The 144179-nt window shown below is 41.6% G+C and overlaps 1 protein-coding gene across 1 annotated transcript; it reads left to right on the forward strand.

The window, feature by feature from the left end:
* Positions 1 to 6130: 6130 nt before the first annotated feature.
* Slc15a5 (solute carrier family 15 member 5) lies at positions 6131 to 110120 on the forward strand. The gene is made up of 9 exons (XM_028872254.2): positions 6131 to 6464; positions 12055 to 12277; positions 27850 to 28019; positions 42221 to 42444; positions 49449 to 49635; positions 58749 to 58931; positions 67366 to 67497; positions 105957 to 106065; positions 109933 to 110120. Exons 1-9 carry the CDS (start codon positions 6131 to 6133, stop codon positions 110075 to 110077), a joined length of 1707 nt encoding a protein of 568 aa, XP_028728087.1. The 3' UTR covers positions 110078 to 110120.
* Positions 110121 to 144179: the final 34059 nt, after the last annotated feature.

Here is a 144179-nt window from a genome sequence, read left to right on the forward strand (position 1 = left end):
GAAAGAGAATACAGCTGTATAAAATGAGGCTCACCACTCTGACTGTAGTTACTGCCGAGCAGTCTACAGCCCTACAAAATGAGGGTTGACTGTAGTTACTGCAGAGCACTCTACAGCCCTACACAATGAGGTTCACCGCTCTGGCTGTAGTTACTGCAGAACAGTTTACAGCTGGATTCCTACATCACTGCAGATTTGAGTAGTTATGAGTGTGGATGTTTAACTACATCTTTTACTTTCTAAGTGAAATGGCAAAGTTCTGTGATAGACTTTTACTCGGTTACTGATGAAATAAAGGTTGCTGAAATAAAATTGGACTCACAGAGAAGGGGCATGTATTTTGTTGTTTTTAAGAAAAGTTATTAATTAGTTCAATTTGTTTAGACACACCACTGATGACTGTACCAGTTTTAGTTCTTTCACTGTGACTAAAACCTTTTACCAACAGCAACTCAGGGAAGGGAAGATTTCTTTTGCTTATACTTCCTGGTTAGTCCATCCTTGAGGGAAATCAGGCTAGGAACTTCCAGCAGAAACTTGATTTTACTTTTTGTTTTGAGACAGAGTCTTACCATGTTGCCCATGTTGGCATTCAACTCATTATGGAGATGGGGCAGAACATATAATCCTCCTGCCTCAGCCTCCTAAGTAGATTAGATTACAGGTTGCAACAACAGGCAAAGCAGTATGCAAAATTTTCAAGTGTCTGGTATGTCCCGTGGGGCCACCACTATAAGGCACTGGGCATAGACTAGTAAGACCTAGGCACTATACAAAGCAGAGGACAAGCAAAGGTAAGTATGAAATTATCCCAAGTTTCAAAGAACTCATGGTTAGCAAAAAAAAAAAAAATCAATTCTCATTGAAACAGAGCTGTGCACAATACCTTAAGAACATGGAAAGTGTCCCCAGTGCCATTAGGACAGGGCAGGTGAAGGACACCCTGCTTGGGGCCACTCTCCCTGGACAGGTAGAAGAAGAAACCACGGGCCTGCCCAGTGCCATTATGGTGAGCAAATATATGGTGGGGTATGGGAGAAAGAGTCAAGCAGAATGAATGGTTCATGTGCTGTGGATATCACTCTGTATAAACATTGATTGGCCAGTAGCCAGACAGGAAGTATAGGCAGGACTAACAGAGAGGAGAATTGAGGGAACAAGAAGGTAGAGGGAGAGAGTGCTGGAGCCACCACCAGGACAAGGAAGATGTAAGGTACCAGTAAGCCACGAGCCATGTGGCAAAGTATAGATTAATAGAAATGGGCTAAATATAAGAGTAAGAGCTAGACAATGATAGGCCTGAGCTAATGGCCAAGCAGTTTAAATAATATAAGTGTCTGTATGTTTATTTTATAAGTGGGCTAAGGGACTGCTGGGGCTTGGCAGGACCCGGAGAGAAAATTCGAGCTACATTCATGCTCTATGGAGAGAGGCAGAGCTGAAGAGGCAAAGGTGGTGAGGAGCCAGCTGATGTGGGTGGCCTACTTGCTACCCAGGGCTGTGGTGATGTCCAGGCCTGGGCCATGGGCCATGTGTCATCTGTGGACCTGCTGCAACCACAATCTGTGTTGATGTCTCTGGTTCCTATTACCACCAAAGGCCATTAGAATAGGGCTGCACAGAGTTGGCCCTGCCCCCTCACTGGCTGCAGCACTCAGGAGAGCAGGTCCTGCACCTTGCCTGGGCAGCACAGTAGAGCTGACTCTGTCAGAGGGTATTTGAGCTGGCTGTGAGGGCAGGAGAATGGGAGAGATGGCCCCACCCCCTTCCTTTGCATGTGGTGGCATGGCCAAGGGAAAGATATCCTCCCCAACCCCTCATCACCTGCAGCAAGCAGGAGAGCTGACCTCAGGGGCAGGAGAGCAGGAGAGCAGGACCTGCCCTCAACAGCTGCAGCACTCTGGAGAACAGGCCCTGCACCTCACATGGGCAACACAGTAGCGTTCACCCTGGTGGTATGGGTGTGGGTGAGCTAGCCCTGGTGGTGAGGATAAGAGAGAACTGGCAGGCTCACCCAGGCCCAGAACCAGGGCTATGAGTTGACTCACCCCAATATCCACTCCATCTATGAACTAGTGGAGCACATGAAGGGGTGGATCTTGCAGGCACAAAGCTACAGGATCTCCATGACACAGGGCAACAACAGGATATCCAAGAGGAGCCCCAGTGAGAGCCCAGTATTGATAGTAGAGCAGAAGCCAGAGGCCTCAAACCAGACCAATGTCTCATTGCAATGAATGAATGTATGTAATTTACAAGTAAAGATGTATGGACTAAAGGGTATGTTGTGTGACTCACTGTGTCACATTACAGTTTCCATGATGAGATTTTTCTTTTCCTTTTCTTTTAGATTTTATTTTAATTTTTGGTGGGGGGAGTTGCAAGGGTAGAGGGCAGATACAAAGGGATGAAGAGATGAATGGGAAATCCACAAGGAATCAATAAAAACTTTTAAAAAAACAAAGGAACATGGAAAGGATAGATTCTTCCTCTTCCAGAAGCTATCAGTTGTCAACAATCCCTCAGCTAGTGGTGGGACATCATCACCCTCTTCTTTCTGTGCTGGGATCTTGCCTTGCTTGAGCTCATGCCAGTCTTGTGCATGCCGTCACAACTCCCATGAATTCGTATGTACAATTGTCCTGCTGTGTCCAGAAAACACTGTTTCCTTGTAGCCATCCAATACCTCTGGCTCTTAAATTTTTTCTGTGCCCTCTTCAATGATCACTGAGCCTTGGAAAGGAGAGGGTGTAATATAGAGGTCCCATTTAGGGCTGAGCACTCTACAGTATGTGGATCCTGGTGGGTCAACTATGCTGCAGTTGGTGGCCACACATCCAAGCAGAACTGTACTTATTGGTGATTTTTGTTTCTGCCCTTAGGGAAAAAAAAAGAAAGGGCAGGGAGAGGGGACACAAGGTTGGGAGGAATGCAAAGAGAGATGGAGCTAGGAAGACTTGGGAAAGTGGAGGTGAATATGATCAAAACAGATTGTCTGAAATTCTCAATAATAAAATAAGTAAAAATTAAAAACATGGATAGGATCTTATGAAAACTCATAGGAACACTGTGATTGTGCACACAGCTGTAAGTATTAATGAAACCATAAAAGACGAACAGTGATTTCATAGCCTTCTTAAAATCTACAAATCCCCACTCTACATGTTTATTTTTGTGTATATGTAGATGATGGTGTGTGCGGGTGCCCATGCCATGACATGGATATGAAGGTCAGAGGACAACCTCGGGCATTGGACCTTGATCTCCACCTTGTGGCTCCTATACAGGCTTCAAAAACCAACACTGAGGTCCCAGGCTTGTGTGGTAAGGGACCTTACACACTGAGCCATGTCTCCAATGTTCAGGAACAGTTTTATTAATAAAAAGGATGACATTCAAAATTTCCTGCTAAGGTCACTCTCAAGAGCACCTGACACTTGCCATTTGAGTGTGCTCTGTATTTGTCACTGGGACTTGGTAGGAAGGGCTAGATAGCTCAGTGGTTAAGAGCACTTTCTGCTCTTGCAGATGACCCAAGTTTTGTTCCCAGTATCCATAATGAAATGTCAGCCATCTTGAATTCCAGTCCTGGGGGACCTAATGCTCTCTTCTGGACTCCATGGACAATAGAAATGCACGTGGTGCAAATATATGTAGAAAAATACTCATACACATTAAATAAGCAAACTAATTAATTAATTATTAGCGGGGTGGTAGGAAAGGGAAAAAACACATTTTTTACACTGTTTCAGTTATATATATATATATATAGTGTGTGTGTGTGTGTGTGTGTGTGTGTGTGTGTGTGTGTGTGTGTGTGTGTAATGTATATGTATAATCCAGCCTTCTGACTTCTCTCTTCTGCACAAACAGGACCTGGAAGATGGCTCCATATTTCCCAAAGATTCATTGCTTCGAGTAGCTGAGAAATACAAATATAAAGGGACAAGCAATAACAGGCATTTTTGTGTGAGATCTGTGACATTTCCTCAGTCGTCTCCACTAAGCTTCCTCTGTGACTTTCTGATACAGGCTTTACACACAGTTGGTATAACAGACTCACAGTCGAAAGGGAAAGAGCAGGGCTACCACTTGATTTTTCTCCCAATTTCACAAAATTGAAATGTCCTTTTACTAATTACCTTGTCCTTATCACAATACTATCAGACTTTCCCTCTGCACCAGAAATTCCAGGAAGCCTTGCTTCACAATAAGTGGTCCTCTCTGCCCTCTTGAGGGTTGCTGAAGCAGGCAACCTCCATAGTTCTCACGGATGAAAAATTTTCCAAAGCACAAGTTCCCATGGAAGAATTCGAGCATGCTCAGCAGAGGCCCATGCCAGGAGCAGAACTACACTGCTTGAGAAAGGACACCACTGAAAAACCTTCTTGGGAGGCAGATTATATCCCCAGTGACTGGCTCCTCACATGTGGGACAAACACAAGAGACAAAAGCTCTTGGCTGATAATAAGGTTAACTTTCTGTGGTTTACAAAAACCACAGTGGTTTTTTAACTTAATCAAACTAAAGATTGGATGACCTGAGTCTTTTACAAAAGGCGGGGAACCAGGAGGGACTACGTTTTCACCAGGGCCTCATCACAGGCCTCTTCTCTATCCTGTCATCTGGGTGATTCAGATTCCATATGTTGTTCTTGGGTCATTACCCATGAATTTTAAAACTTTGACTATTATTACTACTACTACTACTATTATTATTATTATTATTATGAGTGTGTATCTCTGTCTGACTCTCTCTCTCTCTCTCTCTGTGTGTGTGTGTGTGTGTGTGTGTGTGTGTGTGTGTGTGTGTGATGTGAAGCATACATGTAGTCATTCATGCCAAGGTACACATGTGGAGGTCAGAGGACAACTTTTTGTGAAATCAGCTGCTTCCTCCCACAGTTTATGTCAGTTCTAGGAATTGAACTCAGGCCCCTAGGCCTGCAAGGCAAAAGTCTTTATACTCACTGAGCCATCTCACCAACTAATGGTGCGGGAAACCAGAGAAGTTCACATCATGGAGGCCAGGAAGCATAGAAAGTTAAATACAGGAAGGGAACTGGACAATATACAGCCCTCAAAGATTTTGAGGGCTATATATTGTTTCTTTGGTTTCATACTCCAACATGAAAATAAGTGTTGTTTGCTAAAATTTTACAAGTTACCCAGTAGTTCCAACCACTTATCTCCCTGCATCCCAGTAGGTAAACCCCCAAATGGTGAGATGGTCTCATCCACTGCTACTTTTGTTAGCCTGATTGGTGCTCTCTTGGTTTCCAAAGTAGAATGCTTGCCTCCATTCACTCAATTGAAGGGTTAGGATAATACTAGATTCAATATTCCCCAAAGCATGTGTAGGCTGGTTGCTGACTGCTGATTAATAACCAGTGAGCCAAATGGCACCTTTTGATTCTGATTTCCTCGGAGAGACTGTTCTACAAGCATGGGGTCAACCTAAAGGAAGTGGAGTTTATTTAATATTTTCCCCTTTCATTAGTGAGCTTAAATTACTTCCTTGTAAACTCTGCTCGTTACCTAAATGTACTAGCACTTTTGTTTCCTAATTAACTTTCTTATCAGAATCCCAAGCAAAAATAACAAGAAATGTAATCATGATAAGGTACCCTGCCTCCTCAAAACAGATTTCCTTTTGCACTTTATCTCTTGGCACTGTTCTGGCTTGTTTAATTAAAATATCAGAAATTATTAGACTCAAATTATTTCTTGATCTGGTGCTCAAATTCCCCTGAAAAACTGTTTCTTTTGCCTTCATATTTAAACCTTTATCTGTGTGAGGCAGATGAGCTTCCATATGTATGCAACTGGATTCACCTAATTCAATATAATTTTGGAAGAAGCATCTAATTTAGTCTCTATGTAATTAAACAAACAAATCAGATTTGGCTATGCTAAGCCTTGGGTGTTTAAATGTTCAGATCTTCTTTCTTGGGCTTGTAGATTGCCAAGAAGAATAGCGTGAATGTGCAAAAAACCTGAAGAAATTTTAGCATGGAGCTGTAAAATTCAAGGCAGCCATCTTATTTTTTTTTTTCCTTAGAGGAATGGGGTTAAAAAAAAAGCCACCAAGGCCAAGCAACTCACACAAGTAGTCTTCAAGGGAAGTAGTCATGCCCGTTACAGACTTCATCATCGATGATGAAGAACTAGCCTTCCACGGTGGCCCTGAGCAGCAGAAGACAGTGAGACCTTTTGGATGTTTCCAAGTTGGAATTTGCTTGCTTCTGGTGGAGCTGTGTGAGAAGTTTGCCTTCTTTGAAGTCGTCTGCAACATGATCCCCTTTTGCACAGTAAAACTTGGCTACTACAACCACCAGGCAGCCATTCTCAACTTGTGCTTTATTGGAGCCTCAGTCCTCACCCCCCTGTTTGTGGGGTGGCTTGCTGATAACGGCTTTGGGAGGAACAAACTGGTGTGCATATCCTTATTGCTACATTTTCTAGGTGAGTGTCCCCTGCTAACCAGGTTTTTTTTTTTTTTTTTTAAATCACAGAGCTTAATGTTTTTGTTAGAATTTTTAGGTTATTTTATTCTCACCCTGCTCTTAGTATAAAATAGAATAAATGAAGTATGTTGTTTCATGTTATTTCATTCTGTATATTATTTAAGCTTAGTAGATGTCTGTATGTAGTGTTTTCCAGGATTTTCAATACCTAGAGCATTCTGATTACTACATTTTTGCTAATTACATCTTTGCACGTCAATCTGCTATACACCTTTGAATGCCCTTGCTTCCCTCTTTGTGCTCCAGCTGAAATTTGTGACAGATCCTATATGAAACATGAAATTCATTTGCTTCACAACTAGATGAAATATGCTAAAAAGGTCATGGAAGTTCATGTAGAATAACTAAGAAGTGTTTGGGTTTTATAATTAATCATATAGTAATTAGATTTCATATAAATGTATTCAGCTACAGTAATATGATTTAAAGATAAGTGAATTCATTCAGGGCATTATGATTGTTTACATAAAGAAAAATAAACATACTCCAGAAGCTTGGGAATATTTAATGAGGCATAAAGAGCAAGCTGGTGATATTCTACAAGTGTGGGGGGTCAGAGGACAACTTTTGGGAGTAGGTTTTTGCTTTCCATCCTGTTTGAGGCAGTCTCCTTGTTTCTGCTGGAGAGACATGTCTGCCAGAGTAGCTGGCCTGTGAACTTCCAATCAGTTCTCCCACCTATGTCCCCTAGCTTAACATAGGAGCACAGAGATTAAAGATGTGTGCTATCTGCCAGGCGGTGGTGGCGCACGCCTTTAATCCCAGCACTCGGGAGGCAGAGGCAGGCGGATCTCTGTGAGTTCGAGGTCAGCCTGGGCTACCAAGTGAGTTCCAGGAAAGGCACAAAGCTAGGCAGAGAAACCCTGTCTCGAAAAACAAAAACAAAAAACAAAACAAAACAAAAAGATGTGTGCTATCACATCCAGCATTTCCCGTGGGTGCAGGGACTGTGAGGTTGCATGGCTAGCCCTTTTACCCACTGACCCGTCTTCCTGGCCCTGGCTCACAACCTTATATTGAATCTTCCTGGAAAAGCAGGAGGAGGCAAGGATGAACACAGCAGCTGTGAAATGGTTTCCTTCTGCAAACAGCACACACAGCCACACACAGGAGGCTGATTAAACGGAGACTCAGAAAGTCTCAGTATGGTGGTATAAGCAAGAGTGAGGCACAAGACATGAGACCCTGGTGGCCAGGCCCCAAACGGCATGAATGTAATGATGAAGGACCTGAGACAGTCTCCCAGGTTCTGAGCTGAAGACCCTGGCATGTGGTATACCACTGATGGGGAGTGAGTAGGGCAGTCAAAGTGGCTGGTGGCTGGTGAGGAAGCATGGTAGACAGCAGGTGCCAGAAGCCCTGGATTTCAAGCAAGAGTAAACAGCCATTCAGGAAATTGATGACAGTGTGGCTTGGACTTGGGTTCATCGCTACTCAAGTTATGTGAAATAAAGACTGATGTAGGTGACACATATTCCTCCAAGCTTCAGGAAACTTCTCTTGCTACCTACTCTGTGGCCATGTGTTGTTCTGAGGTCCGGGAAGCAAGCAAATGGAAAACCATGAATTCCTTCTGACCTTGACTTTCAAGTGAGGAAAGGGAGAGAATCTCCTTGTGAAGAGGTTCTCTGTCAGTGTGAGAAGAGTAGAAGACCTGGGTGAGGGGACAGTGGTGGGCCTGCTATTGGGTATCAGGGAATGCTTTCTGCTAAGTAGCTAAGCCAAGGTGGGAAAGACGCATTCTTGACTGGACAGCACACCACACCACAAGCATTCAGTCACTTTCTTGTCTAATGTGATTTTGATCAGTCTGGACTCTTGTGTAAGTCACCACACTAGGACAGAAAAGGGAGATCTTGACTTTGGAATTTTCCAAGCAAAAAGAGCTAGATTAACTCCCTATGTGCTATTGTTGTTTGGTTATTTCCCCCCCTCCTCTCCTTCTCTTCCTCTCTCTCTCCCTCCCTCCCTCCCCCCATATTGCGTATGGAAGCCAGGATTCACACATGCTCAGCAAGCGCCCCACCAATGAGCTACATCCCCATCCCTTTTTACCTTTTTATTCTGAGACAGGGTCTCTCTAAGTTACCCAGACAGTCTTAGAAAACACTGTGCAGCTCCATCAGGTCTAGGAACGAGTCCTCCTACCTTAGCCTCCCAGGAAGATGGATTATGAGCCTGTGGTGCTGAGCTTGGCTTGGCTTTCTTCTATAAGTTATGTCCCAAAGTTTTCCACTCACAGCTGCCAGGACATGGCAACCTGTTTACTAAATAGTAAGGATTCTAACCAAAGTATGGCCTCTTTCTGAATTGATATCAGTTTAGATAAAAAAAAAAAAATACAGCCTTCTCTTTGACCATAGACTATCTACTGAGCTACCAGTAATCTGTCCAATTCCAACTCATATCATTTTACCAATACAACTTCCTGAAAAAGGATGAATTCATACAGTTTCTATTGTCTAAAAAATAAACTCAAAATTTAGTTTATCAGACCTTTATAATTTATATGAACTTTAATCCCCTGCAATGACCTATGCTAGCTTCCAATGACATTCTCAATGTCATCCCCACTTTTCTCTCTTCCACTCATTTTCCTCTCTGTCTGAAAGAGTTAACTTCCTCAAGTTTTCACTCTGTACCTGAGATTTTGAAAACTCTTGCTCTTTTGTCAAGACCCATGTTTATTGTTGCCCTCTCCATGTTTAACTATGCTGTTATTAATATAAAGGATTGCATGGGTTGGAGAGAATGATAACTCAGTTAGTAAGTGCTTACCATGCAAGTGTGGAGACCCCAGTTCATCCCAGAACCAAAGTCCAAATACATGATGTGGTGGTACCCAATTGTAGTTCAACACTGGGAACTACAATTGGGTACCACCACAATTGATACAGGCTGCCTTCTCTTGTGTAAGAGGCTTTTCCTAGGAAGCACGCACAGACACACAGACATGCACACAGAGACACACAGATGTACACACAGATACACACACACACACACACACACACACACACACACACAAACACACACCTATTCACCCAAGATATAGAACCTATCACAACCAAATTAATAATTACATCAAAATTCAATTTGGTGAACTAGTGAGTTTTTATTTGTGATTACTAATAGGATTATAGGCGCCAGGTGATTTATAGGAGCAGGAATGACTCAATCATAGGGCACCATCAGCATAAAGCACACTCCAACCTGTGTGATGACATGAAATACACATCCCTAGGGCTCTTTACATGACTTAGACAGTTCCTGGGTCAGGGACTCTCCTCTGCATCTCCCCAAGCACTTGTTTGCTGCCTCTATGTCTCTGGGGAGGGGACTTGGTGAATCTTGTAAATTTCATCTTTCCCTGGACATGTGAATTTAGTTTACCTCCTGGGTCTCCTGACCTCCCCCCGCCCTCTCTCCTAGAAAGAATGTTTCAATTCAGAGGAAACCATTACACACCACTAGCCTACTTGGCAAGCGCTGAGATGCCCCCATCTAAAAACAAAGCAGGTGGCTCCTGAAGGACAATACCTGCCAAGTCCCCTGACTTCCACAAACATTTACACACATGTACCAGAGCACATACATGCACACAATCCATATGACTTCACTCATACTTCTGGCATGCACCTGTTCTCTGCATATCTACTTTTTCTGATGTACCCACTACTCCTGAATTGCTCCCCACCACCTCACATAAGATATGACAGCACTTTTCACAGGGCTTACAGATATAGGCAGATGACTTATGCAGGACACAATGGCACACATCAAAGAGAGAAATTCTTAGCAAATATATCACAGATTTGTGTTTTTATCACATCAGTTTTACTGAAGATGAAAATGAAGTCTTGATCTAATGAAATCAGAGTGTTGTGACATTTTCTCAAAGGACAGAAATAGAGCATTTTTTTGGCTTACACAGAGGTATCATATGGTCTAGAAGTATATTGTCCTTAAATAGGTGGTCACTGCATGGACCAGCTGAACTGAACATGCTGTTGGATAGCCCTTGGTACTACCAAACTTCACATCACACCTCTGGGGAAGAAGATTAAGTAGTAGAGAAACATGTTGCTTCACATCTGGCTGACCTTGAAAGAAAACACTACTTCAAACTCAGTAACTGTGAGGGTCCACTCTTAAGGTAAATTAGCCCATTGGCTCAATGACAATCAAATGCATATATTCTCCACATGGTAAAGACATGTAGAAAAGATGTTAAATGCTGTTCCTAACTTATATTTCTGTGGAACTTAAGATCCAATTGAGGAACTAGTTGCCCAGAACCACTTTATAAAAATTCATACTAAAAATGGTAATGTCAAAGTAGTTGAACAGAAAACAAAAAGTAATCAAATGAACAAAGTAACATTAACAGTGTTAGGGATGTAGCTCAGCAACAGAGTGAATGCCTAATGTGTGTGAGAGTTTGGGGTCCAGCCCTGGTACCACAGGAAAGAAGGAAGGAGGGAGGGAAAGAGGGAAGAGGGAAGAGGGAAGGAAAGAAGGGATAGAAGGAGGAGGGACGACGGGGGAGAGAAGGAGACAGTACAGGAAGGGAGCTCTATTACTGACATCTCAATGTGAGGTTCAAGAGTAAACAACCTAGCACATGAAAATGCTTGACAAGGAAGGGACAGGTTAGCGAATGATGGGGCTGCACAGTAACTTCCATTTGATGAGTAGAATCATCAAGTGAGGGCCCACAAGGTAAAAGTGGGAAGGATGCTCAAGCTTCTCTTACCACTCTGCATCCTCCCTCCTCCTGACTGGTCTACATGGTCCAGGACATATTCCTGTACCCCTGCTCCAGCTTCTCACCTCTCTGTATGCCAGGAAGGCTCTGTGAAGCTGTGTAAGAAATGAGAGAAACAAGGACATACATGCCCAAAGGATGACCTTAAACTCCTGACCTTTCCACCTTCACCTCCGGAGAACTAGGACCACAAGAATACTCTGCCAGACACAGCAAATGTCTTGTTTCCCTTGATATAGTTCTGAGTCATTTTAATGTTATCAAAAATTATCATCATTTGTTTATACATTCATAGAGAAAAGATGGTTTAAGCTGAAAGGGAAAAAATAGAACCTTGGATTAGTTAAAACACACAAAGAGAATTTTCTTTTTTATATAATTTCTTTATCTATATCAACTATAAGTGAATGAAAATTTTATGAGTTTGTTATTTTTAATTATGTGTGTGAGATAGTGGAGGATGTACATGTAAGGACAGCCCACGAAGGACAGAGGGGTGTCTGATACCTAAACCGCACAGAACTGAACTCGGTCCTCGGCAAGAGCAGTACAAGCTCTTAACCACTGAGCCATCTCTCCAGCCACAGAATTTTCACACTCAGAAAATCCAAGCCATCCCTGAAATTGCAATGATCAACACATGTATGTGAGTAAGGCACTCATACAAGCATGAACCTTTCAGAGGGAAATGCTTACTTATGACGTGCTCCGTTGAGTCTGCGGGTCTGCGCCATTCACATTCTCCTTTTCTCTCTGCCAACAGGCACCGCTTTGTTATCCGTGCTTGCTTTTCCCCTGGAAGATTTCTACGGAGGCTCTTACCCTGTGGTTAACAACGTGCCCGTGGAGGAGCGGGCTGGGCTCTTTCACATAGCACTGCTGACCCTCTGCCTGGGCACAGGAGGAATAAGAGCTGTCGTTCGTCCGGTGGATGCTTATGGCCTTCAGGAACATGAATCGAAGAAGCCAATGTCCTTTTTTAGCTGGTAAGTAACACTGATTAGGAGAAAAAACAGAATTATAGTATTCTCTCCTTGTTTGGGTTTTCTCACTGTGTGGCCTTTCTCATTCGTGGGGCTGGGTAAGTGAAAGTGTGGTGACATCTGTGACAATGGTTCAGTCAACAGTCACAGTCAAGGTTGGACACGTGGCTCAGCAGCTAAGAACACTGGATGCTCTTCCACAGGACTGCAGTTTGGTTCCCAGCACCCAAGTCAAGTGGTTCACAGATGCCTGTAACTCCAGCTCCAGGGAATCCAGCGCCGTCTTCTGGCTTCTGCAGGCACACACACACACACACACACACACACACACACACACACACACACACACACTGCTGCAGGCCACAGGAATATCATAAGAACTCAGCTGGTTATGGCAAAGTCACTACCTGGAGGAATATCCCAAGGAGTTTTTGGTGTTACTTGGCTTGTTATATATCAGCTGTATTCTGTTATGAAAATCATGTGTGCCTTCATAGTTTTCCCAATTGCTTTTTCCCTAAGAAGGGCTAACAATGTGGACTGATCACTCTCTAGACATACACATTCCAGGCATTTGGAGAACAGCCCCAGGAAAGGCTTTCTCTGGAATCAGATTATCTCCCTTGGCCACTTTCAAGGACTACAGAAAACACCACCCAGGTGGGCGCCCATTGTTAGTCCCAGGTGGACTAGCAATGATTAACAGTCCACATGCAAGTCTCCTGACTTACAGTAAATTCCACAAGGAGACACCGCCTAGGAGAGGTGGACGTTAAGTAAGTAATAGCTTTACACAATTTAGCTCGGACCCTCCCTTTATATACTGAGACTTCCAGGGCACGGGGGGAGAAGAGAGAAGAGAATGGAAGAACTAGATGGGTAAGAACTTGAGAGGAACGAACTGAGATGGAGAAGAACTAGATTGAAGGGCTAAAAGAGAGGACTAGAGGAACTAGATGGAAGGTGAGGAAGAGCCAGATGAGAGAGAAGGAGACAGGAGAGGAGCTGATAGGGGAAAGAACTAGATAGATGAGAACCTAGAAGGGACAGAACTAGATGAAGGAATTAAGATAGAACCTAGAGGGAACAGTAGATAAATATAGAGAAATCAGGCAAGAAAGGAGCTAGACATGAGAACTATCACAGAATAATAAAGTGTATGAACTAAGGAGTTTCGAGTACATAGATTCATTTCTTCCCATTAAAGATTAATTATCAGCTGGTTGTAGATTCTTCCCGGACCCTGGGAGGGGACTATTGAGGGGCTGGACCCCCATAGTCACCGATAACACACACACACACACACACACACACACACACACATACACACACAGGCATAGAGACATACACAAACACATAAATAGAGAGTAAAATAAACCCGAAAAAATAATAATGATCAGATATAAATCAGAACCAGCAACTTCTCAAGAAAAACTGATTAATTTATCCTCCAAGTAAAAAGACATAGTGGTTTGTCACAATGAACAAAATGTAGCCTCTGAGCCACAGGCCAAGTGCAAGTCTGACCTCTACTTACCACAAGCGACTGCCCATTTCTCCCTGGCATATTCACGTCTGAAGACAGCACTAGGACTTTCTCAGAAGTAACTGCTGCAGAGAACGTGGTGTGTGGTTGCAGATGACTCCCCACCCCCCAAAAAAACAGGAGGGGTAGCTGTAGTAGTTATGTCAACTTGCAGCTGAGGAGACTATCAAGGCTGGTAAGTCCACAGGTCAGGGTGAAGAGGGGATGCAGTGAAAAAGAGTATTTCAGAACACGTTGGACATCTGCCAATATCCTTGTTTCTTTCTCATCAGCATCACCCCAACACCTGGAGGACTTAATGTGTCATGACAACCAAACTATCATTCTCTGATTCTTTGCACCTGGCCTGGGGAATACGAGGGTACGTGCCCGCAAGTACAGGTGTGTGCAGGTGTGCACATGCACATGTGTCCCTACGGTGACCAGAAGTTAACCTCTGGTGTCATTCCTCAGAAGCTATCAAGTTTTTTGAGAAAGGGTCTCTCAGTGGCCCTCTGGAGCTTTCCAATCAGGCTAAGATGGATGGCCAGTAAGTTCCAGGGACCCGCCTGTCTCCACATCCTTAGCGCTGTGATTACAAGTGTACATCGCCACACTTGGTTTTTTACATGGGTGCTGGGAACTGAACTCAGGTCCTCATGATCACACAGTAGGAACTTTACCTACTGAGCCACCGCCCCAGGCTCCACATGTTTTTAAAGGAACCAGTTTATATATTGTGAAATTCTAGAAAACAATTGTGATTTGGAAGTTAATGAAGTGTTGTTGGTTGTTTTTGTTCTTTTTTTTTGGGGTGGGGGGCACCAGCCAGCTCCCAATTAAATCACACACAGAGGTTTATTCTTACTTATGAATGCCCAGCCTTTGCTTGGCTTAGTTTCTAGCCAGATTTCCTTAACTTATCCCACCTACTTTTTGCCTCTGGGCTTTTCCCGTTCTCTTACTCTGTAAATCTTACTCTTACCCCCTCCCTGGCTTGCTGGGTGACTGGCCCTGGAGTCCTCCTCCTTCTCTAGCTGATCAATCTTTCCTCCCAGATTCTCCTTCTATATAGTCAGTCTCTCTGCCTGCCAGCCCCGCCTATCCTTTCTCCTGCCTTGCCATTGGCCATTCAGTTCTTTATTAGCCCATCAGCTGTTTTACACAGACACAGTAACACAGCTTCACATAGTTAAACAGATACAACATAAACAAAAGTAACACACCTTAAAATAATATTCCCCAACAACGAAGAGTGACAGTTCCTAGCTTAGTGTGGTATTTCTCTTAGGTACTCTCTACTCATTAGTGGATATCAAACAGGTATAAGCCACTCTTAACGTCTACGTGACAGCCATTTCACACTTTTCAGCTGGAGGATAGATTAGTTACTATTTCAGGGAAGTTCTATTTAGATCCAAAACGTCTCCCCAAAGGCCCATGTACTGAAGGGTTAGTCCCTGGCCTATGGTACCACGGAGAGGTTGTAGGACCTTTGCATAGTGGAGTCTCGTAAAACACAAGTTAGGGTTTGAAGGAGATGCTGGAATTCTGGTCCTTTCCTCTTGTTCTGCTTGCTTCTTGATTCTTCACAACGAGGTGAGCATCTGTTTGATCATTTGGCTCCAGCCACAGCCACAAGGTACTCCATTGTCACTGACTCCCCAGCAATGTTCAGCCCACCAAGGACTCAGTGAAATCTCGGGAGCTATGACATCACACTTCCCTGCTTTTAGGGTGATTGCTGCATCCATGTTTGTCATAACGGCTGAAAGCGTAACCGGGAAGCCTTGCTTCCACACTGGCTTTGTTTGTCTGTTGGGGTTTTTGTTTTGTTGTTGCTTTGTTTGGGGTTTTTCTTTGGTTTGGTTGTTTGGCTTGTTCTTTTGGTGTGTCTGGGTGTTCGTGTGTGTGTGTGTGTGTGTGTGTGTGTGTGTGTGTGTGTGTGTGTGTAGGAGTGTGTGGGAGTGTGCATGTGCGTGTGGTGTGTGTGTGAGAGTGTGTGTGTGTGGTGTGTAAAATGGGCCCCCAACATTGTCTAGAATAGCTGTATCTCCACCACTGTTATCTCTGGGTAAATCAAGGCAGACAGCACCAGACGAAAATGTTGAAAAACTTGATCTTGAAAACATTAAATGAGAGATAGAGAGAAGACTCAGTAGTTAGAAGTACCTGCTGCTCCTCAGAGGACCTGGGTTCAGTTGTTACTAACACCCACCTGTGACCAAAAGGCACCAATAACTCCAGTTCCAGGGCACCTGGCACCCTCTTCTGACCGAGGAATGAACCGGCAGGCACCTGATTTGCATACACATGTGGAGGTAAAGCAGTCCCACCCACTTAAAAATTTCAAAAATGCATTAAATGAAAAATGTTTAGAGTCAATGTGATCTATGTATATGCAGCGAATCCTCCTCTTCCTCATTCCTCTCCACTCTGTCTCATATTAATATTACAAAACACTCAAGCCTATTTGGGATTAAGTCCTAACGTAAGGGAAGGATGCTGTCTATCAAAGGGAAAAGGGATGTTGACTTCCTCATGGCAAATTCTGCCTCCTTGATCTGCCCAAAGGAGAAGGAAATCCTTCTTTTTCATTCTAGTTGGAGGTTCTAATCCTTAATTAGCAACATCATTTTGATTAAATAAGACTCTGGAGGATTCCGACTGGAGAACCATCAGTTGTTCTGAAAGATAGCTCCAGGGACTTTATTGGACTGTGGGTTTAGTCATTCAGACTTGTGTTTAATCAAAGTGACATTTCTCAGTGTTGATTACAAAGGGGACATTATATGAATGAACTTCTTCCTTTGGGAAACAGAAAGGACTCTCCATGGGTTTGTGCTTTAGGGATTTGGGTAGGAGGATGGGAAGTGGAGCACAATGAATTGGAGGAGCTGGGAGAAGCCAGGCCAGATTCTGGGAGAACACAGTTAGCAAATACTTTTTATTATTGTGTAATTTCATAATTTTAAAATCTCTGCTGAGAATAATCACGTGGTGTCTTTGAAGCCTGACAATATGTGTCTAGAAAAGTAGATGAAGAACCACAGCATTATTCTTTTTGGCTTGCTTGATTTCTTGGTTTAAATACTAAACTACAGAACAAATTTTATCAGCATCTACTTACTAAAGTTGGTAGAAATAAATGACATGAATGGAATACCTGTTCTAGAAGATTTTGAATGGGTTGGAGGCAAGATTGACAGAGACTCCACTGCCAGTCAGGTAACCAGCTGGCAGAATCTTGTATTGGTCACTGGAGAGGGCTATGGCTTCCAGCAAGGTCGGTAGCTTTACCAGTCACAATGGGGGAATACCTCAGAGGGATGTATTGCTACTTATTCAGAGTATCCTAACATACCACGGGCATTTGAATTTTAATAGCTGTTATTATTATTGAACAATGAGCAAGTCATAGCTAAAAATCTTTATCTTATTGCAGGGAAAGAGAAAACCCATTTAATAGGCAGCCATCTTTAAAGCTGGCTGTCCGATAACTCAATTGTTTTCTCAAAGTCCAAAAACCTCCTAATGGGCTGAGGTTATAGTTCAGTGGTAGAACGGTTGCCTCGCGTTCATGAGGCCCCAGGTTCAATTACCAGTGCCACAAAAGAAAAATAAAATCCTAAAAGTTGCAAGCGCGGAAAATGTAATTGATTTCAGCAGTACCTCTCAAATGGCAACACACCACCTAAATCAACTGAAGTCTGCGTTTAGCCCTGCTTTCCGTGCAGATGGCGGATGTGCGTAGCTGCGAGACCTTTAATGAGATGTGCCGTTGCCTCTATTCCACTCAAAGCTTTCCAGCGATCCTGTTGAGCAGTGTAGACTGGAAGTTTTAGGAATTGAAAACATCGATTCTGAGTAAGGTTGCCAAATGGAGAGGAGACAGCCACTGCTAGCCAACGGTGCCATCTGGAACGGAGTCTCCGCTACTGTGGACCTCATGGGAAGCATAAAGTTAAAGCTCTCTGAAAAGGAGCTCTCTGCCAACAGCCTGGTGTACGTACCCAGATCTGAACCCCGCTCTTTCAGGGATTTCCAGGTTCTTAGGCGTGCAGTTATGAGCCACCACACTGGAGATAATGAAAGTAAGCACACCTGAGCAGGTTCTTTCCTGGAAGCCAAAGGATGGTGGAAAATTAAATCTGTCCATGGCCATGATTTTAAAGCCTACCACCGTCAGCTTCAAATTGCTCTTTGCATTTTTTTTCTACTCACTTTACCTGATAATTTACATTCTATCTCTATTTCACAGTGTGCTGCATTAGGCAGAATCGAAGTTCCAAGTAAAATATTGACTAGATTCTTGGGGCAGGAGATGAATTTATTCCATCCCCCGAATTTCAGATATGTGTACCTAAATTGATCCTGCGCTATGTCTGTCACATACAAAAATGGTCTCTTTTGAATATTGTGGTGGTTTGAAAGAAAATTGCCCCCAAAGGGAGTAGCACTATTAGGAGGTGTGGTCTTGTTCAAGTAGGTGTGGTCTTTATAGCAATGGAAACCCTAACTAAGACAAATATGTATTCAAACGTACAGTCTTTATTTTAGGAAAATGCTGGCATGAAAAAGTGACTGTTCCACCAGTTTTTCTGGAAGCTGAACCCAGAGGACAATGAGTTTCAACTCCAGATGCACACTAAAGCTATCAAAGCAGCCTTTACAAATATACTAATTCCTGGACCCCAAGAGTCTTGGTTACTTTGGTTTGACATGGGACACAGGGAAGAGAAATTGTATTCTGCATTTTTTGAGCTGACAGAATAGAGTTAAAAACCACTGTTCTCAAATAGTGTTACATGACTTTAATATTCTACAAAGCAGGTAGGGTGCTTGTGAGGTAGATATCCAGGAGTCCAAGGTACTCCTCAGCTACACGACAAGTTTGAGGCCAGCTTGGGCATGTAGAGATCTTGTCTCAAAGAAAGCAATAAATAAATAAGCAAAAATCAGGTTTTATCTGTATTGTTTGGAGGAACTATGTACATTTTATGGTAGATAAAATGATGATTTACAAATGAATTAAATATACACATATACATATATAATATAATAATATAAATATAATATACATATTATATAAACTGAAGAAGAGGCAGAAGGGCCAGGAGTTCAAGGACTGCCTTGGCTAGGTACCAAGTGTGAAGTGATTCTGGGCTACACCTGCAACCTTGCTGTGGTCTCCTACTACCCCTTAAAAACAATAATTCTCAAATATGACCCCAAACATCGTGCATTAGAAATTAAAGAAGGTAGAAAGAGTGGGAAAATGGCTGTGAGAAAACAGAGAGTAGCATCAGTATCTGGGGAAAGAAGGGGAAGCAGCTGTTGGTCAATTAAAACCACAGCTTCTCCTTGGCCCCTGATGTCGACTCATGAAGATTAGCATTCATTCATCAGCATCTTGGCTGGAAAAACAATTCCAGAAACAAGGAGGAACTATAACATTTCTGTGTAGCTTGAGTTTTTCCGCCTTACCCACAGTCAGGACAGACCTCTGCCACCCGCCAGTCCCACAGCCGCTCAGACCCAACCAAGTAAACACAGACACTTATATTGCTTTCAAACTGTATGGCCGTGGCAGGCTTCTTGTTAACTGTTCCTTTATCTTAAATTAATCCATTTCTACAAATCTATACCTTGCCACATGGCTGGTGGCTTATCGGCGTCTTCACAGGCTGCTGGTCATGGCGGCGGCTGCAGCATCTCTGGTCATGGCGGCGGCTGCAGCATCTCTGGTCATTGCGGTGGCTGCAGCAAGTCCCTCTGCCTTCCTGGGCCTTTTATTTCTCCTCTCTGCTAGTCCCGCCTATCTTTCCTGCCTAGCCACGGCCGATCAGGTTTTATTTATTAACCAATCAGAACAACTTGACATACAGACCATCCCCCAGCACAGCCAAGTGCAGACCATCCCAAACACCTGCACTCAGGCCCATGGTCCCAATCATCCTCTATACGGACCTGCTGGGTAACGCCACAAAGAACCCAAGAAGGGCTCCCACAGGACATACAGAACATCCCACAGGACTGGCGGGTACATAGGCTTGGAAGAGAGAGGAAAAGGAACATAGACAGTTATATAAAGAAATAGAAAGTCTAAAAAAATAAAGTCTTTAAAGAGAAAGTAAAAGTAATATAAAAAATAAGCCACGTAAAGATGAATATCACACAGAGAGTTTGGATTATATTGTCTTTGGGATTTTTAACTGCAGAAAGACATGTGATTGTAGAGACTGCTCAGTTAAATCAATGTGTATATTTTGAAGGTATTTCAATTTTGAAATTTATGTCTAAGGATGTGTTGCTTTGGAAAGGAGATTCTGCTTTTGTTTTCACAGAAAGCCAGAGGCTAAGGATTTGTTCCAGATTAAGATACATCAGGTTTGACCAGCCAAGACCCCCTGAAAGGTCTCTGATGACACCATGGCCCAGATGATCCAACATCCAGAATTGTTTCAAGGCAACTGGCTCAGACGATACAGCCTCACGGACTACTCCATGATCTTAAAATGTCCCCATAAGATACAGCGCCCCCCTCCAGCAGGAAGTAGTTAAGAGAAGCTACGCCCAAATTCCCAAATATACCAAGCTGACTTTGGACATGTGTAAAAGTTAAAAACCTTCCTTTTTAAAAAAAGAAAAGGGGAAGTGCTGTGGGATGTTCTGTATGTCCTGTGGGAGCCCTTCTTGGGTTCTTTGTGGCGTTACCCAGCAGGTCCGTATAGAGGATGATTGGGACCATGGGCCTGAGTGCAGGTGTTTGGGATGGTCTGCACTTGGCTGTGCTGGGGGATGGTCTGTATGTCAAGTTGTTCTGATTGGTTAATAAATAAAACCTGATCGGCCGTGGCTAGGCAGGAAAGATAGGCGGGACTAGCAGAGAGGAGAAATAAAAGGCCCAGGAAGGCAGAGGGACTTGCTGCAGCCACCGCAATGACCAGAGATGCTGCAGCCGCCGCCATGACCAGAGATGCTGCAGCCGCCGCCATGACCAGCAGCCTGTGAAGACGCCGATAAGCCACCAGCCATGTGGCAAGGTATAGATTTGTAGAAATGGATTAATTTAAGATAAAGGAACAGTTAGCAAGAAGCCTGCCACGGCCATACAGTTTGAAAGCAATATAAGTGTCTGTGTTTACTTGGTTGGGTCTGAGCGGCTGTGGGACTGGCGGGTGGCAGAGGTCTGTCCTGACTGTGGGTAAGGCGGAAAAACTCAAGCTACATTTCTGTTTGCTCCTTGCCTCTCCAAGTGCACCCTTGCCAGAATATTCTTTCAAATATTTCAGTAGACTCACAGTCATACTAGGAGAATGGTAGCGCCTACCATGAAATCAGTGTTCCTGCTTCAGCAGCTCTTCTAAATGTCTCTCTCCTACTCAACAGTCACAAATCTGCTAAACATTGTTGCATCTTTCAGGGCAGAATAAAATATTCTCTCTGGGGTCCCTAAGTTGTCCACTCACATTAGGAAGACTAGAAACTTCCAGAAATTTGCCTCCCCCCAGGCATATCTTCTCAGGTTAGTCAAGAACTCCTCTAGTCATTTCTGTTAAAAAAAAAAAAAATCACTTAAAGTAAATCTGGCCATCTAGGAAATAACAAAGTAATGATGTGACTTTCAAGTTATCACTAAATAAATTAAGCAAATATTTAAAACAATGCCAAAATGATGGCTGAGATTGGTACAAAATCCCCGGGATCATACAATTTTTAAAATCGCCTTCACAGGTCCAGTTGTTTGCAGTTTCATGCCCGCACTTAAAAGAAGACTAAATTGTGTTCCTATGGCTGCTTTCAATTTCCCTTAATCACTGGTATTTGTTTTGCTTTAGTGCTTTGCTCTCTGACTTTCTGTGTGAGAGGTGTTTTATACGTTCAATTTACCGGTGAACTCTGAGATGAAAGGAGTCTTAATGGTAAGCTCTAAGACTGTGGGCTTTTCTTTTCTTTATTTTTTTGCAGATAATACATACATAATTTCACCCTTAATTATCTGTGGCTTGTCCTGCCCGTAGAACAGCAAAGACGAATGTAGAGAGTGTCTGTGCTAAGTAATTCTTTCAGAAAATTACACAATCAAATAGGTGGGATGGCATTTGTTAAACTACATTTAGTGCTTTATGTGAAATTCCCGCCTGTACATAGATAATTCAGCACTGCAATTCCTTGGGTTTCAAACTAGCTTTCCCACAATTTAAATGGTGGAGTATTTTTCATTTTCCTTGACCTTCTTTGGATCAAGTTTGGGGTGTATCACCTTGTGGTACACTGAAGAGTCACAGAGAGTCTTCTTGTATTTTCTCAATGCTGCTTGCTTATCATTGAGAGAGGTAAAGGAATTCTAAAGAGTGAAAGTAATGCAATATTGCTCTTGGTTCCCACCTCTCAGTTGCTACAGCCATGGTTCAAGAGGACAGTTTACCACAGCATGAAAGGTTAAGCCCAGGCTGAGCCTCAGAACTCTACCTGGTTGTGCTAGAAAATTCTAATGGAGTATCCCACCTGTACAAATAAATTCTTGTTCATTTGTTTATCATGATCTTATTTGGCTTTCTGTTAGCCCCCACCCCAGCCCCATGTTAATTATTAGGAGCCTTTAATGGCCTATGTATTTCTTACATCCTTAATCATTTTCTCATATACTGTCCATTCACTGTGGCTCTAGTTCTGTGCTAGGTCCATGAGGATAGAGAAGTAGAGATGCAGAGTAAGATGATGCTGGTGAGAAGTTTGACTGTCTACACACAAGAAGTTCACCTGACAAAGATGAACTCACTGTTTCCTTTAAAAGTTCAGCATTGGCCGGGCGGTGGTGGCGCACACCTTTAATTTCAGCACTCAGGAGGCAGAGCAAGGCGGATCTCTGTGAGTTTGAGGCCAGCCTGGGCTACCAAGTGAGTTCCAGGAAAGGCGCAAAGCTACACAGAGAAACCCTGTCTCGAAAAACAAAAAAAAAGAAAAAAAGAAAAAAGAAAAAAGAAAAAAAAAAGTTCAGCATGAGAATGACAGAATATTTCAGAGTACTGAAGAAGAGACCTGATGTGAACTTTGAAAGCAAGACATGGCAAGCGAAGCGAGATATAAAGTCACAGAGACAAAAATGAGTGGGTATGTTTCAGAACCAGTGCCATCCAGTGGCATACCCCTTTCCACACATACCTCTCACACATGTCACTTTACCCCTTTCCTATGGCACCCCTGGCCAGCTCTCTCTCACCCTTGATCCAGACCGTCACAGTGGTTATGACTCCATGCCATGCTTTGCCTATAATCACAGAGCTACTATGATCATTTCATTCTGTTTCACTTGGAGTCAGATTTGATCAGTCCCATGTTCTCTTTCCTTCCAAAGTCCCCTCAGTTATCTAAGAATAAAACCCCATCCCTTTACCTTGGCCAACCAAGCCCTGCATGATGTACACCAAACATATCTGTTTGATCTCCAAACACTGCACCCCTTTTCCTCGGCTTCATGTCCCGGTTCTTGTTTCCTAAGTCAGGATTGGAGGAAAAAATGCAACAGAGACATTTGCTTAGCACCACACAGCTAACATCTAGTTTTCTTTGTCTGGAAGGTATGATCTCTATTTTAAAAATTACACTGAATTCCAGAGAATGGCAGGTCAGGGAGGGTGTGGATGATTGTAAGAGTTTAGCTCCAATTCATGTCTTCTGACCACCAATTCAAAGAGGAAGGACAATATTTATAGTTAATGACAGATGAAACACGTTGATCAAATGTCAAAGCCCGGATGAATAAGGAAATAATGGTGTCATAAAACTGATAACTGCAGAGTCCAGGAAAGAGGCACAAAAAGATCGCCGAGCCTACGGCTCTGCTTGTAGGCTGCACGGTGACAAATGGCTCTGGCTTATGGGCCTGCAGCACAACTAGATCAAACCAGATGAGTCACCTCAATTCTCCAAGTCTCAGGTTCTTTTCCTGAAGAAAAAGTGGGAGAAGAGTGCTATGAGCTTGTGTTTGGCAAAGAATTCTTAGAAACCGCCCCAAAAGCCTAAAAAAAAGAAAATAAACCTGGTAAGTGGATGCCATCAATACCTCATTAAGATAATTAAAATACAAGTCCCAAGCTGAAAGGGAAGACCTATAAAACTATGTAATTGATAATGCACTCATTTGTAGACATATGAAGATTTTTAAATTAAATATTAAGGAAACAAGCAACCTTTTAATTTGTGTGTGTGTGTGTGTGTGTGTGTGTGTGTGTGTGTGTGTGTGGTGTGTGTATGTGTGTGTGCAGGTACACACACTCATGCATACACATGTGGAAGTGAGGGGTCAATGTTGGCTGTCTTCCTCTATCATTCTCCACATTACTCTTATTGAACATGGCATCTACCAATCGGCTAGATGAGCTAGCCAGTAAACCCCTTGAATCTTCAGGCCTTGGCCTCCCAGTACTGGAATTACAAGGATTGCTGTGCCTGGCTTTTTCTGTGGGTGCTGTGACTCAGTCCTCGGGTTTGCAGGGCAAGTGCTTCACCCACTGAACATCTTTCCAGCACTAACTTTCTTTTAAAGTGGGAGACATTTTTACCTGAAAGCTTTATCAAAGAAGATAGAGAAAACCCAAACTCATTAGAGGAAGCTGGATATAATTAGTACTCAGGGAAATGCAAAACCACCAACAACGAGACATTGATACAAATCTACCATCCTTGGTGCTGACTGTGGTAAATGGTTTAGAGCATTCACGGGCATGTGATCACAATGCAAAATGTCACAAAAGGTGAAGGTATCAAAAACATTTGTAAACTTCATATAATACTAGATGTGTGTATATCATAAACCCAAGACATTTCACTTCTAGACTTTTACCTATAGAAAGTGAATGGCCATATCTGTATAAACACTTGAACATCAATGGTTGTATTAGCTATGAGCTGGGGGAAAAAGTCTACTAACAGGAAAATGAATGGATAAATAGTAAATGTTTATATAATGGACCCTACTTGGTAGTAAGAAGGAATGTCCTGATGGGGCAGGGTGTGGATGGGAATGAATGGGGAGGGGATGGTGGTAGATGGGGAGTGAATGGGTGTGAATAGAGGGTGGATGGAGGAACTGATGGGAAAGTGGATTAGAGAAATGAGGGGAAGTGAATAGGCGGGGGCATGGCAACAGTGGTTGGATAAGAATTTGGTACAGTGTAGATAAGGATGTACTGGGAGTGTGCTGTGAATATAGATAAGATGCGTGAGGACTGGCTGAGAAGCAATGGGGGTAAATGAGGTCAGATAGCAGTTGGAAAAGGGTAGATGGAGATGTATGATTATGAATGTGGTAATGGATATGGCTGGATGGGAAGCAAATGTAAGGTTGGATGGAGGTGGATGAAGGTATATAGGGGAGTGGATGGAAGGTAGGTGGGGAGTGGCTGCTGGCGGATAGTGTATGAATGGGGTGGATGGAAGTTGGATGGATGGTGGATATCAGTGAATGGTGATAGACTGGTATGAATGAAGGTATATAGGGAATGGATAAGGGCAAGTAAAGTTGGATAAGGTGTGGATTATGACCAGTTGAGGTGGATAAGGATGGATGGGCTACATGAAGAATTGATGAAGGTGGACAGAGGATAGATGGAATTTTAAAAGGGTGGATGCAGGTGGATGTGGGTTTGATAAGGCATGGTTGCATGGGGTAAATGGGATATTAAGGTATGTTGGTGGTGGATAGACAGTGGAGTGGTGTGTGTCAAAGGGAGTGTAGACGTCGGGTTGGAGGGGTACTGAGGGACAGATGGAGGAGGTGAATAATGATGGATAGTGAAAGAGAAATTGAAGGTGTGTGTGTGTGTGTGTGTGTGTGTGTGTGTGTGTGTGTGTGTGGTGTGGGCCCAAGTCAGGAGGGTGTGGAGGGGCAGTGGATGGAGAGAGTGGAAGCACAGTGGATGGCGGGTGAAGAGCGGGGGAGCTGTGGAGTGGGGTAGAGGAGGGAGGTGTGGATGAATGTGATGGAGAGTATGGAGGAGTGTGGGTGGGAGAATATGGAAGCAGCTGGCTGGTAAGTGAATGGTAGAGCTGCAGATGTGTAGGGGTTATGGAGGGGCAGTAGATGAAGTGGGTGGAGGGAGGCTAGAAGGACTGTGGGTATAGGATATGGATGGAGTTGACAGGGGTTTGTGGAGGAGAATGATGGGTGATGAAGCATGTAGAGGGAATGAACAGGGAGGGTAGAGAAGGCAGTGGATAGCAGGTTGATGGGCCGGTGGTTTGCTGATAGGAGAGACAGGGTATGGAAGTGCTGGAGAAGGGGCTGTAGGTGATATTAGAAAGTGGTAGTAGATAACAGATGGAAGGTGAATGGAGGCCTTGGAGTGGAGGTGAACCAGGTTGTTGGGGGGGGGGTGACAGGAAGGTGATAGGAAGGAAGGGTGTGGGGAGGAGATGGTGAAAATGCTGGATGTGTGTGGTTGGGGAGCTGTGGTGGAAAAGGGGAGTCAATAGGTGACAGGGGTGGTACAGGGTGTATGAAGAAAATGTGTAAGGGAATGTGGTGGGAGGGGATAGAAGGAAGTAGCAGGGTCTACAGAGGGACATGGGTGGGGACTCGTGAAGAGCAGGGAGGAGTCTGCAGTTCATAGAGAGAAGCGGAGGTGTAGAAATGGAAGACAGAGGAAAGAGAGTTGTGAAGAGACATAGGGGTAGTGCAAAGGAGGAAAAATGAGGGAAAGGGAGGAAAAGAGGGATGGGGAAGAGGGGAGAAAGGGAGGGACAGGAAGGGAAAAGGAGACAGGGAAATAGAGGGAGGATAGAGGGGGAATATGAAGAGAGAAGCCAGGGATGAATGGAAAGTGGGCAGGGGAGGTATAGGAAGGGAGAGGCAGAGGGAAAAGAAGGGTAGAAGAGGAGGAGAGGAAAGGGAGGGATGGAGGGAGGGAGGGAGGGAGAGAGGGAGGGAGGGAGGGAGGGAGAGAAAGGTCGTTGGAAGTCATGGTAGGTATGCCATGAGGAACTCCCATGGACTGACCACACTTCTGCATCAACACATCCCGCTGATCACAGGAACAACCTGTGACTTTCACAAAGATGAGAGGCCATAGCTCCCCTAACTAGACCATAGAGTAAAGGGAAAAGAATTCTGCAGAGTTCACTGGAGTCCCTCATCAATTGGTACTGAGTTAAGGGGAATTTAGTCATGTAAACCCTTTACACTTCTACTCACAAAGGAAGTATATGAAAACATAATTCTATTAGAATTTGCACAACCAAAATATAAATACTCACATAACAAAACTTCATATACAAGGGCAGCATCTGTACTTAAATGAGTAAACTGTAACATATTGTGTTGTGTTGCATTGTATTGTACTGTTCTGTATTGTATTGAACCTCAACAACAGATTTTTAACTTGACGTGGCAGGATTATGCCACTGAATTCGAAGCCAGAATGTTCTGATGCTAAATGCAGATCTGGTGAAAGGTTGGGAGGTGAGAGTATCTCCTTAGAAATAATTTGCATAGACTCTGGGTAGGTAGCTTTTTCATGATGCTGGTCATTAGAAAGGGAGAAGGTTTTCTTTAAACCTCACCCGTTCCTTTGGCTTAATGCCTAACCTGAGGTGTAACTGGGTAATCCTGAGGTTTCTGCGTTTTTCTCTACTTTGGGATATTTTGTTCTTCAATGATGGGCATTTTCCAGGTTCACGGGGTGGGGGTGAGGGTATAGTCCTCAGCTTAGGTATAGTCCTCTGCTTCACCTTCAGTTGCTGCTGCAAAAAAATATGCTGAACCTACCTAGCCTGACCTTTATTACATAAAGCTCCTAACAGAAAAAGCATGCTGACCTGTTAAGGTAAAAGAATCTTTTCTCACTGAACCTATTCTAAGCAGAACAAGGACAAGGAAAGTAATAAGGTGGTGGTGTTCCTACACTTACGAGGAAACACTATTGTAAAGTCTGGATCAAGTACCTGGCACCTGTTCTTAATCCATATATGAAATAAAACACCCACAACTCGAGACTTATGTAAAATAACCGCTGGGAATTTTCTTCTCTCTCTCTCTGTACTCCAGGGCCTCCTGGTCCATGAACCTGAGTGCAGCTGCTGTCTTTCTGGGAATCTCATCCATCCAGCCCTCAGGAGCTGGGGCTATTGTGGTCCTGCTTCCTTCTCTGTCTGTGTTCATGGCCCTAGTAGCTCTTTACATGAGGCGCTGCGACCTGATCTATCAGCCAGAGAAACGTGAGTCACACCTTATCTTAGGTTTGGTGGGGAGAGGAGGGTGGTTTCTTACCTCCTTCTTAAATTGCCTCCAGTGTCTCTGAACTCACAGAACTGCGGTGTGTGTGTGGGGGGGGGGGCTGCAGCGGGAGAATGTCCAGGTCTGCCTTTACCTCCCTCCCCTGTGCAGAGACCCAGCTCCAGCTCTCAGACACTCTGTCCCACTCCGGCAGCCACTAAACACCAATGTTCTAGATCTCATTCATCTGTGTCATGAGAAACACTGACATGCATAATACACATACACAATATTGCATACGTAATACATACTACACATTACACACTGTGTGAATACTTAGGTTAAACACCTTTTTAAAAATGTGTTGTCCACGTCATCATTGTTCACCAGCAGAGACAAGTGTTTTTAGAGAGAAAGTGAACTACTTCATCTTTATTTAAATTTGTTTCTTTTTGCTTTGTTTTTTTGAGACAAGATCTCATTAGGGATAGCAGTTTGGCCTTGAATTCTCCATGTGTCCCACACTGGTCTTAAACTCAAGATCCTCAAGTCTCCATCTCCTGAGAGCTGGACCTACAGGTACGTGTCACTGTGCCTGAATCCTAAATTTATTTATTTTTTAAAAATCTTTTAAATATATGTATAATTTTTATATTTTTAAAATTATATATGTATATTCAATTTTTGTAAATGATAGCATGTAAGTGCAGTAGCCCTAAGAGGCCAGAAGAGGGCATCAGCTATCAGATCACCTTGGAGCTAGAGTTACAGGCAGTTTTGAACCACCATGGAGGCTGGGTAATGAACTCTGACTCCTTGCAAAAGCAGCAAGTGCTTTTAATCTCTAAACTATCTCTCAGCTTCTACATTTACTTTTAATGGATACATAAAAACATAAGACATGCATATTTTTGAGGTATTATGTGATGTTTCAATATAAATATACATATGTCTTCTATAATGTTTAAATTAGATTAAACACATTTCATTATGGTAAAACATTCAAAACATTTTTTCCTATTTTTTTTTAAATACATGGACTTTGACTGGACTGGTGGTACATACTTGTAATTTTGTCATTTGAGAGGTGTAGGCAGAATCAAGGGTTCAAGGCCAGCCTCACCTCAGTCACATTCGCAAGTTTGAGGCCAGAGGTACATGAGACCCTATCACAATAAAACAAAACAAAATAAATAAAACAGACAGCACACTGCTGTTATCTATATCCACCCTGCGTTATAAAAGCACTCCAGAACTTCCAGAATGTGTCTAACTGTAACTCAGTGCCCACAGACCAGTCTTCCCCATCCTCCCTCTGCTAATCAAATTCTCCAAAGGAACAGAATTGGTGGACTATGATATTTACTTCAATTAAGAAGTGTAATGTCTTGGCTTTTGTAGTCACAGTATCTACTGATTTCTTTTACATACATCTAATATTCCCTACTAAGGGGAAAAATTAGGTCTGTCCTATGTTCAGATGTGCCCTTCATGCCACATTCCTGAACAGTATAGCAAAGCGGATTTCCATACTACTTTTTCTTCTCAAAATATGCTTCTGTATTCACTGCCTGCTGAATCCTCCATTGCTCCCCAAAGATGCAGAAACTGGCTTTCTACTTTCGGTTTTCTTTTGGGGTCATAATTTACTTATTAGTGTTTTTATGTGGTTTTATAAGTTTAATGAAAACCTATATGTTTATTTTTTTAATTTTGTTACCCGTGGTTTGGTATCACATCAATGTACAGCATTTGCCTCTTTATGAATTACTCCCTTTAAACAGATCCCCTCCAGTGTCACACACGTGGTAGCATGAAAGCATTTTTCTTCATTTTCAAAACTGCATAATGCTCCAGAGTATCTAACATATCCTTGTTTTAGACAGATGACACTGGCTTAGAACTCACTGTGTACCCAAGGGTGATCTTGAACTACTGATCCTGAATCACCCAAATGTTTGTGGCTCAACCCAAAACACATTTTTTTAATCCACTCATCTGTTACAGGACAGTTAAACAGCATAATCTCTTACCTAATGTAAATACTGCTGTTATGAACATATGTATGCAGACAGCTCTAGAGTCCAACCCCTTGGAATCAGATGCCCAGACACAGATCTCATCCTCTTTTAACGTCAGGGGTGGGGCACTTCCTGCTGCTTTCCTCAACACCTGCATCTCCTCCACTCCCATCCTCAGTATCTGGGAATTCCTCACACACTCTCCATATTTTATCAGCACTAATTTTCTTCTTTTACTTTTAATTGTGGCCAAGGTGATGGAACTGAAGTGATGTCTCATCATGATTTTGATTGGCATTTCCAAATGATGAATGACACAATCTTGTCAATGTTTATCAGCCACTTTTATATACTGTTTGATAAATTATCTATTCAAGTCCTCTGTTCATTTTTAAAACTGGGATCATTTGCTTCTGGTTCTCCCCCCCCCCCCCCGCCCCCTCTCTCTCCCTCTCCCTCTCCCTGTCCCTCTCCCTCTTGTGAGCTGTGATTTGGATGTCTTATCCAAAAGTGCAGGGCCACAAAGACTTTTCTTGTTTTTTCTGAGGGTTTGATGGTTTTAGGTCTTTAATCTATTTTAGGTTAATGTCTTGCCTATAGTATGAAGTAAAGTCCAGCCTCATTCTTTTGCATATGGATATTCATTTTCCTCATCTCGCTTTCCTTTGTGGAATATCTGTACCTTGTTGAAGATCGCTTAGTGACCTTCATCATCCAGATTCTTTATTTGGTTCCAGCGACTTATATTTCTGCCTTTGTACCAGAGTTACACATTTTCTTTTCTTTTTTTTTTCTTTTTTTTTTTTTTTGGTTTTTTTGAGACAGGGTTTCTCTGTGTAGCTTTGCGCCTTTCCTGGAGCTCACTTGGTAGCCCAGGCTGGCCTTGAACTCACAGAGATCCGCCTGGCTCTGCCTCCCGAGTGCTGGGATTAAAGGCGTGCGCCACCACCGCCCGGCTCACATTTTCTTTTCTTACATACCTTCTTTCTTTTGTCTGTCTGGGGCTTTTTTCTGTTTTTTTGTTTGTTTGTTTGTTTTGTTTTGTTTTGTTTTTTAGAGAGCAGGTTTCTCTGTGTAATATCCCTGGTTGTCCTGGGACTTGCTTTGTAGACCAGGCTGGCTTCAAACTCACAGAGATCCTCATGCCTCTGCCTCCCCAGTGTTGAGATTAAAGACATGCTCCATCATACCTGGCTTTGAGAACTACACATTTTCTATCACCATTGCTTTGTAATGTGCTTTGAAATCAGAGAATATTAAGCACTCAAATTTGTTTTCCTTTCTCCAGATTATTTTGACTATTCAAGGGGACTTGAGATCCCATACAAGTTTAAGGACTTTTTCCCTGTTCTGCATACACACACACACACACACACACACACACACACAGAGTGTTGCTATGATCTCTTTGACTTGAGTTAACATTTTAATACATATATTCACACTGATACCACCTCAATTTTTTTTTTTTTTTGAAGAACAATCATGGTGAGGATTGAAGTTCACAATCAGGTTTTGATCATTAATTCTGCTTTCTTATTTATTTAATTTTATTATTTATTTATGTTTGTACCACTGTGAGTGTATGTGCAATTGTGTGCAGACAACAACAAAGGTCAGAAGAGGGCATTGAATCCTCTAAAGCTGGAGTTAGAGGCGGTACAAATATGGAGGCTCACAACAGAACCCAGGTCCTCCACGAGAGCAGCAAGCACTCTCAAATGCTGAGCCACCGACAGTCAGCTGGGTAGCTGGGTAGAGGCGTGCGGATTGAAGAGACAAAAAAGAAGACAGAAAAGAGTCGAGAGGTCTGCCAGTCAATGCCAGACAGCCCTGAGTTTATTTCACAGCCAGCTTATACAGTTTTGAAGGACAGAGGTAGAACAATGCACAACACAGGCATTCAACCATTATCTATCCTGCCTTGCGTCAAGGAGCAAGGAGTTTCATTTTCTATCTCAATGTACCTATGGCTGGCATCAGCAACCTACATCTAGCTAGATAGTATGTTCCCTCTTATGGGCTAATCAGGACTTTCTCACAGCCCTTCAAGGAGACTCTGTGGGCTAATCAGAGCTTTCTCACAGCCTTGGAGCAAACAAGCTTGAACTCTATTGACTCAGAATAGAATTCAAACTGGGAAACTGAGTCAGTTGTGGGCTCCCACACATCCCCATCATTTTGAATCCTGGAATTTTGCTAAATTTACTAATTAATTCTCACAGGTGTGTATGTGTCTGTCTGTCTGGCTATCTGTCTGTCTATGTCTGTGTCTGTATGTGTTATAGGTGCATTTAGGCCTTTTCATCTGAGAATAGTGATATTTTTACTTGTTTCCTGAAATTCTAGCTGGCTTTCTCTCTCTCTCTCTCTCTCTCTCTCTCTCTCTCTCTCTCTCTCTCTCTCTCTCTCTCTCTCTCTCTCTCTCTCTCTCTCTTCTTTGTCCAATGGCTCAAAGCTAGAGTTTCTCCACTGTGTTCAGTAATAATGGCAACATGGGCATCTTTACCCTGTTTCTGACCTAAGGAAGAGTCTTCACTCTCATTGATGCTTAACTGTAGGTTTTTCACATATAGTTTTTTATTATGTTGTGGTTGTTTTCTGCTATTCCCAGATTTTCAAGTGTTTTTATCATTCAAGAGCACTGCATTTTGTCAAAAGCTTTTCTGTATCATCGAAATGATCATTGAAATGACCAAGTGTTTCCTTCATTCCTTTCTTTTTCCCTTTTCTTTCTTTCTTCCTTTTTTATTTATTTATTTGGTCCTTCATCTTGTTAAAGCAATGTGTAGTTTTTTTTAGATGCTGAACCATCCTTGCATTATAGATATGAATTTCCTTTGTTTTGGTATACAGTCCTCTTACTGTTCTTCCAGTTTGCCTTCTGGTATTTTTCTTAGGTTTCTGCATCAATATTCAGCAGCAGTTTGGTTTTCTTGTTGCACCGTGACATGGTTTTAGTATCAGGTTAGCTTGACACCCCACAGGACATTTTGACATTCTCTCCTCTTAAATTCCTCTATCGAGTTCGTAAAGATTGTCAATAATTTCCTATTAATTCTTCTTCAAGTGCTTGGTAGAGTCCTCCAGTCCTGGGTTTTTCTTTACTGTGAGATTTCTGATGCAGCCTCAAACTCCTCCCTAGTTACGGGACGTTCCAGGCTTATCTCTTTATGATTCGGTCCTAACAGCTTGTGTGTTTCGAAGAACTTGAGCCATTTCTTCTCGGTTATACAATCTGCTGTCAGTTGCTTACAGCATTCTCTATTTTATTTCTGTGACATCCATTTCAGTATGGTTTTACTCTGTCTTTCACTTCCAATCTTGGCTGTCACTATTTTCTCTCCCACCCCTTCATGATGCATAAAGATTTGTCAATTTTTCTGCTATTTACAGAAGCAAAACTTAGTTTCCTTGGGTTTTGTTTGGTCGGTGGGGGTTTGTTTGGTTTTGTTTTCTCATTTTTTCTGTTCTGTTGTCTCTGTTTCCTTCCATCACCTGACATTAGGTTTAATTTGTTCTTATTTCTCAAGATCCTTGAAGTGCCAGCTTAGGTTATGATGCGAGAGATTTCTTCTTTTTCGGGGCCATGGGCTTTATCCTCAGCTCTCTGTTGGTTGCCATTTGTCTTCAAACATTTTTTTATGTTCTTTTATTTCTTTTCTAACTGGTTGCTTAAGAGAGGCTAGTCTTGCAGGCCCTCCTCATCACTGTTAAGAGTTTAATCTGTAGTACATATATTCACCCATTATCTATGACAAAAATTCTACATATTATTTCTAATACACAGTATGTATTTTAATCTAGGTTCATGTGTTATTTTCTATGCACCGGTTTTTATTTTCCTTAACATGGTTGTATTATCTTTTCTTGGACTTAATGTTTATTTCAAATTTATCTACCCTTTTCTTTGTTTCTTGTAGGTTCTGAGCTATGATGGAATAGTTTTACTTTGGATTGTAAAATCCATCCATGCTTTCTTTTAGTTTTTATATTGTATTTTTTTTATTTTATACTTCTGAACCACTGGAAATTATATTCAGATAGATTGTAAGAATAAACACATTACTGTCAAGTTATTCCAATCTCACTTATTAGAAAGTCCCTGTCTTTGACCTTGATTTGCTATGCCATCTTCATTGCACGTTGAATTGTGGGAATTTGTGGTGATATATTGTGGACCCTAATAAAATTTGCCTGAAGATCAGAGGACAGAACAAGCCACTAGATTAAACATAGAAGTCGGGTGATAGTAGCACACACCTTTAATCCTAGCACTTGGGAGGCAGAGATCTGTCTGGATCTCTGTGAGTTCAAAGCCACCCTGGACTACATGAGATTGATTCAGTCTAGGAGAGGAACAGAGCCAGGCAGTGGTGGCACACACCTTTAATCCCAGTATTTGGGAATCACATTCCTTTAATCCTAGCACTTGAGATCTCACACCTTCAATCCCAGTATTTGGGAAGCACACACGCCATTAATCCCAGCACTAGGAAGGATGTGATGGCTGGGTTGAGAAAGGTATATAAGGCGTGAGGAGGCAGGAACTAGAGCTTTTTCAGGCTGAGGAGTCCTAGAGGTAAAACATGGCAGTGGCTTGTTCCTTTGTCTCTCTGCTCTTTCAGCATTTACCCCAATATCTGGCTCTGGGTATTTTATTAAAAGACCATTTTACAATTTGTGTTACAAGAATTTGTTTTTTGTTTGTTTGTTTGTTTGTTTGTTTTTTGAGACAGGGTTTCTCTGTGTAACTTTGCACCTTTCCTGGATCTTGTTCTGTAGACCAGGCTGGCCATGAACTCACAAAGATCTGCCTGCCTCTGCCTCCCAAGTGCTGGGATTAAAGGCGTGCACCTATTGTTCCCTTGATCAGTGTTTCTATTCATCTTGCTTAACCATGCCTTCTTTCTGACATGTTTCCTGCCTCTCCTGTTCAACTGCATGGTCACCAGCAACAGAAACATCATGAGTTGTACTACTTCCTAATGTCACTCACCAGTGTCACACGACCCATCATTGTCACTCACCAGCATCACTCAGCCATGTCACTTTATTTCTACCATACGCCTGTGAGGCAGGTGGGAAAGGCAGCATTACCGCTTTGTAGACTAGGCTCCATGCACTGCATCTCTGCTCCTGGCATACCCTAAGCTTAACATCTTCATTGTACTTACCAACTTGTTCAAACTGTTCTTTCAGGGGCATAATTAGAGACTCCTATGTCTCATACACTCGATATGGAAAAGGCTCAGTGTTTATTATTCAACAGAGTACAAAACAAAGATCCAGAAGGCAGAGATGACTTTCTTATGACTAAAACCCCACAGAGATTAGCAGAAGTGAGGCCAGAGCCCCTGTGTCTCAGAGCTCTGGAGTCTGTGGTCAGTTACTTTATGGTACATGCCCTCTTGGTAACAGATAATGGAGTCTGTACTCAAAAAAAAGTCACCGTTGATCTCAGATACCAACAAAAGAAAGAACGCAAAGGAGGGGCTTTTGATTTGGAAACTATTGTGGCATTTTCTGGAATGTCTAATTACCAAACAATCTTATGGTTTTTATTGATATGCACATACACACAAACACATACATAGTGGGAGGGGCTTTCTTGGTGGTATTTCTAATTGCCTAAAATATACAAAACCCTGGGTTCAATCCTCAAGCACTATGTGAGAAAGAGAGAGAGAGAGAGAGCACTATGTGGGATATATATATACAATCCCAAGATTTCAAATTCTAGGCTAGCCTGGTTACAGGATGATACTGTCTTAAACACACAAACAAGGAAAATGTGAAAATTAAGCACACATGTATCTAACACTGCATTTTCACATTTTTCAAAAAACAATTCAACATATGTCCATTTACTTCTCAATACCCTATTTGAAAATGTGTTTATCTGAATAAAGAAATACACTCCTTCAAGCCATATATATCCATACAATCAACTGCTATTCTTGCCTACATAGTGGAGTCCACAAATTGCATATCTTATCATATGTTAAGATGATTCTTTTTCTTTGCTTATTAATAAAAAAAAACAATTTCGTATGTTGCAAGAATACAATTAGCCTAGAAGATACTCCTCAGTGGCTTATTCTCAAAAGTCTCTCTACACAATGACTATGTGGGAGTGGATGCTTTTGTTTTTCCTTTGATGGTTTTGTTTGTGGTTTCTGCTTTGTTGGATCACCCAATGATTGTGAAGTAAAACTCCATCTTTCCCCAGCAAAGGATATAATCCTTATTTTGGCTTCTTCCTCTCTGATGACTAAATTGGAAATCTCTCCAAGCTATAATTCAAAGCCATAGGTGACCTTAAAGAAATGATTTTTTTCTATGCTACCTTTTATCTTAAGGTAACTTTTCAAATGTAGACCATGCATTCCATTATGTTTAGCTGTCAAGCAGTCCCTTCATTTGCATTTCTTCCCACTGCTATAATTTTGAGAACTGGCAGGTGACCAAAGGAGAAAAAATATGCCTCTACCATGGAGAGTGCAATGTAGGCGGTTTTTTTTTATTATAATTAAGTACCATAGATATTCACGATTAGATCAAGGTCAGAGGAGCAGAACGTAAGAGCCAAGGACTTAAAGGTACAAAGAATAGGAAAATGGCTTCCTAAAAGTTTTTTTTTTTAAATACTAATAGCTGTAATCCTTGGGTTTTGCAATAAAACATTGAAAATGGCTCATCTATTTTATTTTAGAAAGTGTACACCTGCTGTGTGTGTGTCCTGGGCATTTAAGCCAGAACTTCACATCTCAGCTGAATTTTCATTCCAGACGGAGGTTTTTGCTGTTGTTGATTTTTTTTTTGTTCTGTTTTTTGTTTTGTTTTTATTTTCTTTTTCTTCATTTCCCCTTTCTGCTCTGGGTGTGCAAAGACAATCTGAAAATTACAATGTCAATGGAATTTTCTTAAGGCTGAATCTCCATGACACTCACAATTATTTGGATAACACTTGTAAGCTTTCTATTAAGCCTATTGGATTAATCCATAGAGTTGATGCAGCATGTATGTATAGGTTATTTCAACAGTGGGAACTCCAGTGATGGCGGCAGTTGCCACACCACAGCAGACCCTACTAACTTCTTTCTCAGAATGGCTTCTTGAGACCACCCAGCTGATCAGGTTCCCTCTTGCTGTGTTCCTTCCCTCTTTGACCGACAGCTCATCCCTGTCTTTGGATCTCCTCTTCAATCCTTCCACCCGTGTCCCTGCTTTGATGGCCTGATGATGACTGAGGTCCAGGATTCCTTTCAGGAACCATGACTCTTCTCTGTCCATGCCTTTCTCCTCCAGTGTCTCCCAGCCCAAGCCTTTAGTGGTACCTCCAGGCCTCTCAGCTCCACATCCACCTCTCTTCCAGCCTTGAAAAGCTCATCTTCACTTTTGATTTGACTTTTAGACTTAGTTATCTAGCAAGGTCTCAAATGTGACCCCAATATAATTCTTAGTTCAGCTGCAGATATACCACTCTCTCCCTCCTTCTCTGTCTCTGTCTCTGTCTCTTTCTTTTTCTCTCCCATCTTACTATGTAGCCCTGGTTGGCCTAGAACTACTATGTAGACCAGAGTGCCCTCGAACTCACACGGATTCACCTCCCTTTGCCTTTCAAGTGCTGGAATTAAAGATGTGAACCATCATGCCCAACTCATGCAAAGCTCTTGTATCCCTCATGATATCTTCATGATATGTCACCGACACCCAGCTGTTTAAGGGGACACGTGGCCATCTACTCATGTCAACCGCTTCCTTACCTTCAGACATCAGGAGATTCTGTTGATTGCTGAAAACATAGTCCATTCTATTGGTCTCTTCCCTGCCGCTACTGTTCTGACTACATCCCGCTATCTCCTGTATGGCTTCTGCTTTCCAGTCTCATCCCCGGAAATCTATCAGCCATCAGGTTCAAGGGTTTCTTTTACTATTTATTTTTCAGTTTAAAGAACCAAACTCAAATCCTCATACTTGTTAGGTGAGCCTTCTATGAATGAGTCACAAACCAGGCCCCAGGGTAGCTTTTTTTTAAATTAATTCATTTAAAAATATATAACAAAATAAAATATAATAAAATAAAACAAAAACTATTACATTGACATTGGACAAGATAAAGAAAAAACAAAAACCCCCAAAGAAGGCAAAAGGATCAGAGACCCACTCATTCACAGCACACTCAGGGATCCCATGAAAGGTTAAACTAGAAGCCATAATATACATGCAGAGGAGCTGCTGCCGAGCTGTGCAGGCCCTGTGCATGCTGCCTCAGTCTCTGGGACTTCATACGAGCTTTGCTCAGTTGATTCTGAGGGTTTGTTCTCCCGGTGTCCTCCATCCTCCCTGGCTCTTACACTCTTTCTGCCTCCTCTTCCACTGGGTTCCCTGAGCTCTAAGGAGGGGGATTTGATGGTGACATCCCATTTAGGGTGGAGTGTTCCAAGGTTCCAGGGTAGCTCTTTAAAAATATGAACTATATGCTGTCTCTCTTCTACTTACAACCCCTTCGTGATTTCCAACACTTCTGAGGGTGGACTGCGCATTCCTCCCACCATCTGTGTAGTCTGGCCTCTAACAAGCATTGGACTTTACCTTCTCACCATGTTCTTCTCATCAGCAGCTCCTACCTCAGAGCCTTCGCTGCTGCTCACATTGTCCCAGCGCACTTCCACTTCATCATCTGCCGGTCTGTTTCCTCCAGGTGATGCTGTTCACTCCCAGTCATCGTCAGCCTTCAGTTCATATGTCAACACCTTAGGAAACCTCTATGTGCTATCCCTTAGTAGGTGCCTCATATTTATCCATTGCATTTCCATCATAGACATGCAAGGATTTTCCTACTTACAGTGTCGTTGGGACCACAAAGAAGACTTGTGGATTTGTGAGCCTTGCTCACTGCCAGAGATGGAGACAGCCCCTGGTTCACAGTAAATGAGCTGACTAAATCAATGATTTTATCCTCACTTCATGAGCATGCATTGGGTATTTTCTGTGCCACCAGGAATTTTAGAAATTACCATAATTTATTCATTCCCTGGTTTTGGGCCACTTTGGTTTTTTTGTTTTGTTTTATTTTGTCTCACTGTATCAGACAATTTTCTTTCGCTGAATTTATTTTCCAAAGTACTATTATAACCTGGTCCTGGTTCACAGAGCAGAGCTGCTGGCCTGAGATTCATCACTGCTATGAAATAATAGAAATACAGTGGAAGATTCATAGATATGCTTGTGGAAAGTTACATTTGATGTCTGATAGATCAAGCATATGCTATCAGGGCATATCTTCTTATGTCTTTTTTATATTTAATTTTTTAGTGTATTTCACAAACATACTAGCAATCAGACTTGAGATTTTTCTTTGTTTTCTAAGTTAGGGTCTCACAATCCTTCTACTTCCACCTTCCAACTGAAGAGATGGCAGGCATCTGGGAGAATCTTTTTAACTGATTTATTTTGCAAAGATTAGTTTACTTTTAGTTTTGTCTATATATGTGGGGGATGGGCTTTGCACACATGAGTGCAGGTGCCCTTGGAGGCTAGAAAAAGGTATCAGATCCCCTGGAGCTGGAGTAACAGGCAGTTGTGAGTCACCAGGGGTACTGAGGACATAACTTGGGTCCTCTGGAAGAACAGTAAATGCTGTTAACCACAGAGACATCTCTCCATCTTCAAAACTGATTTTTACCAAGTTTCATAAGCACCAATCTAAGCTATCTTTCTTTAGAAATAATGATAGTAATATTTAATTGTTTAAGGAGATTTCAGGTATCTATATATCATATATTAGAAGTAAATTCAATTTTTATCTCACAATAAAGTATGCCAGGTTTATAATAAAGTCATGGTGCATGCATTTAAACACATATTCAACACAAGACCCTGGATTTTTAAACTTGGGAGAAAAGTAAAGAAAATATCTTTAGGAGAACAGAAAAATAATAATGACTTGTCTCCTACAAATAATTACCATTTAATGATAAAGACTGTCTGAAAACCTAGAGTCACTTGGATCAAAGTGAATCATCATATCCTGCTGTCTACACAGCAATATGTTTTTCAAGAATTGATCAGTGTTTTAGTTACTGTTCCTATTTCTGTGAAAAAACACCATGACCAAAAGCAAATTGGGGAAGCAAGAGTTTATATCCTCTTACACGTCCCCATAACACTCTGTCACTGAGAGAATTCAGGGCAGGAGTCTGGAAGCAGGAAGAAGAGACCATGGAAAAAGGCTGCTTACTACATTGCTCCTGATGGTTTCCCCAGGCTGCTTTCTTACAGCACTCAGGATCACAAGCCCGGGGTGATACCACCCACAGTGAACTGGGCTCTCCCACATCATTCATCACCCCAGAGTGAACAGGGCTCTCCCCCCACCTCAAACATCAATCAGAAAAATGCTCCACAGGTCAGTCTAGTGGGGGAATTATCTCAGTTGAGGTTCCCTCTTCCCAAATGACTCCAGCTTGTGTCAGGTTGACATAAAACTAACCAGCACAGCCTGATAGAGTATGAGTGGAGGAACAACACAAGCTAAACTGTGAGAAAATGTCAAGGCGAAGTCACTTAGCCCAGGCCTGCCCATGTTCAACCTCTAGACTTCACCATCACACACCCAGTTCTCATTTTCCTTAAACCTTAAGTAAACTCACTGAAATGGCTACAAACCCACCCCCCACCCCCGTGGAGGAGTTCATGCTGTGACAATGGGGCACTTTCCTTATTACTTCTTCTCTCAAGAACACCTCCATGCTTCCGTCTCCTTAGGCCAATCCTGAGCTTTCCTCTGTGCTTGGGAACCGTGGTCAGGAAGAGGTGACAAGGACCGTGGAGCTGAGCGTCTCTCCTGTCAGCAATTATCCCGACGCTCTTCCATGTGACCTAAAGATACTTCACAGAGGCCACCAGAGAGCCACAAGTATAATCACTCTTGGTCACTACCAATTTGGGCTGGATTTGATTCAGTGACTTGAGGTGAAAGGGTGCATATTCAATTACCAGGCCCCCAGCTCCTCAATTAATCAAAGGTTGACATAATCAGCCTATTACAAGTCCTACGGAAAAGATCAGATGGAATCAATATAGCCAACTTTATAGCCATAAAAAGAAATGTGGATAGATATTCCTTATTTAAATATAACAACCAATACTTGGTGTCTTCTAAATGAATCTGGCTAGAATTCATCTTAGGAAGGATTTTCTTATGGGAAATTTGGACACAATGACACTCAAACTGAACGCTGAGTGCCTCTGGCTGTCTTGCTGAGAGAAACTCAGATGTTTTTGTGTGTACTGTACCATTTCTCCTTTGACCAAAATTTGGTGTCTATAATTTGTGGAAGGATTTGTCTAGGAAAGTGAACATTATGAAAAAAAAAGTCACAATCAACATTTTTCTTGTCATGGTAGCAAGAAGTCCTAAGTGAGAGAAAGAAAGTGTACAATCTAAAAATCATAAAAGAAGCAACAGTGAGGTTCAACTGCCTGGGACTAGGTAAGTGCTAACAGCTGAGGCAATGCAACATTTCTGATGCTCATTCTCCATACCAATTTGGAGGAGAATCCTGGAAAGCCGACTAATACAGCCTGTTTTTTTTTTTTTTTTTTTTTTTTTTTTTTTTTTTTTTTTTTTTAGTAACATTGTCAACACTCATAAAGGCATTTAAAGAGTTCAACATTGAATTTTATGTCTGAAATTCAAGAGTAAAGTCAAAGAAAAGAATACATTTGCCTTCATCTCTGTGTCAGAATAGAAAAGCCAACCGCTACCTGCCAAGTAAAATGAGGGTTATTTATATTTTACAAAATAGTCTTGGTTCCTGAGTAAAAGATGTAAAAGAAAGCCCAGGTTCTCTTATTCATTAATGAGCGGAGTTAGAGACTTCTTAGAGACTCCGAAATTCTGTTCTCTGCTGTTGTATTTTGTCACTCCTTTTCTAATGCGTCCCCATTGATCTTACCTTCTTCATTTTTCACATCGGCTGTCAGGCACCACCCGGGCTGGCCATCAGGAAGCTATCCTGTCAGCAGCATCTTTGAATCCATCTCCGGGGGTGTGGAAACCTTCTATGCCGTTTTACCACGGTTGTCCTTGGGAGTGGCAGTTCTTGATTCATGTCTGAGAGGGCTGAAAGGCCGTCTCCAGGCCAACACATGCTATCTCCAATGCTTTGCAGATTGCTCGCTCCTGACCGTCTCTGGTGTGATTGTTAAGGCCCTGAAAAAATGCTGCCTGCCATACTGCCTCCTTGGGCGAGAAGGAACAAGTTGGTCAGACCATGCCATGGAAAAACGCGGTGGACGCCACAATGAACTCCAGGAGGAAGACACAGAAATTGTCTTCTCCACCCTTTTGCCTCTCTTCAGTTTCCAGCTCATACACAAAATGTGCCTGATGCAGGTAAGGACAGCCAACACACACCGGTGGCGACAGAGCAACGTCGTGTATTTTCATCCTGCATTTGTCACTTTTTTTTTCCGTTGCTGTGGCGAAAGCAACTGGGCTCAGTTTGAGGGGACAGAGTCTGCTGCAGTAGGGAAAGACAGGAAGTGAGGCTGCCTCTAGGAAACCAGGAAGCCTCCTCCCAAGAACCACTTCCTCCTGGCTGCAAGACTCCACCTCCTCAAGTTTCCATAACCTTCCCAAACAGCACCACCATCTGGAGACCAAGGGTTCAAACACATGAGACTTTAGGGGAGACATCCCACATTCAAACCACAACACCCCCAGTAGGCACTTTCAAACACTTCCGGAGCCACTGTCTTACTTTCTGAACAATGGTTTTAAGAGCTCAGCAGGATCAAGCTGAAACTCAGTTGAGAAACCCTTGGGTGGGATTATCTCTGTAGGGATTGCCCATGTCTGGCCAAAGGTGCAGACAGTATCTCAGAATGCACAGAATCTCAAGACCCAGAGGCAATTTCTGAACTCCCTTTAACCAAAGATTTCACACACACCCCACCTCTTCTCATTCAACCTTTAGAAAGCATCCCGAAGAAGCTGACTGACTTCCATCATAACTAACTCTTAAAATGAGTAAACAGTTCTCTCCCCACTCGAATATTATTCTTCGGGGAACCAGTCCTTATGCTGGGAGGTAATCAAAACACTAAGCCCAAGGCATCTTTTGTAGATATATGTAATTTTAAACAAATTAATGTTAACTGTGGTCAAAGACCAAGTTATAAATGGAACAGAAGGAGATGACTACACAAGTCTTTGAACAAGCTCAGGACTTTCTTGATGGCTTCCCCAACCCCAACTTAGAGCTTAGAAAGTTAATGCCTGAATTGTATGTGGCAATCACAGAACAATAGAGATGGAGGCGGGGGGGGGGGCAGTTTGCCTAACTCCAGCTCCATTTGCTAAAGAGATCTGCACAGAGAAAGTTAAGTGATTTGATGTTGAGAGATAGCCTGTCTCAACAGCAGTGAAGGAGAAAAAACGTGAAGGAGTCAGTGACTCTCAGAACAGCTGTGTGTAGCTGGGCTATACCCGTGCCTGCTCCTATAAACCCAGTGTGAAGATTTCGATGTGAAAAGTCCCCAGTAGGCTTATGTGTTTGAACATTTGGCCCCCGAATAGCTGACAGTGTTTGAGGAGGCAGAGCCTTGCTGGGGGAATTCCATCACTCAGGGTGGACTCTGAGAGTTCATAGCCTCGCTCCATTTTCTGGTCTTTCTCCATTTCTGGTGTATAGGTCAAACTGTCGTCAGCCAGCTTCCTGCTCCTGCCACCATGCCCAGAGTCTTCCCCTGTCCACAGGCACTCCCTCTGGAGCCCTGAGTTAAAATAAACCTTCTCTTTCTAAAGTAGCTTTTGGTTGTAGTATTTTATCCCAGCACAGAAACAGTAAAGAAAACACCTAACAAACTAGTGCTGCCAAGCTGAACTCAGTGCATGAGCTGTTCTTACAATACTTATCATTATTACATGAGCCTAGGTGCATGGTGTGGAAGCAGTTGCAAACATGGCTTGGGGCTCGTATAGAGGTCAGAGGACAACAGAAGTTGGTTTTCTTCTTCCACCTTTATGTGGGTTCTGGGGATGGAACTCGGATCACCAGATCTGTGTAGCAAGGGCCTCCGTCTTTAGAGCCATCTCTTGTTCTTGTTTTCATTTTTGTATGTAGTGAAAGTTATGATGGCTTTAATATTTTACATCATTGGGAAAAATCAAAAGAGTAGTCTGTGGTGCTTAAAAATTATATGGAAGCTACATTTCACTGTCTACAAATAAAGTTTTATCAGAACAGTGCCATGCTCGTTGGTTTGTTAGACCTGTGGCTGCTCATGTCCAAAGGTGGCAGAGCTGAAAAGCTGCCAAAGAACACCCGTGTGGACATCGTCATCACCTGATCCCTTACAGAAAGCTTCGCTAACCCCTGGTCCAAACAGTGCACGGGAGCTATGCTGATTAGGAGAGTCCTCCTGACTGTACAAGTATCAAAACATGACATAGCAGAAGACTTCTCCGCTTACATGGTCATTGCTAGAAAGGCCTGAGAAAATAATGATGAGTACCGAACTACTGAGCAGTCTATAGCTAGCTGTAAAGCCTTCTGTGCCAAGAGCACAGATTACTAACTCCTTGTCTTCATGGGAAAGCAGCAACTTATATTTCTCTCCACTCAGTTTGAGCCTTTTCTATAAAAGGTTCTGTATTTTGTATTTTGGTATAAGTACAATACATTCTTGTACATTTGGTTTTAGTCCCTCCCACACATCTCAGTCCCTTTCCTCTTTCCATCTAGTGCCCATCTACTTTTCTCTCTGTTCTTTCTCTTTCTGTGTGTACACACACACCAGTGAACTGTCTTTTTCATGGGTGAGGTGTTATTTATAGGAACATGGGTGGGCTGTACAAGTAAAGAAAAAGTTGGTAAACTAAATTTTAAGGAAATAAATGCCCAGCTAACTGAAGAAAAATTGCATGTATTTATTGATCATTTATTATTCAGCATAGCTTCTTAAAGATGGTTTCCAGATATTTGCATTTACTTGATGGAGGAGATGTAGGCCTGCCATGGCCTGTGTGTGTGTGTGGGGGGGGGTGTTGGGACTCAAAGACAACATGCAGAAGTAAGTTCTCACCTGATGCTGAGATCAAACTCAGATTGTCGGGCTCAATGGCCCTGACCAGCTGAGCCATCTCACCACCTTGACTTCTGAATGGCTAATTTTATGCTCACAGGAAGTCTGCACAACCACTGTGATTATCACACATGGGAGACTTGGCAGCTAGTGTAATGACTCATGTGGCTCACCACTCTGCGTTAGGGAGGCTGAAGCAGGAGGATTGCTGTGGGATATCTCAGCCTGGAATACATAGTGAGTTCAAGGCTAGCCTGCATGCCTGGCTGTACATTGAGACCTTGTTTTTAAAATAAATAAATGTATAAGGTTCCAGTGAATAGAAAGATTAAGTAGCCTTGAACTTGTTAGCATATGTCAGTATGGTTACCCTAACTCAAGGCTGATATCAAAGCCTATTGATAACTGTTGTTGGGATTATTTGGCTCTTTTGGGGGGCCTGCCACACAGCTCCCAAATAAATCACACATGGAAGCTTAGTCTTACTTATGAATGCCAGCCTTAGCCTGGCTTAGTTTCTAGCCAGCTTTCCTTAACTTAAATTATCCCATCTACCTTTTGCCTCTTGGTTTTTCCTTTTCTATTCCTGTATACCTTCCTTTGTTTCTTATTCCATGGCGTGCTGTGTAGCTGGGTGGCTGGCCTTTGCAGTCCTCCTCCTTCTCTGGCTACTTCTCTCGTTCCCAGATTTCTTCCTCTGTATATTCTCTCTGCCTGCCAACCCCACCTATCCTTCCTTCTGCTTTGCCATTGGCCAGTTCTTTATTAGAGCATCAGGTGTTTTACACAGGCACAGTAACACAGCTTCACAGAGTTAAACAAATGCAACATAAACAAAAGTAACACACCTTAAAATAATATTCTCCAACACATAACACCTCTCTGATGCTTCACTAAATACCCTTGATACAAACTATTTAGGTACCAACATTGTATAGAGTGATGTTTTGCTAGAAATTGAAAGAAAATGTTAGAGCATCCTTCTCCAGTTTGGAACTTCCATCAGGACAGGTTAAGACTAGATTTTGCCTCCAGATAAAATAATCACCGGCACAAAGGCAATCAAAGTACCAGGAATAAAACATCTCGGAATTCCATATTTTAAATTTAATAGCAATTATTGACCTTCAGGTCCAAGACATATATTTAAAATATGTTGATATTAAGGCCGACAAGGTTGCCATTTGACATTAGGGCCACTCAAAGGTGAAAATGAATCTCTATTGACAGCAATTACTCCTGAATACTCAGAGGCCTGTGTGAAATAAAAGTATTTAAAATTTTAAAAGGGGGAGGATTTCAGAACTTGAGGCAGAAGCAGAAATGATTTCAAGCTTTCAAGACACCATAGCCTTTTTCTTGGATTAGGCAATATATTAATATCGCTTCACTAAAGATTAATGACACATTTGCAACATTATTAAGTTAACAGGTTTCAGTGTCTGTGATTCATGCCGATAATAACTTTATTCCTATTAACAATAATTCTCATTTGAAATCAGTAACAGAAACTTGCTCTGACACTGGGAGCCGCTCAGTCTTAAACTTATTCAGCTGCCAACACGTTTTAAACCTCACATCCATCGTCCATGTCCCTCAGACTGGGGTTCGTGTGTGTCATAATTTTACGGAAGCAGATCAGAACTAGCTAACACACCCTTCACTCTCGCCGTCTGTCCCCAACCAAAGCAACCCCTGTTTATTATCCCAAGTATCAAAGACTGGGAGATAAACTATCACCAGCCTGTGTTTTATGCAGACAGGGAGAAGCTGTATGGAAATGGGGTCCAGCCCTCTGTCTGGGCATAGCAAGAGTTACCTTTTATCATCAGTTTGTTAACAGGGGCACTGACTGTTGACACCGTTTACAAATCCCAGTTTGTACACCTGACTAGGGAGAAGGGTCAGTGAGGAATTCAGTGAGAATCTATGATGCAGAGGTTGGAGCACAGTGGTTCTCCTGGGGTCATGGGAAGGCAGGCCTCTCCCTTCGGTTCTAGTACTGTATAAGAAGCCGTTTGTCACAGCTATTCCTCGAGGAAGGGGCATGCAGGCCTTTCCTCTGTGCCTCTCAGTGGCTCTCTGTGATGCTGGAGATCAAAGACATCTTATGTGCCACTAATGACTCTTAGAAAGTGTGAAGCAATGCCCATGTCATGTGTCATATGTCTTGTTTCTGATATCATGACTCCACAGAGCTTGGCTTATAGGAAGAGATCAGAGCTGGTGTTACGGGTTTAGTTAGCACAGGGGTTTCCAGGTAGCATGAGGGTTTCCTTAAATATGAAAAGGTTTTTGTGGTCAGTTGAGACTATGAAGTGCAGCAAAGGAAATTTAAAGATTCTGTCATCTTTTGTGTTAATACACAGACCTGTTCTGCACAGCTTCTGTCGAGGTTGGCTAGTGTATCAGTCACCTTTCTTTCTTCCTTTCTTTCTTTCTCTCCTTTTTTTAAAGATTCACTTGTTTATTTTATGTGCATTTTATGTGCTGGGTGGGAATTGACCCTTGGTCCTCTGGAAGAGCAGTCAGTGCTCTTAACCGCTGAGCCACCTCTCCAGCCCCTCAGTCACCTTTCGTTTCGCTGTGATAGAATTCCTGACACAACTCAACGGAGGAAGGGCTCGTGTTGGCTCCCAGTTCAAGAAGGGGCACAGAGTTATGACAAAGAAGACATTAAACAGTTGGCCACATTGCATCTGCAGTCAGAAAACTTAGACCAGACAGGAAGTGGAGACAGACTATCAAACCTCAAAGCCCGCCCCATGTTGTACACTCTCTCCTGTTAGGGTTCCACTCTTTAGGGTGTCAGAGCCTCCCAAAATAGCACCTTGCTCTGGGGAACAACTGTCCAAGCACATATTCCTTTGGAGGACTGGACATTTCACCTGGAAACCACAACAATTTGCATACCAGAATCATTTTAAAAGTGAGTAAGAGTGCTGAAGAGAGATGGACCAGACATAAAGAACATTTGTTCCTCTTGCAGAGGACCTAGGTTCAACTTTCCCCACCCATGTGGCACCCCACAATCTTCTGTAATTCCAGTTCCAGAGGGATCCAGTGCCCTCTCTGGCCTCTGTCGGTACTGCAGGTACATGGTACACAGACACACACACAGGCAAAGAGCCCATACACATAAAATAAAGTGTTATAAATTAATAAACCATACATAAATAAATAAAGCATTAAATAAAAACAATTAAAAGGAATCCACAAGCACAGAAAAGTTGATCTTATTTTCCTTCTTGTTGCTTGACTGAGGCTAGAAACAAAGACCTTCTGGGAAGCTCACGGAGATAGTACACAGTGAGCAATGTGCCTCCTCATTGTCCCCTCTCAGAAAATATCATTAATAAATGCTAACTATTTTGCTGCCAACCTAGATGTCATTTATAAATTCTATTCTAGGCCCTCTTGTTTGTTTCATCAGACACCCTTCACACTTTCTGGTGCTTTTGCTTTAATGTTCATGAAAACTTAGTCAATTTGAGTTTGTATGGTGATATATTATGTACCCCAATATATTGTGTACCCTAATGGTGTACCCTAATAAACTTATCTAGGGATCAAAGGACAGTCAGACACTAGATTAGAGAGAAGCCAGACAGTGGTGGCACACATGCCTTTAATCCTATCACTCAGAAGGCAGAGATCTGTCTGGATCTATGTGAGTTCAAGGCCACACTGGAAACAGAGCCAGGCATGATGACACATGCCTTTAATCCCAGTACTTGAGATCTCATGTCCTTGCTTGGGAAGAACACACACCTTTAGTCGCAGGAAGCAGAAAGGTATATAAGGCGTGAGGAAACAGGAACTAGAGGCTTTTTAGCAACAGTTCAGCTGAGATCCATTTAGGTGAGGACTCAGAGGCTTTCAGTCTGAGGAAACAAGATCACCTGAGGAGTTGGTGAGGTGAGGCTGGCTGTGACTTGTTCTGTTTCTCTGATCTTTCAGATTTTACCCTAATATCTGGCTCTGACTTTTTTTTATTAATAAGACTGTTTAACAATTCGTCTTACAAGTTTGAAGGATTTGTGTGACTTGATTCCTTACTTGTGGCCTTGACAGCAAAGTTATGAAGTGAACCAAATGGCAAAACAAAGTTCTTGGAATCAGTGACAATGCCACTGGACTGAACATGGCCTCTGGGATCACAGATCTTTCATCAGCTCATTACTGGGTCTTGAAAAACTAAAGGACATCCATGTCTCTTGTCATAGAGTATGCACGAGGGGGAGACATCTGACAGAGTACCCTCCCTTCAAAGGAAAGCCACTGGCTAACTCGTCTCTTCCTCGAATGCAGATTCCTTCAGGATACTATCTTCAGACCATGAATTCCAACCGGAACTTGGGGGGTTCCCCTCTGCCCATTGCACTAATGAATGCCATCAGCATCCTGCCATTATTAATTCTGGCTCCCTTTATGGATTACTGCAGTAACCATCTACTTTCCTCTAAGAGAGATGGACCGCTCCTGTCAGCATACATTAGTAAGTACAACATAGGATTCTGAGAAAATTGTTTGCAACTTAGAAACAAAAAAGACCCTAGCTACATGCTCTTGAATAGATGCACAGCTTTCAGAAATTTCAAAAATGAATAAATAAATTTATGAGTGGTAGCATCCAGGTCCCTGAATCCTTACCCAGACATGGACGTAACATCTTCAATCCATCCTTTTATGCTTCCTCAGAAGTCACAACCAATATAAAGAGACAGTGAGACCCTGAACACCACTAAGTGGACTTTCCTTCAGTAAAGCATCCTCAGTCCTAAGATAGTCCCTACTGTGTTCTTAAAGAGAGAAGGTGAATCTCAAAAAAATTAATAGTTTTAATTTCTGAACCAGTAACAAAGTTTATTACAAATGAGTACTGTGAGCATGGAGATAAGGCTCTAACATGCTTGCCTGACATGAATAAAGCCACATGTTCTGTCTCCAGTCCTGAAAGAGAAGATTAACTCCCTGATTCACAGCCTCTATAGAGACATTCTTCGGATAGTAAGGGGTAGAGCAATGATTTTCAAAGGGTTTTCAAAGTAGAACAATTTAAGATAGCTTCCCTAGGACACATACATAAGCTATAAAATAAAATTCATCTGGTTAATGGAGAGAAACCACAGAATCCATTCTGATGGGTATGTCCTTCCAGCCATGTTCAGGAAGGCATTGTCAGGGAGACACAGGGCAAGGGGACAGTGAAAGAAACACCTAACCTCTCCTGTCTGCACTTGGCTTGTTTTGGATTTTTGGAGGGGCACAACCTACATAAACCGTGGGTCACTTTGTTCTGTGAGACTTGGAAGCACTCGGCATGCCATGGGTGCCTAGAACACAGCCTTGATACTCATCAGAGGTGTTACAAACATTGGTGATTATGGGCCACCATTTGCAGGGGACACATTTGTCCTTTGATAGGAAAAAAAGAAAAACCAAACTGGAAACTCCTGGGAAACATTACACAGGGCAAACGAATGTGGTAGTCGATAGTTGAGACATGATTCCTTTGCAAGAGTCAAGGACAGACTGCAGATTTCTTCTTCCTGCTAGTTGACCTGTTCTGTCTCTCCTTAAAGACCAGAGGTCATGGTCTTCTGGCCACACACTCTTCTTGCTGTTTCTCTGTGCAGGAGTCGCCGTTTCGTGTGTTTCCTGTATTCCTCAAACCCATGAGTATAATTCTACCAATCAGAGCACAGGGTGTTTGGTTTTGGTTAGAACTCAAGGTGACTAAAATCATCATAGTGACTATGGTCATCCACACAGAGATCTTTAGCACACAAGTTTCCAGAATTTACTTCTCACCAGGTAGGCCTGTCATTATTGTAAATAGCATTTAGCAAAATATAAGTCTTAATTTTTTTACAATCTCTGAGTTTTAAATATGCTTTTTATGTCTGCTAATGAAGAAAGCAGTATTATTTAGAGAAGACCCAGGATTCTTTCCTGAACTTTGGAGACACAAATGAAAGTAGACAGAACCTTGTATGTTTGACTTCTGTGAACTCACTATTGAAACAGAACAGAAGCAACGTACTGCGAGGGAAGAGTCCATTGATGTTACAAAATGTCGAAGAACTTGCCAGTCTTACGCAAGTATCATGAAACTTACAGGCAGAGCTACCAAATTTATGCATGAAAATTTTAAATCTGGCCCACTTTAAGGAAACAGACCAACAACACAGCTACCAGAGCTTAATTAGAAATCCTCCTTAGAATAAAGCATTTTAAGTTCAGTTTAAATTTGATCAACTTTCTCTATGACATATTTGAAATCATGGCTAGTCTGCTAGATATGCTCTCATGAATAAAGGTGGCAGAATTATCTAGTACATCATTTGATGTTGTTGATGAACTAAATTATCTCCCACGAAAATCGGCAACAAGACCTGTTGGGCAGGAGACAAGAAAGCTAGACTCACTTCAAAAGAAATGAAGCTTTGCTCCGCTGGGTATGCAATAGTGAATTCAGTTGTTTCTAAGCCAGACTCCATTCATTCATTCATTTGCATACATGTTCATTCATTTGCATACTTGTTCATTTATTTGCATAATGTTTTGCTATGGGAATATAAAAGTATGATGATATGCGTCTTTTAAACTAGATATTTGGGTAGGTTTTCCATTTTCTGGTTATGATTATGGAAGATTAACAAGTTTCACCAGGACATGAAAGCCAAACCAAGGGTACTTTCTGATACCAATTTACATAATTGAGTGAGTCTAATACTAAAATTTCCTTCCACTTTGAACTCAAATGCCTGAAAATATGAGTGAGGCATATAGGTATATAAATTATGGATGGGCATATATTTATGAGTTCCTAGTTTGAACATGGGCATCATCATGTATATATTATTTTTAGATGCATGATAAACGATAATTTAATATATAAAGCTTATCAAGACAGTGCCATTTAAATTCAGGTTCTTCATTTTGTGGCCATTATACCATTATTATTATTGTTATCATTAGAATTATTAGTATTATTCCATTATTCAACTATATGTGGCTATTAGAGTATAGAAGTTAAATTATCAACATTAACTTGAAATCTTTACTGCTGATTTCAGTTAGCAGTGGAAAGTAAATTAAGTGCCCCTCCACTGGCTACTTTCCTTGAAGGTGTGACTGAGTACCTGACGGCAGCAGCTCATAAAATGAAAGGCCTGTTTTGGTTCATGCCTTGAGGGGATTCAGTCCATTATTATGGGGAAAGGTACCATGAGAGGAGAATGAGGCATCGGGTCACATTGGATCACAAAGAAGCAGGGAGAGGGAATGTTAACAGTCAGCTCAATTTCTTCTTACTCAGCCTGGGACTTCAGCCCATGGATTGGTGTTGCCCACACTAGGGGTGTGTCCTAGTTAGCTTCAACCACCATCTTGGCACAGCCTAGGGCTAAGAGAAGAAGACTTCCTTGAGAAACTGCCTGATCATATTTGGCTTCTGGCATGTCTATAGGGGATTGTCTCGACTACTAATTGGTGTAGGAGGGCTTAGTCCCCTGTGAACAAAAGCATCCTTCGATAGGTGGTCCTGAGTTATACAAAAAAGCTAGCAAGTGGGAGCCTTGAATGAGTCAGCAAGCAACATTTTCCTTGGTTTCTGCTTCAAGTTCCTGCTCCAGTTTCCCACAGTACTAAACTGGGACTTGGAGTATCAGCCAAACAAATCCTTTCCTCCCCCCACACCTGATTGCTTTTGGTCACATTGCTTGTCACAGCAAAATAATGAAACTAGAATAGGGTGGGTCTAGAATATCCCCCACAGACATGCCCAGAGATTTGTATCCAGTAAGATTCTAGGTATTGGAGAGCTGACAGAGAACATTATCCAACAGCTCCTCTTGTTGCTATAGGAAGCAGCTGTTTCATGTGTTGTCCCACGCCTTATGATATCCAGTTGCTCTGCCTTCAGGAACCGTCATATTCCAGTGAAGTGGGTGATGACGACAATGATAGTGTTTGAGAGGCAGAATCACAGCCCAGACTCCTGGGAGATGGAGAAATCTCACCTAGTTGGTCAAATTTGGAATTTAATAAATCATTTAATTTACCTAGTTCATAATCAATGCAATGAGAAGGATTTCTCATTCACCATATAAACTGCTGAGTTCATCACTAAATAAAACCATGAAGTATGTCAATCATTAAAAGCACCTCTACAGGCTGGGGCTTTGGTTCAGTCAGGAGAGGGCTTGTCTAGCATGCTTTGATCCTCAGCACATCATAAACCAGGCATGTGGATGCCTGCCTGTAATCCCGGCACTCAAAAGGTGAAGGCAAAAAAAGGAGTTCAAGGTCATCCTCAGCTACAGAGTGAGTTTGAGGCCAGCCTGGGAAACATGAGAGACCATCAAAAAAGAAAAATAAACCTCTACACCTTCCAAACCTATGCCAGGCAAAGGCTTGATGTTCTGATAGTATTTATGAAGATTACATCCCCTCATAAAAAAGGTCAACCTTAATTTACCAAAATTCTAAAGTTGCTATTATCATTGTGATTCATCCTGTCATAACTAGCCATACTTTGTTTCAGACTTTCATAGTGCAGAATTGTTTACACCATGAGTATTTCTTTCCTTAGCACTGATTACAATCATGTAATATGGTATTCAGTAGTGAGTGCTGACATAGGCCAGTATTAATCTGACTAAAATGAACCCAATTAAGATTACTAATAAGTGCCATACAAAGCCTGAGAATACAATTCTCTTGGCTTTGAAGTGCCATTTAAATCGAAATGCAGACAAAATATATCCTAATACCTGTAAGATCTACTTTACAATAACCTGAAAATTCTGATTGTGACAGAAAGCCTGTTGTAATACATTTCAAGCAAAGTGTTGGCCCCCTTTATGCATAACTAGTACCTTCTGCTACTTCACATAATTGGCTGTCATAGGAAGTTCCCATTTGGGTTAGAAAGGAAGTGGTAGTTAGCCTAAAACCAAAGCCCTGGCTCAGTCCCGTTGATTGAAAGTAGGGTTCACCCTTTTTTCTCTTCTCTCTCTTCTACTTTCTGTTAGCTTCATGCTATTACAGGCCTGGACCACCTTGAGCTTGCAACTGACAGCAGCTTCCTGTCTCAACCACCACAGCACTGTTTACAGGCATTGGAGGCTATGCCTGATTGCAATCACTATTTTCTGTGAGGTTTAACTTGAGTTGATGAATTTTCCCAAGAAACATCCTATATGCCCATTGTAAAATATTTAATTGAAAGAACTGTGTAAACAGGTAAAAGAGTCACTTTTATAGATATCAGCTGCAGTAAGTACACTTTCTTTTTTTAAGTTTTTTATTCATTTTATATACCAATAACAGATCCCTCTCTTTCTTCCCTCCTCCTGCCCTCCTCCAGCCTCACACACACACACACAATCCATCCTCCAGTCCCTCCTCTAAAAAGGTAAGGCCTCCAATGGGGAGTCAGCAAAGCCTGGTACGTTCAGTTGAGGCAGGTCCAGGCCCCTCCCCCTGCATCAAGGCTGTTCAGGGTGTCCCACCATAGGTAATGGGATCTAAAAAGCCAGTTCAAGTACCAGGGATAGATCCTATTCCCACTGCCAGTGGCCCCTTAAACAGACCAAACTATACAACTATCTTGCTTATGCAGAGGGCCTAGTCCAGTCCCATGCAAGCTCTACAGCTGTTGGTCTAAAGTTCCCAGTAGCTTGGTTCGGTTATCTTTTAGGTTTCCCCATCATAATCTTGATGCCTCTTGCTCATGGAATCCCTCTTCCCTCTCTTTGACTGGACTCCTGAAGCCCAGCCTGGTTCATGGTTGTGGATCTCTGCATCTGCTTCCATCACTTACTGGATGAAGGCTCTATGCTGACATTTAGGGTATTCACCAATCTGATTACCAGGGTAGGCCAGCTCAGGCACCCTCTCCACCATTGCTAGTAGTCTAAGCTGGGGTCATCCTTGTGGATTCCTGGGAACTTCCCTAGCACCAGGTTTCTCCCTATCCCCATGATGTCTCACTCTATTATGGTATCTCTTTCATTGTTCTCCCTCCCCCAACTCAATCATCCCATTCCCTCATGTTCTCATCCCCCATCCCCTACCCTCTATTGCCCCCTCACCCCCAGTTTACTCAGGACATCTCACTTATTTCCCCTTCCCAGGGCAATCCATGCATCCTCTCAGGGTCCTACTTGCTTTCTAGTTTCTCTGGAGCTGTGGGTTATAGTCTGGTTAGCCTTTGCTTTACATCTAGTATCCACTGATGAATGAGTACATGCCATGTTTGTCTTTCTGAGTCTGGGTCACCTCGTAAGTTTTCTTCTTAGTTGTTCATTTATTTAACAAAGGCACATTGATATCCTCAGGTCTTTGAGTTAACATAAAGTTGGAATGAAGTTTGGAGTGAAGTAGATGATGGACCTAGTGCACCATCTGAAGCAGTGTTTGATGCCTTACAGAGAGCAATACTTGGATCTGATCGTGTCAAATGCATGATCTGCTCCACATTCAAAACCTGAGAGAGACTGAGTCCTATCTCCTGAAATGAGAGCAGTGGTCCAAAGAGAAACAATACAGAGATGGAGTGTAGTTCACCTGAACACAGAAGCACGCAACTAAGAACAAAACCAATTAAAATATTCTAAAACACAGGGCAGTTATTGAGAGTTTATTTTTACTTTATGTGTATGGGTATTTTGTTTTATCTGCATGTATGTCTGTGCACCACCTGCATGCAGCACCCTTGGAGGCCAGAAGAGGGTATTAGATGCCCTAGAACAGTCAGTTATGAGCTGCCATGTTGGTGCTGGGAATCACATCCCAACCATCTGCAGATCAGTGAGCTCTGTTAAATGCTCTGCTGTCTCTCTAGCCTGACACACTCCATTTCCATAGTGGGAAGTATCTTCCCCAAAGGCAGCAAACACATGGTAATAAAGTCACTGCCAAGTTCATTTTCTGTTCTGGAAAGCTGCTAATGAAGGATCGAAGGAAAATGTCCTAACCCCTCAGGAGAAGTTCATAGCTATGGTAGCACACTGACACACTGGACTCCATACATCAAACTATCCATGAAAAGTCTATAGCCATCCTAATGGATAAGCTTACCTTATTATATACTTTATATTTATTATTACATAACAGTAAAGGAAGGGTTAATTCTAGAACAAATTCCAATTTCTCTTATTTCATTGTGCTCTAATTTTGAAAAGTATTACATAGAGTATAATAATATACATTATGAGAGCTTCGAGACTTTTACGGGCTTGTCTGCAGTCATGTAGCAAATATTAAAACATATATTATTTGATATCTCCTCTGGAAACATTGTGCTCCATCTTATTAATACAGATCTACAGGAACTTAAAATTTGTGCATTCTGACCAATGGCACTCTGCTTTGGGTATGCTGTGATCTCACCTCAGTTAAATTGTTTTAATGGAGTAGATTAAATTTAGATTGGAATCAATTTCACTGGCCTAAGGTTGCAGTAGCAAACAACAGGCATTTAGATCCTTCTTATACAATAAACTCTGTCCCAGATCATCTAAGTAATGTGTGCTATAATTTAAATGATCTCATCTTCTCTGAAAGTCACATTGAAATTTAATGTCCAATGGGACAGTAGTGGGATGTTTGGACTGCAAGAGGTGCCTGAGCCGTGAATGGGATTCCATGCTCTTAAAAAAGGGCTTAATGAAAGAAGTATGTTCTTTTTGCCCTCTGACTCTACTCTGTGAGGTCACAGCATTCATCTTCTTTGGAGGCACCAACATAGACCAAACATCGGCCTGCACCGAGCAAGTGAAGTTGCTGAGCCCTGATCATGGACTTCCCAACCTGTAAAACTGAGAAAATAAATTCTTGTTCTTTATAAATGATCCTATTGCAGGTATTGGTTTCAGCAATGTAAGACGACCTTTTGAAACAATTAATTAAATATGTGCTTTGTCCGAATTTGTGCAGAGAAGGACCCTTGGTATTGCGCTAGATCAGATTGGATGAACTTTTGGTTGGATTGAGCTAGATCAGGTTGAATAGTCTATGATAACGCAGAACTTCTCAGAGTTTGGCATGGATAGGAACCATCTGAGGATGTAGTTTAGTGTAGGTTCTGATTCTGTTGTTGGGTGTATGCCTGAGAGTCTCCACAGCTAACAAGTTCCCAATGACAGCAACAGTGCTGGCTGGTCACACAGGGGAATGTAAAGAACAGAAGGGGGCCCAGGACAGCTATCGAAGAGTCCATGAAGATGTGTAGAATGGTAGCAGTGGCCCAGAAAAAAAGCCACAGTTTGTTATCAAGCCAAAAATAAAATTAAAAACAAACAGCAAATGCTGATTACTAAACAAATGCCTCACTATAGCTCTGGACCAAATCTGGACCCAGATATGTCTGTGGATGTGTAAACTATGAGATACTTGCACATATGAATGTTTCAAGTTATTTAATCATAAGAAATGTTAACTTTGAGCCCCAGCTGCATGAAATTACACAACTCCCTCACAGATTGTCATTTTCAATGTGAATCATTAAAAGCTGGTTAAAAAATTCCTATTGTTACACACATACTTACATTTTCTTTTTTACCTTTTTCCTTTTGCCTGCAGGAACTGTATTTATTACTGACCATTTATAGAAAACCCAAACCACAGACCCTAATCTAACATATCAGCAGACATACTATAAACTTTCTCAGACAGATTGTAAACCTTCTGACCTATAGACCATCACTTGATGGTCTCCCATCCAAGCACTAACAACCCCTGCTTGACCTCTCAGAGGAGGAGAGGTCAGATGAGATGGGATGGGTTGGTCATAGACCAAGTGATGTCAATACTCCAAGTGTGTGTAGTCTTTGTCTAGTTATATAACATGAAAGGCATCTCAGAAGACACTTCCAGAAGTCAAATTCTAAATTAGGTACCTGTTTGTGGTAGGGTTGAACCAGGACCTCACACATACTAAGCAAATATTCTACCACCGGTAAGCTGTGTCTTCAGGATGCAAATTACAATGAGAAATCCTAAGAAATCAACTTGATGCTCATTCCTGGTTTTATGACTTGTCTTCCTAATAAGGAAGGCTTTCTAAGATGTTTAAAACTATGTTATTACATGTTAGTAAACAACCTTTCAACCATTGTGAAGTTGATCTGTGTAAAATCTTTCAATCATGAAAAAAAATCTATTATATCTTCTTTTTTTGCCTCTTATTGAAGATAGATTTTTTTCTCACATAATATTTCCTGATTATGGTCCCCCTCCCTCTGTTCCTCCCAGTTTCTCTCCACCTCCCCTTCCATCTGGATAGACTCGCTTTCTGATTCTCATTAGAAAACAAACAGGCTTCAAAGGGATAATAAAAAAATAATGGATTCAGTTCTCAGCTCCAGAAAAAAACAAATAAATAAAAAAAAACAAAACAAAAAAAGCATGATAAGAGAAAACAAAAACTATCACAACCGAGTTGGATAAGACAAACAAACAGAAGGAAAGGGGCAGGGGTGTCTGCTCTCTGTGCATCAGAAGGATGTTCCAGAAGCATCCCCCAAGTCAAGAAATAAGAAGCCTCGCAGCTTGTTAGCGTGCTTCCCAGCTAGCTTTTCCTTTTGTCTTCTCCTGCAGTTGCTGGTAACGGTTGTGCCGCCGTGTCTGTGGCAATAGCCGGCTTCCTAGAAATACACAGAAAACTCACCCAGGAGCAGTCTCCTCCAGGCAAAGGTTTCTCTGTTTCCTCCCTGGCCTATGGCTCTCTGGTTCCTCAGTATGTGTTGCTTGGAGTGTCTGAAGCCCTGGTCAACCCAGCGGGTGAGTAATGCTGTGAGTGCATGCTCCCAGGGCCTGCATTCCCAGAGATGCTTCTAGCAAGCCTGTTTTCGCCCTCACTTGAAACAACGTCTCAATTTTCCTCACTCTGCTATCTATAACCAACTATTAATTCTATTAGGGTATAGATAAAGGGACTCGCTAACCTGATTAGAGCCAAGACCATTTGGTCAGACAGAAATGGGCAGAAATAAACCTGGAAGACGATGTACCACAGCGCACTGAGTTAACATCCGTCCTCCACCCTCTCTGACTTCCCTCCCTCTGACTCAGAGGCATTCACACCTGCACCCTCCCAAAAGTGGGGCATGGACTTACAGAGTATATAAACATGCAAATGAGATGACAATTTGATGCAATTTACCTAATATCTCAATATCTTTAATTAAATTACCCTAGATTAAGTGTAATCACCAGTATTTCATAAGACATGTTCAAATTATGTTTATTAAATATCAGAACTTTATAGATTATCTCGATTGCTTATATTGATTAGACTAGCCACTTTATACTTTACCATGAAATTTCGAGAACTTCCTGCAATGTTTTCATGTGTGTGTTTGTGTGTTTGCACACTTATCAAAATAACCTAGCAAGCATATCTTGGGTTTTGACCCTCCTCATGGTTCCCTGAAATGTTACTACACATAACTCAACCCATATTACACACTTTAGTGAGAATATTTTACATGATTAACTAAAAAAATATGTATTTATTGCTATTCTCCACATATGAGTATTTTGCCTGCATGTATTGTGCATGCAGTGCCTTTGGAGACCAGAAGAGAGTATCTGATCCCCTAGAACTGGAGTTAGAAATGGCTGTGAGCCACGATGTGGGTGAGGGAATCTAATCCGGGTCTTCTAGAGCTGTTAACCATTGAACCACCCCTCCAGTTCCTGTAACTGTGTCATATATCCAATGCCCCCTCTTCTCCACAACTTTTGCATAATCATCTTAAATGAAAATTCCCAATCATTTCATTTGTGTCTAAAATCTTCAATGAGTCTATTATAGTCTGAGTTATTTCAAACTTCTTTATGCCTATATTTAATAAATTTATGTCCACACATACAATGTGCACATATATAAAACCGGAGGAATTAATTTAAAAAGTTGAAATAAATTAATGAAATTTTTCTAATGATAGTCACAAATATATTCACATTTCTTCTTGTTCTGTTAAAAACATGTCATTTATATGTTCCATATGAATCAGTTACTAGATTCTATGATGAGAAGGCCATTGTGTATCACAGCAAAGAGTAAATAAGAAGTATGAACAAATGCTACCACAGTGGCATTTGTGATCGGCCCATTGCTGTTTGTAGGAACTTCTTGAAAATAGGTAAAATTCTTCGGGTCTCCTGTAGAAGAATGATTACATGGAGGAAATTCCTAACCTGCTGAGCAAAGTTATTTCAACATTTAGAATCCAAAGAGATCATTAAAACCATGAACTATTAAAAACAGTGGCTCATGCAATATAATCACTAATCTAACCTTTTAGAATACCTATCAGGAAACTGAGTTCAACTAAGTAAGCATTTATCTACTATAGGGTCTGTAGACCAGAGACCAGAGACTTTGATTTCATGCCCAGCCTGCTACATGAGGGTCTTTGGGACTCATTTAATCTCTAAGCTTCAACTTTCTGATCTTAAAAATAGAAATAATAATCATTATTCTTATATCATAGCATTAGGGGGAATGGGAATGGGAGTGGGAGGTCATTCTTTGAAAACCAACTAGTATAAAACCAAAAAGTATAAATGGGAATGTTGATCTGTAAAATCAAGTAATACCAGGGAAGCAGTGCAGCATGACCATTCAGCTTTCTGATCTTAAACTTGGACTGACCTGAGTTCACATCCTGTTCTGCCACTGACTACCAGTGCCAAGCAACCCTGGGCTTCTCTCATCATCTAGAGGAGTTATCCCAAGAATCGAGGGAAGTATTTTGTGCAAAGCAAAATGCCAACTGTTTTGTACATATACAGTGCTTTGCAATCAACAGCATTGCATGAGTTTATTTTCCTCACTGCTGTTTGCGTGAAATTAGTGGTGCCATACTCAAGACTCGGCACAGCTCCGTGAGTCACAGACAAATTAAACACCTAATGAAGTGAGTAGAACTGCCTTTCTCCCATGAGCCACCTAGGATCCCTTTCTATTCCTTCCTTACATGTTGCCTTCAACCCAACAGCAAGAATTAGAATGTTTGGAAATGTGACCTAGCTCTGGCCACAACTGTTTCATCCAGAGTCTCTGAACTTATGCCCCCTCCTTCTCCTGCCACATCAGCCCATTCTTTCTCTCCCTTTTTAATTTCTTTAAATTATTGTTACTTTATTTTATGTGCATGAATGTCTGCCTTTGTATATGTCTGGGCATTATAACATGTATCTGGTGTCCCTGGAAGCCAGAAGAGGGCATGAGAATCAGATCTCCTTGAACTTAAAAACTGTTGCACGCTGCTACGTGGATACTAGAATTCTACCCAGTTCCTCTGGAAGAGCAGCCAGTGTCCTTAACCACTGAGCCATCTCTCTGGCTCCAAGTCCATTCTCTTAAGAGTAGCTATAGTAGCCTTTCCTAGACATCCATCCCAGCATCCTGGGCTAACCATTTCCCAGTAGACATAGTAGTAAACAGTCTCGTCCCCCCCTTATCCTGACTTGGCATCGGTGTAGTGTCCCCACCAAATGTTATAATATCCTGACCCTTTACCCCTCACTACAAGTCTGCATGTTTCTAGGTCATCCAGTGTGATCCTGTTTCCAAGGCCTGTGCGCTGACTGTGTTCATAGTACCTTTTCCTTTGTTTTGAAATGATGGCTTCTTTTCACTGAGTTTTCTCAAAAGTCATCCACTCATCTTATTACTCTTATTTGTTACTTCCCATTCTGTCTCTATAACAACCCCTCTCCTCCTATTCCACCTCACACATACACACTGCTTTTTTTTAATAACACTTACAAAAATCCTGAATTGCCTTCTATACTGTCTGCCTCTTGGCGGAAGAATACATGTTCCCTAAAGCATGAGCTTTTGTGCCTGTGGTTTATCCTCATAGTCCTCTGAGTTCAGTCTTCCATAAATGTGTATATACACACTATGTTATAAACAAATGTATTCTTAATTGAGTAAACACATGAATGACCCGGGCTGTGGTAGTGCACGCCTTTAATCCCAGGACTTGGGAGGCAGAGCCAAGCAGATCTCTGTGAGTTCAAGGCCAGCCTGGTCTACAGAGTGAGATCCAGGACAAGCACCAAAACTACACAGAGAAACCCTGTCTCGAAAAAAAAAAAAAAAAGACCATGAATGAGGGAAATCAACTATTTTTATGTCCTATGTTGACGACAGTGGACAAGGAGGCATAGTGGCTCACTCCAAAGATATCCAGGGATGTCTTCTGCTCTACAATGACGTGTGGTACACTGGAGATGTGCTACCAGTCCAAGAGGGGAAACAAGGACTTTCAAACCAGGCTTAATTGCAGCAGTATCTTATCGAGCCGTTTATAGACCTCAAAGCTTTGGACTTACCCCCAATAACAAAAACACAAGAAAAAGTCAAGACGAAAATACATCAAAACTGTGTCTTTGGGCAACTTACAGCTTTGTAGGTATCAAGAGGTAGAGACAAAGCAGGAAAGACAGAAGGTGAGGGGGGGCACAGAGGCAATCAGAGCACAGAGAGGCACTTACTAAAACAGACCAAGGTTTGTTTTATAAAGCGGCCAATAAGAGATAGACTATGTAGTTCCGTCTCTATTTCGGGTGTTTAACTATGGCACTGTGGTACAAACCAAACTGTAGACAATGTATAATACAGGGTATGGCCATACTCTAGTACGACTTTATGCACATGGGTGCTGGCCTGGTCACTTTCCCACCACAGCTGCCCTATCCCTAGGTGGATTAAAGATAAAGTGACGACAGGTGTAAATGGATTGAAAATTAAGGTAGCATGGAAGACATCAGAGGTAAATAAACAGAGAAACCAAGACTTGGTTGAATATAAGGATGGGCTATACGATATTAAAGGTGCTCAGAGCTAACTCAAGTGACTCTGTAGACTGAGAGGGTGAGAAGAATTTGTCAATTTTGAGACTAGTGAACATGATTGGCAGGTGACAATATACAAGAGAAGTAGTGGATAATGTGATATCACGAGATTCCAGGCTGACGTCTTCAGGGATAGGACAGAATGGCACTCTCCAGGTCCAATGGTGGAAGCTCCATTTCTGGGATTATGCTCCTTTTCCATGTTCTAAACTGCTTCTCGTCAAACATAATAAACACATTTTCAACTGCTCAAGAACAACTGGAGTAAAAAAGAATTCCAGCAACAAATTCCCCATCACAGGTGCCTTAGGAAGGTGGTTATGTCTCCATATGCTACAGACTCGACCCATGCTGCAAATGGCATCCTCACAAACCGTAGCCTGCTGCTCTCCGGGGGCGCGTTTTCAGCTCTCGTTGGCAAGAAGACCAGTTTTCATAGACACTTTGAAATTTTTTTTGTACTGAGTCTCCATAGTATAGTGGTTATTTTAGAGTAGTGACTGACTTGTTGGTAATATCTGCACCATAATGGGCTACAGGAATCATCTTGGAGCCTGAATGCACAAGTTGATGATCACTAAAGTTGAACAAGATCAGAACATGCAATTAGGCACCCGAGATTTGGAGATCTGAAGGCTTGAAAAGCTAAGTCCTATAAAAGGGAACTGGAGGCTTTCAAAAAATGACTAAAACGACACCAAAGAAAGATTAACCAGCAGGCAGATAGCTGGCAAAGTGTATTCATGAATTATACACTGCACCAGAAGTTCTAGCAAGAGAAAAGCATGGGATTAATAATTAAGGAGCAGAGTAATCATGGTCTCATGCATTGTGCTTCTTCCCAGGGAAAGGAACCAGCCCACTTAGTCTTCCTGCCCATTATTTGTCTCACCATATTTATGGTGAGCAGGACTCATAAGCCAAATTCATTGTAACTGGAATCAATTCTTCCCAGAGCCTCTTACATGCATGTGAACCTTCCTGAAAGTACTGGAAGGCTTGACCTCGGGACTCTGCTGGTGATTTCTGCTATGCAGAAGAGCTGTAGAAGCTGGCCACCAACATTAGATGCTTTTCTTTGCAGTATGTTATTTACTGCTGTCATTGTCCTCATGCACAGCCAGTGTTTATTCAGCTGAGAGCCTGTGTAGCACTGTGCACTTCTCTGTCAGTCCTTCCAGAGTCTAAAATCAGAGAAGGAAAGAACACCTCTACCCATCTCCAGCCCAGCTCTCAGCAGCTTAACTGGAGCATAGACAGGGATGCCCCTAAGTAAAGACAAGTGGAGGATATGCAGAAATATAAACCAGAAATGTTGTACAGTTACAGGAAAGAGCATTAATGTGTACTTGTATTGTGTATTAGTAAGTTAATTTAAAGCGCTTGTCATTTAAAGTAAGTACATTTAAAGTTAGGGTTTCTATTGCTGTGAAGAGACACCATGACCACAGCAATTCATATAAAGGAAAACATTTGATTGAGGTGGTGGCTTACAGGTTCAGAGGTTTAGTCCATTATCATCATGGCAGGGAGCATGGCGGCTGGGAGTATGGCGGTGTGCAGGCAGACATGGTGCTAGAGAATTCTACATCTTGATCCAAAGGCAACAGGAAGTGAACTGAGAGACACTGGGTGTGAATCGAGCATATATGAGACTCCAGAGCCTGCCTCCACAGTGACACACTTCCTCCAACAAGGCCACATTCACTCCAACAAAGCCACACTTCCTAATAGTGCCACTCCTTTGTGGGGGTCATTTTCTTTTAAACCACCACGGTGCTGGACAAGAGCTGGCAAGATGGCTCTGCGATGAACATGCTTGTCATCAAGCCTGATGACCAGAGTTCAGTCTTTGGGAGCTATGGGGTAGAAGGAAAGAACTGACCCCAGAAAGTTGTCCTCTGACCTCCCCACAAATGCTATGGCCCCTGTGACCACACATACACATTAATGATAATAACGGAATTGGGGAACTATGTGGACAGATGCAGAGGTTTTCTAGGAGAAATACAAGTAAGCCAGGTGTGACCAATTCCCAAGAAGCAAAAGAGGCAATAAAAACATGCCTTTATTCTTATAGACAAGACAAGGAAATGTTTAGCGTTTCAAGTTCATCATCTTTTCTTTTTTAAAATGAGTCTTAATCTTAATTTACAATCTCATTGTGGAAATTTTTCAAAGCACAAAAAAGAAGAAAAATAGAAACCACATAATTCAACCACCAGAATTAAGGTGGTTCATGTTATTTTATGTATTTATTTATTTATTTGCTGAATAAAAACAATAGGCATTAGTGAGAAGAACTCCATGCATCCATCTTTCAGCATCAGCAAAGTGTAACTCAGGGTAAAATGTGTCATCTCTGGTCTCATTTCCATCCTTCTCCCCCTCTGCTATGTAATTTTGAAGCAACTCTCAGATGCCATTCTACAATAAATATCAAATGTTTTAACAAGAATAGTTTAATAGATCTATGCTAGTGTGACATAAACATAATCCAGTATACTCACTCTAATCCATTTCTAATTTCAGAAAAAAATACTTCTAGCTAATTTTTCAAGTTTCTTCATGGCTGTGTCTCACCTCTTTGCCAGAGTTAATTGTGTCGGATGGCCAGTGCTTAAGCTATTCCCTCTTTCTGAATACCTCCCCTTTAATGGGGTGTTCTAGTTTCCTTTCAGGTTGCTGTGATAAAACACTCTAACCAAAACTAACTTAGGGGATGAAAAGATATCTTTTGGCTTACAGTCCATCCTGAGGACAATCAGAGCAGTAATTCAAGTACATAAAAGGACAGGAACCATAGAGGAATGTTGCCTGCCAGCTCATTCTCTAGCTGGCTTATGCTCGTCAGCTTTCTTACACAGCCTAGAACCACCTGTTAAGGATGGTCCCACCCACAGTGTGCTGAGTCCTCCTATAACAATTAATAATCAAATGTTTCCCACCCACCAATCTGGCTTAGGGAATTCTTCGGTTGAGGCTCCTCCTCTAAGATGACTTTAGCCTGTGCTAAGTTGACAATTTAGGCTAACCAGAACATGGGCAATGTATACAAAGGGTTTTGTACAGTGCCTTGCACAGATAGAATAAATACTGTTTAAGTTGGCTAACTTAACACAAAAACTCACAGTTGGTCAAAGTGAAGAGAACAACAGCAATCAGTCATCTGCTCAGCCACAAATGAGACATCTATATCACACCCATCCCAGAGACCACTGCTGAAGCAGACCTGGAAAGAGCATAAGAGCCAGAAGTTGGGTAGAACCAGAGGGAAAGTGTCTTCTAGACATGCAGGACCACTGCACTCATGAATTCACTGCAGCTGGGGTTGCCTGCACAAGACCAAGCCAGTCAACATGACCGCATTGAGTGGGAAGGAATTCATGAGTCTACGTCCCCACCCCTAACTGAGAATGGCTTCTAGGGGGTGGAGCCTTAGTCTTCTTTAAAGGTGTGGTTCCTGGTGGGTCAACCATGCTCCAAGGGATGGCTCCACATGCAGAGATGCGGGTCGCACAAACTGGAGTCCATGAGTTACTAAAAAACAAATGAAAAAGAAGAAGCTATGATGCTGCAGGGGTAGGTGGCTAAGTAAGTGGGTTAGATCTGGAAGGAGTTATGGGGGAGAACTTAAAGGTGGATATGATCAAAATACATTATATGAAATTGTCACAGAGTTAATAAAATTATTAAAAAGAAAAAATAATTAAATAAAAGTAGCTAGACTTAATACATGCAAATCAGCATTAAACTTAGCAGTTTATAGATAGTACATCAGGTATTACTGTACCTCTCTGTATATGAGTAATGATAATATTCACATTTCAAACAGCAAGATGTTGAGATTAATAAACTCACATATGGTCACGGGGTCAATAAATGATTGTTGTGAGATTTTAGAGCATTCTTGTTTAACTCCAAAATCCCTGTGCAGATTTTCTATGATAAATTCAAGTTTTCCCCAGGCCATGGAACCACAGGCAGAGTCCTCGTGACAGAAGTGCCATCCCAAACAGCTTGCGCTTTGATACAAATGCTTCAGAAATATTAAAAAAAAAAAAAAAATGGGTGAAATTTGGTGAAGACATTACAGCACTCAGTTGCCTGCCGAGCAATCAGTTCTTCCTGGCAGCTGTCTGAGGCTGCATGCTGTCATATTTTATTCCTTGAATTTATCTGTAAATTGCCTCATAGCCGACCTGTGCACTAACTTCAACAAAGTCCAACCCATGCATTTTGCTCATTGCTAAATTTGATACATGATCAGCCTTCATCGGGTTGTGGTCGATGAAAGTGACTTAGGTGAAGTCCTAATTCTGGCCTCTGCTTGTTCTCCCAGTCTCCATGGTGATACACAGATTCATTCCAAGCACCTTCAGAGGAACTTCCATGAATTTTTTGACACTGTTCCATGGATTCGCCTGTTTCTCAGGGGCACTGCTGGTGGAGTTGGTTTATCTCATCTCAGAAGGTAAGAATTCACTCATCATATGCTTATATACACTGAACTGATGACTCGGGAGCTGGGAGACAAAACCATAGGAGAGGGTCTTTGCAAGCATAGTCTTTTTTTTTAATTGATCCACTTTTGTAATTAAGATAGAATTAAGATAGGAAGTAGACTCTTGCTGCATTCATTAATTTCTGGGAATTGTTTTTCTTTTGATAGGAAGAGGTAATTACAGAATGTCACTTCCCATGAGACAGTGTAGACCATCTTTTGAAAGTGCATTTCAAAGAGAACTGGTCATCATATTCACATTAGGTCTTGTGATGAGGCTGTGTTCAATAACGGCTGGTAGCTATTGAAGACAATGAGGAAGAGTTAGCACCTGCAGACATGTAAGATTTCAGGGCACCCCGTGGCCTACTTTGCTCTCGATTGGCCCCAAATGTTGTCTATACAATCAAAGACAAATCCTAAGGTAGCTAACAAATGATTTGGAAATTCTTCCCAGCAGAAATTTTGGACAGAGAAATAAGAAATATGAAAAATTGAGATGCAAATGTTAAAATATAATCTTAAGTTGGCTTGTGAGTGGAAAAGGCAGGCAGCATGGAAGTCATGATTAATGGCTACAGGGACATGCCTTTGACTGTATTTTTAAATCGGCCTATCTTAAAATACTATTTTTAAATGTCATTGTACCTTAAATTTTATTTTAATTAGCTTTTGCTTACTTTAAGGAAAATACTATATAGACTTATTCTCTACTTTCAAAAATATTTATGGTTGTACACTTAAAATAATTTAAGAAGGGGATGATTTATATTCTCTTAAACAAACAGCTTCAGTTTACTTGCTTTCAGACTATGAAGAAAATAGCCCCTCAGAGACAAATTCAATACAAAGTTCAAAAAGTACTTATCAAGAACCCACTGTGTTCTGGGCACTGTATGGGGTATTGTCATGCCAGGACTAGCAAAATAAACACTCCCAAGGCCCTAGGAGATTTCCAGTGATTCAGGGAAGCACTAACATCAAGAATGATTAATATAACAGGTTTGGTAAAATCTGCCGATTTTAATTGACTGGTTGACAAGGACAACCCTTCCCTTTAAGTATCTAAGAAAGTTAAGCAAAAGCGTGTGTGGGGCACTCACTCACTGTGTCTCAAGACCCATGTCACACAGAATGGTGTGCAATATTGTTGTGATTCTCAGAGAACTCAAATCCAAATTGGCAACATTAGCTCCAGAACTTAGAGTGTTTGACCTCTGATGGCTAGTTTAACTGTAATAAAGTATTCCTTTCAAGATTTTATAAATGACCTGAAGAAGTCTCACCTAAACCTGCATCTAAACACTTCACATGCTAAACTTGTTTCCTCATTTCATATTGCTTAATGAAAACAATCCTGAAATTCATTGGCTTTCAAAGATTTCTACAAGGCTAGTATGATGGTTCAGTAGGTAAAGGGGCTTGCTTTCAATCCTGACGATCTGAATGCCATCCTTGGAACACACATGGCAGAAGGTAATAATGGGACAGACTCAATAGGGGCACTAAGAGAGATGCAGAATAAATAAATATACAGATAAATGTACAAAGAGCGTTTCTACAATCAAATCTCATCTGATACACACCAGAAGAACTGCAAAGTCAAATATTATTAAATATTAGCAGCTTATGTCTTACATAAATTGAAGCTGGCTTTACTATCTTAAGCATCTTGCCCAGAGTGAGATCAATCTTCCTCAATTCTCTTCCCAATTCCTGCATGCTATCCACCAGCCACAACTTGGTGCCAGCTATCACTGAACCCAAGTTCATTCAATTACTACTACTCAAAGGGGGCTCAGTGAACAGGAGCAATGGGAAAATCTGTCTCCACGGGCCAGGAAAGCGGAGCCTAATGGAGCAGCATCTCCAAAGACTGCCTTAACAGAGAGCTGAATTCCATAGGAGCTGATCACAGCTCAGATGCAGCCACACTATTGTTGCCTTTTGCTAGGAGAAGCCTGCCTCAGCCTCCTGTGTGCTGGGATGACAGGCACCACCACCATACCCAATTTAGGCACTGCTGTGGATTGAACCCAGGGCTTCCTGTCCACCAGGCAAGCCCTCTGCCAACCACTGCATCCTCAGCCCTGTACTTTAAGTTTTCCTGTGCATTTATTTTGTATTTGTGCATATGTATGAGGTCGTGTGCCATAGTATACGTGTTATGGTTAGAGGTACGCCTGCAGGAGTCAGTTCTCTCTCTACCACATGGATTCTGAAAATCAAACTTGAGTCTTGGACTTACTGGCGAGTGCCTTTACCCACTGAGCCCTCTCACAGGCCCCCACCTGCAGCCTTTTTGATTACTGCTTTATTATAAAAGAAGATGCATTCAAATGTACCGTAAGGAGAAGCACAAATTACAAGCCTGAGATGCCCTACAACTGAAGATGTTTCATTTAAAAGGACCCAGTACCTGCCCAGCCCATCACTGTATCATCAGATGAAGACTTCTCCCAGCCCCAAAACTCACTAGACCAAGTTCTCACCAATTTTACTGGGGCTTGGTTAGGCAGGCAAGGTTGGCCAAATCATTGTTAGATACAATCACCTTTCTCCTTCCCTTCACCCCAATTTGGAAATCTAAATTGTGTGATTTATGTTTTTGGTTAGTCAGTTCCATTCTGAGTCACTTCATCACACAAACTGTAACACCTGCCCCTCCCTCCATCAAGAGTCATCTGTTACCATAAATTAATATGTAGGATATGAGTCACCCACCATGAAAAACAAAGATTCTCTACTCTCTCAAGAAATTTAGAAACAAAAATGTCTCCCAGGAAGCAGAGCTGTCAAAATCTTCAACAAGGTTGTTCCTGCAAACATTTATGCTGTGTGTGTGTGTGTGTCTGTGTGTGTGTGTGTAGTATTAATTAAAAAAAAGAAAACCTCCTGAATAGATATTGTGTATTATATATACACTCCCATCCCTGTTGCCACTACACTGCCTTTTCTTACCCCTCCCCCTTCCCTTTTGTGCATTCACAAGAAGTTTGCTTAATAAGCTTGATTTGCTTAATATGATAACCTTCAGCCACAAACAATCCCCAGCAAATGACATGACTCCATTCTTCTTTATGGCTGGCAAGCATCCTGTTGTGTACATACACCACATTTTCTTCATCCATTCATTCCCCTGTTGTACACCTAGCTTGTTTACATAACTTGGCTATTGTGAGCCTGCAATAAACATTGATGTGCAAGTGTCTCTGTGGTATGTTGATTTGGAGTCCTTTGGGTGATACTCAGGAGTGATAGAGCTAGGCCACAAGGTTGATCTATTTTTAGATTTTTGAGAAACCTCTATACTGGTTTCCATGGAGAGCAGACTCATTTATCTTCCCATTAGCAGTGTACAGGATTTCCTGTCTCCCACTGTGGTGGTTTGAATAAGAATGGCCCCCATTGGCTTATATATTTGAATGATTAGTCATCAGAGAATGGCACTGTTTGAGAAGGATTGGGAGGTGTGGCTTTGTTGGAGGAAGGGTGTCACTGGGGGTGAGCTTTGAGGTTTCAAAAGCCTACACCAGGCCAGCCTCTCTCTTTCAGCCTTTAGATTAGTATGTAGCTCTTAACTGCTGCTACAGCACCATGTGTGCCGCCATGCTTCCCACCATGATAATACTGGATATGGTGGTTAGAATAGGAATGGCCCTCACAGACTCAAAAGTGTTTGAGTGCTTGGCCCATAGGGAGTGGCACTATTAAGAGGTATGGCCTTGTTTGGGGAGGTATGGTCTTGTTGGAGAAAGTGTGTCACTATGGAGGCAGTCTTTGAGGTCTCATATACGTTCAAGCTATTTCCAGTTGTTTCTGCTGCCTGTGAATCAAGATGTAGAGCTTTCAGCTCCTTCTCCAGCTCCATGTCTGCCTGCAGGCTGCCAAAAAGACAATGAACTAAACCTCTGAAACTGTAAGCCAGCCCCAATTAAATGTTTTCCTTTACAAACATGGTGTCTCTTCACAGCAATAGAAACCCTAGCCCTAAGAAAATAGACTAAACCTCTGAAACTTTCAGCAAGTCCCCAATTAAATACCTTCTTGTAAAAGAGCTGCTTGGTTGCAGTGTTTATTCACAGCAATAGAACAGTGACTGAGACACCCACATCCTCAGTTACAGTATGTGTTGTTGGTTCTCAGTGACTGACATCCTGAATCTCAACAAAGTTTATATTTGTACTTCTTCAGCAGCAAGTGAGGTTAAATGTTTCTTCCTTATGTTTCTCAGTTGCTTGGAGTTCATCTTTGAAAACTGTCCATTTATTTCATTAGTCCATTTTGATTGGATTATTTGTTTTCTTGTTTTTTTTTAATTCTTTGCAAATTCTGGATATCAATCTTCTGTCAGATATATAGCTGCCAAAGACCCTCTCTCACTTTATAGGCTGCCTCTTAACACATTAAACTGCATCCTTTCTGTAGAAAGATTTCATTGACCATCAAAATTGTCATTGATAATTTGCATTGCATAGTAGATTTTACTTTTTTATATATTTCTAAAAGATTTATTTATTTTAGTCTTCTCTCATCTATTACATCCTGACTGCAGTTTTCTCTCCCTCCTCTCCTAGTCCCTCTTCCCATTCCCCTCTGTTCCCACACCCCAGTCCACTCTTCTTTTTCTGTTTAAGAAAGGGTAGGTCTCCCATGAGTATCAACAAAACATGGCATGCATATCAAGTTGCAGTAAGACTAAGCACTTCCTCATTTATTAAGGCTGGGTAAGGCAACCCAGTGTGAGAAGCAGGTTCCCAGAAGCCAGTAAAAGAGTTGGAGGCAGCCCCTGTTCCACAGTTAGGAGTCCCACAAGAGAACCAAGCTACACAACTGTAATATATATGCAAAATATATGCAGAGGGCCTAGGTCAGTCCTGTGCAGGCTCCCTGGTTGTCAGTTCAGTCTCTTTGAGCCCCTATGAGCCAAGTTTAGTTGATTCTGTGAGTTTTATTGTGATGTTCTAGACCCCTCTTGTAGTTGTGTGGGGTTTTTTGTTTGTTTTGTTTTGTTTACTCTTTTCTCTTTTGGGGTCCTGCCATCCAGCTCCCAAATAAATACACAGAGACTTATTCTTTCTTATACATACCTGGTCTTAGCTTGGCTTATTTCTAGACAGTTTGTCTTAATTTAAATTATTCCATCTACCTTTTGCCTTTGAGCTTTTCTCTACTTCTGTATATCTTTTCTTATTCTGTGTCTGGCTCTGTGTCTGTGTGGGTGGGTGGCTGACCCCGGCATCATCTCCTTCTCCTTTTCTTGCTCCTCCATCTTCTTTTTTTCTCCTTCTATGTATTCTCTCTGCCAGGCAGCCCTGCCTATCTCTCTCCTGCCTAGCTATTGGCCATTCCACTCTTTATTAGACCAATCAGATGTTTTAGACAGGCAGAGCAACACAGCATCACAGAGTTAAACAAATGCAACATAAATGAATATAACACATCTTTGCATCATTAAACAAATATTCCACAGCACAAATGAACGTAACATATTTTAAAATAATAGTCCACAACACCCTCTGGCTCCTACAATCCTTTCTTCCCCTCTTTGCCATATTTCCCAAACTCTGCCTAATGTTTGGCCATGGGACTGCATCTGTTTCCATCAGTTACTAGAGGAAGCCTCTCTTCATTGGACTAGGCACCAATAACAATTGGGCTAGGCACCAATATGGAAATGGCCAGTTCAGGCTATACATTTGCCATTGCGAGGAGTCTTAGCTGGGGTAGATGCTTTTACTTTCATTGTTAGCTTTATTATAAAACTTGGTGAAGGTCATAGCATTATCTTTGTTTTTTAATGGCATAATTAAGGTAGAAAAAATAACAACATGCTCTGTGCATTTCAGCTTGTGTCTGAAAGAGACCTGATTCCCCCAGCATGCCCAAATCATTTAACATACTAAGCAATGTAGAAGTGTCCAAGCATGGGGACTTTATAAAGACATATTTAATTCTTACTGTGTAACCTCTGTCTGCCAGTGTCCACATGAGGTAATATTGATCCTATTCTAGACAGAGTAGAAAATGGAGAAACACAGTTTATATAATGGGCAAAGTTTTGATGACCTTAAAAGAAAGGTTACCAAAGACACTTACCAAATTGGATTGTGAGGTCAGACATTCTAAACATGTGCTAATGTTACCACCATTTAAACTAACTGGCAATTAATTAACTTACTTTCTTCTTTTCAAGGCTCTTATTTTCTGTTCAAAATAAATCTGAGTAGCATCAAATCATATCTCAAGAAATTAGAATCTTTCGTTTGGATAATGCCTCACATCACATCAAATCTAACCTTGTGCCAGAAATAGAAGCTTTGTCACCCCTTGGCATACAGGAAATGTCTCTGCTTGGCAATGGGCTGTGACTGCCTTCTATTGATAAGTATATTGCACGGAATAAACCTGACTTCTTACCATATGTGTTGGTAAATATGCAGAGAAATAGCATGTTATACACTCTTGGGTCAGACCACCTCAGTCTGCATCAAGACAGTCTCCCTTCATGTTCTGTGTCCATGTCCATCATCATCATAATAAATAATACGTTGTATTGTTCTGAGAATTAAGTAATTAATAGCCACAGCTATTGTGCGGTCACAATCCCCTTTTTTTATTGACGAGCCATCTTTCTTTCTCTTCATTCACACAGTTCCCGCTCTTGCCCTGCCACCCTGCATCCATTAAACAACCATTTGTCAATATCTTCCAAATTCAAGCACATGACTCAAAATAGGCACATACAGGCTCTTTACCGGCCTGCTCTGTCTGCCTTGCTCTCATCTCCACCCCAGCCCACCCCCCACGGATACTGTGTGAGTTGCTCAGTAGTTACATCATGCTTGTGGTCAATTAAAACCTAAAACTCCCTCTCCTTGTTTTGGCAGTTGCTCCCGCATTAAGCTGCACTCATTGGGTGTTTTTCCCTAATTAAATATGGGATGTTATCCTTCTCCTTAATAAGTGTCAACCCATCATGCTGAAAAATAGACATTTTTGGAACTTGATTCTGTCACCCAGTGAATTGCTGATCTTTCTTGTGTTGTCTGCAGGTTTAGTAAGCAAGCCCCTCGACTTCTCCCAGGTAATTGACACAGTTGTTGAATTGGACAGACCTGAAAATAGAGCCCTATGGAAAATTCCCACAGACCTCACGGCAAGTTAATGACAACCAACTTAATCCTCCCCTTGTGGATCTAATCAGTTCCCAGTTCACCTAATTACTCTCATTCCACCCAAACACTTCCTCTTCCCTCCCTAAATGACATCACAGGAGGTTTTGTCATGCTTTTTCTGGGAGCATGGGCTTTTTCTGTGTTTGTGACAACCCCCTTACCCATTAGAACATAATTCAAGAAAGGAAATGAGTTTCATTAAATGATCTGTTCTTGTGATCCTATGCTGGCTTTCAGTGACTAATTAGTGTCCCCTAAAGAGAATGGGCCTTTGACTACAAACATCACTTTGGGTAAGTCATTATCCCTCTAAGACTATTTTCTCTTAATTAAAAACGGGGCAATGCTTTTTATTTTCCCCAGAGATGATTAGAGAATAAAATTAAATAAAGGCTTTCAAAATTCCAATGCCAGGGTTTAGTTTTAAATATAAAACTGTCACACATTAAAACGGTGCAGTCTCCTGAAAATCAGGTACGCCGAGTCAGTCACATGACCAGATGACTGTGGAACAGGATTGACCAGAATAAAACCAACTTTGGGATGGGTTTTAGGTACTTGACACGCACCCCTCTCCAGGGTTCCAAGCAGCATTTATGGTATTTTCAGCCTTTAAGAATCCATGTCAGCTGTGTGTGTGTGTGTGTGTGTGTGTGTGTGTGTGTGTGTGTGTGTGTATGGGGGTTGGCAATCAGCTATCACAGTCTCACTGGCTCCAAGCTACATTAGTCATTTTTAGCACAGTGATAGAGAAATGGTGTGAATGCGGTAAATTCAAAGGATTTCTCAAAACTCAACTGTGCACGAGATAACTGTTAGAGTGACATTTTCAGTACAAGTGAGAAATCTGATCCTTCTGGGATCGCTCCCTCGGAGCGTTCTGAAGGAGAAGACACGAGACTAAACCCGCCCTCCTACACTAATCACTTCAGGAACGGTTTCTCTAAAAGTAGCGATGCTAATATAAGGCAGCCGAGAAGCCAGTCAAACCGCCTGTGCTGACTCTATCCCATTAGGAGCAAGATCAATTTCCTCACACTCGTGACTCCAAACTCACCTTTTGACAAAAATAACAAAATGGAAATTCAGGAAGAAATGACATCTCAGTTACAGACTGGCAGGTGATGGAAATGCCTGAAGGAAGGGACAGCTGGTCAGAGGGAAGGGGTCAAGCTTTGTGTCCCTGTCCCCTCGGTCTCACCTACTCCAGTTTCAAGGAAAAGTACAAAGAATTTAGCTGTTTAATTCAAATCAAGACCATTTTAAATTAAAAATGAGATCTTTTAAAATTCTCATTTAAATATCTACAGGAATTGAGGGCACTGACAGCCATGTCAGCGTGAATCACAGAGTTGCTCTTGAAACAGGAATTTGCAGTTACAGGGAACTTGAAAGGGGAAAATACTTTCTCCGTGTGGAAAAGTAGTCAACTGAATTTCATAGGTCTGTGTCTTTTTTCTGAATGTGTTTCTTCCAATCCACATCTATGACTGGACTTTTAATTACGTATATGTTTTAAGATAATGGAGGCATAGATCTTGAAGTGGGAAAGCGGTACCCTGCCGCCCCCTAAGGCAGCTGTGGTCAGGGCCATGTGTGAGTGGACAGGTCCTCTGCAGCCTCTATGGTAAACTCTACTCATGCGTCTCAGTCCAAATTAGATACAGGGTCCCCCTGATATGACAGTATTATAAGTCCCAGATACAGTTTTTCCTACATCCTCAACCTTTGCCCCCACAAAAATCTGTCTTACTACCCAGGAATATTTAAGTTGATAAAAGTACCAAGAAAGAACCCAAATTACCCATTAGGCTTTAGGCAGTCATTAACCATTGCTATTGGCTCACAAAATGTGGAAAAGGGTGTATAATATCCTATTATTTTTTAAATTTTGTGACACGGTGTGTGTGTTTGTGTGTGTGTGTGTGTATGTGTGTGTATGTCTGTGTGTGTCTGTGTGCATGTGTGTATGTGTGTGTATGTGTGTGGGTATGTGTGCATATGTGTGTGTGTATATATGTATGTGTGTGTGTATATGTGCCTACGAGCATGCGTGTGTGCAGAAGTCGGAGGACAACCTCAGGGGTTGGTCCTTATCGTCAACCTTGTGTGAGGTAGGGTCTCTTTGTAGTTTAATGCTATGTTTGCCATGCTAGCTTCCTGAAATTCTGTCTCCAAGTTCCATCATCCCACAGGTGCACTGGGGTACAGACAAGCACTGCAGTGCCTAGACTTTATATGTGTTCTTGGGATTTGAACTCAGGTCCTCACACTTGCGCAAGTTCTTACCCACTGAACCATCTCCATAGCCTTAAGTTTTGTTTTTCTTTTTTTTCTGAGCTTGAGCTATTCCTCTACAATGGCTTTATTTTTTTTTATTTTTTTTTCGAGACAGGGTTTCTCTGTGTAGCTTTGCGCCTTTCCTGGATCTCGCTCTGTAGACCAGGCTGGCCTCGAACTCACAAAGATCCGACTGCCTCTGCCTCCGGAGTGCTGGGATTAAAGGCGTGCGCCACCACCGCCCGGCTCTACAATGGCTTTATAATAACTTTCCTTCCAAGACCTTTATAAGAACTACAGGGAATAAGGTAGAATGACTTACAAGATAATACACACACAGTGTGGATAATCAAAGATAACGACGTGTCGTTAAGGTTGCTATAATTAAAATGAGGTACCGGTGTCTTCCAGGTCAGTGAGGTGTATGTTAGATGTGGTTGGCTGTAGTATTTCAATAATTCTTTAGGAAAGAAAACATCCATGATGCAAAGTTTCGTTCTCATAGTCTACCTCCATCTCAGACCCAGCTCTAAATAAGGTGACATGAAACAGTGCCTGGGAATCTTCTTGGCTTCATGAATTTGTATCATGAATGACACCTTTTCTTTGTGGCCAATGCATAGAGCGAGATAGAGTCAGACACATGGGCATCTTCATGCAAAGAGTATCTGGAAATTATACTGAAGCCAAGACTAGAAGGTCACGTGGTTTTCTACATGGTGAGCCTACCCCTGACTGATTCCTGCTAAAGAGTCCCTTGACAGGGCCTAGAAGTAGGGAATCATTAGTTGCATGAAAGGAGCCCATAAAATGCTGGTAAGCTAAAAATATGCGGCAACAAAGAGACTGGCATTACATTGTGGAGTTATACAGGGGTAAAATAATAAGGGGACCTTTGACTTACAGTGAGTCATTAAGGCATTGCAATGAATCATAAAGACACTGGGTGAGTGATGCTTTCTACCGGTATTTAAAGGTAGGTTTCTGTGGATATAGTATGATTGGGAAGAGAGAAAAAAAGGGAGGAGGACACAAAAATAATACAGGCAAATGAAGGTATGAATGAAGCAGAGATGAATAGGGAGGGGAGGAAACGTAGACGACATAGCTCTGCCTCAGAGGTGGTACCAGCACTGCTTTGGAATGGTTTTGAAAATCAGTAGGTGCAGGAGGGAGGAGGTGGAATTACAGAAACACCAGCTGCCTAAGAACGCTCTGGGTAGGAAAAGATTCTGTTTACTAAATGAAAAAGACTTGGAAGGAGAATACGCTACGACACTTAACACATTAAGTTTGCCATACTGGAAAGTCATCTAGATAGAAACACCCAAAGCTTAAAAAAGGAAGACTTTGACTAGGTAGAGAAATACAAAAATATTTGGCACAAAAATAACATTTGAAGCCATAAGACTGAATGAAATTACCAAGTGTGAACACTAAAAATGAAGAGAAAAAAATCCCTGGGCTCAAAGTTTAGATCTGAAGTGTTCAAGAAGATGATGAGATAGGAAAGTCTGCTGAAGGAAGCTGAAGAAAGATAGCCTTCACCAGGGTGTTTGGGGGAGTAGTGTGTGTGTGTGTGTGTGTGTGTGTGTGTGTGTGTGTGTGTGTGTGTGATGTGTATTATATTATATTATATATGTGGTATATATAGATATATATAGATAGATATACACACACCTAAGTATGTATGTGTACATATATGGATTGTATAGATACATATGTAGTGAATGTGTACATGTGTATATATGTGTGCATTTTTTCACTAAACCTAAGAGGTTGCTTCAAGTGTATTATGGCATCAAATGCTTCTGTGAAAGCAAACAGGATGAAGAAGGAGCTCACAGCATCCATAAGAGCCATCTCTATGTTAAAGCAGGAGTGGGAACTAGATTGAAGTGGGCTGCAGAGTAACTAGGTAAGCAAGGAAATAACGGGGCTCTCTTTTGAAGAATTTAGGACCGAGAAGATTTGAGAGATAAGTGACATCTGGAAGGGGATGTGGGTGAAGTTGTCAGATTTAGCAAATCAAAATACTGTGTTTGCAGTTAAATTTTAATTTCAGATACAAAGTGAATGAATTATTCAGTGTTTTAATATGTCCCATACACTACCAGAGACATAAATATGCAAAGAATGACCTGTGCAATACTGAAGACATACTTACCCTAAAATAAAAAACTCACTGTCCCAAAACTCAACTGAGAAGTCTGAGTTTATCAGGTAACCTCAGGTACAGACTCAGGCTACTTTTATTCTACGTTTGAGTGTACTCGAATGATGAGCACACCCAGTGGAGGTAGAGAAGGAACATGTTGCCAGAGAAAGGAGGGAATGTGGGGACTGACAGAGCTGAAGCACTGATGAAGAGGGAATGGAGGCTCAGTCAGGGGCCAACACGCAGAGCTGGACTTCTGGAAGGAAGGCTCAGAAGAGAGTGGAGAAGCCAGGCATGAATGAAAGCAGGTGCGCCGCCTCCTTTGGGGCACCACCCTATTTTCTTTATGAAGCACACAGCGAGCCTCCTATAGCGGACTCAGGCTGAAAAGGCCTCCACACTCCAATTAAGGTGGAGGAAAATATCCTTCCCTCTGAATATGCAGAAGAAGAAGAGAAAGTCTCTCTTCTAAAATTTAAAATTTGTAGACTCTACTCTCAGTTGAATTGAGTTGCAAATGAAAGACTTTAAAAACAAGCAGCTGCTGGACAAAAGAAACACTTCTGGAGTGGGGACATGGATCAATGGTCAAGAGCATGCACTGCTCTTGTGGAGGACCACGTTTCAATCCCAATGGTGAAGTCAGGTTGCTCACACCTGGCTGTAACTCTAGTCTTAGTTGTCTGATGGTGTGCACTCAGGTGCACATACCTACACACAGACACATAATTAAAAATAGTACAAATAAACCTTTAAAAGTTCTTGTTGTACCCATGAAAGTACTAGAATTTAGCATTTTGTTATTTTTAGTAACTCCACTTACGGACTGATTTATTAATTCAGTCCACAAATACATATTGGGTGCCTACTGTGTGCAAAGACTGGATAGATGGTGAATTAATAATGCCCAGACTGATGTTTAATTAACAAGAAGAACCTTACAGAAATATTTGACACTCAAATTAATATCAGATATATTCATTTGACTAATGCTATTACAATTACAGTTCATAGCTAATGGCATTATCGGGCTATTATCACAAAGCATTACCTCTCTTCTGAAACTCATTTCCATGATAATTCATTGAAATCATCAAGAGAACACACTATCTTGATGGGTTCTCCCTCCCAACGCTGTTGAAAAGAATGAGCTCACCCTTACAAGAAAGCCTGTTGTGTCGATGCCATCCAGGCCCTTTTCCCCGCCTGTTCAGGTGAATAATGCCTTGTGATTTCTCCAACAATTCTGAAAGACACGGTGTCCCTTCCTGGAAACAGAAACTCGACTTCATTTTTATCCACAATTCCCAAGAACTGGAAATGCAAATTGAAGTGGAAATGCAGAAGATGTAGAGAGCAGCGTTGAGCCGTGTGTGGATCTGAGGCCGATTTCAGTTCATCTGTTCACTCAACAAATATTGATTCTGTCTCCTTTATTTGACTTTAGGCAAACAGCTCAGCCCTTCTGTGCCTCTGTTTCCTTGTCAGTAAATTAAAGGAAATAATAATTTGAGCTTTTTATTAGATAACTATGAAAAATGATAGAAAAGTCAAAGTTAGAATACAGTTGTTAGGTATTATTTCCTTCAGGTATCATGAAAATTAATGTGTTTTAAAAATTAACTCAGGTAGGCGAGCTATGAATCTCAAATGAAGCATTTAAATCAGGTTACTGAAAGGAGAAAGGAAAGAAATTAGCATTTATTAAGTGTCAGTTATGTGCAGGCCTTGCTGTACGCATTCCACAAAGATATTATTTCACTAAATCTTCACAGGCCTTTGGAGGCAGATATTTGTAGTCCCAACATATATAAGAAGAAAATGAGCTCAGAAAACATATGAGTTACCATGATCATATAGCCATGGGGGATTTCCGGTTCCAACGCTCCCCTCTCTGCCCTGGGTTTATTTCCCAGAGTGCAGAAGCTGGTCCACCCTGGAGAACAGCTAGTACATCTCTTTAATTGTGCATTTCTTAAAATCACACACACACACACACACACAGAGAGAGAGAGAGAGAGAGAGAGAGAGAGAGAGAGAGAGAGAACATTGTACCTCAAATATAGCAGAGTATGCAATCCATTTAATTTTATCTCCACAGTCTTAGACACCTGCTAGGTTACTAGTTCTACTAAATAACTTTTTTAAAAAGTAATAATTATGTCTAAGAAAAATAGTTGCTCAGGATCCAACTGCCTTCCAAAGGCATTCCAAAATGTGAATACCAAGAGTTTTCAGTCCCTTTGCATTCCAAATGAAACAGTAGCTGATAAAAAGGGGATCACAATATCATCCCCCCAGAAAGGACAGAGATCCATTTAAAATCGAAAGGAATGGGAGGGAGCATGTAGAATAACACCATGCATGTCTGAGGTATCTAAGAAGTTTCTGTGGAGTGATAACTCACTGGAGGTAGGCCTTGGGACCATCTCATTCTCCTTATCAGGGTACTGGGATTCTGTAACAATATCTCAGGGAAATTTTATAATTAACATATGCCTTCTAAGATGCAATTTCAAGGCTGCTAATGACCAGCTAATGGAGAGGTGTGGGTGGTAAAAAACCCAGCACTGGATCATTTTATAATCAGTCACAAGATTTTTCCAGTCTTTTGCTGTAAAAGTAGTATATGTATAAATAAATCCAATTATAAAGAGGTAAGGGTTGAGTTTGAAAAGATGGTGGACAACAGGGCTGGAGGGATGGCTCAGCAGTTAACAAAACTTGCTACTCTTTCGGAGGACCTGAATTTAGTTCTCAGCATCCGTGTCACAACTGCCTATGACTACAGCTCCAAGGAATCTGCTGCCATCTCTGGTCCCTGTGAATACTGCACACACACACACACACACACACACACACACACACAGAGAGAGAGAGAGAGAGAGAGAGAGAGAGAGAGAGAGAGAGAGAGAGAGAGAGAGAGAGAGAAATATTTTACAAATAAAGTTGATAGACAAATGATATGGATAAATTTTCTTCCAATAGTTTTCTATTTGTGCACATGAATAGTTATTAAAGTATATGTTTGTGTAGATAGTCAGAAAGTAGGGTTATAGAAACTCTGTTCATGGCCAAATCAACACATATATGTCAAGTCCTGTCTTCTCTTCCCCATAAATAATATCATGAGTGTCTGTGTCATTTGCAGTCACAATTGCAAAAATGAAAGAAAAATTTAAAAACCCACGTTTAACCACTAGGTGGACAGGATATTCTATAGTGTGTCTGATATGCATACATACCTTTTCTTTCTTACAGAATGCTTAGACTGGCTCCCGATTTTCAGGGTTACAGATATTACCAAGGTGAACCTGTTTGTGTGTTGCTTGAGAACATCTCTTATTATCTCCTAAGAATGGAATCCTAGAAATGGGATTGTTCATCAGTGAAGCCAAAGGTCTTAGACTTCTCAGAAATAAGACTGTCTCAGATGTCTACATGGATTGGCTGTGATGATGTTTGATGATACCTGTTGTCAGCCAGGGACACATGATTTTGTATAGCTCCTCTACTGACTTCTCTTTGCAGATTCTTGCTCTCTCCACCTTCCTAGCTGATTACCCAGCTGGGCCCCAAGCTAACAGATTCCTTTCCTCACTCCTCCTAGGAATCAGTCATCCCAAGCACAAGCAGGTCCTAGGGACCAGCTGTCAATCACATAGCATAAACTTCCTGCTTCTGGTAAAATGTATAGAAAAGGACACCTCCTCTAACCTGTGGACCTGATCCCTCCTCAGAGCTCTTGTCATGTTGCTGTCTGTCTGTCCCTGTATGACACTAATAAGTCTTTGAATGAATCTCTTGCCCAATTAGCAATCCACCTCAGTGTCCCGGTAAAACCTCAAACCTGAAATCCTTTCCTCTATTAATTTCACATAGCCATATTTTGATCTTTGCCAACCCAATTGGCAAAAACTAACTTCCATTGTTACTTTATATTATTGGGGTTGTGAAATTGAGGCTTTTAGTATTTTTAGAACATTAATATTGTGTTTCTTTGACACAAAGTTTTTAGTCATGCCCCTTGTTCATTTTTCTAGTTTCATTTTTACTGCTTCTCTTAAATAACTATAAAGGCCAATTTTTTATACTCTATATTATCATTTAGTCATATTCATCCCTAGGATTTTCCTAGTTTTGACTGAATATTTTGCTTTTAGAGATGAGTTTGTTTAACTTGTCTACTGACCTACATAGTCAAATCCATCGAGCAGTTTCCTTGGCGATTATTATTATTGCTTTCATCTTCGGTTGTGGAGTTTTCGTAGCTGAACTTTTTTCTTTTTTTGTTTTTTGTTTTATTTTGTTTTAGTGTACAAGTACACATGTGGATACCAACAGCCTTCTTGAATCTCTTCTCACCTTCCACCTGTGAGCAGAGTGTCTCTCTGCCCTACTGAACACTCTAGATGGCCTACAAGCTTCCAGGAGACTCTCCTGCCTCTGCCTCCCTTCTTGCCTATACTAATGGCAGGATTATGGCAGCATGTCGCCACACCAAGCTTTTTTATTTGGGGTCCTTGGATGGAACTCTAGCATCCTGATTGCTAGACTTGAATGACAGGCACACTTACCTCCTGTGCTGTCCCCACTCCCATGCCTGAACATTGCTGTTAATTTTCTCATCCACCTGAACTTCATTTTGATTTTCAGGGAAGTACATAATCTTCTTCAAAGAACCAACATTTGCAGTGTTGTTAGATATACGTTAGGTTAAATAATCCCACAGCTCTAGGATAAAGCAAATTAACCTATTGGTGATACATTTGTGTGGGTGTTCAGCCCTAGTTGACGTTAGAAGCTGCTCCAGGCTCTCTGTCTTTCCTGCTCCTTCTAGCTATCTTTCTGTCTCAGCTTCCAATCACTTTCCTTTTAGTTGTTGTGATTTTTGTAATATAGATTACATGTCTGATGTTTCTAATAATCTTTGGTTTGTGATTATTCTTTATTTGTTGATTCTGTATTCTTTGTGATTTGTATTTAAAGGTGAATTTTAGAATTGTTTTGATCAGTTTTTCCCAATTACCTTTTCTTGATCTTTTACTTAATCCTTTTCATTTTAAGAAAATAAGTAAAATACCTAAGTTAAACTTTAGGGAAAAAATTTTTTTCCATTGGCAAGGAATAAAGGGGCTTTTAAAAAATCTGTTGAGTCACCAAGAACCAAACATAGGGCCTGATAGCATGCTAGGCAGGCACTGTACTACTAAGATGCACTCTGGCTCTTAGCACTTTTTAATCTGTTCAATATTGGTTAACTCCCTTTAGCAATATTTTATTTACTTTATATGTGTACTAAATATTTCTTGTTAGATATGCTATAAAAATGTCTTTTTTTCCTTTTGTCATGAACTGACTCATTCTTTCTCATTACAATGTGCTGAGATTTCAGCTCATCTATAGTATGATGCATTTTGCTTGCATCTGCTCAAAATTTCTCAAACTGTCTTAGTAAATGTAAGGGTATTTCGTTTGACCCCTAATTAACTTTTCAGCAAAATAATCCCATCATCAAATAAATGTGACATTTTACCTTTTAAACCTTAGTATGCAGTGGAAAAAGAGAGACAAAGAGTGAGCAAGCACAGATGCATGGAGCATGGTGCATGGAGCATGGTGCATGGAGCATGGTGCGTGGTGCATGGTGACTGGAGCCTGTGGAAGTCGAAGGACAGCTTCCCAGAGTTGGCTCCTGCCTTCCACCTTGTAGAGACAGGGTGTGTTGTTATTTCCCACTGCTGTGCAGCATGCATACTCCAGGCCCCCAGCCTGGGAGCTTCCTTCCAGCTGATTCTCCTGTCTCTGTAGGAACACTGGAATGACAGGCATGCACCACCATATTCATCCTTTCACCTGGTCCAGCATGATTCCAGAGTACATGCTTTTTATCTGCAGCCATGTCCCCAGCCCCTGGATAAATACAAGTTTTGTCCTTATTTCCAGTTTTAACTTTTTTCTTCACATCATTTTTCCAGAGCAATGGTGATGCCAAAAGACTTCCACATTTTGTCTTGCTATAAATATAGATCTGTCATATTTTCTCTTAAGTTTATTTGTGAGCATATAAAGTTGTAAGCTTTATCATGAGTAATGTTTCTTTTAACATTTAAACAAATTACATTGCATTGTGCTGAATAATTCCTAAGCAGCTCTTGAAAACACCTTATGATTTTCTCATGATCCACCACTGTTGTATATTTAATTAATAAGTCTTTCAGGATGAAATCACATATGTCTTAGGGTTGCTGTAAAGAGACACGACAACCATGGCAATACTTATAAGGAAAATATTTAATTGAGGAGGCTTGCTTCCAGTTTCAGAGGTTCAGTCCATTATCATCATGGCAGGGAGCATGTCAGTATGCAGGCAGACACATGCTGGAAGAGCTGAGAGTCCTACATCTTGCAGGCAACAGGAAGTTGACTGACAGTCACAGTGAGGAAAGCTTGAGCAAAAGAGACCTCAAAGCCTGCCCCCACAGTGACTCACTTCCTCCAACAAGGTCACAACTCCTAATAGTACTACTTCCTTTGGGGGTCATTTGACTGTCCTATTGTGTTCTGGATGAATCCTGAGAAATGCTCCAGTTTTCCCATGACAATTTGGAAGTTCAATTAGAACCCTACTGCTTCCGCATCTTAATTTTGATTGGCAGTGAATAATGGTATACATCTATGGAGTATGATGAGTATTACACACCAATATGACAGGATGTTTAAGACAAGTTCATCAACATGCCCAACCCCTCATGTACTTGTATCTTTGTGGCAGAACACTGGAAATCCACACATTTAACAATTTTTAACTATGTAACTTATTATTACTAGGTACAGTATCATGCTATGCATTCCATCTCTATGACTGATTCTTCCAAACTGAAATTCTTCCTTCTTGACCAACATCTTCCCTTTCTCTGCCTTCTCTTCCCCCACCAAAACCTTTGGTAATCATGCTATTCCCTACCTCAACAATTTTATTTTATTTTATTTTTTTTGTGGGAGGATTCTATATAAAAGTAAGGTTGTGAAATATGTTTATCTCTGTTCTTGGCTTATTTTACTTAGTACAATACCCTTTAGATTCATCCCTATTGTAGCATAATAACAGAACTATTTTTCCTTTTTAAATGTCGAATAGTATTTCATTGTGAATCCATTTTCAAATTCTTTCATCCATTATGGGTACTTTGGTGGATTTTATGTCTTGGAAATCATGAATAGTACTGCAATGATCAGGACAATATAGATGTCACTTCAACACACTAATTTCAGTTGCTAGGACACATACCCAAGTGAGATCAACACATGGGAATCCTATTGCTAGTGTTTTAATGAACTTCATATGCTGTCCATAACAGTTGCACTAGTTCACATTGCCACCAACAGTACACAAGTCCCCACTCCTCAGATCATCACCAACATGTGTGATTGTCCCTCTTTTTCATGCAGCTATTCTCACAGATGAGAAGTAATATGGAATTTTGTGTTTAATTTTCTTTTTCCTGGTCATTAGTAATTTAAGGTATTTCTTTTTTCAAATATCTGTTGGCCATTGTCTTCTTTTGGGAAAAAGTGTTTAAATCCTTTGTCCATTTTCAACCAAGTTGTTTTCTCTCTTGTCAGTGCTTTTATTCCTTATATATTCTGAATATCAATTCCTTATCTGATATATTGTTTGGTGAATCTCCCTTCTAGTTTGAAGATTTTCACTTCATTTTGGTTATTATTTTTGTTGTTTTGATGTTTTTAAGTGTTTCATGGAGTTTTTCTCTTATAGTCTCTTTTATTCATTTTATAACCTGAGGACTACTGTTTAATTCCTTGACTTCTTTTTACCTGATTTTGTATATAGCATAATTTAAGTCTAACTTCATTCTTCTGTGTTATGTAGTTTAGTTTCTTGGAATGCATTGACTCCATTCCCTGTTACTGTTAACACCTTTATTGAAAATGAATTGATTATAAATGTGTAAATTTATTTCTGTCTCTCTATTTTTTCCACTGGTCTTACATTGTATGTATCTACTTACATGACATTACCATTCTGTTTTGGTTACTTAGTTCTGTAGCATAGTCTAAAATCAGGTATTGTAATGTATTCAGCTTTACTCTTTGTACTTAAGATTACATTAGCTACTGAAGGTTTTCTGTCATTCCATATGAATTTTAGGATGTTATTCTTACCATTTTTGTGAGAAACATCATTGAAATTTTGTAGGTGTAAATTTCTGTCCTGCAAACTGCTCCCAAGTAACCACAGAGAGGCTTCATATTTATTATAAATGCTTGGCCAATAGCTCAGGCTTGTTACTATCTAACTCTTACAATTAAATTAACCCATATTTCTTATCTATGCTTTGTCACACAACTTAGTACCTTTTCTGAATACAACATGCCCATCTTGCTTCTTTCTGCACCTGCTCTCTACTCCTCTGACTCCATCCTTCTTCTTCCCAGCATTCTTTGTGTGGCTATCCCCCAACCTTATACTGTCCAACTATTGGCCAGTCAGCTACTTTACTAAACAAATCATAGTGATATACATTCACACAGTGTAAAAGAATATTCTACATTTCCTGCTTTTTGTCTAATTAAAAGGAAGTTTTAGCTTTAACATAGTAAAATTTTATGCAACAGAACAGTTATTAAGTAAGAATTATAGTTAAAATATCCAGTCCATTTGTATCTGGCAAATTTAGATAAAATATTATCTTATCTTTGTGACTCCAAAGTTTTATACCTTATGTGCCTTTTATCATAACTAAGGAAAACTTTAGTTATGACTATCTAGACTTCAACTCCATCAAAGACCCCAGAAGGGTGAAATATTACCTAACAATAGGGACACATTGCTGCCTGGTCAATCACACTAGGTTATTTTATAACATTGGAGCATTCAACTTTGACCTAGACATTTCTGGGAAGCAGGGAATTTTGAAGGACTGCCCTACCTTGTCTTGGCAAGGTTTGGTAGTTTCCTTTTTTTGCATCCTGCTGGTCCAGTTTGAACACTGTCCTGTCAGCAATTGGGGCAAGGGCAGTTTCTTTGCCCAAATGGCTAGCCTTTTCCATAAAGAAAACAAACTCCATACATAGTTTCTTCAATGCCCATCATCTTCTCTGAAGTAGATTGGTGCTGTCAGGAGCAGACATGTCTCACTGTCATAAAAAGCCTTAGGTTATTAAACATATTAAATGCCATATTCTGTAAGTCTTTGAAGTGTTTGAAGACCATCTATCTATCTAAATATATCTGTTTATGACCTTGAAAACATACCTAACATGACTATAAGTTTGACTATTATAGATGACTATTAATCAATATTTCTTAATTATCTATTAAATTTTTAAATGTGCTTCATAAACACAATACCCTATCTAAATAACAGTAGAAACATACATACAGTATAACAAAATTAAATTTGTATCAATAAACCAAAATCCATACCAATATAAAATATTTTCAAATTAATAGTTGTTTTTTGGATTAACATAGATTTAATAATCTACCCTTTTATTTCACCATTTCTAAATTTTATCCATCTTTTTTCCTTTAGAAAGAGATTTTTGAATTTAACTCTTTTGCTTAGTCTTTTTTGTTTGTTTGTTTGTTTGTTTTACTAACAACAATAACAATTTGTAACCAGCCCCTCTTAAATGATAGTAAACATCCATAACCCATCTTTTGGGAATATGAGCATTGTTCTCTAGACTACATCCTGTTGGCATCTTTGAGAAAACCTTGAGAAAGTCAGGATAATTGTTCTGCTGGAGTAATCTGTGAGGCTGGATTATCTCATTCTTCAGCCTTGAAGCTGTTCTGGATGCTGGATCACCTGGGCCATCCATTTTTATTGGTGTCTGATCCATTTGTTCTGAAAATACATAAACTTTTAACAGTAAACACATATCTATATCAACACAAGTCTAGGATGTGCATTGTAAACAAGTCAGCCAAAGATGCCTTTTTGTTTTGTGTTTGAGCAGGTAAAATACACATCATGTGTATTGTAGTTCTTCTAGGTTTATTTCTTTATGTTTGTAGTCAGGGCTTTCAGGGGGTCTTTCTCAATCAAACCTGATCGTCTTTAACTTTGAACAAATCCACAGCCTTTCATTTCCTGTGGAAATAAAAGTATAACCTCTTCTCCAAAATAACAAATCTTTTGACTTACATTTTGAAGTCAAGACATTTTTTTAAATTTATAGGTCAGTTTAATCCAGAAGTTTTCATAAAACAGTGTGTCTTAGAAGCTGTTATTTCTTTATTAGCAATCAGAAAATCTTTAGATTTTCTTTAGACAACACAGTAACATACAGAATCCAGACTCTGTGTATTTTCCATCTTTACACAGTTTATTATATTTTTATTACTCTTTTTAAAGGACTTTATTATTTCTAAACTATTTTTAATCTGTGATTGTCTCTACCCTTTCTCTCCCAAGCCTATGCACATTTTTAAACATACTGTAACCCGTTCAGAGGTTTTTTTTCAGTCTGAATCTGTCTTTATTGCCTATCTGTAATCTTTTTCTGACCACATGAGCCTTTAACCTGCTAAATGGCATGGCTAGGACCTCTGCCTCTGTTTTGGTAGCTGGCTCTACCCCATCTGGTTCCCCAAGAGCCTAGCTTCATGGTGGAGATACCAGCATGGGAGCCACATGTACTGTCCCAACTCTAGGAGTTTTGGGGTCCAAGCTGTCACCAAGTTGTGCACCACATGTTGCTCATAAATCCAATTAAGTGTTCAGTAGAAGGGCCTCTTAAAAGAGCCACGCCCTTTTTTGCTATTAGCACTGAATCAGGAAGCCAAGCCTCTGCTTGCTGCTAGCAAACAGAAAAGGCATTTACCAATAAGCCATGCTTGACTTACTTTTTGTGTATTTAGAATCCATTTTTTACTGCTCTCTCACTCCATCCCTTCCCCAGCTCGACTATCTTGTTCCTTCATGTTCTCATCCCCCATCCCCTACCCTCTATTGCTCCCCTTGCCCACTGTTTACTCATGGAGATCTCATCTATTTCCCCTTCCCAAGGCAATCCATGCATCTCTCTCGAATCCTCGCTGTTACCTAGTTTCTCTGGAGCTGTGGGTTATAGTCTGATTACTCTTGCATTACATCTTGATAGAGAGGGAGCTATTATGGAGTTAGGGAGAAACCTTGTGCTAGGGAAATTCCCAGAAATCCACAAGGACCACTCCAGCCTAGACTACTAGCTATAGTGGTCTAGTGATCTATATATAGGCCTGAACTGGCCTGCCCTGGTAACCAGATTGGTGAATACCCTGTCATCATAGAGCCTCATCCAGCAACTGATGGAAGCAGATGCAGAGATCCACATTCAAGCACCAGGCTGAGCTCTGGGAGTCCAGTTGAAGAGAGAGAAGGGAGGATTACATGATGGGGGGGGGGATTCAAGATCATGATGAGGAAATATACAGAGACAACTGTTCATAGGAACTTGCAAACTTTCGACTGACAGCTGTGGAACATTCATGGGACAGAACTAGGCCCTCTGTATACAGGAGACATTTGTATAATTTGGCCTGTTTGAGGGGCCCCTGGCAATGGATTCAGGATCTATCCCTGGTGTATGAGCTTGTTTTTTTGGAGCTCATTATCTATAGTGGGATGTCTTGCTCAGTCTAGATGCATCAGGGAGGGACTTGGTCCTGCCTTTACTGACTCCCCATTGGAGTCCTTACCCTTTTGGAGGAGGGGATAGAGCATGGGTTTGGGGTCAGAGGCTGAAGGGGAGCGGGAGGAGGGGTGAATGGGGGATTTGTGGCTGGTATGTAAAATGAATTTTAAAAATTCTTAAATTAAAAAAAAAGAAAGAAAGAAAGAAGAGATTCTTTTTTAAGCTTTGTCTGGTCTTATGTAGAAATTCTGGCCCCATGTTGAAAAACCATTTGTAGGCAGAAGTTTCTGTCCTGTAAGCCACTCCCAAGTAACCACAAAGAGGCTTAATATTAATTATAAATGCTTGGCCAATAGCTCAGGCTTGTTACTAGGTAACTCTTTAATTTAAATAAACTCATATTTCTTATCTATGCTTTGTCACATGGCTTGGTGTCTTTTCTCAGTACAGTATGCCCATCTTGCTTCTCTCTGTGTCTTCCCTCTATTCCTTTGACTCTGTCCCTCTTCTTCCCAACATTCTCTGTTTTGCTCTCCTCCTTGCCTTATCCTGTCCAGCTATTGGCCAGTCAGCCTTTTTATTAAACCAATCACAGTGACATATATTCACACAGTGTAAATGAATATTCCACAAATTATTGATGGGGATTCTGGTGTCTCTCTCAAATACTGTTCTTCATAGCCTTGTCTCAATGCTGTGGCCATTAACAATTTCTCCTTGATTCAATTTTGGCAAAAAAGATTTTCTAAAATCACCATCCCATCTCCACAAGAGTTCCGATATCAGCAGAGCACACTTGAGTACCACTAGCCTCCCTGTGCTCTCTACATCCCTGTTACAGATCCTGACATGGTGCCAGTCTTCCCTATCCTGATACGCTTTCTCTCATGTGTCATCAGCTTTTAGAAATATTAAACTCAACATATTCTGCTGCATTGATTTTTTGCTCTCATCTTCATCTAACCCTTTCTAGTTTCCTTGCATTGTTTACTCAATCTTCAATTTTAATCTTGCATGGTTAGTTCATTTATTTTTCTTTTTTTACATTAAAAGTGAAAACATGTATGACTTTTAAAGTGCCACCCCGGATTTCATATCCCTATCCCTAAATTTATAGATGCATTGTTCTATACTTTCTTTCAATGTCCTGTGGTTGTAGGTTTGATTTGCCTGAACCTGTTGGCTATTTGAGAGCAGTATCTTGAGTTTCTAGGTACGCTTTGTAATTATTTTTGGTTAAATCACTATAAATGGTATATTCCTTGAGCCAAACACATTAAAATATTTATTAAGCATTGTCAGGCAGAGCCTCCTGTCCTCCATCAAGGCAGGGCCTCCTGTCCTCCATCAAGACAGGGCCTCCTATCCTCCACTCTGTGCACAAGGACCAATGGCCACAACTTCTGGGGCTTCTTTTGTCTCCACTTCTCCTCTCACTGTAGGAGTTAGAGGGCATGATGTCCACGACTGCACCCAAGTTTACACGGGTGATGGCATTGGAATTCGGGCATTTACACACCAAACACTTCACCCACTGAGTCGTCTGCCAACCCACACTGGGATTTTTATCAATGCAAAAAGTCCTCCCAAGTGTGGTGAGATTGTGTTCCCCAAGATATTGTGCACCCTAATAAACTTATCTGGGGTCAGAGGACAGAACAGCCACTAGATATAGAGGCCAGAAAATGATGGCACACATGCCTTTAATCCTATCACTTGGGAGGCAGAGATCCATCCGGATCTCTGTGAGTTTAAAGCCACACTGGAAACAGCCAGGCATGGTGACTCATACCTTTAATCCCAGGAAGTGAGCATTTAATCCCAGGAAGTGATGGTAGAAAGCAGGAAGGCATATAAGGTATGAAAACCAGGAACTAGAGCTGGTTAAGCTTTTAGGCTTCTAGCAGCAGTTCAGCTGAGATCCTTTTGGATGAGAACTCAGAGACTTCCAGTCTGAGGAAACAGGATCAGCTGAGGAATTGTCGAGGTGAGGTGGCTATGACTTGTTCTGCTTCACTGATCTTCCAGCGTTCACCCCAATACCCAGCTCCAGGTTTGTTTTGGTTAATAAGAACCTTTTAAGATTGGTGCTACACCCAAGTCCCTCTGGATGATTTTCACTGTCAATTCATGTTTGCCTCCAATCAATGTTTTCTTTTTATTTCCATCTGAAGACTTCCTCTTTATTTACATTATTTTCATTTTAAGCTTTTACATCCTGTACATTGTAAATAACAGTCATAATACTTATTGTAGCAACATTTCTTTTCCATATTGAGTCTCCTTTTTTCTATTTACTCATCTTCAAAAGCAGAGACTCACAGAGACAGATGGTTTTCCAGTTTAGAGTATGTTCGGATATTTTTATTAGAGTCTACAGTTAAAGCACCTCCATTAACACCCTAGTTACTGCAAAAAAATCTGGCTGCTGGGCTGAAGCGAGATCCTTATGTGCACTGCACTTAAGCTTACAAATCCCATCCTCATCAGAAGGGATGGTCATACCTGTAGATTGAAATATACATGGTGATCTGGGCCACAAAGAACCCATACTTCAGGGGATGCCACTTCCTGGATGCCATGTACCATTGCTTCTTGTTCTATTGGTCGTGGGTTTGCTCTTCCCAGTGTAACTCAGAAGCAGACAACTTAGTACTGAAGAGCACTGTTGTGGAATATCCACCAGGGCCCCTTGTCTTTCCAAGAATGAGATGGGATGGGGGGTGGGGGAAAAAGGAAGGGTCTTAGTTGGCTTCATTGTTTCTGTGATAAAAACATGACCAGAAACAGCTTGGGAAAGGAAAGTTTTTTTTCAGCTTTCAGGTCACATCCATCAGTGAGAGAAGCCAATGCAGGAACCTGGATGCAGGAACTGAAGTAAAGACCAGGGGAGAACAATGGGCACCTAGTTGTTCGGTTGCTTTTCTTATGTAGTGCAGACCATGTAGCCCAGAGATGGTACTATCCCAGTGGGCTTGGCTCTCTTACATCAATTAGTGATTAAGAGAATGCCTCACAGCCGAGCCCACAGGAGATGAATCCTCATTTGATTTCCTCTCTTGCCAGGTGATCAGTTTGCATCAAGTTCATAGAAACTAACCAGCACACAAAGAAAGGAAGAGGGGGAGAGGGAGGAGAGGGAGGGAAGGATAGAGGAAGGGAGGGAGGGAGGAAAGTAAAGAGAGAAGAGAGGAAGGAAAGGAGGGAGGAATGGATGGTGGGAGGGAGGGAGGGAAGGAGGGAGGGAGGGTACCAATAATCCAATACTTATGTGAGATTGTAACATATTCTGTCTCAAATTGACCTTGTTCTCTGCTGTGACAGCTCATTCTGTTTCTTTCTACTTATCCCATTGATGAGGAAGACTTCCCACTCTTCCCCAAATAGAAGATGATGGCTAAAAACAAGCACTTGACACTGTGCCTACAGTAATGGCAGCAGTTTTTCAGTCTCATGTACTCACAACACGGGAGAGGAGGACACAGCTTCCCAGACTCAGCTCACCATGCAAAGCCATGTGGGGGTGGGGTTGTGCTCAAAAATAGTTTGAATCAGCTAGGCCTTTGGGTGCAGGCTAGTAATAGCAAAGAGGTACCCCTGGTTTCTGAAGGAGGAGATGGTTGGTTTCTTGAAGTCATCTTTTTTTTTTCTTTTATTCTTCTCTCATAATTACATCCTGACAGCAGTTTCTCCTCCCTCCAATTCTCCCAGCCCCTCCACCTCCTCTCCTCTTTTCCCCAAATCCATTCCTTCTCCATTTTCCTTCAAAAAATAAATAAATAAAAAAGCAGGCTTCCCAGGGACATCAATCGAACATGGCATAACATTACAATAAGGCCAGGAACAAATCCTCATATCAAGGCTGAAAGAGGCAACCCAGTAGAAGGAAAAGGATCACAAGTGCAGGCAAGAGAGATACTCTCCTCCCACTGTTGGGAGTCCCACAAGAACCCCCAAGCTATACAAACATAGCATATATGCAGAGGACTTAGCTCAGACCCATACAGGGTCAGTGTTTGTCACTTCAGTCTCTGTGAGCCCCTGGGAGCTGTGCTTAGTTGGTTCTGTGGGCTGTGCGTGTTCTTGTGGTGTCCTCTATAACGCTGGCTCCTACAGTCCTGCCTCCCCCTCTCCCATGGGTTCCTCTGGCTCTGCCTTGTGTTTGGCTGTGGGTCTCTGCATCGGCTCCCCTCAGTTGCTGGATGACACCCCTCTGATGATGCTTGGGTGAGACATTGATCTACAAGTATAGCAGTCTATCATTAGGAGTCATTCTGTTGACTTTTTTCTAGGTGTGTTTGGTTCTCTCCTGGGTCTCTGGCTATCCTGGCTCTGGCTCCTGGCCCTCCTGGCAGGGTCAGGCCTGGGCTCCCTCCTCAAGCTGGATCAGTCAAGGGTTGGCCACCCCCACAGGTTCTGCACCACCTTTACCTCAGCACACTTGCAGGCAGGGCAGACTGCAGGTCAAAGGTTTTATGGCTGGGTTGATATCCCAGTGCCACTGTTAGGAGTCTTGACTGGTTATAAAAGATGGCCAGTCTGGGGCCCCCATATCGCCCATTCCTAGGAGACTTTGCTAGTGTCGCTCTTGTAGATTCCAGAAAGGTTCCACTACATTAGGTTTCTATATCACTCCCCAGATGCCGCCCCCCAGTTCCAGTCATCTCTCCAAGTATTCTCTCCCTCTGTCCCTAACATTACTCACCTTACCCTTCCTATTCCCATACCCACCTACCCCCAGTCCACCTACAAAAGCTATTCTATTTTTCCTTCCCAGTGAGATCCATGCATCCCCCCTTGAACCTTCCTCATTACTTAATCTCTCTGGGTCTGTGGATTGTAGCATGGTTATCCTTTACTTAATACTAATGTCCACTTATAAGTGAGTACATACCATGTTTGTCTTTCTGGGTCTGGGTTGTTGTTTGAATTTCTAATGGTCTTATGATAAAAAACAAGGTACCAGATATTGGGGTAAAAGCTGAAAGATCCGAAAGGCAGAGCAAGCCACAGCCAACCTCACCTCGACAATTCCTCAGTCGATTCTGTTTCCTCAGACTGAAAACCTGAGTCCTCACCAGAAAGGGTCTCAGCTGAACTGCATTAGTTCTTGTTTCCTCAGGCCTTATATACCTTTCTCTGGCCAGACATCACTTCCTGGGATTAAATGTGTGTGTGCTTCCCAGTACTGGGATTAAGTGCATGTGCCACCACTGCCTGGCTCTGTTTCCAATGTGGCCTTCAACTCTCAGAGATCCAGATGGATCCCTGCCTCCTGAGTGATAGGATTAAGGGTGTGTGTCACCACTGCCTGACCTATATGTCTCATCTAATGGCTGACTCTGTCCTCTGATCCTCAGGCAAGTTTATTAGGGTACACAATATATCACTACATTGGTTACCTCACTCAGAATGATCTTTTCTAGTTCCATCCATTTACCTGCAAATTTTATGATGTCATCATTTTTAACAACTGAGTAATAATCCATTATGTAAATATACCACATTTTTCTTAGCCTTTCTTCGGTTGAGGGACACCTAGGTTATTTTCAGTTTCTGGCTAGTATGAATAAAGTTGCAATGAACATGATTGAGCAAATGTCCTTGTGGTATGGTGGAGCATCCTTTGAGCATATGCCCAATCATGGTATAGTTGGGTCTCGAGGTAGATGGATTCCCACTTTTCTGAGGAACCATTGTATTGATTTCCATAGTGACTGTACTAGTTTACACTCCCACCAACAATGGAGGAGTGTTCGCCTTGCCCCACATCCTCCCCAGCATGAGCTGCCACTTGTGATTTTTATCTTAGCCATTCTGATAGGCGTTGATTTGCATTTTCATGATGGCTAAGAATGTTGAATATTTTTTTGTTTCTCAGCCATTTGAGATTCCTCTATTGAGAATTCTCTGTTTATATTTATACCACACTTTTTAGTTAGGTTATTTGGTTTGTTCATGTCTAGTTTCTTGAGTTCTTTATATATTTTGGTTATTACCCCTCTGTTGGATGTGGAGTTGGATGAAAATATTTTCCCATTCCATATTGGAACTGTTTTGTCCTATTGACAGTGTACTATGCCTTACAGAAGCCCTTTATTGATTGTTGTTCTTAGTGCCTGGACTATCAGTGTTCTCTTCAGGAAGTTGTCTCCTGTGTCAATGCATTCAAGGCTATTCCTCTACTTTCTCTTCTGTCAGTTTCAGTGTAAATGGATTGATGTTGAGGTCCTTGATCCACTTGGACTTGAGTTTTGTTCAGGGTGATAGATATGAATCTATCTGCATTCTTCTACATGTTGACATCTAGTTACACCAGCACCATTTTTTGAAGATGCTTTCTTTTTCTTTGTATATTTCTGGCTTCTTTATCAAAAATAAAGTGTCCATAAGTGTGTGGATTTATTTCTGGGTCTTCAATTTCATTCCATTGATCAACCTATCTGTTTTTATGCCAATACTATGCAGTTTTTATAACTCTGAGTACAGCTTGAAATAAGGGATGGTGATACTTCTGGAAGTTCTTTTATTGTACAGGATTGTTTTTGCTATTCTGGGTTTTCTATTTTTTCATATAAAGTAGAGTATTGTCCTTTCAAGGTCTGTAAAGAATTGTGTTGGGATTTTGATGGGGATTTCTTTGAATCTGTAGATTGCTTTTGGTAAGATGGCCACTTTTACTATCTTAATCCTACCAATCCGTGAGCATGGGAGATCTTTCCATCTTCTGATATCTTCTTCAAGGTCTTGAAGTTTTTGTCATACAACTGTTTCGCTTGCTTTGTTAGAGTTACTCCAAGATATTTTATATTATTTGTGGCTCTTGTGTAAGATGTTGTTTCCCTGATTTCTTTCTTAGCCCATTTGTCATTTGTATATAGGAGGGCTACTGATTTTTTTTTTTAGTTAATCTTGTATCCTGCCATTTTACTAAAGGTGTTTATTAGCTGTAGGAGTTTTCTGGTAGAATTTTTGGGGTCTCTTATGTATACTATCATATCATCTGCAAATAATAATACTTTGACTTCTTCCTTTTCAGTTTATATCCTCTTGATCTCTTGGAGTCGTCTTGATCATTGGCAAGAAAGTGAAATCTGTTAGGCAAGGCTGAGGCATATGATAGCAAGTTCATCTAGTCAGAGAGTTTGTCATGTGAGCATTTATGCTTTCCCTGCAGGTGGAGAACATGTCTAACAAGAACCAGAAAATGCACAGGTCAGCCTCTGGGGCCCCGTGAAGCCAAAAGACAGGGCAGAACATGAAATTTTGGTTCTTATGATACAGAGCCTATGGCTGGAGAGCAATAAGTGTATTTTTCTGTCTTATTAGAAGTCTTGCTGTTTGGAGTGCAAAGTGTGTCACCCTACATGTTTCTCATTCAGGTTTCAAAGCTTTATATTTTGCTGAAAATTATTCCTAGAACCTCGTGTTGCCTTGAGAATGAGTCTCAGTAATTGGGTGGGGTCCTTGTATGAATAATGTGTTTGGGATTTGAATCAAGTTATTTCAGACAGCTACCCAGAAGCTTTTCAAGTTGTCAGTTGAATAATAATGGTAGTAGTGCATTTGGCATCAACAAGGGACAATCAGCATGCTCAGGTAAGAATGGAACAGGAGTTTTCTGCTCAGTGGTGCCTCACTTTTCTGCCCAGGGTCTCCACACTCCATTCTGTAAGCATAGAGGAACCGTCTACAGGAGTCTACAGTCCATTGTCTCTGAAATGGCCATGATAACTTCAGATGAACAGAGACATTTTAATGAGTGTGTATCAAGTCCAATACTCCATAATAACTGCTATTTGCACTTTTCCTCACTAATTTAGAAACTTCTTTTAAGCAATTTGGAGTGACCACTTCTTGGCTGGCACCCAAAAGTTTCTTTAAAATCAGTTTCAATGAGTAAATAAATTGAAGTCAGTAGGTGCCCTCTACGGAAATGCTGAACATTGCTAAATATTCCAAAGGTCCTCTTACCTCAGCAGTGCAACAGTCTCTGTTAACCAGCTTGATATATCACTGAAGCGAGTAACCAGGGTTTCCTGTGAGGGTTGACAAAGACCGTGCAATAAAGGGGCTGTCAGGGGCAGTCTTCCTCCTGCTAACCTCCTGCTCTCCTGAGCTGTGTTCTGGAGAAGTTTCCTTGGCCTCCTTCTCAACCTAAAGTCTTCACTTTGTCTCCTTTTGCAAGGATGCTCCCAACTTCAATCAGCTCCTAGAAATGTCAGATGAAAAATGGCCCAAATGTGAATTATGACAATAAAAGTTTATAAGCTACTAAAATAAAGTTATAGCACTAAGAGCTGAGTCAACCGACGATGTTAAATGGAACATTTTATAGCCGGTCCTGAGATAATGATTAAAAAAAAAAATGACGCATAGAACATGAAGAAATAACTGACAGGAAACAAGCCCCAAATCAAGTCCAGGGTACCTGACTGTTGTGTGAGCTATCTCTCAAGGGGGCGGGGAAGGTGATGGCCTGATGTTTATGGGAGGCCTTTTTGTACCCAACTTTTCCCAGCCATTTTCTCTTTGATTCCTAGAAGAGTGCAGAGAGGAAGGTATTACTGTCATTGTTCTCAAGTGGAGAAACTGAGGCTGAAGCCATCTAGTTATTTGCTCAATAACAAAAGGTATTCAATAATAGAGATGAGAGTTGACTTTGAAAGTCTGCATCAAGTCCAGGTACTTTGGATGCCTCCCTACACCCAATGTGCCTTCTGCTGTTGAAAGACAACTATTAAATAAAGCAACCTTTTGGTTTTATGAAGACTCTGTCTAACCTGAGCCTTGATTTTTGTCCCGAGCTGTCAATCCAAGCAAGGGTTCTGTTTACTGTGGCTCTCACCACAAAAGCAAGCTTTATCCAGAAAGTTAACTCAGAATGCATTGAAAGACTGTGGGACTTATGTGAAGATCTGCATTATTTTAAAAAGCCAGGTGCTTCAAACATTTAAGAAGGAATACAGAGAAAGGCCTAGGGATGTAAGTCTCCAAGGACAGCTACCCACGAAGGGCAAGGCAGGAGGACTGAGCATTCAAGGACTGTGAGGGCCACACAGCAGATTCAAGGCTAGTCCAGAAATTTGTCAGAACCAGAAACTCAAAATAAAAGTAAATTAATTAAACAATATGGAAACAGTTACTGGTAGAGAACTTGCTTAGCATGTGCAAGGTCCTAAGTTCAATCCCCAGAACCAGATGATAGATAGATAGCTTGATGATAGATAGATAGATAGATAGATAGATAGATAGATAGATAGATAGATAAATGGATAGATAGATAATTAGGAATTAGAATGTGGCAATTTGGTACTTTATTTTTTAAGTAACCCCACTTACAAAATGTTTAAGGAGGAGCTTGACAAATATATACCTATTCCTATATACCAAGTCACAGTGAATTTTACCCATGCCCGCTGTGTCCCCAGTGACAGATGGAAGTGTGCTGCCATGCCCAGGGGACTTGGTACTGCCTCCTGAAAGGCTAGTATTTGCTGTAATTGCAAAATCTCTTAGAAATATGATGTTTTACCTCCAAAGATGTTTCAGAATTTATATTCTTCTCCCTCATTTGACTTTGTTATAATATAAAGATAGTCTTTTCAATTACTTATTACAGACTGAAATTCATGCTCCAAGAAGAATTAATGTCATGTTAATTCTCAGGCCTCACATGCTCCTTGCAAACCTCTTACCCCAGCCAGAGTAACACGATGATAAAAACGGTATAATCTCACGACACATGAAGTGCTGAAGTGAAATGGAAAGGACAGAAATATGACTGGGATATTAATTCAAGAGAAAAAGAAAATAGCACCATTTGAATGGGCTGAGTGGGGTAGCTTAGCTCTTTCTGAAAATAAGAGAGATGTTAGCTCACCTTTCCTTGACCTACACTCCAACTCCCTCACTCAAGTAGAGCTTTAGTCACCATGCGTACATGGGGGGCAAGGGACAGAGGAACAGACACAGACACAGAAATGCAGAGAAAGAAGTAAAAGAGAGAAACAGGGCTACAGTATTCATTCACAGACATACAGGAAGACGCTCAGTGCAACCAGTCATCTAAACACAAGATGAGGGCATCATCATGTCACTATAGCAACAGAATCAGGCATTTCCTTTACAATGGTACACAAATTAATAACATGGAGAAAGGCTGGAGAGAGGGCTCAGTGGGTAAGAGCACTGGCTGGTCTTCCAGAGGATCTGGGTTTGATTCCCAGGGGCACATGGCAGCTCCCAACTGTTTGTAACTCCAGTCCCAGGGGATACAATGTTCTCTTCTGGCATTCTAGAGTACTGAATGCACATAGTGCGCGCGCGCGCACACACACACACACACACACACACACACACGGGCAAAATACCCATACACACACAATCTAAATAATAATGATTAACTAATTAATTAAATGTGGTAATATAACCTGCAAAACAGCCCTAAACTCAATTTTTTTCTTTAAAGATAGCACTGAGGCCCAGACTGGCCTCAGACTCCTGGTAAGCCTGCTGCCTCAGCCCCATAAGCACTGGGATTTCATGTGTGTGCCATTTCAGCATCAACTTTGTTTATGGGGTTCAAGAAGGTAACGGACGCATGAAAATTCCATGGTTGGGACACAAATATGTCCCACTGGGAAGAGAAATGACAGCAGCTTTCATTTTCTAACAGTTTCATTAGTCATCAAACCTCTTTGTGATGGTTAATCTTTTAAAATGTATGTTGAGCATTTTCATCTCCCGTTCCTTCTCCCAACTCCCCCCAGATCCATCCTCGCCTCCCCAGCTCTCAACTACACGTTCTTTTCTTTTCTTTTCCTTTTGTTTTGGTTTGGTCTGTTTTTCAACAAACTGAGATCACTACAGAAAACTGCAGCTGGTCAGAATGCAGAGATCAACTGACTATTCGAAGCCTGATCCCAATTCATACATTTACAACACAACGTGTACACCTGAAGCTCAGGAAACTCTGCGAAAGAGAGGGCAGACAGGATTGTAAGAGCCAAAGGACCAAGATGTTTGTTGTTAGATATTCTCTGCTGTGGATATCACTCTATATAAATAAAACACTGATGGCCAGTGACCAGGCAGGAAGTATAGGCAGGACAAAGAGAGAGGAGAATTGGGGAAACATGAAGAAGGGGGAGAGACACTGCAGCCACGGCCAGAACAAACAGCATGTAAAGATGCCGGTAAGCCACCAGCCACGTAGCAAGGTATAGATTTATAGAAATGGGTTAATTTAAGATATAAGAACAGTTAGCAAGAAGCCTGCCATGGCCATACAGTTTATAAGTGATATAAGCGTCTGAGTGATTATTTTATAAGTGGATTGTGGGACTGCGGGGCTTGGTGGAAGCTGGAGAGAAGCCCTCCAGCAACAATTCTCTTTTAGGAAGGAGAGAGCAGGGAGAGAGAGAGAGAGAGAGAGAGAGAGAGAGAGAGAGACTAAATAGGAAGTGGCACACTCAATCACAGCTGTCTTACTTAGGTTATTAACTTAGCAGAACATGTAATCCAAATCCGACTTGAAAGTGTATACTTCCCAGGAAGAGGCCAAGACCTTCCAGTTCAGAAGCAAAGCGCAGCACTGAAGGTCAAGGCCTTCCACACAGAGACAAGTTGCTATAGTCCCAGACCCCCTTCACTAACAGCTTAGAAGCTGTGGCTCTAAGAGGATAGAGGACTCAGACACTGGCATTGGAACCTTCAAAGAGGATGGACTCCTATTCACAGTGTCAAACTGTTTCAGTTATTCTAGTCACTCAGAACTGCAGTTGGACCTTTCCTGTAAAGAGAGATTCTCCTTTCCCACAATGCTGGGCCATATTGCTAGTTTTAGAGTATTGACTAAAATTGGATATTATGTTTATGACATGTATGCTGTGTTTTATGTAGTATGTTGAATAGCAAGTAATACATCAAACTCCATTGACGAAGCTGGGGAGACAGCTCAGGTGGTGAAGCGCTTGCCTACAGGGGTGAGGACCTGAGTTCAGGGCTCTGGAACCTACACAAAAAGCCAGACATGGTGCTGGTGCATGCCTATCCTCCCAAAAGTGGTGAGATGAAAGCAGACACACAGACTCCAGTGTCCAGGCCCAATATTAGCACAGAGGGGGATGTACCCATTATCTCCTTTCTAAAGGGACAAGTGTCATGCAGCATTAGCGTTCTCATATGCCAGTTGCTTAACAATAAGTATTCCTGCCTCTCCATCAGTCATAAGACAATTGACCACCTGTAAAAGACGAGCAACAAAATCCTGATATGGCTCATCGGACCCCTGTCTAATTTTGAAAGTTTCTCTGTCTCTTTTCCAAAATCCGGTAATTTATGCCATATGTCCTCACTCCCAGAAAACAAAGGTTCTCCCTTCCAGAAAGGAAGCACATAATCCACCGCCCACTCCTCTATCCATTCCAACCATCATTATAGTCCTCAGGTAGAGGAAGTTGTAATATTGGGGAGGGGGGTGTCAGACGGCCAGGGGCGCTCCTCCTTAAGCCCTTGAGCCGAGCTGATATTTTTACTTTCAGTTTTGCTCACTTGGTCCCTTCTGACCTTGTGCTAGAAAAAGCCCCCTTTTAGCTTGGAAGACTTTTTTCTGTGTTTACATGAGCTCATACTCATGTACAGAATCTGTCATGGTATTTTCTAAATCCTTTGGCTCGTCCCCACTTACTATTTGTATCATGATGTGGACAAATGTCCAAGTTACCCAGGAGTGCACTGGACTACTTTCTCCTTGTCTGTGGGTTTTCACCGTTTTTCATTAAGTTGATCCCATACTCTGGGATCTAGAGTGCCCTTTTCAAGAAACCAAGGATTATATTCTGTTATTAGATCCCAACATTCCTGCAGCTGGGCTTTAGACATTGAAGTCCCACTTGTACTTAAGAAATGATGTATCGACTCAGTATATGATGCTGGTTTCCCTATTTCAGGTCTGTAGTAATCCCTCCTTGCCTCTTGCTGCAGGGGTCCTCAGGTCCTCTCTTAGCTTTTCATGCAGGTCCTTGATTCTGGTGCCACTTGTCAATGTTTGCCAACCTATGCAGATCTGTGACTGTGAGACCCAGGATCCCAGGACCTGAAAGATGGAGGGGGGAGACACTACAGTATAATAATTCCGAGACAACCTTACTTCAGTTTCAGTGAACTTTTATACACAAATGTAACCCAAAAAAAGCAATTATCCAAGGAAGGTTGTTTGACTTCAGAAAAAAACATGATCAGAAAAACATATAAATAAATATCAGTAAGTACATACTAGATATTAACAGAGCAGCCTTTCCCAGAACCTTCTCAGGACAGACCAGTTTAAACACAATTGCCTGGCACGTACTGTAGATTATATCTGGGAAAGCGTGGAAGCAAGGCAGAGTCCATAACCAGATTCAGAGTACACTGACCAGATTGGATTCTATAGCTACATTCTGATATACAACAAAAATAAACAAGTCTTATAAATGAATATGTTGTCACAGGAGGCACAGAATAACGTCCAAGAACAATCCAGGGAACACAATGCACTTGAGATGAGAGGCCCTCTGCCTTTTCCCCTGAAGCTTCTCTCACAGTTGTAGCAGGAATCTTAAAAGTTCTTACTAATAAAATCAAACTATGGCCAGGTAGTGGGGTGAACACTGGAAGATCAGAGAGACAGAACAAGCCACAACTATCTTACCTCACCAGTTCCTCAGCTGGTCCTGTTTCCTCAGACTGGAAGTCTCGGAGTCCTCATCCAGAATGAATCCCAGCTGAACTGTGCTGCTTCAAAGCCTGAAAACTTAACCAGCCGAATGCTTAACCAGCCAAATGCTTAACCAGCCAAATGCTTCTAGTTTCTGGTCCTCACACCTTATATACCTTTCTGCTTTCTACGATCACTCCCTAGGATTAAAGGCTTGCTTCCTGGGATTAAAGGCATGAGTCACCATGCCTGGCTGTTTCCAATGTGGCCTTGAACTCACAGAGATCCCAGATGGATTTCTGCCTCTGGAATGCTAGGATTAAAGGCGTGTGCTATCACTGCCTAACTAGTGGCTTTTCTGTTCTCTGACCCCAGATAAGTTTATTAAGGTACACAATATTTGGGGGAACACAATACCACCACACACAGTTCTCCAAGGCATTGTTCACCATGCATCACTCTTTTGACTGTGTTGTGACACTGGAAGCTTTTGGGCTAGCCTGGCCTACATGGCAGAGTTCCAGACCAATAAGAGCCTGTTTTGAATAAAAACTGGAAGAAGCCTAGAGACTAATATCCATTCCACATACTCTACATGCATGTATCTGCACCCAACACACAAGAACATGCAAATATATGCATGCATGCAGAAAGCATACATTGAATAAAGATTGATTCAGATTTAGAAAGAGGAAAAAAATCATAGCAAAGACCAAAACCAAAAGTTAAAACTTAAGAACAAATTAATTAGGGCTGGAGAGATGGCTCAGCCGTTAAAGGCTAGGCTCACAACCAAAAATATAAGAACAAATTAATTACCTTGAATCCTGAGTGATATCATAAATACTCAGTTTAATGCTATAATGAAGTGAAGATTCTTTGTTGCACTTTTTAAAACTAGAATAATTATTCATCAGGTCCAAAGAAATCTCTGCATCAATCAGAGTTAATGTTTTCTGCCCAACACGTGCAGTGACTTGACCAAAAGAGAACCCTGGATTCACTCCATTTGTTAAAATGTGTGGCATCCATCATCTACATGTGTCATGTGACCGGTCTTACAATTAGATAAGCAGAAGACAATCTGATCATAAAAAAGGGCTTTCATTCATTCAATATGTATTTATTCCATATGTTAGGCACAGTACTAAACAAAGAGATCCCAGGATAAATGAGACAGGATAGACAATTGATTAATTTTAATATTGTAATCAAGATTACCCTTACCACTCAGGAAAAGGTGCTGCTGCTTTTTAAGCCTGACATGTTGGGGTGTGCTGCTTATCATTTTTCTACTAATTCCAGAGTTAAATGAATTTTGGCAATGACGTTTCAGATAAGCTTTCTTATGTTGGCAATGTTACTGAGGCGAACAACTCTCTATGAATTGCAGGATAATAAAATATTCACAGAAACTTGCAACTCTGCAACTGAATAACAATTACACATTTGCTCCAAATAGGCAATTGGTTTCCAAACACATTAAACAAAGGCAATTTAGAAGGCTTCTTCTTCGTGCTGGCATCCTTGACGCTGCTGAACGTCCTGGGATTCTGGAGGGCTTTGCGGAGGTAAGTGTGTGGGAAGAGGAACGATTTCTGACTCTGTGAAATATTGGTCTGAGACTCAGGAGTGAGCCAATGGGATCCCATACGCCATGATGAGACAAATTAGCATCCTGCAGAAATTTAATGGATTATTCTGAGCAAGACCTTCACTTTTGACTTCCCTTATCCACCAGTTCTCATAATAAATAAGTGCTTTATTCCATTCTAAAGCATGCTGTGATGCCAATGTGGTTTTCTTTATCCACTGTGGTACTATTTCAGAGTTACAGGTGGCCATATGGGTAAGTCATTACCACTGGAAAAAATACCATTAAACAAACAGCTAAGAATTTAATGACCCTAGAGATTTGGGTTCCATTCAAGTCTTTAAATCAGCAGTGGCCATTTCAAGGTCAATAGGTGAAAAATCCATTAGACCAGTGGCTCTCAACCTTCCTAACATTGCGACCCTTTAATACAGTTCCACATGTTGTGGTGACCCCCAAACATAAAATTATTTCACTGCTGCTTCATAACTGTAATTTTGTTACTGTTATGAATCATAATATAAATATCTAATATACAGGATATCTGATATGTGTCCCCCAAGGGGTCACGACCCACAAGTTGAGAATCACTGTTTTAGAGCCTCACCTAAGTTGTCAAAGTAATAGGATATTATCATCCTTGTGCATAATCTCGCTTGTCTTACAATTAACATATGCAAAATACCATTTAATCACAGAAATATTTTTCATCCATTCAATGCCTATTTGCCAAAGAACCTCCATGAATCAGGCAGCTGTGTATCATCTGCTATCCCTTGTTGGAGCCCATTTTTAGGTTCCTAGAGGCTTTGCCCAGCAGGTCTGCCTAGAGAGGATGATTGGACTACAGTCCTGAGTGCAGGTGTCTGAGAAGTTCTGCACTTGGCTGTGCTGGGGGGAGATCTTTTGCTCCACACCTTGGCATTCCTTTAAATACCCTAGGGCAGAGACAGTTGAGGTCTGATGGATTAGGATCTAGACCTTCCCAAGGCTATCCTGTGTTTTCTATCTATTTTTCTCCCCTCTATCCTTCCTTCTAACTAATATTTCCTGCTGCTTCTAATCAAGAGTACTCTGGGGAAATTTGGGGGTGAGGGATGGCCCCCCATAATCCATCTATCTATTGATTGCCCCACCTCTCTCTGCCTCTGTCTTTCTGACATATTCTAGCTATGTTCAGGGAGCAAATTGTCTAACCTGTTGGAGCCTTTACACATGTAAATTACGTCAATATAAAAACTGCTGGTTTTTAGGGAGAGAACTCTGTAAAGATCTAAGTTCTGTGTGTGTGTAACATCATAGAAGCTAAAGTTTCATTGTCCTCACTTGCCTCCATTTATCTATTGTAGACATTTCCCCACAAATCTTCCCACTTGTCGCTACCTCTTCCTTGCCCAAACCAGTCTTTTATTCTTCTACTAAATGTCTTTTGGATCAGCATCTAGGTGACAGATGGGTGCAGCAAACCAGAAGTTTGCCGAGTCAAAAGTCAACAGATGCTCAGTGTCATCTACAGCCCTGATCTCCCTGTGCTGATGGTCTGTTATGGGAGACACTGAAACCCTACAAGGAGGGGTAGGAACCAGACCTAAAATTGAATAGCCCCATTAGTATGAGTACTTCTTGCCCTCCAAAGCACACAAGCTCCACCTCTCTCCCCCAGTATGGAATTTCTCTAAATGCCAGGCTCTTAGATTGCAAATGAAACTAGAAAATCAGAGAATTTCACAGGAAGCTCCAAGGGTTTGCAGCTATGTAGGAAACCAGATTCTGTTGTGAAAACAGAAGCCGAAGACACGTGCTTTTCCCCTTCGGCCGCTGTCTCCATCTGCCAGCGCATAGTCCAATACCACCTCTCCATTTTTTTATTTCATAGTCTTTTTGTAAGAATTTTCCTTTGGCCAGGCAGTGGTGGCTCACACCTTTAATCCCAGTACTTGGGAGGCAGTGGCAGGTGGATTTCTGTGATAGAAGCCAGCCTGGACTATAAAGTGAATTCCAGGACAGCCAGGGCTACACAGAGAAATCCTGTCTCCAAAAACAAAAACAAAAAATAAAACAAAAAAGTTGTTAGTTGTTTTTGCTCTTTCGAAGGGCCTGCCACCCAGCTCCCAAATAAATCACATGTGGAGATTTATTCTTAATTATAAATGCCAGGCCTTAGCTTGGCTTGTTGCTAGCCAGTTTTACTTAACTTATCCCATCTAGCTTTTGCCTTTGGGCTTTTACCTTCCTCTGTTTCTGTATGCCTTTCATTATTTCTTACTCAGTGGCTGGCTGTGTAGCTGGATGTCTGTCCCCTGATGTCCTCCTCCTTCTCTGGCTACTCTTCTTTCCCAGATTTCTCCTTCTTTATCTTCTCTCTGCCTGCCAGCCCTGTCTATCCTTTCTCCTGCCTTGCTATTGGCCATTCAGCTCTTTATTAGACCATCAGGTGTTTTACATGGGCAAAGTAACACAGCTTCACAGAGTTAAACAAATGTAACATAAACAAAGTAATATACCTTAAAATAATATTCCACAACAACAACAACAAAAAAGAATTTGCCTTTGTCCTTCATAGAAGCAGCCTCCAAGGTCAGAGATGTCAAGGTCTGTTCCACAGTGTATGAGCAATATAAACACCAACACACTCCTTAACCTGGCTGGGCCTTGGTTTCTCCACCACTTACTGTGTCTCAGGGTTGAAGTTGAGTAAACACTCAAAAATATTGGCAATACTAAAGTGCCTACCAATTTGGCCTTATACATCCCGTTTCTTCTGCTTTATTCTTTTCATTCTTATGCTGAGATGTGGTTTAGTTGACCATGAATATGATTGCATTCAAATAAGTCTTACTTGTGAATACAAATTTATCAGCTCTTCGTGTATGCATGCATTCAGTCAACCTGTAAAGCACTGTCCCAGGCACTAAAGAGACAACATTGAACCAAGAAAATGCCATTAGTACAAAGGGGATGAGATTAGTGACCAATCTAAAACATTCAAATATCTGTGGTTATCGAGTGAGAGCTTGAGGTTGATGAGAAGAAAGGTAAGAATGAAAATTCCAACACCAGGGATTAGAACAAACAAAGATAAGGGACTATGCACTAAAGCAGATTTGGTTCAGAAATAAGTCTAATTCTGTCCAAGTCTCATGTAAACATAAGGAAGTTGTTTTACACTTGAACTTTAGTTTTCTAGTATATTAAATGGAAACAATCCCTCCTTCCCAGAATAGTATTGTTGGAGAAGATATTCAGGAAAGGTAAGTTTCTCTGATGTCATGGTAGACAGTGGACGTTTTTAAAATGTGGTCACAGACTCCTTCTTTGACAATGGTCTCAGCACCAAATTCATGGTACGTCTGATCAATACAATACAATTTACAGCATATCTGATGAGCCGTTAGAGTCCAAGCAGCCATGAAATCCACTGCCAGTAAAATTTCCAGGTTTCTCTCACTGACAGTACAGAAGAGACTCACAGATGGTTGTAAAAGAACACCATCCTGCTGGTCATGATGATGTGTGCTACCCTATAATCCCAGCATTTAAGAAGCTAAGGCAAGAGGATTGCCCCAGTTCCAACAAGCCTAGATGTCATAGCAAGTCCCAAGAGAGTTTAGGCTACATGGCAATACCTTGTCTCAATATTAAGAGAGCGCTTTCTAAAGGTCCTTATGGGAGCCTTACTATGTACTAAATAGAACTCTCCTGTCCCTGTACAAAGACTGCCTCTTAAATAATGAGCCCTGTGGTGCCATCATAAAGGTAGGCAAGCGCGGGAGAGAGGCTGATGATTTATCAAGTGATCTACATCTGCTCCTAAGGAAAGCTTGCTTTCTTTCTTTTTTTTTAGATATTGTAATCTAAATCATTTTAATGCCCAGAGCATCAGTGGAAGAAATCGTGAAGAAACTCTTCTCTATAAAAAGTCTCTGAAGTTTTATGGCAGTATACATGAAACATCGTCAAGTATTGATCTTTGGGAGACAGCCCTGTGAAACTGGATCTGACTCTGTCTTGTGAGCGCCACTATCCATTATTTTCTTCTTCAGTCGAACACTTTATGCATTTTACTGGGAAAGTCAGCATAAAGGAAAGTGACTATGAATGTTATCTATGTACTTTATTTACAAAGAGCAATTATGATCCTCTAATAAACTATTATACTTTTGTATTGAAATATTATGCTCTTGAATTAATTAAGTGATCTCAAAGTCTTGGTGATTACTTTCTGATCAGAAAATGTTCATTTTCTGTGTTAACATGTCAATCACATTGTATAACCTTTACAATGATTCACTAATTGAAAGTGATGTACAATATTTACTTATAATTTTAATGTCGTTAGAAGCTAAGAGACATTATGTTTTTATTTTTTCTTCCTGTACATTTACTACGTCTTTGTTGCATTCTAGGTAGTATAACCATAGATAATATAAGTCTAGATAGATAATAAATGTATATATAATTCTGCTATATTTGACCTTGTTATTGCACTAAAATAGATCAAAAATATTGGTTTGGTTTCATTTGGTCATGTTAGGTTTGAGACAAAGTCTCATGCAGCCCAGGCTGTCCTCAAACTTAACTGTGTAGCCGAGGACGACCAATGAACTGGAATTACAGGCCAGGTGCCTCCATTTCAGTCCTCTTTTGTTATTACTATTAATTGTTATTTCTATGAATAAAATTAATGCCCTGTCCTTTTGTTGAAGTTTGTCTCAGTATCTGACAAAATTTGATTTTGAGTCTCCTGCTTCAGGTGACTTTCTTGCCCCCACACTGCCTGTCTTGATGAGCCTAATGTGAATTCTTCCATGATGATACCCAGACATTGAAGGCTCTCACCAGAGCCTCCCATCTGCTTCCCCTCCGGGACTGTGCTGGAATGGGCAAGAGCATTTACCAGTTCATTGTTCACTGTGGCTGAGCACCCCTCTTGCTGATGCAGCCAATGCTTAAAGCTGTGGAATAAAAGACGTAGCCAACTTGACTGGGTTTCAATATGCATTTTTAAATGCTCTTACAGCTGTAAAACACCAGGTGTTTTTCTTATTCCAGCTATTTGCTGTTTGCTCGTTTGTTTGGAAGACATGCTAAAAAGACTAGCTCTTACAGGCAACACTTCTTCCCCACAACTTTTTCAAATCCTTTGTTTTGCATAAATCCCTAGCAAAGCAGTGGGGTAGAGCCTGATACTCTCACAACTTTCCTTGCTGTGAAAGGTTAAATGCCAAGCTTGCAATTTTGGGCTTAATGAACACCCCAAAGGAGCCTCGTTAGCACAGTATCTAGTGCATTGGTCTCGTAATGAACACCCCGAAGATCAAGAAAGCTCCAAACGCCTCGTCTTGGTGTAAATGAAAAGCCATAGCCCACTCTTGCTGCTAGAAATAGGCCTGTCGTGGCTTTGGCCCTTCCCCAACTTTCCCTTCATCTCCTTAATTTCTACATTGTAACAGGAAAAAGAGGATGTTCTTTGCGTTTTCACTCTTCCTTTGCGATGAAAGATCTGCAGAAATTAGAAAATTGACCCAAGCAAGCAGCAGAAGAGCTGAGAACTCGCATGTTGGCGTTGACACTTGTGATTAGCTAAATTGCAATAACTACACGCGCTTCCATTCGGAACAGGGTGCATTCACACGGCAGTTTCTTCTCTAGTGCCTGGCGACATTATCGCTGAGCACCTGGAATAGTTTAGGCATTAAGTGTAATTGGTTTTGCTTTACATAAATCTGGAGCTTTGTAAATAAGCGGAGCGTTTCAGCTTCTATATAACACCAATTAACTTAAAGGGATGCCTTGTTTGCAGAAGCCTGCTGTGTTCCGTACTGTATTTCTCCCATAATGTGCTCCATGGCAGCAAAGTCCTGTGTCTCTGCAGTGTTCCATGGGCTCCAGCCACTTCCACCAAGAGTCTCCCAGCCACTCACTTACTGCAGTTTACAAAAGCTGAAGGAACCTAGTCTTCCCTAAGAAACGCCCTCAATGCTGGATTTTTGCTCAAGATTTGAGACTTGAAAGAAAAGCACTAGAAAATGTTTCTGTGGCCCACAGAGCACACAGGTCTGACCCCATCTGGTTCTGAACACAAATGACAGGGATATCTCTTTCTTCCTTTTTCTCTCAGAAAATTCAGTACAACCACAAGTCAGACATTGCGCCTATACACAAAATTTTTTTAATGTGTTCTTATTGTATGAAGTTACCAGTAAAAACATTTGCATCATAGTGCCTCATTTCTTACCATGGAAAAGGCAAACAAACAAACAAACAACAACAAAACAAACTAACTAACTCTGAGAACTGGAAGCAGATGGATTTTTCTCCCGAGCTCTTTGGCCTTTTCCCCTTATTATCTCTCTACTCAGCTTTCTCCCTTATCTGTGGCATCCCCTCCGATAATCTTGAGTTCTAACATCCAGCTGGTCATTGCCAACCTGGAATTCTCTTGCTTTATAAAAACACTTTGTAGAACTCTGGGGACTGATCAGTAGGTAAGAACACTCGCTGTGTACATGGGAGAACCTGAATGTGACCCCTAGAACCCACATGACCATGGGGCATGGCCACGAATGCCCAGCAGTGATTAGCATGGAGAAGCAGACCCCAGGCCTTCCCTGTCCAGCCAACACAGATGACAGAGTGAGCTTCAATTCAGTGAAAGACTCTGTCTCAAGGAAATATGTGGGAGACTGACAAGACGGGACACCCAGTATCCTCTTCTTACCTCTGTGCACAGGCATGTGCAGATACAATCACAAACATACACCACACACACACTGGTTTTTAAAGTATTTTTATCAGCTAACAGAGTAACGGTATCACCAAGTAACAGCTCTTGATTCCAAAAGTTTCCTCTTAATATTGTGATTAACAAATTGAACACCTGCTGAGAATGGCCAGGATCTCTGGGTATGAGAAAACTGTCAGTAATGATAGATGGGCCCAGCAACAACCATACACCATCCCCACCACAAGGAGAACCAGAGTATGATTCCCAGTCTCAGGATTTTGAGTAAAGCCCTCAAATAAAACCAACAGCAGAGTGAGAACAAAACACGGGTGTCCCCTTGTGCAGGTCTGCTAGAAAGTAAGGGAATTAAAGGCATCACCAACAATAGCGACCCATATCCATGTCACTGTTGGCAGTTTACAAGTCTCTGCCACAAGTTTGATTAATGTCAGCATTCTGGGAGGGAGGCACATTTTGGTGTACCCATTTTGTAGATGAGAAATTGCAGCACCAGAACAGTAAATGACTTATCAGGAGTGACAGGGCTTGTGAAATGGTTTTCTCCATTAAGTGCCTGTCACCTAAACATGAGGACCTGAGTTTAGGTCCCCAACATTCATGTAAAAAGACAGGAACTGCAGCACACATATCTAAACTCAGTGCAGAGGACACAGACACGTTGGTTCCTGGAGACCACTGGCCATCCAGCCTTGCTGAGTCATCGAGCTCCAGTCTCAGTGGATGACACTGTCTCAAAAAATTGGAGAGCAGTCAAGCAAGTCTCCTGATATCAACCTCTGTCCACCATATGCATGACCTGTGCACACATGTGTGTGCATGCACATGGGTACATGCGGGCACAAACACACGCACACAAGCATATACAAATGCCAACCATATATGCATACACATAAATGAATAAATAAAAATAAATTTTCAGCAGAGTTACAGAAATAGTAGTTTTTCACAGACAAGACTTGAAAGGTACACTATTGTTCCACAGGGCAACAGCTGCTTTCACAAAGAACACTCTAAACATCACCAACATTGGATCAACACTCATGGATAAAGCATTCTCTGCTATCAAAAGGGCACAAGGAGAGGAATGCCATGACATGGATAGGAATCTATAGACGAATTTCTAAATGGTTTTATTAAATAAGAAACACAGAGCCAAATAAGCATAGTAGTGAAAGCCTTAGAGATCAGGGAAATAGTGAAAGCCATCAGCTAGCCTTAACTCACCACACCACCGTAGCTTCCCAAGCTTTTATTGTCTTGCTGTTCTGTCCTCTCATTGGCTCTAGCCCAGCTACCTCACTTCCTTGTCACTGTCTGTCTGTACAGACCTCCAGGTCTCTATGGTTGGTACTGAGATTAAAGGTGTGTGTCACCATGCTTGGCTGTTCCCTAGTGTGTCATTGAACACACAGAGACTCTGCTTGCCATGTGATCGGATTAAGGGCGTGTGCTACCACTGCCTGACTTTTGTGTTTGTTTACCTTAAAATGGCTTGCTATTCCCTTTTATCTCCAGACAAACTTCATTTACTAACATACAAATAAAATATTACCACATTTCAAAACAAAATATCACTACATTTCCCCTTTTGTCTAATAAAAATAAAAAATAATAATAAAGTTATAACTAATAAGAAAAACTATATATAATAAGTACAATAACTATATACAACATACACAAGCAATAAATACATCAACAATGTCTAGTCCATTTGCATTTGACAAATTCAGAGAAAATATTCCATTATCTATCCTATGTGGGTGAGTGCAAAATGTACCTGATCCACTTTCTATCCTTACTTATATTGCTAACAGAGAAGTATCTTATAATGTCTTTCAAATGTATACACTTTACAGGAATCCTGACAAAACACTAATGTCTTCCTCAGTCAGCACCCCTATGAATCATTATGCTGTTCCCATGCAGACTCCTGATAGTCAGCTGCACCCCACTGAAGATTCTTCCAACTGACTAGAGTGGGAGAAAGGACCTCGGAGTCAAAATGAGTTCTTTCAATACTTTCAGTTCTGCCATCAAAACTGGATGGATGTTTGTACTACAAACGGATTCTAAACTGCCTTTAAAAAGCGCAATTTGCAATAAATAAATGTTCCCAAAGTCTGACCCATAATTATGAAGATCCCTCTGCAGTTTCCTGAGAGCATACAACACTGTTCCATTTCTTGGTGTTCGTTCACTTAGCAATCAGAGCCACCATCGGCTCTTACATAGTCTCAGAGGAGTCAGCACAGGGTTGTGAGCTGTCTTACGCCGGTGTGAGGAACCAAGCTCCAGTCCTCCACAAGAGCAGTATGTATGCTCTTAATCACTGAACCTCCAGACCCTCAAACCCTCATTTATCCTCCATCATGGACGCATTGGAATCCACCTCTTGGCTCTGATTCCATCTCTTGGATGAAAGTCAGGCGCTCTCAGGCTTATGAAACCACAAGTGGCCAAACTTAAATAAACACAGCAATGAGTCCACAGCCTATGACAAGTGTCTATTACCATGGTAACAGCAAGTCAGGAACACATTTAATGGCACTTAAGTGAAAAGCAAGGCAACAATTCTATAATTCTACCACAGATAAAAGCTGAAGGAAAAATCGGAGTCCATGGGAAGTAGGGATTTGGCTAAAGTAAGGGGTACCTTTGCCATCCAAGATATTACAAAAGAAACATACATGTCATCGTGGCAGTTTGCATTTCCCCAGCAGGATCCATCATAGAAAAGTGAAGAAAAGAATAGAAAGACACACTGAATTTAACATAAGGGAAGGATGTCTCTATCAGAAATGACAGAAAAGAGAAAACAGCTTTAAACTTGAGAGCAGGTAGTGGTCATTCAGAGGTAGGCATTTAATTTTGACAGTATGCCCTGCACATAGTAGGTACCTTGATTGTTATGAATTGATGGTAGTCCCCTGAGCACGCCAGATGGCTTTTCTCTATTTCTCAAGTGTTTCTTACATTAATTAAATCTTCCTGACCCAATTCACTGTGTCTCCAGAAACCAGACTTCTGTTTCCCCCATAGCCTGGGCTCTGCCTGATTTCACTGCTGCAGAGTGTGGTTGAAAAGCAGCAACAAGCAGCCACGGTGAATGAACTGCTTTGCTGCAATTAGAAGTTCGCAGGGAATAAATTATCCTCCAGTTCAAGCTGTCCAGCAGTAATTCTCATTAATAATAACACTTCGACAACAGTCTGCTCCCCACAATGACAGGGAGTGCTAGAAACTTCAACGTTATTCTTCAAGCCAGAGTCACATCCCAGACGGCTGGCCCAGATTGCCATATGCAGCATAGAGGCAAGGTTTAGAAGAACAAAGACGCTTGGTGTATAACTAGCCATGAAGTTCATAGGCAAGACAAGCAGGTGGAAAAAGCTCAAAGGGATTCTCTCCATCAAGCTTTCTCTTCTAATTCATGCTAAATCGTAAGTTAATTTTCACCTTAGGGATAGTTTCCCAAGGTCTCTCTTCTTCCTGAGCAAAAGCAATTTTTTCACTGTAGCAACTTCAAGCTGTACATGTGACCTCGAGGATATAGAGAACATGTAGTCCATGAAGGCAGGGATGATTGTGGAGATATATACAGTTAGAGACAGTAATGAAGAAACATGAAGATAGATAGAACAGAGAGATGATAGATGGATGGACAGATAGATACACGACAGATGATAGAATGGTAGGTGATAGATGATAGATAGATAGATAGATAGATAGATAGATAGATAGATAGATAGATGATAGATAGACAGATAGACTGATAGATGATTGATAGAATCTCAGCCTACAGTTAACACTGGCTGTCAGCTAAGACACTCTGCCAGTGAGACTCTTTATCCTATCTACATGTACACTTTCAAGTTTTGTGAGTGCTTAGGAGCTGGGATCCACAAACAAGCCTTCCAGGAAAGAAATAATCCAGGCAGAAAACCTGTTTTGCTTGTGCCCTAACTTAAGGCCACACAACATCCCTACCTTATATTCTGTCTGGGACAGTCATGGGGCACCATCTCAACTCAAAGGAAGTGCAATAAGCACCATGTCTTCCCCAAAGACAGCAAGGTTTTTATGTTGCATTGGTAATAAAACTGTGACTGTGGGACTTTAGGCTTTGGGTTAAGTAAGAATCTTCTAGAGTGATGTGAGGCCAGAGATCATTCTTCATCACCCAGTGTGGCCCAAAGAAGCCAAAAGTTTGGGCAGCACTCCTGTCCTGGAGAAACAGAAGGGTGGAGGCCAAAGCATTCCAGGTAAACTTGGGAAGCAGCATAAGCCAGACACATAAATGGGAAGCAAAGGTCACCGCTTATTGTGAAAATGGCTGCCCATTGCTGTAACCAGTTACAAGTCTCCAGACCAAACAGCATGAGACGTTTGTGTTTCAGAAAGATCACTCAGTCGGGAATTTAATGGAGAACCTGACAGAAACTAGATAGTCATTTGAGGGGCTAGCTGGGTAATTCGTGCAATGTAAACCTGAGCAATAAGGTCCCTGGCTGATGGTGGTACTGCCTAGCATGGAGACCAAGAGAGCCACACAAATCAGAGCGCCAAAGATGAGGTAATTGGTGGAAAGCATGCATTGGGCCTTACTTGCACTAAATTGTTTCTTAGAACTTTTACCATAAATTTTGACCTTGGAATTATTAGCCACACATTATATATCTGAAATCTGAAACACAGAGATGTCCAGTTACTTTCCCAAGGACAGCCATGACTCGGAGTTCAACACGGAAAGATGGCATACTTAATCAGAAAGCACCACTGCTCGGACGTGCAGGTGGCACAGGAAAAAAGTCAAGGAGCATTATCAGGCCTCTGACTTAAGAAACTCAGTGACTATTAAAGCTGCTTAACTAGATAAACATGGGAGGGTGGAGGGGTAGACACTACAGGAGAGAATTTTCACACATTGAATTTGGGGTGTCTGTAGGAAACAAAGTGATGCCCAATGCCCAGATACCCCTGAAGCTTTGCTTATGTAAAATCTTCCATCATCAAGAATTCATATTTCAAGAAAATGTTAAGGAATATCTGGCCATGCTTTTATTTTATAAATGAAATCTAGATCCAAGGAGTTGATTTGGTTTGCCCAGAGTTAAAGACCAAGTATTCACCTGGTAAACTTCAAAGACCTCTAACCACCAGTCTGACCCAGTGAAACAAATATTCCCAATAGAGTTATTAGAGAAGAAGAAAAGAGCCAACAGCAAATGATGGATTTAATTTTTTAAGGGTGGCTTAATTCCTAATGGGCTTATGAAAAGCTTCATTACATGCATTGTGTATCACTAAACATATACTCAGAGCCTTCTAACTTCACAGGAACAATCTTCTTCATAGACTTCTGGGGAAAGCTGAGAAGACAGAAAGGACCTCAGCTTAAGAATCAAACAAGGCCAGATGTGAACCAAGTCCCCAACTAGTAGTAGCTGGGCAGCCTTTGATGAACTTTTTGTCATCACAGAGATTCAACCTCCACATCTGCAAAACAGGAGGGGTATAGTCTACATTATTTTAGCCCTTGAAAATATCCCAGCATGCGCTAAAGATCCCTAAACATGGGTTATTCAATGCAAATTAGTCACCAACTATTTTTCTTCTCCCTCAGTCAGCAAATGTTTACTGGATATCATCTCTGCTCCCAAGTAATTTGTGGGTATGTATCAATTAATATTTTTCTTATTATTAAATCAGCAAAATTAAAAGCATCTGTCTTTCCCAATTATGTTAATCCTAACAAAAATTTATCCAGTAATAACAATCACCTTGATATTAAACCCAAAATGCATCCAATTCTCATGCTAGAAGAGATGAAGATGCAGAAATCTCACTTATCAGAACACAAATTCCCTGTTGGTTCAACATAGAATTTCTTAGCCCGGTGGAGTTTGGATTGTCTCCAGATACACAATTAACAGGCCTTCTCCGCCTTCCTCCTCATAATTAGATTATGGATGGAGTTAAGCATCCCACAGATACTCACCATAAGACATCCTTCATAAGATACAAAGAAACAAAATGAGGCCTTGATTGCCCATTAAATGTTTCCATGAGTTCCTTAAAACAGTGAGAGCCTTCATAGAGTTAACTTATTTCCTGTCTTAATGAACAGTTGTTAAATTCATCTGTCCTTCTACACAACCATCTTAATAAAAAGTAAACTGGGATCTGCATATTTGTCAGGTATTCTAATGGTTTTGACCTATGTTCTTGTTTGGATGGAGAGGGGGGGGTAGATAAGCAGCTGTTACAATACCTGCTGAGTGCAACCTTGGAAAAGGTTCCTCTGAGAAGACATAATCTGACAGATTCATTTGAAGGACACTCATGGGCTTGGGAGATGGGTCACAGGGTAATGGACTTCCTGTGCATGAATATGGACCTGCCTTGGGCTCCCAGCACCCAACAGCAGTCCCAGTGCTGGAAAGTCAGAGAAGGGAAGATCCTGGACATTTACTGACTGACCAGTTTAGACAATCAGTGAACTGTGGTGATATTGTGTTCCCCAGAATATTGTGCACCCTAATAAACTTATTTGGGGTCAGAGAACAGAACAGCCACTAGATACAGAGGCCAGAAAATGGTGGCACACACACCGTTAATCCTAGCATTCCAGAGGCAGAGATCCATCTGGATCTCTGTGAGTTCAGAGCCACACTGGAAACAGCCAGGCATGGTGACTCACACCTTTAATCCCAGGAAGTGATGGCAGAAAGCAGAAAGGTATATAAGGCGTGAAAACCAGGAACTAGAGCTAATTAAGCTTTTAGGCTTTTAGCAACAGTTCAGCAGAGACCCATTCCGGATGAGGACTCAGAAGCTTCCAGTCTGAGGAAACAGGATCAGCTGAGGAACTGGCGAGGTGAGGAAGCTGTGGCTTGTTCTGCTTCTCTGATCTTCCAGCTTTAACCCAATACCTGACTCCGGGTTTGATTTTATTAATAAGAACTTTTAAGATTTGTGCTGCAGTGAACTCCAGGTTCAGTGAGAGACACTGTATCAAAAGTAAGAGAGAGGAAGATACCTGACAACAATCTCAGGTCCCCAAAGCTTGTGTGACAAGCACTTTACCTAGTGATCCACTTCCTAGCCCAAAAAAATGGACTTTATTGTGCTATAAATGGTATCATTGTGCTAGTAATGTATACAATTTAGGCTCTTGACAAGCATTTATCCATAGTATAGTTTTAACATGTGTTTGGAAGATCCAATGTCAAAACTAAGTCACAGGAAATCAGACATTCAAAAAACAAAAAAACAAAACAAAACAAAATGTCCTGCCACGATGTGCCCACCGGTGCAACCTTGGCACAGATGTTACGAGAGTCAACAACCACGTTTTGATCCTATGTAAGACCTGCTCCGTAAGACAGAACCTGTGCCTGGCAGTGTCAACAGGGTCAAGAAATTATGGCTGCGTAGATCATAGGCATTAGGAGAGAAGCTACTACTACTCTTCTGCTAAATGTACTCCTAATGACTTAGTCTTCTTCTCAAAGATGAGCATACCCTCAACCCCCATCAGGGATGCTTCTTTTTGCAGTAGATGATGATTAATACACAGACCCACAACTGAGTCAATAAGCAGACAACAAGAGATTGTGACGAGCTCATTGCTAAATACTGTTACATCACAGCCCCTCCTCACAAGGGTCATCATGGAAGAGGAAGTTGACAGAATATAAGGACCAATAGTGGTGGAGAGACAGAAAAACTGTTTTCTAGACACAATGGGGCAGTTGCACATATGAACTCAGAGTGGTTGTGACAGCATGCACAAGCCCGAATAAGATCAAGCTGGGCAAAATCTTAGCGTGGATAAGGGAGGTGGTCATGAAGTCGCACCCCCAACTGAGGAGCTATTGATAACTGATGGCCCCTGAGGAGAAGAGAGAGAGAGAGAGAGAGAGAGAGAGAGAGAGAGAGAGAGAGAGAGAGAGATCCCCTACTTACTGAATCAGCTGAAATGGATGAGTGTTTGAATAACTAGGACTAAGAAGTCTTCTCACTTCCTCAATTGGCAATTGTGACAAAAGTTACATGATTTCTATACTAATCTAGCTGTTTGGATTGAAGCCGTGTTCTAGGAATAGAATATTGAAAACGGAAGAAAGGAAGGAAAGGAGGGAGGGAGGGAGGAAGGAAGGAAAGAGGGAGGGAGAGGAGGGAGGGGGGAGGGAGGGAGGAAGGAAGGAAGGAAGGAAGGAAAGAGGGAGGGAAGGAGGGAGGAAGGGAGGGAGGGAGGAAGGAAGGAAGTTAGGTAGGAAAGAAAAAGAGAGGGAGAGAAGGAGGGGCAAGATGAATTCATCAGAAAACAGAACGTTTCCATTATGAGCATTTGGTGCCGCTGTTCTCATAAGCCTATGAAGAATGGAACCAGCCAGACATTGATTTCTCAGCCATTCCTAGGTTTCACTGTGCTGAGTGTGCACTGGAGATTTCTCTGCAGTGGTGAGTGAGAGGCACTCTTCCTTCAAAGTCATTTATGGTCACAGAGGAATGTGTACTGTGAGCAATGGCTTGTTGATTCTATAAACCAAAATTTGCATATGATTACCAAATTGATTATCTCCCAAATTGTGCCAAAGCACTCTCTCTGGAACTTAAATATATGCAAAAAAAATGTTTTTAAGAAACTATCTAAAAATATATGTGCCATTTAAAAACCAGGTTACCTCCCTGACATTTATATGGCATTAAGTTGGGAATCATAACCCTTTATCCTAATTTGCTTCCTATGGCTATGGTAAATACTATGAGGAGGGAAGGATGGAGGAAGAAAGAGACAACGGATGAAGAAAGGGAGAGATGAGAAGGGAGGGAAGGAGAGGGGCAGACATGGATCTCTATCCTAGGCTTGGGCATTAGACTTGTTCCCTTCTGTGATTATTAATTGCTTTGCACATTCCGTAACGGAAGACACATCCATAAACATCTTAGTTTAGATTACAGCACTTATGATAGAGAGAGGGGGAAGAAGAGGGAAGAGAGGGGGAAGAGGAGGGAAGAGAGGGGGAAGAGGAGGGAAGAGAGGGGGAAGAGGAGGGGAGAGAGGGGGGAGTGGAAAGGTTCACCTGAGTTGTGGCATTATCCACTCAATGAGCACTCAATGGTGTCTTGCAATTTCTGAAGTACAAAAGACAGACATTCATTAGCTCCAAGAATGAAAAGAATACACACACACACACACACACACACACACACACACACACACACACACACACACACTAAGAAGAAGTTATTGTGATGCTTTTAAAAGGAACCATTTATCTGGATATATTTATATATTCATAAGAAATGAAAACTCAAAATATAGCCACATTACTTTGCAGTCAGAGCACTGATCCTACCCCCTGCCTAGTTAATTACCAGTTCCCCTGGAGACTGATGTAGGATGTCCTTCTGTACACTGTGAACATGTGTTGCTCTCATTGGTTGATGAATAAAGCTGCTTTGCCAATGGCAAGGCAGGTTAGAGCCAGGTGGGAAATCCAAGCAGTCTTGTCAGTGTGTCTAGCTCCCACAGTGCCTTGTCTTTCTCCCGTTCTCTCTTTCCACCTTATTTTAAGACTGGGTCTCTCTTTTTGGTTTCTGCTGTTGTACATTCCATCCTACCTGGCTGTTGAGCTTCCAGGCAATTCTCCTATCTCCAGTCCCTATGTAGCTGTGATGACAGATGCATACCACTACTCTGAGCTTGGATGTGGGCTCCAGGGTCAAACTCAGCTTGTCAGGCTTGCATGGTAAGCGCTTTTACCTGCTGAGCCACCTCACTGGCCCTATTTCTCTCTACTTCGGATCAAGTCTGTGTGTGTGTGTGTGTGTGTGTGTGTGTGTGTGTGTGTGTGCGCGCGCACACATGCATATGTGCATGTGAGTGTGTATGTATGTGTTATACATGCATGTTCACATATGTGTGTGGGTATGCTTGTCTAGATATGCTCATATGGAAGCCAGAGATTGATGTCAGGTATCTTCTGTCACTCCTCAGCTTACTTATTTTTAATGATTTATTTTATTATCGTGTATTTGTATATCTGCATGTGTGTGTGCATGAGTGCACGCACATTCTATGACTGTGTGGGTGCCCACAGAGGCCAGAAGAAGGCATCAGATGTCTTAGAGTTAGTGGGCTGTAAGACACCCAACACGGATGCTAGCAACTGAGCTTCAATCCTCTAAAGAAGCAGCTAGTATTCTTAACGACTGAGCCTTCCTTCCAAGCCCCACTCCATGTTTTTGAGACAAGGTTTCCCACTGGTGTACCTGGAGGTTGCCTTCTCAGCTCACGGGCTGGCCCATGAGTCTCTGTCTCCCCTCCCTCGCTCAGCACTACAGATGTGTTCTACAACACCAGCTTCACATAGATGCTGGGAATGTGAGCTCAGCTCCTCGTGTTTGTGGAGCCAGCCCCCTTACCCACCGAGCCACCTCTGTACCCAGGCAAGTTTTGTCAAAGGGGCCACAGCATTGACATTCTCATGCAAGAAGAAAAGAGAAGATGAGAAGGCCTGGGTCTTACAGCCTGCCTCCCGAACGTGTATCTTTGCATTTTCACAAACATTACTCTTAATCTCATTTTTCATTCCCATCTTGCAACCGTATGCCTTCCTATTGATCTTAGATCTGCTGCTTGGAGACACCAATGAGAAATGCTGAGAACATTCAATAAATAAAAAATATCCATCCACTCAGTACGTGATTCCTGCTTAGAAAATTGTGCAAGTAAAATTGTGTTATTTCTGCTGCCTGTTAGTTCTCGAGACAAAATTCTATGCCATGAATGTGGAATTAACTCCAGGGATGGGTGGAGGTATTCTAAATTTCAAATCCCAATCTGATTCTGAAGCCCATCATTGCCTTAGAGAAGTTGCCTTGTGTAATTATTGATTACCTCAGCCATACTGTAATTGAAGTCACATCTCCAAGACCTCAGTTTAGATTGTAGCATTTGTGACTTCTTTTTTCTCTGAATGAGAAATGAATTCATTTGCATCAGTTACATCTTTTAGAAGTTCTTAACCAGGAAAAAACTCTACAGCGCTGACTTTGCTAGCTTCCACTCACCCAGGCACCTTGATATACCAGTGCATATTTTATTCAAACAATCCTTTGCTTAAAAAATACACAAAGGCTGCCCAAGAGAAGAGATTTTATGAAACAAGCAAACTAACCCAGGACTCAAAACTCCACCCTTCACCTCTGTCCTGTGAGAAATGGAGGTGAGCAGCATGAAGTAGAAGGGAAAGGAGTTCATTTGCGCTCTGGTAGCTATAGCTTCTGGTTGTTTATTTCCTGACTCCCCAAGTGCTTCTTTTATTCTCTGTGAAAACAAAAGGGTGGGTACCTGATTCTCCGGTAACACTGATACTTTCTGGGTCTCATAGATGACATGTGAAGAGAGTTTTGGTTTTTGCTTGCTTTTTTTTTTTTTTTTCTACAAGCATCAGTTTACTTAAGAGCATTGTATATATTTTGTCTATTAGTAGCAGAATGCTGGAGTGGATCATAAGGAACAGCATTGGGAACTGGTCTCCATCAATGCGAATTTTAAATGACGAAATCCCCAAGTCACATGTGGACGCAGAATACAGTGAAGCGCTCACCGCACAACCATGGTGCTCTACAGCCACATGTACTTAGAGAAGTAGAACATACCACATCTCTGAGTTAATGGTTGTAAGGAAAAGTGGAATTTATTAGTCCATACCACTGGGACATACTAATGTAGGCTGCATCACATCCCTGCTGAAAACTTCTACTTACTCTTCCCTTATCCACAGTGACATTTTTCTGTGATTTCAGTTACTTGCAGTCAACCACGACCCAAAAATGTTTTTAATGGAAATAAACAATTTGTAAGTTTTAACTTGGGTGCCTTCCTGGGCAGTGTGATGAGACTCTGGGCCATCCCATCTGCCCTCACATGGATCACTCCACTGTCCAATGCATCTACACTGTATAGGCTACCCTCCTGTTTGTCACACAGTATGTACCTTGACTGTTAGAAAGGATATTATCTTAGACTGTTATTGTTAGATATTATTGTTAAAATGTTATTATGGTACTGCTGTATCATACTTGTGGGTATGAAACTGGCATTTTATTTTAAATTCACCTTGATATACTGAGCACAAAATAATGATGCTGGTGTTATGTGGTAATTTCTTCAAGCTTGGAATATTCTCTCTTGGCTCACAAGATTCATGAGACTGCTTTCTCAGAAGTGATATAAGAGGTAAACAATTGGTGAGAAAGCCTGGAAGTTGTTCAAGAAACTCCAGTGATGTAGCCTGGATAAGTCACCGCCCCTGCGGAGATGAGCTTTTTTGCATGAGTTGCTGCTCTCTTGTGAGCGCCTGTCACCCACGCTCTGTAGTCCCTTAGCCAGATAAGAAAAGCAAGATGGCGCAAGTGGCTCCAAGCCCAGCCTACTGCTGTCGCTGAAGAAAAGGAGACATGGACACCCAGAGTGCTGTCAAAGACACACACACACACAGCAGAACCACCATGGGGGGCAGTGAGAGCTGTGTGTGTGTGTGTGTGTGTGTGTGTGTGTGTGTGTGTGTGTGTGTGTGTCAGTAGTGGTGTCATTGTTTTGAGACAGGATGTCAGGTACCTTAGGCTGATCTCAAAATTGATATGTGGCTGAGGCTGGCCCTGAACTCCTGATCTTCTCAAGCACTGAGATTACAGGCACACAGAACCATGCCTGGCTCTGCAGCACCCATTTAAACACCAATATCAGAGCATGGAACTTAAATACCAAACACAAAAGTTCCACAGTTTACATCTCATGTCTCATACGTGCATGTGTCTGCCTCTGTTTATCGTTCCTACCCGAACAACAGAACCCCAAGGAACACTCCGTCGACTGTTTGACTGTCGTTCGTGATACATGCCCGTTATACCAACACTCCAGCCGAGATTTATCGATGAGCAGTAACTAAAGCAACAGCAACTGTGGACCGCCCTCTCTCTTTCCTTCTGTGGCATCATGTTGAGTTGAAGGACAGTGGACTACTACAGGGGAACAACTCAAAGCGCCGGGCAGAGCTCTTCTGTCCTTTGTGTTCCTCAGAAGGCCACTGCTTTCTCCCTGCATCCAAAGCAAGCTCTGGTCCAGAAAAAAGTCTGACACTGGGGCAGCCAGGACCCACTTAGGCAGCTCTGAACACAACTGATTTCCTTTTCTTTCACATTGTATACTACATCTGGACATCTTGTGGGGTCCCCTGGGGTTCTGTGCCATGAGTCATCATGAAAGTCACATGCAAACAGTGGTGAGGAATGGCAGGCATTCCGATTACATGTCCTGTTCAAATGCATGTCCCTCTTTCCTGTAGGATTCTCTTGAAAAACACAAGTCCAAAGAGAAAACTGTATTAAGATTCACAACACGGCAGAAATAGCAAAAACTGCATACCATTGTGTTCTAGGACCTGGTGCACCTGCACAAAACCAATCCTACTCCATGATGAGGTGTTACAGGGAACTCACAATAACCTCAGAGTCAGAAACCCCCTCTTTTTCACATTGCCTTGGCTCTCCTTCGTGACCAGTTGACAACTACATAAAACCACCGAGGAGAATGGCTGGGAGGAATTCCTTTCTCAGAAGCTCCAGCAATTGCCTCCATGTATCTCCTCAATTCCAATGAGTTATGTATCTCCTCAATTCTAATGAGTTATGTGCTCATTTCTGGATCAAACACAGTGGTCAAAACAAAGTAGTTTTCTAATTATCCAGGGCTATATGATGATGTATCTCTCCGAAGCTGGCAACTCCGTAGGAACATTGTACATGAATAGAAATCTGGGTATAAAGTAGTCCTCCAGGGAAAATGTTGACACACAGCTACCAAAAGTAGAGTAAATGGGAAAAAAAAGTCAACTGTTTTAGACTATTTCAGAGGTTCTTGTAAGAAGAAGCAGTGTGACTGAACAGTAGTTCTTCATTTGGGAGCTGGAAAAGTCCCAGGACTTACGTTGGTGATTTTTTCACGTAGGTTAGGACCACTGAATAATAGAGCCCACCTACACCCTGATTCTTTTCCAAGAAGTTACACTCTATGCAATAATTTTGCTCCAAAATATTCCACTAGGATGATTAGGGAGGGCATGTTCCCTGTTCCCTAATTATTATTATCTAGAATAATGTCAAGTCACCATCCTTCCCCAAAATCATTTCCATGTCTGCCTTTTACAGAAGAATGGATTTCGGTCACTGCAGTAGTGATCTGGTCACTACTGTTGTATTCAGAATTCCTGTGAAATCTCTTCTCTGTCTGGCATTCAGGGTCCTGGGTTGGACACAGAAGTGGTCATAAGAAGGAGGTTAGAGTTGTGGCATCCGAGCTAGAGGGAAACTGGAAAGGAGAAGCCCCACTTACAACTACACATCATATTATACCAGTTTGTCCTGGGTCTGTTACTGTGAGAGCTCCCACACTATTCAGTCCATCAAATAAGGGTTCCTCACTCGGTCACAGAGTCATCTTTTCCATTCTATGTGGAATGCACCATTGTGGTGTCACACTCATAACACACACTCCCGAAAGCTCTACTCAAGAGGATCCACCTAAGCACAATGCTTCACGTGCCTAGAATTCAGTCACAAACCACAGAACTCATGCTTTCTATAGCTCTTGCTGGAGCCTTTGGGATTCTCTATTCTGTTTCTCTCAGTTCACAAAAACCACACCTTTGTTTTCTGCCTTCTCATTTTGTGCTCTACTTTGCCATACAAATTGAAAAATCAAGTAGCCAGGCCCTCTCTGATCCTGTGGAAATGTTCATGAGAATAGGAATAGACCTAATAGACAGTACTGTGTTTTCAAAACTCTTTCAACTACTAGGCTTGCTGTTAGGACAAGCATGGGTACCTAGCGCTCTCTTTCAAGAATGTCTTCCTCTAGAGGCAACTTCACTGACTTGCTTTTTTGCCCAGGGAGACATCTGTGGTGATGCAACCTTATTCTCAAACTCATAACTCACAGGTAGTGAATTAATTCTCATAACGAGTTTGCCCAAGATTGGGTGGGCTTGTGGGATTCTTCAGGCCTAAGCAGGAACTGAGTCCCATATTGTGGGATGTCTTTCTGTATGCTGTGAAAATGTGTTGCTTTGATTGGCTGATGAATAAAGCTACATTGGCCTATAGCAAGGCAGTTTAGAGGAAGGCTGGAAATCCAAGCAAATATATGGAGAGAAGAAAGGAGAAAGAGGGGAGATGTCAGATGCCACCAAAGGAGCAGCAAGATGCCAGCAGACTGGTCATGCCACAGCCATGTGGCAAAACATAGATTAATAGAAATAGGCTGAATTAAGTTGTAAAAGCTAGCTGGAAAGAAGCCTGAGCCATTAGGCTATACAGTTTGTAAATAATATTAAGCCTCTGAGTGATTATTTTATAAGCGGCTACAGGACTGGGGACCACAGGGCCAGGTGGGACAGGAGAAAACTCAGGCTACAGTCACAAATCACAGAAATGCTGTTTCTCACAGGACCTTTTGTCAAGACAAGTCACTTGGGGTTGAATTGAGAGTGTCTGAGACAGTATAGGATGGAGTTCATGGAAACAGCTCTGAATGTGAGCTCAGTGTCATCCCATTCTGCCCCTTCTTAGTGACATAGGGAGAAGCTCTGTTCAGCTACTGAATGGCAAAGTGGGCAATCTAAAGAAGTCTTTCTTCTGTCTCCTTACAGAATATTCCAGAGACTATCAGAGCCAAGATTGTTACTACTAGTACAGGCTTGGTAGCTCTAATTTCTTCTGGATTATTGGAAATTTACCTCTATACAATCTATACCACTTGCTGTTCTATATTCATATCAAGATTAGACAGAAACTGTCAAAACCCCATGAACTTTGATAGATGTTTGTTCCCCCGCTCTGTATGACAAGAGTTCTCTGCGTACATCTTCTGCTCTGCAGCAAGTACCACTGCCTCTCTTAGTACCTCCTGCTTAGCCCTCCACCCTCTAACAGTTACTTTTTGTTGCTGTGATAAATCCTATGACCTAGAGTGACTTACAGAAAAAAGTTCACTTTGGCTTGTGATTCCAGAGGGAGATTCTGTGATAGCAGAGGAGGCGTGGGAGCACGTGCAGGGGGAGTCTGTGGTAGCAGAGGGGGCATAGGAGCACGTGGTAAAAGCAGGAAGCTGAGAGATCACATTTCCAACCACATCAGGAAGCAGATCGAGTGAACTGGAATTGGGGTGCGGCTACAGGCTCTCAAACCCTGCCCCCAGTGGCATTCCCAAACAGCTTTACCAACCAGAGACCAGGTGTCCAAATATGTAAGCTTATGGAGGACATTTCTCATTCAAAACAGCACACCCTTAACTCCAGAAAGCTAATGACATCACACCTGCTTAAATTGCACAGCTCTTTTTGGTGATGGTCTCACCTCCAAGTATAGGTCTCCAGAAGCATGGGTCGCTGCTCCCAGAAAAGGGGACAGTAATAGTTGGGTCACTTCAGTAATGGAGAAACTGAAGTAAAGTCAAGTGAGAGCCACTCACAAGGAAACTCCCGTCTACAACTGAAACACGTGTGATCTTGTCCCCGGGCTACCAGACAGACCTATATATTATTTAAAGAATAGTCATGTTGCTGGCCCTATGATCTCTGTCTGTAATTAGGTGGAGATCAGATTCCCACTGAGGTGTGGGGTGTGGGGGGGGGGGTGTGTGTGTGTGATGGCATTCAGCTCAAATCGTTTTCTAATTATTTATAGTAACTGCAAAGTGCTCTTAAAGTTGACTTGCTAATGTCACTTAATTCTGCCCCTCTTCTTCATTCCTGTGACTAAATGAGAAGCTATAAGAGCAGTCCCTAGGTCACCGTCATGAATGATTTAGTTGTCAGCCTTTCTGCTTAAGCTGCCTACCTGGATCTCAATTAGCGCTAATTATTTTAGGGACTTATCGCCCAAGTAAGAAAATGTCTCCCTTGATAAAAATCTATGCTACAGAAGAAGAAATTTAAATTTGCTGCTTCTGAACCAAACAGCCAGACCGTGAGGGAGAATACTTGACCTTTAGGAGGACAAGTGTAAGACCCAACATGGAAGGAGGGTACTTCCAAGCTACAAAGTCATGAAGACCCAAAGCAAGTGTTGGGATGAGTCTCCTCCTAAGCAAACAGTGGTTCTGTTGGCAACAGGCCTCGAATTGGTAAGAAGCCCTGGCTAGCTATTTTTCACATTCATAGCCCAGAAGGAGAGAGGCTTCTTCTGTCCCTGGCTCTGACACGTCTTCCCACCGAGTGCATAGAGCCTCCAGAGTTTTCTCTGGTCTCTAAGTGGATCACTGTGCAGACAACATGAGGATGCAGGGAAACAGTCAGAGGACATACAACCAGGCTTCTTACAAAGCTGGGAAACCAGTCTCAATCACACCAGTCTTCTTCCCAGGGCACTGCTCTCTCCACTGGCAAGGTCTCTCAGTCCCAGCACCACAGGCATCCAGTCTGGATCCTTCCCTGTTGTGGCAGTGACGTGCACCATGGGATTTTGTAGCATCCCTAGTGTCTACCCAGTAAGTGTCGTTCACACCACTGGATTGTGAAAACCACAACTACCTCAGTACACTGTCAAATGTTGCCAGAGGAGGCTGGAATACTATCCTGTGGGGAGCACCACTCTTCTGAGGTCACCGAAAGTTCATTTGAGAAAATCCATAGAGAAGCAAAGGATTTTTTTTAACTTCTAGTGTCTGGGGACTTTTACAGAATTTGGCAGGGAATTTTGCCTGGTTATCAATGTAATCACCTACAGGTAAGTATTTACTTCAGAGACTCTGAAGCCCAAAAATGAAAGGTCTGGGCATTATGTCAATGCTGGGTTGTTGTTTTTATTTTTCTGAGAAGCAAAACAGAGAAAACCCAGAACACTATCTGGGAAGTGGGCATTCAAGTGTGGAACTGTTAAAGACATTGTGTAGCCGCAGGACCTGTCTGCTAGTGAACGGGCATGAGTTAAGGGCTCACAGAACTCTGTTTTCCTTTCTGTTCTAATTCCACCTGCTGCCTCTGCACCATCTGGAAATCCATCTTTGAAAGCAAAGCACTGAGCTAAAGGTCAGAGTAGTGGTAGTGACCTCTAGCACTGACAGGTCACAGTACCAATAGTGACCTGGAGTACTAAGCTAAAGGTCAGAGTACTGATGCTGACCTTTAGTACTGAGCTGAAAGGTTTGAGTACTAGTAGTGACCTCAAGCACTGAGCTAAAGGTCACAGTAGAGACTGCCACCTTGAGCGCTGACAAGGCAGACACAATTCTGACTCACTGAAGAACTTTTACAATAAGTCTATGTTCTAGCAATGATTGTTATTATCATGTTACAAATGAGGAAGACAAAAATACTCAGAGATTAGTAAACTGCTGAGGTCTCACATCATGGAGGTTTTGGGAAAACATAACAGCAACCAAACTAAAACTATCATCTTTCCCTGCTGTTCCACTCCTGGATGCACGCATGAGGGAATGTAAGCTGGTCTGCAGGAGAGGCGTCCACACAACCGAGTTTATGATGGTGTTATTGACCATAGATATCCAAGCCATGCCGTCAGCCTAGGTACCCATCAGTGGCTGAGTAGATAAAGAAAGTGTGGTGTACCCACAAGTATACATACACAAGAAAGTATTGTTTGGCTCTAAATAGACCAGAAATTTATAATTTCCAGAAAAATGGATGGAACCAGAGATCATGATATTAAGTGAAACAAGCCGGACTCCCAAGACAAATATTACAGGTTTCCCCTTCTGTCTCGAGTTTTCATTTAACAACAGGGCATGGAAGGAGAAGGAGCTATGTGAGGAGGAGGGAAGGACAATCAGGAAGGGAACGAGGAAGACAATAAAGGGCGAGGGAGTAAATATGATCAAGGTATGTTGTATACATAGATAAACATGTCTTAATTGTGGTGGTATTGTGTTCCCCAAAATGTTGTGCACCCTAATAAACTTATCTGGGGTCAAAGAACAGAAAAGCCACTAGATACAGAGGCTAGAAAATGGTGGTACTCACACCTTTAATCCTAGCATTCCAGAGGTAGAAATCCCCCAGGATCTCTGTGAGTTTGAGGACACATTGGAAACAGCCAGGCATGGTGACTCACGCCTTTAATCCCAAGAAGTGAGCCTTTAATCCCAGGGAGTGATGGCAGAAAACAGAAAGATATATAAGGCATGAAGACCAGAAACTAAAAGCTTTTGGCTGGTTAAGCTTTCAGGCGTCTGAGAAGCAGTTCAGCTGAGATCCATTTGGATAAGGACACAGAGGCTTCCAGTCTGAGGAAACAGGATCAGCTGAGGAACTGTCGAGGTGAGGAAGCTGTGGTTTGTTCTACTTCTCTGATCTTCTGGCATTCACCCCAATACCTGGCTTCAGGTTTGATTTTATTAAAAAGACCTTCTAAGATTCCTGCTACATCTAATGAAATTATTTTAATTTTTAAAGTTTTCCTCTATGTAAAAGTCCTCTAACTTCTATGTGTGATACCATGAGCATGTTCATAAGCATATGTACATACAAACATAAATACATAAATGTAAAAAAATTAATGACTACAGAAAAACAGCAAAAAAAAAAAAAAAACTCACACCTCACACTGTTAATAAGTAGAAGTCAAGAATTAAACTTAGGAAGTCTATGCTCTCAGCCCCTCTAACTTCCTAAGCATGTGGGAGTTCACAGCCCGAAGCAGACCACAGTGGGCAGTTACCTGATGATGGCTTCCCAGGAGGAAGATGATGCTGTTTCCTCTCAGCGTCCTGACCCATCTTCTCCCACGGATGCAAACGACTCAGCCATCAGTTACTGTTGTTTCTCAGAGTTTCATCCAAGAAGTATCTAAATATGAATCATCAACAGTACTTGTTAAACAATAAATCTATTTCCAACAGAAAGAACAATGACAAATGTCTGAGGTAGTAGCCCTGCCAGTTGCCTGACATTATGCTTTAAGCAGGTACTGAAATGATGCATAATAGTCCATAAATGTGTGTAATTACTAAGTGTTGGCTAAAACTAAGACTATTTCCCTAGAAGAATCCATGAGTCCTACCAGAGATACCACTGAATCCAAATATCTGGCAATTAAACCCAAAAACTGCTTTCAACAAACTTCTTAAACTATTCTAGGATGCACGAAGTTTGGAGCTTGGTTTAGACATCAGGGATCCAGAGATTGGCAAGTGCTGATTACAACTCTTTAGGGTGGCAGGTCAGGGCACGTGTCTGAAAGAGGAGCCAGCGTTGCTAGGCTGTTCCACACCTGTCCTTTGTGTATTTGTTCAGCTAACTTCTGGACGACACTGGCATGGGAGAGAGTGTGGGTAGGTGAAGGTAAGCTTAGGACAAAAACCGGGAAACCAGAATTAGTCACACAAGTCTTTATTCCCTTTGGGTAATGTCTTCCACTATTGGCATTTATAACACAAAAGTACACCATTGTAATGTGTAATTGGTTTCCTTTTAGGCCCAATGATATTTATACACCTACTTAGTTTTGTAATTAGCATAGAAAGTAATAGGCTTCATTATGACATTTTATACACATGCACCATCACATTCTCTTCTCATCTTATCCACCACTGCCCTCCATCCTTCTTCTCCACCCTTGCTGGACCCCCACCTCCATCCCAATACTGACTACCTTTGCTTTCATGTTGCATGTATTCCATTACTCTCCTTTATTTATTTCCATCTCTCCTTCTTTAAGGTCTCTTTCTCTCTGCTCACAGTTCCCTTACTACTGTGATGACAAATGCCCTGCACACCTATATTAACACACACACACACACACACACACACACACACACACACACACACACACACTTAAATACAGTGTCCACATTAGAGAAAGCAGCACATACAGTATTTGTCTTCCTGTGTCTGGATTATTCTGCTTAACATGATTTCTAGTTGCATCTCTTTCCCTGAGATTATCATTCACCTCTCCTTACAGCCAAATAACATCCTAGTGTATGTATGAACTACGTTTGCTTTATCCAATGACCATAAAGGCAGCAGAGCCCATAATTTGCTGCACGAAGAATCTTGTGCAGTTACATGGCAGGTGGATTCTTTTTATAAAATATGATCAATAAAAGCTTTCAATTAGCTGTCCAAAACCAACTTACAAGAGTAAAGCCCTGGTCATGAATTCTCACTGGATGGTTTTCTTCAACTATTGAACTTCTCGGCCACTTGGAATCAACCAAGCCAAGGCTCATGGGATCCTTTGCATCCTGCTCATAGTTAACTCAAATCAGAAGTGTCTGAGTTAGCGATCACATAAACTGACAATATTCCTGACAGTCATTCTTTCATTCATTCACGCTAAGCTGCAGAAGGAGACATGCGTGCTAGTGTAGAGAATATACAATATCAAAGCCGAGTCAGCTTCCTCCACTGAGCAGTACTAAGTAGGATCCTAGTAGTGGGTGCTTATAAGTGAGCACAAAGGCTCTTCCTGCAGATGAGCCCTGGTACTGTCCTCCTGCAAGAGCCTTGCAGGGTCCACAAGCGCTGTCGCAGGGCCTGCTTTTTAGTTACAACCAAGTTTTATTGCATTCTCTGAATAGATATAAAATAGTTGGGGGATGGAATTAGAGGAACAGACCTCCTTGGGAGTCGGGCAGACTCTATTCAGAGAGGGGAAGATTCGGTTTTCTGTAGTCTCCGAACGTTTCCTGCCCTCACTAAAGAGCAACTGTGATAAATTCAGCTGCAGTGTCGGCTCCATCTGACTTCCACGCCGCGGTGTGATGGATGGCGCAAAGCCGCTTTGTTCCAGCGTCGCACAAGCTTCAGCTACACATCAGGAAAGAAACTCACTTCATTTTCATTCCTCCCTGTCTCCGTAAATGCCGAGAATTAACGGAGTACCTGTGGTACTTCCTTTTTAAAATAGTACCACTTCTCTGGTCTTTGGGGCTACTCTTTGGCAAGGGAGAGTATAATTCTCCATGTTGGACATTCACAGAGGGGAAGCTAACAGAGTTAAATAATTCTCATTAACTCTGAGTAGATAATAAAATGGAAGCAGTATTAAATCCTTCCATTTTTCCATTTTAACTAGACCAAAGATCTTTTGAAGATTTAAAATCGTTTTCTAACTTTTCATTGCTTCCCAAATCCTCACCCAACTTTTTTTCCCTCTAACCACTGGGTCCCAGATTCTTTTAATATAAAACATCATTTAAGTTCCTCAGTGAATCTGAAGAAGATAGTCTTATCCCATCTTGTCAACAAAGGCCTGAGCTTTGGAGACAGCACGTCTGTCAAATGTCACAAAGCAACAGGACTTCACCATGGTCTGCTAACAGGCAGTCAATGGTCACACAGGAGCTATCTGGTTAGGTCCCACCTAAGAATGAATGACAGACCAAAATGCAGACCAGGCAGCAGGCAAAAGAATCCCACGTGTTCACATCTTGCGTTCCCATGAGGTCTAAGAGTTTCCGAACACTCTGAAGGGTCAGCGTTCGTATTTGCCCATGTTCTCACCTTTCCCCACTGGCACTCGGTTCACCTCCAATGTCCTCACACTTCTTGTCTCACTTGAGAGCTTTTTAGAAAAATTGGGTATTGGAACACATTATGAAAGTGAATACACAGTGACACTAACAGACAAGCCCCAACAAGTGCACACAGGGGGGGGGGGGGAGAGAGAGAGAGAGAGAGAGAGAGAGAGAGAGAGAGAGAGAGAGAGAGAGAGACCCTGAATTCAGTCTCTTCAGCCACCTATTTCTAAGCCATTCTGTTAGGTAAGGGCCAAGCAATGCTGCTGGGCACACACCGAACTCTTGCAGAATCTTGCTGAATAGTCCTTGGAAAGATGTGTTGTTTTTCTTCCTGCCAGTTAAGAAATGATACGGCTGCTTTCGAGGAGGAGTGGAGACACCCAGTGGCCATGTATGTTGTTAACAACTAAATTATCTATATAAAGATAGGATTTGGATAGTCTTATACTGAAAGGTCTGAGGAGATTTCTGGCTCATTTGGGAAAGTGTTGTGGGATATTTGTACACTGTGTGAAGGTGTATTGCTGTGATTGGTGTAATAAAAAGCTGAAAGGCCAATAGGTATAGGAGGACAGAAGGTATAGGAGGAACTTTTGGGCAGAGAGAGAAAGGAAGAGATGAATCTAGGCATACACATGAGGGACACAAGGAGACACAGAGGAAGCAGGATGGGCCATACATGACAAAAGGTAGATTAATAGAAATGGGTTAATTTAAGTTATAAGAGCTAGTTAAAAATAAGCCTAAGCTAAGACCAGGCTTTCATAATTAATAAGTCTCTGTGTCATTATTCATGAGCTGGCAGCCCAAAGGAAAATCCGACTATAGGAAAGTGCTTGCTTGGTGACCATGAGGATCTGAGTTCAAGCCCCAGAATGGACACAAAAGAGTTGGGCATGGTGGCCTGCACATGGGATCCCTCTGGGGGATGGAAACCAGCATACCCTGGAACCTACTGGGTAGCCAGCCTAGACTACTTGACAAGTTCCAGGTCAATGAGAGACCCAATAAGAAGACCCTTTATTAAAAAAAAAAAAAAAAAAAAAAAAAAAAAAAAGAACAAAACAAGCAAAATCCCAAGATGGAGGTGCCTGAAAAATAAGACCTGAAGTTGGCCTCTGGTTTCCATGTACATAAGAACATATGTGCTTATTCACGCACACAAAGAGTTTCTGTTTCTGGTCATTTTGTTAAAGATTATAATTATGACCTTTGGGTAGCCAGCATGCTTACATATAGACTGTCACTGACCAACTAGTATATTTCCCCAGATACTCTTATCTTGAAGACCTGGGCTATGACTTTCTCCACTGCTCTAAATGATCACTGTATTAAAGCAATTTAACTTTCTACAGAAGTAATCTAAACATAATAGACTGTTTGACTCCTTCTATTTCTATGCATGGCCTTCTGGCCTCCAGTGTGCAGAATATACTAATATTAGCATGAACCTTCCTTGCGTGGGTCTCAAGAAAAAGGGAAATGGTGGAGTGATATCAGGAGGACCTACTGACTAGAGTACAGTTTGGGAATTGATACAGGAGAGAAAGATCACACGTGTGTTTAAATCCCCTGGAAGTAGAATTGAAAGTTGCTCAATAATGCTGAGATAAAAGAATTTGCCCAGGATAAAATTATGTATTAAGGTTCACCAAACAAAGTTTATTTATTATGATTATAATTCTTCTTACCTGGACTGAAGAGATGGCCCAGAGTTAAGAGTATTGGCTGCTCCTCCAGAGCACCTGGGTCCAGTTCCCAGCACCACGTAGTAGCTTATGACTGCCTGTGACTCCAGTTCTAGGGGGATCCAATATCCTCTTCTGGCCTCTGTTGGCACTTGTCATGTATACAAGGCACTTACATAAATGTAGACACTTGTACATTTACATAAAATATAAATACATCTTTAAAAAATAAGTAATTCTTCTTGCCATCATATGGAAAAACTTAGAACTTAATAGTCAAATCTTTACCTGAGTGGGACAAGAAGACACTAAGGACAAGCTGAGCAGACTAGGAACAGGAGACCTCTAAGGACTTAGTGCTGGGAAGGTGAATTGATGTGTCTGCTCTCTGGGCTGCTAACATAGGGGCAATCACCCTCAAACAATGCAGAAAAGCATGCATACTTCTTTGATGTTTTCTCCTCTGGGGCTGTCTTATTGACTTCCATGGCTCTCATTGCAGAAAACACACAGACACGTGCTGTGGGCCAGCCATACTTTCCTAACCATTCCACAGATCACCAAACAGTTGGTATAGTCATAGCACCCTGTGCCCTGTATTTTGATTCCTGATAGGAATCAAAAAGAGGAACTGATCAGCTTTTGAAATTAAAGGATAAAAGAAGGTACTAATTCCCTTAACAGGAGATGTGTCACCAGGTTAAAATATCTTGCAGTGGGGGCTGGAAAGATGGCTCAGTGGTTAAGACCACTGACTCTTTTCTAGATGACTCAAGCTCCCAACATTCACATGGTGGCTTGCCAACATCAGTAACTCCAATTCCAGGGGATCTGATGTCCTTGTCTGCCATCCTCAAGCACTGCATGTACATGGTGCACAGGCATGCAAATAAAATAAATGAATAAAAATTAAAAATAACAACTTGCAGTGTTGGAATTTCAGACTAATGACAAGTGTCATTCTTCTCAGTTTTGTGAATCTCATCACATGGACTCTCAGCTAAGAATAAAACAAATCCAACTCATTTTACATGAACCATAATTATTTATGTCCAATTATTCAGTTTCATTTTAAAATATTTCCATGCTCTGTAAATGATGGTGAGGAGGAAAATGGATATAGATCTCGGTTCTATAGATCTGGGATCTATGGATTTTTGCTCTTTAAGAAGATATTATATTTATTTATTTTGTTGGGGAACACATTTGGGGAGGGTCAGAAGACAATCTTTAGGAGTTGGTTTTATCCATCCACCATGTGGGTCCCAAGGACAGAATTCAGGTCATTAGGCTTGGCAGCAAGAGACCACTGAGGAATCTCATGGGCACCCTTTCACTCTTGTATTTTTATTTATTTTTTTATTTTAACAACATCATGCATATATTGTGACCATATTTGCCCCCTAGCCCACCCTCCCCTCCCCCTCTCACATCTGCTGTCTTCTTCCCAATTCTTCCCCCGCCCCTTCTTCTATGCCTTGGCTGTGTGCAGGTCTTCTGCAGGCAGCTGCTGCATGTTCATCATCCAAAGAGCCATGTTAGCCAGAAGATAAAGAGCCTTCTACTCCTATCTATCCTCTGGCTCTTACAGTCTTTCTGCTCCTTCTGGAATGTTCCTGGGGCTCTCTAGGAGATGATACAGATGTTCCATTTAGGAGCTTGGGGATTCAACAGCCACTTATTCTCAGCAATTTGAATCCCAGTTCCTATCTGTTACAAGTCTGTCTACCCAAGCTTTGCAGAAGAAATCCCATCATTCTGGCATTGTCAAGAACTCTTAGATATTCGCTTGAAAACTGCACTTGATCTGCACTCATTTTACCTATTCTGTTGGTGCCTACTCCCCTTGAATACAAAGCTTGTGCAGACAGATTATCAGATAAAGACTCTTGAAGATTGCTTTTCTCTGGCAAGTGTTATGCTTTCCTTTTGCTTTGAACACACTGAGGATTGGAGGTCAGTGTCACAGCCCTGGGTCTCCCACTCACACATGATCTGACCTTATGTTAGTGGACACACATTCTGTGCTTAGCTTTCTAGTTCAGAAAAGTAGTAATGAGGTGGCCACCCTCGTAAAACATTGGCTTGTCTCTTTTCCTGCCCTCGATTAATTGTTCTATCTAAGCTGCATTATGACTGCGCAAAAGTCAAGCGTCACCTGACACTCTCAGATCTTTGTGGGAGATTTTCTCCTTCCAAAAGCAAGAACAGTGGAGTTTTTTCTTTAGAAATTATTAGGAACATTTAGGCTAGATGTATGCAGCACAGGATTGCCTCGTGCTATATTTCCCTCTACACACTATTACACCCCCTACATTCCGTGAAAGGCGAAAGAAAGGAGAGAGAAGTGAGAAGCCAGGAACCCCAAAACCTCACTTCCTGATATAAACACTGATTCTTTTGGAAGAGAGTAAGGGGGTGGAAAAAAGAGCAGTTGCAGCTTATGCTGATTCTCAACTGTTTGCTGGTGGCGCGAAGTTGAAGATCTTTCTTTCCGTGCCTGCCCAGCCAGGGATAGGAGAAAGATGGGCAGTGAGGGAAGAGGCAGAGTTTGCTGCGTGTCTCTTCTGAAACACAGCCTTTGCGTTTCTTGCTTGAAGTTTAACTTGATTATGCATTCATTAAAGAGGAGTGATGGCCAAGATTAAACAAAAACATCTTTAAAATGCAGAGTTCATTTCAGCCCATTTGGTTTTGTTACACACAAATTGGATTTGCATGGCATCCCGCACAGCAGGTACTCCACTTGAAACCAAAGACAGATGCTTTCACGGGATTAAAAAGAAAACCGAGGGGGAGGGGGGAGGGCTAGAGATTGAGATATTTTGCATTTCGGTAATAATGGTCCAGAATGAAATAGTGAACTTCTTGCCGCATTATCCATATAAGTGTTTGGGCTATAATTAAAAGGAAACAAGAATTCCCATCATAACTTGAATAATTGTCAAAGAGGAACATTTAATTTGCAGGGGGAAAAATGATTTCTCCCATAAATGTCTAATAATACCTTAGCATATTTGAAATTTAATCATAAGTGGCTTAGAATTAAACCATGTGAATTATTACTGAAACATTTCAAGTGGTGACATTAAATGCTTTGTTTGAAATTAGCCATTAATTCAAAAGTCTTCTCTCGAGCTGCTGTGAGAATTTAACTCCTTGTCTGTAAACAGGAGTTCCCAGTTCTCCCACTAGATAATTAATCTTCATATCTCTAGCAGAGTCACATTGCTAGCTATTTGCTTGGATTCCTTTAGTTCAATTACTCTGGCTGCTACAGTTTTATGATAGATATGATCTGCTGTTTTAAATATTTTCCATAGATTTGTCAGCTTATTGGACATCTGTTAATATTATTCAAGAAAAAGAAGGACCAAACCAAAGGTAGGATATGTCAGTCACCTTCCAATAAGGCTCATTTATATGACATTTTAAAGTGTGTCTGGCTCTAGGGCAGTTATATTAGTTCTGCATGTATCCAATGCCCATACCCATCAGTAAATTGATTCTATTGGTGCCTACAGTTATTGATCTCTCTGTAGATATGCCCCTGTAGTATGGATTTGTCAACTTAAGAGAAGGTGGGGGTCTATTTCTTCACCTCATGAATTTAGGCTTGCTTTGAACAGTGGAGTTTGGTGAATGGGATGACAGCATGTGAGTTCTAAGTCTGGTCTCTGAAGGCCTCATTCCATATTCCATGTCTCATATCTCATGTCCCACATCCCACATTCCATACTCCATAGTCTACATTCTATGTCCCATACCCCATGCCCCATGTCCTACATCCCACATTCCACATCCCACACCTTGCATCTCTCATTCTATATTCCACACCCCACATTCCACATCCCACATCCCATGCCTCACATCCCGTATCCCATATTCCATATTCCACATTCTACATTCAGCTCATTCTCGTGAACTCTTGGCTCTGCAATGGGAACAGTTCCAAGGTAGCCAGATGACAAGTGAGAGAGAGGTGCCATATCAAGTCACACCTCCCACTAATATCTAACTTTCCGGTAGAAGCAGATCTTCCCAGCCAAGGTGCAGCTGACCACAATCAAGTCTAGAGAACTGCTGGGCTGAGTCTAACACATGAAAAATCATTAATTTGATATAAAACAAAAATTACATTAAGATTTCATCTCACTCCACTCAGAATGGCTATTATCTAAAAAGCAAACAACAACAGATTTTCATGAGGATACAGAAAACAAGAGAACTCCTATTTACTGTAAGAGGTAATATAAGTTGGTACAGATATTGTGGAAGCCACTATGTCAATGCCTAGAACTACCACAGGACTCTTCAGAAGCTGCACAAGCGTGCTACAGAGACACCTGCTCATCTGTTTGTTGTGGTACTGTTCACAATAGCCCACTTATAGAATTAGCCTAGAGGCCCATCTACAAAAGAGTGGACAAAGAACACGCGGTATATCTATGTAATCGAGTACTATTAAGTGACGGATAAGAACAAAATAAGGACAGATGCAACTTGGAGATCATCATGTCTAGCAAAATTAACCAGACTCAGTAATACTTTTCTTTCATATGCAGAATCTACTATACACACATACACACACACACACACACACACACACACACACACACATACACACATACACACACACACATACCATAAAAGAAGACAGAGTATTTGGGAAGAGAAAAGGAGAGCAAACCAATAGGAGCAGAGTAGAGATGAGAGGGAAATGTGTGGGTGGTCATGACTGAATATATGTATAAATGTATATAAATGTCATAGTGACACCCATCATTCTGTTCATTGAATATATGCTAAGAATTAAGGGTCATTAATTTGGGAAGCACTTTGCAACACAGAAGGGAAAACTAAGTATGCACACACACATATATTTGATTTGGGCATTTGGTAACAAATATTTGTCTACCATTTCTACATATATAGTCTCAATAGATATCCATAGATGGATAGCTGGTTGGGGAAAGCTTTATTCATCTAGTTTTGGCTGTTTGTTATTTAAGGTGTTCTGATGAACTCTCCTATTGTATGTCTATGCACATCCTCTGTTCTATAGTAGAATGCTGAGGAGCAAACAGGATATTACTCTTTCTCTGTCTCCTGAATATGCCTCACAGGAAAGATGACCCAAAACTGGATAAAGGGCTTGATACAAGTAAAATCAGCTAATCTTAAAGCCATTTCACTGAACTATACTGGTTCAAAATCTAAACAAAGGCAAATGTGTGATCTCCAAATGTGTGGAAAGGAGCATGCATCCCAACACACTTGAACCTCCTGAAATATCAGAGCAAACAAAGCTTTAGATTGTGTTGGCCATTCCCTTACTTCTCACAGACATCTCTACTCCAATCCTTCTGAATGGTGCATTGTAATTGATAGCTAATGATGGATGCTCCCTTACTAATTCCTTCATCCTGTTTAAGGCTTCATTGCTGTAGGAGTTCTCCATAAATCCCTTCAGATGAATTCTGTTGTGAAGCTGGGAAGTTGATCTCTGAGAGTCAAAGCACTATCTAGTCATCAAGCTAATTTACAACAGAGACTGAATTCAAGCTCTAGAATCTTCTCTCCAGACTTTGGTATGGTTTCTCATCATTAGCATCTAAAAGCATTCACTGCAGGGGAGGGGGGAATGAGCTCCTGTGTGTTGGCGTGAGATCCCCCCACCTTAGAGTTACTCCTACAAGAGGGAAAACACCTGACGACCTGTGTCATGTCACAGCTCCTGCACACGGCCCGTTTCTACACAATGCATTTTTCTTCTGCTTTTAGAACTGCAAAGAAAAATGGTTTTCTCACACCCCATAGAGCTCCAGAGTTTCTATCTTTCTCCTTCCCTTCATTTTCATTTTTCATCTGAAGTGGCTTTTGTGTTCTTCACTGACTTGATCAAAATTGCCTTGTAGCAAGTTCAGCCTCTCACTACACAGACCAGCCATCTTTGCAGGCTAAGATACCCAGTGTGCCCCAAGTTTTTAATGTGTAATTAGTTGGTGGTGTGGTTGGTGAGTTAGTCAACTTTTTAATTAAAAAAATTACATGATACATTCTGATCATTCTTTTCCCCTCCCCTTACTCCTCCCATATCTCCCTAGCCAACCCCACTCCCTTTCTCTATCTTTCTCTTTGAAAGAACAAACAAAAAAATGAAGAAACATGCACAAACCCCACAAAGATGGATACCAAAATACACAAGCAAACACCAATGAGACATAAAATACCCAAACAAAGCAATATGACACAGAAAAGTATACAAAAAAATACCATTGAATTTATTTTGTGGAGAGAACTACTCCTGGTCATGGGGCCTACCCAAAGTGTTGTTAATATGCCTGTTAAGACCCTGCTGTAGAAAACAAATTGTTTCTTTTACAGTAGGTGTCAATTGCAGATAGCTTCTTGTTTAGGAGTGGGAGTCTGTGTCCTCTTACTCTTCCATTGCTGTAATAAAATACCATGATCAAGATACCTCATAAAAGAAAGTGATTAATTTGTATTACTATTTCAGAGGGTTAGAGTCCAGATAGCAGAACAAATGAACAGCTGAGAGAACTAACTAGGAATGGAATGGACATTTGACACTTCAAAGCCCACCCCCAGTGACACACCTCCTCCAACAAAGCCACACCTCCTAATCCTTCCTGAACAGTTCCACCAGCTGGGGACCAAGTATTCAAACATACAAGCCCATGGAGTTATTTTAGAAGAAAAAAAATGTACATAACTAAAACTGCAAGTGTTTTTATGATATTTTAAATATTTACTTTTATTTATGTATGTGTGTATATCTGTGTGTGTGTGCCACAAGTATATGCGTACTGGTACCCATGGAAGTCAGAAGAGGGCATGCAGCTGGAGTGTGTGAGTCACCAGACATGGGTTCTGAGTTGAACTCTAGTTCTTTGAAAATGTAACAAGCACTCAAGCATTGGACCATCTCTCTAGACCCAAAACTTCTTATTAGCTTACAAAATAGCAAGCTTCCTTGTGGCATATCCTCCCTGTCCCCAACTCCTTCCCATCTGAATACCCCTCCCCACTTATATCCTTGAGTCCCCAACATCCCACATTCCACTTACATATCATAC

This window comes from Peromyscus leucopus, chromosome 3, assembly GCF_004664715.2.
Source record: "Peromyscus leucopus breed LL Stock chromosome 3, UCI_PerLeu_2.1, whole genome shotgun sequence".
Classification (NCBI taxonomy): domain Eukaryota; kingdom Metazoa; phylum Chordata; class Mammalia; order Rodentia; family Cricetidae; genus Peromyscus; species Peromyscus leucopus.

Excerpts from the sequence above, each read along its gene's own strand:
- Slc15a5 (XM_028872254.2), top strand. The coding sequence starts at position 6,131 with ATGCCCGTTACAGACTTCATCATCGATGATGAAGAACTAGCCTTCCAC. Across the intron at positions 49,636-58,748 it reads GCTCCTGTCAGCATACATTA|TTGCTGGTAACGGTTGTGCC; the intron begins GTAAGTACAACA and ends CTTCTCCTGCAG. Across the intron at positions 58,932-67,365 it reads AGCCCTGGTCAACCCAGCGG|TCTCCATGGTGATACACAGA; the intron begins GTGAGTAATGCT and ends TTGTTCTCCCAG.